This window comes from Mercenaria mercenaria, chromosome 6, assembly GCF_021730395.1.
Source record: "Mercenaria mercenaria strain notata chromosome 6, MADL_Memer_1, whole genome shotgun sequence".
In the NCBI taxonomy this organism is placed as follows: Eukaryota; Metazoa; Mollusca; class Bivalvia; order Venerida; family Veneridae; genus Mercenaria; species Mercenaria mercenaria.
This window is the reverse complement of record NC_069366.1, coordinates 7,416,721-7,560,899: the sequence shown is the minus strand read 5'-3', so window position 1 is coordinate 7,560,899 and position 144,179 is coordinate 7,416,721. Positions and strand designations below refer to the sequence as shown.

General features: G+C 35.3%; 5 protein-coding genes across 7 annotated transcripts; 1 reads left to right on the top strand and 4 right to left on the bottom strand.

The window, feature by feature from the left end:
* Positions 1-32,429: 32,429 nt before the first annotated feature.
* Positions 32,430-45,638, bottom strand: LOC123549838 (uncharacterized). Of its 2 annotated transcripts, none has more exons than XM_045338276.2 (11): positions 45,553-45,638; positions 42,534-42,589; positions 41,784-41,900; positions 41,399-41,486; positions 38,441-38,520; positions 37,679-37,911; positions 36,869-36,919; positions 34,852-35,201; positions 34,367-34,482; positions 33,458-33,596; positions 32,430-32,839 (listed from the first exon to the last, which is right to left on the bottom strand). In XM_045338276.2, coding segments are annotated over exons 2-11 (1,398 nt in total). In that variant the 5' UTR covers positions 42,536-42,589; positions 45,553-45,638; the 3' UTR covers positions 32,430-32,617. The 2 variants fall into 2 exon arrangements, with proteins under 2 accessions (XP_045194211.2, XP_053402620.1); XM_053546645.1 differs by lacking the exon at positions 45,553-45,638 and adding an exon at positions 43,605-43,672.
* A 6,061-nt stretch (positions 45,639-51,699) lies between these two features.
* Positions 51,700-97,311, bottom strand: LOC123549837 (protein-glutamine gamma-glutamyltransferase 4-like). The gene is made up of 16 exons (XM_045338275.2): positions 97,150-97,311; positions 92,624-92,736; positions 91,341-91,523; positions 89,397-89,660; positions 88,032-88,150; positions 85,303-85,410; positions 81,904-82,081; positions 73,624-73,759; positions 71,773-71,992; positions 70,592-70,718; positions 68,737-68,828; positions 68,175-68,367; positions 67,040-67,200; positions 63,031-63,167; positions 62,008-62,186; positions 51,700-60,127 (listed from the first exon to the last, which is right to left on the bottom strand). The coding sequence occupies exons 1-16, from the start codon at positions 97,236-97,238 to the stop codon at positions 60,051-60,053; spliced, it is 2,376 nt and encodes a 791-aa protein (XP_045194210.2). The 5' UTR covers positions 97,239-97,311; the 3' UTR covers positions 51,700-60,050.
* A 1,963-nt stretch (positions 97,312-99,274) lies between these two features.
* Positions 99,275-109,096, bottom strand: LOC123550718 (uncharacterized). Its single transcript, XM_045339146.2, has 4 exons — positions 108,808-109,096; positions 107,238-107,548; positions 106,536-106,786; positions 99,275-106,263 (listed from the first exon to the last, which is right to left on the bottom strand). Exons 1-4 carry the CDS (start codon positions 109,094-109,096, stop codon positions 106,221-106,223), a joined length of 894 nt encoding a protein of 297 aa, XP_045195081.2. The 3' UTR covers positions 99,275-106,220.
* A 1,259-nt stretch (positions 109,097-110,355) lies between these two features.
* On the bottom strand, positions 110,356-113,998 carry LOC123550356 (uncharacterized). The gene is made up of 3 exons (XM_045338787.2): positions 113,722-113,998; positions 110,873-112,535; positions 110,356-110,472 (listed from the first exon to the last, which is right to left on the bottom strand). The coding sequence occupies exons 1-3, from the start codon at positions 113,756-113,758 to the stop codon at positions 110,445-110,447; spliced, it is 1,728 nt and encodes a 575-aa protein (XP_045194722.1). The 5' UTR covers positions 113,759-113,998; the 3' UTR covers positions 110,356-110,444.
* Positions 113,999-114,468: 470 nt separating this feature from the next.
* Positions 114,469-142,435, top strand: LOC123549835 (H(+)/Cl(-) exchange transporter 6-like). Of its 2 annotated transcripts, XM_045338273.2 has the most exons (19): positions 114,469-114,565; positions 114,841-115,068; positions 116,828-116,970; positions 117,674-117,803; positions 118,430-118,510; positions 120,097-120,272; positions 120,625-120,717; positions 121,500-121,743; positions 122,837-123,031; positions 124,246-124,334; positions 124,952-125,082; positions 125,891-126,062; positions 127,773-127,944; positions 128,740-128,906; positions 129,209-129,244; positions 131,737-131,916; positions 132,644-132,752; positions 133,818-133,913; positions 137,213-142,435. In XM_045338273.2, the coding sequence occupies exons 2-19, from the start codon at positions 114,871-114,873 to the stop codon at positions 137,468-137,470; spliced, it is 2,670 nt and encodes an 889-aa protein (XP_045194208.2). In that variant the 5' UTR covers positions 114,469-114,565; positions 114,841-114,870; the 3' UTR covers positions 137,471-142,435. The 2 variants fall into 2 exon arrangements, with proteins under 2 accessions (XP_045194208.2, XP_045194209.1); XM_045338274.2 differs by lacking the exon at positions 129,209-129,244 and having other exon boundaries at positions 114,470-114,565.
* The last annotated feature ends 1,744 nt before the right edge of the window (positions 142,436-144,179 follow it).

The window sequence follows — 144,179 nt, the reverse complement described above, 5'->3', positions numbered from 1 at the left end:
AAATTCTTATACTTGCAAGAATTAATAATTCCAGCAAAGAAAGATTAAACTGTTATTAAGATGTGCTCTATCTGCGGTATCAGACAGCATCAGACAGTGTGAAAGTGAATTTGATGGAAATGTTCATCATTGATCATTGTTATTGGCAATGTGACTGGAATTTTAAAGCTAGTTTCAACACCGCTTATATTAATACATATAACAGGATTATTGTTTCAGTTATTTTTTCATACACCAAATCTGAATGGCAGGTCTGACTCCTGTCTATTGGCTGTTTGTACATCCCTTAACTCAGCAGTAACTATAATAATCTCAACCACGTTAAGACAATTATGTAACGAAAATAAATACAAATGAAAAGATTTTATAACAAAGCTGACACTTATTGATTTCCTACCATTGATAGAATGGGGAATTGTTGTGTTGTTGCTTGCAAACATTCTAGTATGGGCAAACTTTGTATAACTGACACAGATGTACCCGTATGTTTATCTGTTGTGAACATTTACCGAGCAGAACAGAATTTTATTGAAAGGAACATAACTTACAAGGTATCATATATGTGCACATATCGTGCTTACCGTTTACCACTTCAGTCATAAAGTGAAATATCACTCAGTATTTAATGATGCCGTTAAAGTAGTTTGCTTCGAATAAAATGTCAAAATTATTAAAAGGTGTTATTTGGCATCACCGAATTAATGAGAACAGGTGTTATTTTTTAGTTTGATACCTAGTACTATGCCTTCAAACACTATGTTAACCTAAGATATATATTTTGCATTGTATTGTTTCAGCATTACAATAATTTATAGATGCGTATACTTTGATTTGAAATATTCCTTGCTGTACCCGCGAAAATAGGCGGCTGATTAGACAGCATAGTGTCTAGGTATTTGAGGAGATAAAAGACTTAAAATGCAGATGTCAGCCATCTAAGGATTTTTCTCGGAGCGTTTAACAGTATCTTAATCTAAATTGAAGGCGCAAAGTTTGATAAAATGCTTGTTTCGTCAGCTAAATACTGCAAAAATCAACACACAAAGGACAGGAGGCTTTAGAACAAAATTAGATTCGAATCTAATGTGATTTTGAAATGCTATTAAGAAAATCCTTTTTATAAAATTTCACCCCTTTTGAACATCGCCCTGGTCTGCCTACAGAAGAGTTGATAAGGGTCAACCAAGGAAGAGTGGTATTGAATAATTTTGAAAACAAGCCAGTGTTTCATCCTGTAGGCAATATTATATTTTACAAATCGCGAAATCGTAATCATGGTTCTTGAAGAAACATTCCTACTAATCAATACTAAAACATGACCTGTAGTTTCAAACAATAATATTTTCAAAATATGAAAATGAGGAAAATAGCCATTATAATGGTTGCCATGATTTTGACGAATGGTGACAAATGTAACACTTTAAGTAGAGATTGATTAAAGGAAGTGGGGATTCGTCCAAAAATCGCTATCAAATTTAAATGAGTCTTGTTCTTCCACAAGCCACTGGCGACCATATTGTGGTATATCAAGACTGACTGAGAGCTTTTGAAAGAGGAACACCCATGCAATATGTCTGTGAAATTATTTTGAAGTTTCTGACGAGACGTATTCTGCATTTTCCACTATATTCATAAATGGGGAACGAAAACCACGGTTTTGTTGACACTGTTATTGACGAATTGTTACAATTTTGTTACAATTTTATGATTTGGCTTTAAGTCTCTACTAATATATCTTGTGACGAATCTTTGGAAGGTGCACAAAATTGGTATATGGTCGTGCATATATAGATTATACTTAAACGACCATTGTTGTCACTTTTACAATATGTACGAGCCTTTTAAATAAATATTATCCAATACAAAATGATATATTGTCTGATGTCTACCAATTCAGTAATTTTATTTGAATATATAAAGCCAAATTCGAGACAACTTATTCAATACATTTCTCATTGCAATCTGCCAGAATTAGGAATTCCAGACGAGAAGGATCATACAATGTCTCAAGATGTGCATTATCTTCTCTAATGATATCTATCAGACAGCGTACAATTGAATCCATTCAACATAATCTTAAGTGATTGGCATTGACAACTTTGAGTTAATGTGACTTGAATTATGATGCTGTTTTCAGCTACATTTACGTTGCTGAATATTTAGGTCAGCATAGCAGGACTTGGAAATTGTATTACAAACAACCACTAAGAATTGCAAAGGTCCGATAAATATCTATCAGTGCTGCCGTTTATAATTACTTAGCTTCTTATAACATATTTAAGTATCGTACAATCTCTGAAAACTAGTTTTGCACATTATAATATTCTAAATATTAGGCCCTCTGTGAAATTTGACAGCAGTAAAAGGCCGCATTTTTGTAAAGAATTGCAATCTAGATTATTTCGAATCTACACTTATATATTTCATAACAAATTAGAACTTAAATAATAATTCATTTTAATAGCCCGTGAAGTAGAAACTGTAGCTACATAACAACATTCTATGGTATTTTTAAAAATTGCTGTATACGGAAAACTAATTATATTCGGGTAACATTTTTCAGAAGATGTAGGAAACTTCTACATAATATAGATATTGGTAAAGCTTATGAAATATATAATTGTCAAAACTGGTCCTCAAACTTTGTGCAAATTGTGCAGATAAGAAAATAATCTTTTAAAATAATGATAATGTTTCGTGTGATTTACAATGAAATATGCATACCGCTTACAACTCTGGTTGATATTATAGGGGCCTCCATGGCCGAGTGGTAAAGGTCGCTGACTTCAAATCACTTGCCTCTCATCGATGTAGGTTCGAGCCTCACTCGGGGCATTGAATTCTTAATTGCACTGAAATAATGCACGGAGGGGCACCTGGAGTCTTCCTCCTCCACCTAAGCTGGAAAGTCGCCATATGGCCTATACTTGTGTCGGTGCGACGTTAAACCCAACAAAATAAATTAAATAAAGATTGATATTATAAAAGGAGGTATCTTGATTGTTCAGATCTATTTATATTTTAAAGGACTTATATGTTGTTCTTTAAAACCTTGATTACACAAATGCATGATACTGCTTATATGCTTTATTTTGTAAAACATCATTCTTGTTGGACGATGCGCTATGGAAGCCCTGGAGGGACAATTGATTTCCGTACTTCCCACTTCTCACTTCTAACTTTTGCACTTCTCACTTCCTACTTCTTACTTCCTACTTCCTACTTCTAACTTACACACTTCTGACTTCTAACTTCCGCACTTCTGACTTCCAACTTCCTGACTTTCGACTTCTTATTTCCAACTTCCACACTTCTTACTTCCGACTTCTTGACTTCTTACTTCCTTCTTCTAACTTCCTGACTTCCGACTTCCAACTTCCGCACTTCTGACTTCCAACTTCCTGACTTCTTACTTCCGACTTCCAACTTCCGCACTTCCAACTTCCTGACTTCTTACTTCCGACTTCCAACTTCCACACTTCTTACTTCTATCTTCCGCACTTCTGACTTCTAACTTCCTGACTTTCGACTTCTGATTTCCAGCTTCCACACTTCTTACTTCCGACTTCTTACTTCCCTCTTCTAACTTCCGCACTTCTGACTTCTAACTTCCTAACTTCTGACTTCTAACTTCCTGACTTCCAACTTCCGCACTTCTGACTTCCAACTTTCCCTCTTTGGAAGTCGGAAGTAAGAAGTGTGGAAGTTGGAAGTCAGAAGTAAGAAGTCAGGAAGTTGGAAGCCAGAAGTGCGGAAGTTGGAAGTCGGAAGTAAGAAGTCAGGAAGTTGGAAGTCAGAAGTGCGGAAGTTGGAAGTCGGAAGTCAGGAAGTTAGAAGAAGGAAGTAAGAAGTCAAGAAGTCGGAAGTAAGAAGTGTGGAAGTTGGAAATCAGAAGTCGAAAGTCAGGAAGTTGGAAGTCAGAAGTGCGGAAGTTAGAAGTCGGAAGTGTCGAAGTTAGAAGTAAGAAGTAGGAAGTCAAGAAGTTGGAAGTGAGAAGTGCAAAAGTTAGAAGTGAGAAGTCGGAAGTACGGAAATCAATTGTCCCTCCAGGGCTTCCATAATGCACTCTCCTGTTTGATTGTGTCTGACAGGATATGCAGTTCTTAATGCTCACTTGGACTAATCTTTCAATTACATTTTTGCGGGCCATGAAATGTATTTTTCTTTTTACTGTGGCTTCGACGAAGGTATTTTGTTACTACTGCATGTGTATTAATCTGGCGCTATACCGCTCTTATCTTACGACAGGATTTTTGTCCTTTTTTAAACTGGTATTTCTCAATCAGTATTTAATCAGTAAAACATGTAATAAAAACCGATAACGAAACCATTATCGGAAAAGTCGATTATGTCTTTATTGGTAATTCTTAACTTCATGGTCAATCAGGGTTTTTTTTATAGTCACTATACGATTCAAAAGTAGCAAAACTACCCAATTCCCCTTTTCTCAATAGTTACATTAACATGATATTGTTACAAATACCTTGCGCGAGTAGTACGTGTGGAGTTTTGTTCAAAATGTAAAATGAATAACAAAGTTGTAAACTGAATCAGTATTACCTTGTACATGTGCTTATAATACAGAGATAGAATAAGGTCTTTTCCCAGACGTATTGCACAAAGAGTACGTGCATTAGCTGAATGATATGAGAACTTTAAGCCTCGTTACCACCCAATGCGCTGGTGCTCTCCGGAAGGATATTTCTAACCGATACGTAAACGCATGACATGTATCATTTTTTCATTTCGGAGCAAACATGAAAAAGTTCTCATTTATACATCATGAGGGTGGCAAATCACAATTTTAGCTCTGGTCCCCCACCCCCTTCCCCTAAAAGGGGTCAAGCGCGGAACTGTTTGAACAATCTTGAGAGATGACTTAGCCAGTATGCTACAGAGTAAGTGTGGTAATTTTGATCATTAGTTTCAGATGAAAAGATATTTATGTAAACTGAAATGTGACGAACGAGGGACGGATAAAAATGTGCCACAGGCTTTATCTTGATTTAGGTTCTGTAGTGTTTTTTTTTTCAAGAATAATTCAAAACTAAAACTGCTGACACAACGTCCGGTCTTATTAGAACAATTTATTTTTGTTCGTATTTATGTTATTAGATGACAGTACTATGTCATATATAAGACAGATAGAACAGTACTGATTTCATCCGAATTGGGTAAACTACGAACAGTGGGCAATACTGCCAAAATTTAAAGAAACTTAAGATATAATGTTAACCTTCTTATCTTCGTATGTGATTGCATAAAATTTCTGAATGTTACTTTGGTCTACACAGAGGAAGAACGTATTATATCTATAATTCTAACACGATTCGCAGCAATTGCTATATAAACATGGTTGGCTGTTACATTTCACCCCCCTATGATTGTAACATAAGAGATTCTACTTCAGTTCCATTACATACGAATTATTTCAGGGCCAAACGGTTGAAAACAGCGTTCAAAAACATAAATATAATAAAAAGTCATACTGACCTATGTGTAGGTCCGTAAAACACGCTCTGATCTCTACGAGCGAATTCAATTAGTAATTCAGTAAAAATCACTCTTTTATTGAATTTTCGGCCACCTGGCCTTTATCAAAACATGAAAAGTCATTGATACAGCTATGTAACATCCATATTATAATACTTGTTTTGTCTCATTGAGACAAAACAGGTATTATAATATGGATCAAAACAAGTATTATAATATAATATTAAAAATCACTCTTTTATTGAATTTTCGGCCACCTGGCCTTTATCAAAACATGAAAAGTCATTGATACAGCTATGTAACATCCATATTATAATACTTGTTTTGTCTCATTGAGACAAAACAAGTATTATAATATGGATCAAAACAAGTATTATAATATGGATGTTACATAGCTGTATCAATGACTTTTCATGTTTTGATAAAGGCCAGGTGGCCGAAAATTCAATAAAAGAGTGATTTTTAATGAATTATTATATCTACTTCCCTATGGAAGATCTTTGAATGAATATATTGAATTCAATTAGCTTAATTATGATTTAGCGGTGACGTCATAAATGTATGACTTAAAGTATGACGTCATAATGATGTGACGTCATATAAAAGTTAATCTCGTCACTCGTAATACAGGGTCAACTCGCCTATTTTGATGATTCGTATTAGTTATTGGTCATATATCAAATTTTATGGAATTTATTGTTCACAATTAGTTTGCGAGCTGTTAGAATAGTAATTTATAAATACTTCTCAAAATTCTGATAAAAAAGAAACAAATATAGATCTATATACGTTCCATTGGCTATGCAACACTTTCTAACCATAGGGGGTAAATTGTAACAGCATATGACCCGAATGACGTATTACGCTGAAAATGTAGTACTGTAAAATGCGAATTATTTGCGTTGTTAGAATCGAAATAATAAATATGTTCCAATAATTTTATCAATTAATAAAACATGGACAGTCGTTTGGATGCGAATAATTAAATCACTCGTGCTGCGCACTCGTGATTTAATTATTACGCATCCAAACTCCTGCCCATATTTTATTAATTGATAAAATATAGGAGCAGATTTATTATTTCTTAAATAAAACTCTTAGTGGCTTCCTTATTTTCAGAGGCGGTCTTGCTTGCTTTACACTAGAACTGTACTTAGTCTACCAGAGTTACCAAATACCAAATGGGCGGATATGCTAAATTCAGATCTAGCAACCGTTGCTGAAATTTTCTAACGTTCGATTTAATTATCAGCCACAAACAGCATTTCTATTTAATTTCTAGTCTTAATTAATACTATAAATTTGCATTATTGCTTTTCAATAAAACACGATAATGTCTTAAAAGTATTGTGTATGTAATTAGCATGTGCAAAAATCAATTGCTGTAATCGTTTTCGATGTGAATAGGTTTAGTTTCAAAGACATTTTGATTAAGGACTATGCTATTTCGACAATGCAAAATTCGTATGTAAAACTGAGATTGTCGTAACAACGCGAGAAATGCACAGGGATCAAAAAGAAACTAATAATTATAAGAAAATGTATCTCCGAATTAATTATAAAGTATCAATGACAATCAAAAACATGTCCCAACAGTGCAATAGAAGAAAATGCATAGAAATTTTCGGGGTAAGTATTTGGTACCGTAAGTCTCTCATATATATACAATATATATATTCTTCAATCAAGGATATGTCAGTGTAAATGAGCTGAGCGTTAGCTTTCTAAGAAAACGCCGTTAAACTATGTTACACGAATCACACGTGCACCGCTCTTTTACAAAACTGTGTCCGCCATATTTTCTTCAGTGAACGAAATAAAAGGAGTATTTTACCTTAGATTTCCTTATTGTAGAGTACGATTGACTTTCTAATCTAAATAAAACATCACTTTTTTATAACATCCAACGTCCGATCTTTCTGATCACTTAACGATCAATCACAATTACAAAATAAAACCAACGTGTCATCAAAATTATCACTTTACATGGCTTCATGGACATCACGGCCTACTAACATTAAATTTGTAATCATGCGCCAACCAAACAAATGATGAAAGATCGGTACTTTTTCAAAGACATGTTTTATTTCCTGTAATTTTCTGATATTCTAACCTTCAAACAACCGAATTGTATGCACAGAAATAACGAAACATTTATGCAATATAGCTTTTAGTATAAATTTTGGATCTATCTTTTTCCAGCCCAACAACAGACATGTATATGTCACAAACCCGGTCTGTCCTCGAAATCAGTGTCAAAGGTTACTAGAACATAAATACAATAAATAAACAACCGCTTACTATGTTCTTGTAAGTCCTGTAAGATGAAACGGCTCGTGTTTATACATTCATATATATTCCGTATCGGGAACATTGACAATCACAAGTCGATCCTTACCACGAACATGAAAACAGTTACTTTTATGCCTTTGTTTACATTTCAAAAGTAACTATTCACATATACGTTCAAGAACGTAAATTTCGTGCTTTCCGACCCACATGGTGTGTAAACTTCTGTATTTAAAAGTATGGTGTATTCGGCAAACCATTTGTAACTTCCGACGTGGTAAATGTCATTGTCAGTTATGTTTACGAAATTTAATTGAATATTTATGTTTTATACTTGCAAAAGAAAAACTTGATTATCATGGTCGCTGGCTTCGAATTCCCCGCCCATCACCGACGTGGGATCAAAAACCGACTTGAGGTGTGAAACTTTTCAGGTAAGGCAGCCATCCAACTGAGGTTAGTGTCTCGATCTAGGTACTAGTCTGAGCCTCAAAAAATGTCTGGAGGGACCCCTGGAGCCTCTCACCACCAACAAAACCTGGGAAAAGTTCATTGTGTCGTTTCGGTGTTACTCACAATCAAACAAAATAAACATTGTTCCCGTTTTTGTTTGTTTGTTTTATATAAATGAATATGCAAAAAGGGTTTGTTTGTTTCAGTGTAACGTCAAAATATAATATTACAATTATATATCAACAGTGAACGCCACATGCATTATTTGTTCACGAGGGGTTATGCTTTAATCTTACAGGTAAAACAAATATATTCCTATTATATAAAGGGTTAAGGTAAATATATATATATGTATATGTGTGTGTACTCGTGGAATTAAATGTTAAGTGTAAAAAGTATATATGTTCACAGTTCAAATCATCCATGCTAAATAATACGTACGATATGTTTTCTTTCTCACTGTCTAACATGTTCGAAATGATTTATTCGATTTTTATCATAGAGTTCTAGTTTATTTTTCACCTTTAATTAAAGCAAACGTGTTCAATATAATTTTAAACAAACTCTGAAGTTTAGTAGGTTGTAGCATTCTCTAGGTCAATGGTATTTTTATTACCTTCTGTAGTCAGTCATTATCTATTGTGAAAAAACTCTTTTTAACCAAAGTGGAAAAATTCAGGTACTTGAAAATGCAGCTTTCTAAATTTAGAATTCTCGATGTCATTTGTCAGACATACCTTGTAAATAAATAATATTATTACAAAATTAATACTGCTATTTCTTTTGTTGCACTTTGCGGACTTATGATAAAGTTATTTATGTGCATCTGTTCACAACGAAGCACTGACCCTGAGGACTATGTATGGGAAAATATAAGAGTGAACTAAGTGTTGGCTGAAAAAGGGCAATATTTATTTTGCCGAACAATACATTAACAAATATATATTTTCACATATCTGGGCGAAAAATACCGCTTAACAAATATATATTTTCACATATATAGGCGAAAAATACCGCCATTGCAAAACAATACATTAAAAAAATATATATTTTTTCACATGTCTGGGCAGAAAATACCGCCGAAAAATACCTTAACAAATTTATATTTTCACATATCTGGGCGAAACATACCGTCCTTAACAAATAGATATGTTCTCAAATCTGAATGGAGTTACAGTCCAATACCATAACAAATATATATATTCACATATTAGGGCGGATATAACCGCCGAAAGTATATCAAGAAATGTAGATGAATTTGCATATTAAGAGAAATCTTTCAAAATTAGAAAATTGTCACTTGAAAGAGGAGGCGGAATGGCATTTGGTGGTAAGATAAAACCAGAAATTAGCCAAAATAAAATTAAAGAAAGAAGCGTGCAATTCACTCTTAAATGCTGACGAAGAAGGAAGATGCCGTTTCACGATTGGTTCAACGGTATAAAAGGAATTCATTGATTGGCTTTTATCGTAGTATATAAATTAACATATTTCAGAATAGGACCGATTTGCTCCAAATGTACAACAATGACATAAATAATTTTATCTACCTATAAAATTCATATATATATGAGCAGTACAATTCCTGTAAATGAGCACTACGTAAGCGCTCAGGGCCCCTCTCGCACACCATACCTATAGTTCGGACTTCTTTAATGTGTAAAGGCATGTGCACAAAAATGACAAATTTTGCCAACACCTGGTAAATTGTAATGTGTTTTTTAGAAAAGTAATAAACGGAAATAGAAAAATAGCTCTCAGCTCATTTACACGGATAGTTTAGCTTTATTATGTATGTTATAGTTTTTCGCAGTTATGCACAATGACATAGAATACTTACCCCGAAAATTGTGACACGAACATACTGATAACTTTTCCCACTTTACTTATTAAATTAAAGTAAGAGTTCAGCACTTCATGGTTTTGATGTATTGTCACATTGGAATAACGTTTGTTTTACAGTAACTTCGAAATTAATCAGAAATAATATCATGTACCCCACCCACCTAATTCATAATTTCAAAATAGCATAGGCCTTAAATAGAAGGTAAGCCCAAATAAATTATCAATATTACCAAAGTCAAAGAATTATTAGTCCCGCTCCTCAAGTTTCGGAGAGGTCGTGAGTTCGATCCAGGAACTTCCCGCATTTACATGACTGGAGTACTGTTTAAAAAAAGAAAAGCAAACAATCAAAACAGAGCTGTTAATCATTACTTGAGATGAAATTTCTACAAATATCTACAAAAAAAGCAAAATGAATCCCAAACAGAAGTATAAACACGTACGTCATTCATCATGGAAATAAAAGTAATTTATCCTAAACAGTTTTAATTTAATTACGAAATATGTAATTCTTAGTTCTGGAAAATACGAGGGCCACTCGTACCAGCATAGAAAACAAACGAAGCAACTAAGATTTGTTTATCTAAACAATAGCCGTCACGTATTGTATGATATTTATTTATTTATTTAGATCTCATCGGCATGACATAAGTATGCACAATATATTAAAAGAAAACCACAATAAAATACATTTATATGCATTGCCGCCACTCTAGCAGAGTTATAAGAGATCATTTATGTTATATACATAATTCAACATTTACCAATGAATATACATAAAATCGCTTATATAAAATCATAATGTACAAATCTCTAGAACGAAAATTTGTCATATTGTCTGATCTCAAATGTATTAAAGTACGCAGAGATGTTGTTCAAATAATGGTTAAATGCTAATGCATCAAGTTATTCAATCCAGTGCAACTTGAATCAATTTTAGAAGGCAAACTTTCGTTCTATTATCTGAGATCACACAGTCCAGCATAATAAAATTACTATACATGGGCTGAATCAAGCGGAACCCAATCACAAGACGACCTCAACCATCAAAGACACAGAGCAAATCAGCCACACCAAAGCCCAGCCCGACCAAGACACACACTATTTGCCATTCAGCCAGTAAAGATATACTGAGATGTCAGGCAAACAGTATGGATCCCGAACAGACCACACCCCAGCGCAAGCCAATCCGCACCCCAACAAACCGCAGTCATGCTATGGTTGGTTTCCACCTGACACTGCTCAAGTCACAACTTTACAATAAAACATATACCAAGTAATTATTATACACTTAAGTGTTAATGTGAGAAATAGAGTTACCTCTTTTCTCTATGACATTGTAACAGATCTTGGTAGTAAAATTTACAATTGCATCCTGATGTAGTAAGATCTTCAATTTATCAGTACATGACAAAGTCTCAAATCCAATAAACAACTGTTCTGCTTTATCAAGAAGAGGATTTCTTAGTTCTGTGTACAACAGACACTCCAAAATTACATGTTTTTCATCTTCAACAATATTAAAAATCCCAATGTTTTGGCAGTAAATACAATGCCTATGTTCAAATGAAACATTGTTATAACGACCTATTTCAACATTAATCGGATCTGTACCACTTCTAAACTTGGCGATTGCACCTCTATGGGCTCTATTTAAAACAGTTTTACAATATGGTTCAGTTTCAAAATTTTGTTTAAAACATCTATAAAATCTAAGTTTGTTTCTACCATCTCCTCTACGAGCATTCACTCTATCAACTTCTGATCTCTATGTTGCAATATATTCTTCTAGCAATTTAGGTAAAAGAGCTTGACAAATAAGATGTTTGCTTGAGTACAAATCAGTATTAAAGTAATGTGTCAAATCATATTTTGTGAACAAAATTTCTATTTTATAATTCCAGTTCTTACAATTTCTACCTCTAACATTATGTGCCCATGTAAAAACCTTTTTATTCAATCTTTCATCAGACATATTAACAAATCTAGACCACTGATTGACAATAGCTTTCTTAGTTTTACATATCATAGGACTCCAACCAATGTCGCCATTCACCGCAGCATTTGGTGTGTACTTGCCAACATTTAAAAAGTACAGTGCTGCTCTATGTTGAACTGCATTAATACAACTATACTCATCATTAGCCCAAATACAGGCTCCATATGTTATAATTGGAATAATAGTAGATTCAAATAACTTGGTGAATGCCTGATATGGAAAACCGCCGACTGACTTTGCTCTCGCAATAAGTAACCCCAATGCCCTTCCAGCAGACTGTGCCACAAATTTAGCAGTGACAGCATAATCCAGATGTTCACTCAAAACCAGGCCTAGATACTTATATTGAGAGGCATATTCAATCTGCGGGTTTCCACATCTGAACAAATGGTCACATCTACCGACAGAAGGATTTCTAAAGTGTACAACATTGGATTTATCAGCATTTTTAAGCATTAAGTTTTCTGTACACCATGAATCTAGTTCATCAATTAAACATTGCAAATTTTGTGCATTATCGGCTATTAGTACAATATCATCTGCAAATAATAATATGGCGCAATGCTCACTATCATTAGACCACGATAATCCGTAAATAGCCAATCGCAAAGCAGACTTGTACCCGTCTATATTTCATATACAACAGTAGCGTTGTATATATGTATAGGGGGAAACTTGGGCAAAAAACGCGTGAATTCCGTGTCAATTTACCATTTAACTATACAGGCTAACGCCGGAGTTAAATGACCTTGCAATATTCTCACCAGTTATCAATTGGATAAAAATATGACTGACTTGGAGGTAAATTCAGTTGACAACGTCTAAATATTAATATCGTAAAAATGACCCAATGTTATTGGATATCACTAAAATTGAATTACAATGAACTACATATTTGTAGTGTGGAACCAACTGGGTAAAAACGTAATTTACATATTCACCGAAACGTTTCCAACAGTTGTAACTTTTTATGTTCACTTGTTATAAAATAGACATGTCAGCACGATCCTTATATTTGCAAACAACTGGATCCAGTTGTTCGAAACTTTTAACAGGCGACTGAGTTAACGGCCGATTAACATTATCAGTAGATTTCCACAGTTTAGAAAATTTAAAAAATCAAATGTACTTGTTAAGAATTATAAACACTAAATCGTCTTTACAGTAAAATTAAAATATCATACTAGTGTTTCCCACCCACCAAGACCAGTATCTTGAATAGAAGTTTAACAGGCGGTTAGTGTAACAGCTTGATGCAGTGGTCGTGGTTCGAGCATCATTTGGGTCATGACCATGACTTCTCATATGACCTCATTACTGGTTTTCATAGGAAACGGACTCGAGAGTGGTTACAATAAGCTTAAAGCTTTCATCACAATCGAGCTAAAACAAATTAGTATAAACTAAACTAAACTAAACTAAACTAAATTACAGTCCGTTAAAGTTTCGAACAACTTGGCCCAGTTAGAAAGTAGAACAACTATATCATTCTTACAAGAAAGGCACGATATAGTAAAAGGTGTTCGTAGTCCTACGAGCATCTATGCACTAACTATATCCTGATAAACAAAATAATAACTAAAAAATAACTAAATAACCATCAAACTAACTAATTAAATAAATAAATAAACACAGTCACTGGTTCCTGTTTAAATAAGAACAAAAAAAATGAATATAACCATAAATATTTTGTCACTTTACACCGATTGTTGAAAAGTGATTTCTAATAGAATCTGATAATTTGTATATGATTATGTATATTACCAGTAAGCACTCGTCCATACTTAAAATACCAGATTACTTCAAACAACAATATTTTTTTTTATCCAACATGTTTACCTCCGATTTGCTGTCAGCCTTTTTTTTTGTAGTTTCGGAACCTGGCTATCTTCTTGAATCAACGTATCTGTCATCGTGTTTCGCCAACATGCAAACTCCTCACAAAAACTAATTGTTCAGCATGCAGCTCAATTTTGAGTATATTTGAGAAATCCATATTTAACTGTTTAGCATTTGTGACTGCAAATGACTCAGTGTTTAATGAACGTTAAATCTTAGTAAATCCGGTATTTGAGTAAAACTGAATTTATACAAATAACCTGCATTCTTTCATATGCCCTACTGACAAATAAACGCTAACGGTACAAAGATAATATCGCTCTTATAAAAACACGTTAATCCTAATTTCTATAGAACGCGTGGGAGGGTTTTCAATACATGTAATTGCAGTTTTTATGTCACGTGGTCTAAGTCGGATAGACAACTCGTGCCGCTTTGCTCGTTGTATATATCCCGTAGACAACGGCACTCGTTGTCTATCCTATACATATCAATACCTTTACCTAGAGCATTTATTCTAATGGCTAAATCGTTAATATATAAATTAAATAACATTGGCGATAATGAACAGCCCTGTTTTAAGCCTGCTTTCACATAGAACCAGTCTGTGAAGAAGTTATTCACTTTGACAGAACACATTACATTGTTATATAAACTTTTAATTGCACTTAATAGCTTATTATCTATTACCTGGTTAAATTTTCCACATAAAATATCCCTATTTATCGAATCGTATGCCTTCTTTAGACCAATGAGGGCACAAAATGTAGACAATTTCTTTTTACGCCGAGTGTCGATAATATTCGTCAGGGAAGATAAATGATCTATCGTGCTACGTCCCTTTCTAAACCCATTTTGTCCTTCAAATAAAACACCGTTCGATTCAACCACTGAAGTTAACTTACTATTCAACAAGGAGCAGTATATTTTGTAAACTACAGATGTAATAGCAATGCCTCTATGTGACATAGGATTCCTTGGATTTGCAGTTGAACTTTTTGGGATTGGATTTATAATACTTTTCCCCCATATCTGAGGTATTTTACCTGTATTATAACAATAGTTAAACAGTTTGTGCAAATAATAAGCAACGTTATCATTTTTAAAATATTTGCAGGTAGCTCATCAACTCCCATTGCTCTGTTACACTTTACATCAAAAATTGCTTTTCTAATATCTGTTACAGTAAAAACTTCTTCGGTGGATTGTGAAGAATCAGGTATATGCCCATTATGGTATTAATCATCATTGTTAATTACATGTAGACTACTATCAACATTTAACAATGAACAAAAGTCTGATATCTATTTATCTAGCACCTTGTAGGGATCACATACAATATTTCCTTCTACATCTTCTACCTCATATGGGACAAAATTTTTCCTATTATCTCGTATTCCCATTCTACCAATATTCTTCCAAAAATTAGGCTTATTGTTCTCTGCATCAAAAATTAACTCATTTTGTAGTTTAAGCCAATGCTGGCGTTTACATTTCTGCACCTCTTTATCAAAATGTCGCCTTTCCATTACAAACAAATTCTTAAAGTACATTTGTCTAGGACCCTTTTCTCTGACCCATCGATTCTCTGCTTCACACATACTATCCCATAACAGCTGTAACTGGTCATTCCACCATGGTTTCAGTGTGCGATGACGCTTCTTACTCTTACCAAATACAATACTAACAACTTTGTTATTAAGTTTACGTGACATTTCATGTTTCATACTACAACATAATGTATCATAAAACCTATCTACAACATTCTGATGATCAAGGTCAGATTCACATAAGGATATCTTATCATTTACAGATGATAAAAATACATCATCATTAAAACAGTCTTCTGGTAAAAAGCTTGTATCATATTTTACAATTTTTCTACTAGGTAAAATTCTTGCATTCTCATGTATTTCAAGCTTTCTATTAAAACATTTTGATGTGTACATACACGACAATAATGAGTGATCCGGAACAATTCTATTTTCTATGACATTCATTGTCAGACTCGAGGCTCTTTTTACTTCGAATTCCAAGAACAATTCCAAGTCCTCATAAGGAACTATAATGTAATCTACTACTGATAAGTACGGCTTGTTTTCACAAATATTATCAAACGTATGCTGTTATTCTAAGCGGATGACTGCCTTATCTTTGGTTTGACTTTGACGGTTTTCATTCAATTTGCATATCGCAAGCTTATATAGATTCAATAAAACTTGAATCAATTTAGAACTGCCAGAATTTGGAATTCAAGACAAGAAAGATTACACAATGTGCAACATCTGATGTATTGGTATCTATCAGACAGTGTGCAAGTGAATGCTCTTCAGTGATAGTTCTTGACAATGTGAACTAGTTTTAACATCGCTTACATAAAAATAGATAGGAATATTGGATATACTAAAAGTTCTAAACACTAACATTAATTGCTTTTCTGGTATTGTCAAAAGGAAGGAGTGTTCTAAACACACACTCTGAATGTCACATGTTCGACTCCGGTCGTAATACTATCTGCGCACCAATTTACTCCGTTGTAACTTCATGAGAATCAACCATGTTACAACATGTTGTGAAAATGGACAAATGAAAAGGTTTTTACCGAAACTAACACTAATTGCTTTCCTGGCATTGTCAAAATGAAGAAGTGTTCTAAACACACACACTGAATGTCACATGTTCGACTCCGGTCTTAATACTATCTGCATGCGCACCAATTTACTCCGTTGTAACTTCCAGAGAATCAACCAGGTTACAACATGTTACGAAAATGAATATAAATGAAAAGGTTTTTATTGAAACTAACACTAATTGCTTTCCTGGCATTGTCAAAGTGAAGGAGTGATCTAACACACACACACTGAATGTCACATGTTCGTCTCCGGTCTTAATACTATCTGCTTGCTCACCAATTTACTCCGTTGTAACTTCAAGAGAATCAACCAGGTTACAACATGTTATGAAAATGAATATAAATGTAAAGGTTTTTATTGAATTTGCTTTCCTGGCATTGTCAAAGTGAAGGAGTGTGTGCAAGCGTTGTGTTACTAACGCTCGCAATGCGTTTGAGTATGCGTTTGCATTACTGCCGCAAATGTATCTGTAAGTTTATTTACTGTTAATAGAGAGTTTGAGATTTCAAACTTCGCCTTCCCCTTCAACGTCTCTCATATATATTTTGGGTAAAACGTCACCGACATGCGTGTATTTTATTTAAATCACACGTTGCTACTAAAGTTTTCCATGTAATATCACGTAAGCCTAAGACTTCGCTTTATTACTATGCGAAATAAAAAGCTTAGTTTCAGGATTTCTGCTTATTAAGTTATTTGATTATCCATATATATAATTAGACTAAATTTGATGCGAAACACTATCAATAGGTATAAGAATAATGAAATTTTGTATGGCTAATGATTTTAACTAAATACATTGAATTGAACCTGGAAGTATAAAGTTATCAACTGATTTTGAGAAACTTTGAGATTTTGTTCAAACTTTAACTTCTACGCCATATTTATGTCCCCAGGCGGTATCGATAATACCAGATGGGCCTTTTTGTCGTATGAAGTGAAGTTTTGAACGTCCGAAGATGTGATTTCACGAAAGTCGAAACTTCATTCTTTTTACATCTACTCTGTCCACATACTCGGCATCAAAGACTGAAATCTGGATGGAGGCACATGGCATGACAGTCATTTTACTTAAAACATAAATAATTACGCGCGATTATCATTTGGTGGAACATTTTATTTTCACATCCAAATAAAATCAATCTGTTTCTGTCGGACACTTAATACGACAATTGCGTTTTAATTATAAACATAAAATGGTACTAGTAAGACGGAAAATTCTTTTGAAGTATCAGACAATTTCAGATTTATGATATCATGATGAGAGTCTTTTCCTGTTAGCCGTATGGGATAACTCCATTTTTTAAATGCACGGAACCAGAGCCTGGCAGAGAGACATTGTGGGTTATTTCCCCCTTTGATTCTTACATTTTGCAAAGAAAGTCAGTCTTGAAACTCGGTGCGACCCTACCCTAACCCAACCCCCACTAACCCAACCCCCCTCCCCCCCACTCCCCCTGAAATGGGTGACCCCCTCTTTAATGTTGGTGTCCCTCTAACAAAAAGTTCTGGATCCACAGATGCTTTACTCATAAAATAGTATATTAAAATCATATTGTGCTGTCTGAGAGTTTGGCATTATACAGAGTCATACAGAGTGTCATTATCACTTTGATATGATCATAATAGGCTATTAACTTTGTATATGGATATATGCATGAGTTCTGCAGCGGTAATATTGCGCGACTTTAGGAGCGCAATATTGTCCGCGAAAGAACGAGTACATATATCCACATACAAAGTTGATAACATTTTTATTACATATCCACAATCAAATGATTAATTTATATTTAAATTATCGTTCTGTCACGAAAGACAGGAAAAAAATACGGGAAAAAATTCTGGGAAAATGCAATAAACAAATCAAACTGACGCGCATTAATATTTTCCGCGAAAATGACGTCAACTTGTTGTCGCAACGTGCGCGTGGACGCCATGGACGTCACGCGATTCTTTCCATTACAACGTTAAGAAAACATTCCACGTCCTATATTAGTTCAACTCATGACGTAATTATAACTTTCATTTCATTTCAATCTAATAAATTACTACGTGCCAGTATCTAATAGGTCAGATTAATCAAAGTGTAAACGTAAACAAAATGTTGCATAAATTACAAATTAAACAAATACACAATAGCAAAAAAAATCTAAAGAAACGAGATTCGCAATGGACGGACCGTCAGGGGAGGTAACTAGAGTCACGAATTGGGACTAGTCCGATATGAAAGCGTTCAACGTCATGATATGGAAAATAGGTAATCGCTCTAATATCCATACGATGATTATATTGAAATGTTTTTTTTTTCATTTAATTTTCATTTTTTTTTTTTTTAAAAAAAAACCTCTTGTAAAATTCCTGCCCTTTCGGACAATTGGTATCAAAATGCACGAAATAAACGATCATAATTACGGATAAATTGAATGGGCAGATTAAAAGAAGTAAGGTTCATTCTAATGTTTGAAATCTCAAGGAATTTTAATCGAACTTCAACTTCATACGTTAACTTCGCAGGAGACGTTGAAGGGGAAGGCGAAGGTTGAAATCTCAAACTCTCTATTATTTATCGAACGTTAACTTTACTGAAAGGAAAACAGAACAAAATATAATTTTGCAATAACACGTGCGCAAACCATGTTTAACTTGTACCACTTCGATATTATAGAGAATTATAATTCAGTGTTTAACGGTGACGATAAAGAAGTTGTGATATGACTTGTTTTCTTGAGGTTCAAGAAATGAACATTTCTGCTAAACAATGCCGGGACTATGGAAGCCCTGGAGGGACAATTGATTTCCGTACTTCCCACTTCTGACTTCTAACTTTTGCACTTCTTACTTCAAACTTCTTGACTTTCGACTTCTGATTTCCAACTGCCACTCTTCTTACTTCCGACTTCTTGACTTCTTACTTCCCCCTTCTAACTTCCGCACTTTTGACTTCTAACTTCCTGACTTTCGACTTCTGATTTCAAATTTCCACACTTCTTACTTCCGACTTCTTGACTTCTAACTTCCCTCCTCTAACTTCCGCACTTCTGAATTCTAACTTCCACACTTCTCACTTCCAACTTCTTGATTTCCTACTTTCTACTTCTAACTTCCGCACTTCTGACTTCTAACTTCCACACTTCCGACTTCCATTTTTGACTTTCGACTTCTGATTTCCAACTTCAACACTTCTTACTTCCGACTTCTTAACTTCTTACTTCTAACTTCCGCACTTCTGACTTCTAACTTCCGCACTTCCAACTTCCTGACTTACGACTTATGATTTCTAACTTCCGCACTTCTGACTTCTAACTTCCGGACTTTCGATTTCTGATTTCCAACTTCCACACTTCTTACTTCCGACTTCTTGACTTCTTACTTCCCTCTTCTAATTTCCGCACTTCTGACCTCTAACTTCCACACTTCTGACTTCTAACTTCCTGACTTCCGACTTCCAACTTCCGCACTTCTGACTTCCAACTTTCCCTCTTTGGAAGTCGGAAGTAAGAAGTGTGGAAGTTGGAAGTCAGAAGTAAGAAGTCAGAAGAAGGAAGTAAGAAGTCAAGAAGTCGGAAGTAAGAAGTGTGGAAGTTGGCAATCAGAAGTCGAAAGTCAGAAAGTTGGTAGTCAGAAGTGTGGAAGTTAGAAGTCAGAAGTGCAGAAGTTGGAAGTAGGAAGTCAAGAAGTTGGAAGTGAGAAATGCAAAAGTTAGAAGTCAGAAGTGGGAAGTACGGAAATCAATTGTCCCTCCAGGGCTTCCATACGGGACTGTAATTTCACACAGATAGATTTTCAAAATGGCCATCATCTGATAGAGAGAAAGAAGCCCTATCCCAGGAGACCATGATTTTAAGAAAAGGCGACAAATGTGACACATTTAGTAGAGATTCGTCCAAGAAAACTAACCGCCAAATTACTTTGAAATCAGGCTTGCAAATATGGAAAAAGTGACTATGCATTCTCCTGGTAATGTTTTCTACGAATCTAACTTAGATGAAATAGCTTGGTAAATGGTCATATATTTCCTTAAACAACCATTATTGTGAGTTTTAAAATACGCACGAGCCATTTAAATAAATATTTTCCAATACCAAATGGAAACCTATTCAGTAATTTCAATTGCATATATCAAACCATGATAGAGACAACTTATTCAATACATTTCTCATTGCTATCTGTCATAATTCGGAATTCCAGACGAGAAAGATCATACAGTGTCTCAAGATGTGCATTATCTTCTCTAATGATATCTATCAGACAGCGTACAATTGAATCTGATCAAAATAATCTCAAGTGATTGGCACTGACAACTTTGAGTAAATGTGACTTTATTTCAGCTGCTGTTTCCTTTGAGGTAAGCACTGCGGTATTTGGTATTAGAATTACAAGATAACTATCAAGAAAGACGATGTCTCAGCGTCGCTGTTTATACATATCTCCTTATAATGTGATTTATGTGATCCCAATTGTATACTAGTTGGCAAAAACGAGCGAAATTAAAAAGAATATTATAATATTCGTAATATTAGACCCTATGCCAACTGTTACAGTTGTAAAATACATGCAGTTTATACATTTGAGCCGTGCCATGAGAAAACCAACATAGTGAGTATGCGACCAGCAAGGATCCAGACCAGCCTGCGCATCTGCGCAGTCTGGTCAGGATCCATGCTGTTCGCTTTCAAAGCCTATTACAATTAGAGAAACCGTTAGCGAACAGCATGGATCCTGACCAGACTGCGCGGATGCGCAGGCTGGTCTGGATCCTTGCTGGTTGCATACCCACTATGTTGGTTTTCTCATGGCACGGCTCATTTAACTATCCATCTTATATTTTACTTAAAAAGTCCATGTCTTGTATACCAAATGTGTTTGCATTGTTACGTCTAAGGGTAACAGTTGCTTTGTTACTTAAAAGTGGTCAATCACATTTAAACAACATTTAATGACATTTTTTACTTTTTGTATATTCTGGTAGAGAATTATTTAAGGAACAAAAAGACCGATTACATAGAGTTAGATTCCTATTTGAAATGTATATTTTATTATTTTTATAAAATTTTGTAATTAGCTCTACTCCCCTTTAATATGAAAGTATATAAAAAGCTGGGTATTTCTTTTTATTTCGATACAATGTCTAGTTTTAACCAAGATAGGCAAAGGGAGGTAATAATAATTTTTCAAACTTGCGTTTCTAATGAATTCCATCTAAATACATAATCTTTAATGCAAATATTTTACAAATATATTACAATATGTCTAATATTTATACATTTCCTTAAGCAAAGTATGTTTATCAAATTTATACTTATGATGAAATAACTCTATCTTGGTTGGGCAACCAGGATAGGAAAATGAAATTTTAAAAATACCTCCAGTGAAAATCTAATTTGTATTAAGTGTTAAGTGAACATAAATGAGTGTGCTAAAGTTTCGAACAAATCCGTTACATGGCCAAAATCTGATTATCCACCTTTAAAATACTTAGGATAACAGAAAAAACAAACCAGCAACTGTTAACAATAAAACGTTTATTATGAAAAGTAACAATTCAAATACCTTAAATAAAGTCCATTCTAATATGCAAGCTTAGTCCAAATCATGTCATGGTCAAATTTAAATCAGTATTAAATCCTGATTTCATCCAAAGAATATAAATCCTCTCTTTAAAGATATTTTAAGTCCACAATGTTAATGTAATTCCTGTCCAAACCGATAATATTTTATTATTAAGAAATACAGGAAAGTTTTTCAATAAGATATTACTGTAGGTTCTGTCCTGGCCTCAGACAGCTTCCTATTTAAAGTATCATGGAGGTCCAGCACTTTCATTTATGAGCAAGAATGGAAAGAAGATTCTGGAAAAATCCAGAATAATCCGGACTTTAAAATAGTGTAAACATCCTGTTTACAGAACCTTCTAGAAAACCATAGTTTATAAATAGCTTATTGACATATACGATGTCTCAAAACTTGGATTTATCACTAAGCAATGAGTAATCAATATAAAAGAAATAATAATAAAATGAAGCATAATAGGGAATGACATGTACAAATGTACATATCAGCGTATATACCTCCTTTTACATTCACTCCATTAAAGATTAATTTCAAATATTTTAGAAATTATTTTGTCTCTCCGAATGTCTTAATGAAATCGGTATTACCTTGCAAATATATTTACAATGCAATTATATAGCAAAGTAATTTCCCAAATGTATTACATAAAGTAATTACAAGGTGCACTTATGGATTGGTATTAACTATAGTTACTGTTCGCAAATCAAAGAATGAATCGACACTGTTATGTAATACAGGTGCGCTTCAATAACTTTGCACATACGTATTCTTACAGCCCTTAAGACCCTTAATGTTACAAGAAACCAATGACAATACTTATAAAAATTCTGAAATTAGTATTCAGAAGAACACAATGTTTAAATGACATGGTTTTGCACAAGAAACCCAAATGCAAACACTTATGATGTATAAAAACATTTTAGCCCATCTAAAACATCTTGCATTAGCCCATTGTGCCGGAGACTAAAAGGAAATATGATTTTAAACGGACCATAGAATGTTATAGTTAGAGCACTACCAACCCTATTTAAACTGCCATTAAACTGAACTAGTCAAGACGTTTAACTATGCTATCTTTCGCATATAATCAACATATAACATGAGCTACAAAAGCTTTTGTACGACAAACTAGGTATCCAGTAACAGATTTTTACCTGTGCTTATTTATCTCCTGGTACTACCCTTTAAATACTGAGTGCCAAGCAAGGGAGCTACCAGTACCAGTACCATTTTTTCACGACCTTGGTATGACGCGGCCGGGGATTGAATCCAAGACCTCCCGCACTCAAAGCGGACACTCTACCACTGAGCTATTGAGGCGGTTACATAAAGGTTCGTTGTGGCCGTGTAGAAATATTCTGATGTATATCTGAAATGTTTACATGTTGTGCATTTCGAAATTAACGGTAGTTAACAGAATAGTTTGTGGAAAGACGCTATAAATATTCATCTAATTTCTTTGAATGTCTACTGTCGTTTGTTTATACAATAAATGCATACCATCTTTATTAATATTCTAAGGGTGGTGTAAGTCAGACAAGAATATTGCTTTCAGTGTATGGCTACTAATTCAATTTCATTTGCATAAATCAAATTCTTATCGATACGTCTGTCTAAACTAAATTCCCATTCATCATTCATATGATATAAGGAATTCTAGACGAGTACTTTCAGACAGTTTTTTGTAAATGTGCACTATCTGCTGTAGACAAAAAGCAATGTCACGAGAATTCCGTGTGAATATATGCAGTGTTAAGTAAACATAACACAAATACAAAATCCATTCTCAGACGTTCCTTTATTAATTGGGTTTATCCCCAGGGGCATCTCCAGTATACTGATGAGCTTCTGAAACGCGATTGAACAACGCGGCATCGCTATATAAATTACGTCATTGTTGCTGCGATCCGTCTCGAGGAGCCGGTAAAACAATGCCGGGCCAGATCCAAAAATATTTGATGAGGGGGTGAGGGGGGGGGGGGGGGGGGGCACCAGTTTAGAACGAAGGTGTCACTGGCGAGTCGCATTGCGCCGAGTAGGGGTAGGTACGGGAGTGTGGGGGGGGGGGGGGGGGCTCCGCTCGTGTGAAGGGGGTCAGTGGACTCCCTTTGTGAATGTTTTTAATATATGTATCAAATGGTGGGCTCTGGTGCATTTTTTGTCTAAATTTTGAGTTTCGGTAGGGGACACCCCCATTATTTTAGGGGGGGGGGTCAGCGGGGTCTCGCTCTGGAAATGTTTTGAAATATATGTGTGAAATGGGGGCCTCTTGTGCATGTTTGGGGACTAAATTTTGAGAAAATATAATTGCTTTGCCAAAATAGTTAGATGCATCTTTGATGGGTATAGGTCACTTCTCAGCCGCAACTGCGAGGGTGAGGGGAGGGACTGGGCCCGGCCCGACCCTGGATCAGGGCCTGCAATGACAGAATTTTGTAAGCAAGATTAGAATTTCTTTGAAGTGAATTTGAGCATTATGTCGTTTTCGTATTTACTTCTTTTATCAGACGTGCTAAATACCAGAGGGCAAAACCAATGTAATTGCACACACCGTCTATGTATTTAGCAATGAAATGGGTCTGTTCCCAAAGAGGACTTTGTATCAGACTAGCTGACAAACTATATTGAATGTTCTTTGTTAAAACCAATAGATCAAATAAAATTTTTCTCTGTCTAATGGTACGTGTTCCAATGATTTTTAAATTATTTAGATTCTGAGCTATCAGGCAAATCATTAAGACTATAAACACAAAGATAACAAGAGCCATGTTAGACATGGCCAATCCCCCCGCCGGGCATATTATAATTGAAGGCTAAAGTTCCTGGCAAGTTAGTGTCTGAAAGTATTCATTTTGGGAGAAGCTTTGAAAAACCGTTTAGCTGTGGTCCACATCAGGGGTTTTAAAGATGTGGAAGAAAGAATTATTCAGTGGTGAGGTGGTTTACTGCTAAATTTTATTAATTTTCAAGAACAGTATAGCTGTATGATGTTTTTCTATATGGCTACTGTAAAAAGAAGGAATGGAAAGCTAACAGGGAACAAGAGTGCCAGAATGTCACAATATATGCCCGTCACAGCAAATTTCTTTACTCTAGCAGCTGTATTTGCAAATGGAATTTTAACTTTGTGGTTGTTTAGTAATCATTGTAAGTCTTTTGTTTTTCAAAGTCCACAAAATACTCCTTACCAGGTAGAGATGTCTTAAAATACACCTAAAATTGGAAAGTAACATCCAGGTTGTACCACAGAAAAGTGGTCTTGTTTTTTCCCTGTAGTCAATTATAAAAATGTTACAACATAAGTTATTTATAGTAACAACTAATGGAAGTTAATCTTAAAAAAAAAATTGTAAGTCCACACAAAAATCTTTACTAGGTAGAGATTGGTCAAAATACACCTCAAAATTGGATGTAGCATGCATTTTGTACTACTGAAAAGTGGTCTGGATTTTTCCCTACGACTAGTAATGAAAAAGTTACAATAAATAAAAGCTATCTAAAGTAACAACAAAGGGAAGTAATTCTAAAGAAGGGAACTGCGCATAACACTTCGTCTCATGATGGTGTTTAATTGTGCCAAGTTACATCAAAATCCCTCCATGCATGAAGAAGAAATGCTTCGGACAAAGTCATTCTTGTATCTGACCTTTGGCCTCTAAGTGTGACCTTGACCTTAGACGTAGGGATCTGGATCTTGCGCATGACACTCTGGCTTGTGGTGGTGAACATTTGTGCCAAGTTATATCAAAATCCCTCTATGCATGAAGAAGAAGTGCTCCGGACAAGGTTTTCATTCTTGTATCCTTTGACCTCTAAGTGTGACCTTGACCTTAGAACTAGGGACCTGGTTCTTGCGCATGACACTCCACCTCGTGGTGGTGAACATTTGTGCCAAGATATATCAAAATCCCTCCATGCATGAAAAAGATATGCTGCGGACAATTTTTTTTAAGAAAATATGATAAAGGGGAATAACTCAAAAAGTAGGCAAGATAGAGTTATTGTTCTTGCACACTGCACTTCCTCCCAATGTGTTCTATCAGTGTATGAAGTTTGAAGAAAATCCCTCCAATACTTTTGGAGTTATGCTCCGGACAATTTTTTTAAAGAAAATATGATAAAGGGGAATAACTCAAAAAATAGGCAGGGTAGAGATATTGTTCTTAAACACTGCACTTCCACCCAATGTGTTCTATCAGTGTATGAAGTTTGAAGAAAATCCCTCCAGTACTTTTGGAGTTATGCTCCGGACAAAATTTTTTAAGAAAATATGATAAAGGGGAATAACTCAAAAAATAGGCAAGGTAGAGTTATTGTTCTTGCACACTGCACTTCCTCCCAATGTGTTCTATCAGTGTATGAAGTTTGAAGAAAATCCCTCAAGTACTTTTGGAGTTACGCTCCGGACGGACGCACGGACGCACGGACGGAGAGCATTTCTAATATCCCCTTCGCCTTTGGCGGGGGGATAAATTAAAGATGTCCAGCTTAATCTCCAAAATGCTGGCAATTGGTTCCTGTCAGAAGAGGTCTCTGAATCAAAAATATGCAGACGTACAGGGATGTAAAATGATTCTCGCGCTGTAAATGACGTATTACAAACTACATACATATGTGTAGAAGATTTATGTAGTAATTTACATTTTATTTCATAAAACGGAACAAAAATCCAATACAGTGACAGTTCCTCTTTGTTCCTCATAGTAAAATTCTCGATTCAAGAAAACGTTATTTTATCAAAAATTCATAACGTTACGCTGCAACTGATAAAACAAAATCGGAACTTAACATTGTTATTTGTCTTTGAAACGTCACGACGTCTTTCATGTTTACGGACGTTGGTTTCCCGCGCTTTTTTTTAAATACGCTGCTATAAGAAATAGTTCTAAAAAGAAGGCCGTTCGATTGATTTTATTGTTATTATTATTATTTCTTGAATATGGTATGCAAGAAAAAAATTCTATCACTGGCGGGTAACTGTTTGTAGAGCCTCGTTACCGCCTAAAATGTTACCCTCGAATCCGGAAATTCCCATCTGCACCTACAATCAGTGAAAGAATCTTATAATCTATAACTCGAGTCTACAGCAATAGTGATAAACTTCAATATATCCTGTACAAGTATTTTGATCAACATGCACATGCCAAGCAAAGAAAAGGTTGTAACTGGGTCATTTAAAATACAGACTAACCAGATGGGTATACTTGTATCTTTCTTGTAGTGTGAAATTCCAAGGCTTGAACCCTTATCATGCTGGACACTGTTGATTCAGCCTTTGCGAATCATCCGTGCAGTCTGATCGAGATCTGCACTGTTCGCCATTCAGTCCGTATCTTTTTGGTAAGCACCCCTTTTAACAGTTAATGGTATTTTCCAAATTTGAAGATGGACAAGTTCATTAAAGGAAAGCAGGGTAAGGGTATATTGTAATTAACTTAAATCAACCGTAAAGTACCGAAGCTAAATTATTTACGCCGATTCAATGATAATTATAGCAAAGAATGCAGTATCTGTGTTAATATATCACGTTATGAATACATCTGATACCAGTAATGTTTTACAGTATAATTCTAGTAGTTGCTTTGAAAGTAATTTTAAATTTATCTTCCATGTAATCAAAACAATTAACTCGATCAGAGGCTAATAGTTTATGCAATTCCATTTTTTAAAATTCCAAGAAATAAAGATATCTCAAATTAAATGAAATGTTTAATTTTAAAACTATATTAACTACGTGTCTGTAACTAAATTATCCGACGAATGTAAAAGCTTTAATTCTAATTTCCAAAGGGTTTCGATAACTCAAGCCAGTGGTTGCTAAGGAATACTCTGGACAAGAAATGGTGCTATAGTATACTAATGTTGAATAATCAAAGAGCAATAACTCTACGAAAAATTATCCGGTCGGAACGTGAAGATACTATACGCATATCCTCTTGAGATTGAAACATTCTTTGAATTTTGTTTGAAATTCCAGCCAGTGGTTGCTGAGGAATACTCAGGACAAGGATGGCGCAAAAGTTTACTAATGTTGAATAATCAAAGGGCAATAACTAAAACAAAGGGCAATAACTAAATATTATCCGACCGGAACATGAAGACTATACGTGCATTTCCTCTTCACAGCGGAGTTTGCCATAAGGTTTCGATGAATTCAAACCAGTGCTTGCTGAGGAACACTCCAGACAGGAAATGGTACTACATGTATAGTAAGTATACTCAAGTTGGAAAATCAAAGAGAAATTACTCAGTGAAAAATCATCCGACTGAAATATTAAGATACTATGTGTATCTCCCTTTAGAACTGAAGCTTCATATGAAGTTTTATTAAATTCCAGCCAGTAGTTGCTGAGGAATACTCCGAACAAGAATTGATGCTGCTGGATAATAAAATGGCAATAATTCGGTGAACATTTTCTGATGCGCATCTCCTCTTGAGAATGATAACACCCCCCACCCCCCACCCCCGAAATATGGCCTTTCGCCACACTTGCTTTGTGATTAATTTAGGTGTATGTTTACCATTCCCGGGATGCAAAATACAATAAGTACATCGACAGACAAAAAAATATACAGTTTAGAGTAATGCAAAATCAATTACTTAAAACAAGTTTTGCTATCAACACTATAAAACATTCTTCTGTATAAGAATCCTTTAGAATTACATTTTCAAAGTTATTTAGCTCATTTAATTTCCCAATACTTGCGGGAATTAAGTTCAAAATTGAGTTGCAATGAAATTTAGATAGAAAATGTAAAAGAAACTATCAGAATCAAGATAATTCTACATTCTCTAAAAGGTTACTTTATCTTTCACAATACCTGAACTAAATCTAATTTCCATATTCATTGCCAACTCGTTCTCGGAATTTGACGTCTCAACATATAAAACTCTTTCACTGGTTGAAGGTGCGGATGGAAATGTAACTGTTTAGGCAGTAACGAGGCTCTGCCGAGTTACCGCAAAACAGTCACCAGAGAGCCAGATATTTCAATCCGCTCCCTCAACTAGTGATAGACGTATGTAATATATTTATTATACGTATAGTATGCAGTTCATTTTTAACAAATGTAAATACTTGATGACTTATTCTACGACTATATTATAACTATAACGGTGTAGAATATTGTAATGTCTTTAAAAAGTTGGTTTATTTATAGATTAGAAAAAAGACATACAATATCAATGAACATTTTGTCCGGCGGATCTTACAATATTTTGTGTTTAAATAAGTGATACATTTTATTAATTACTTTACTGTTGAAAACAAATCGTATCAACCCTGTCTGTGGGAAGAATATACGTTTAATTGTAGCCATCTCCGATGAAACTGATTCAAGCGCAGCGGAGATACACCAGGTGTCGTTGAATTGATCTCAATTTAGCGCAACCTTTGTTATATCAATAGTAAATTGGGTATCGCACATGTTAGTGTCTTCTAGAACCAAATCACAGTTTTCAGACATTTTCTCAGAACTGAAATAGGTTAAATTTCATTGATGTCTTTTGAACTGTTGTCCCTTCGTACTGCAGACAACATTTTGTATGCAGACGACACTTTGAACTCTGGCCATTTGCTTAAGCTGCCTGCTGTAACAGTTCTACAGCCAAGACCGCTACCTCAGGAAAATAGTCTTACGTCTGTTAATTAAGCAAAAACACCAACGAAATAACAGTTCGCCGTTTATATACGACCACAAATGCCATAATTTGTTTTACATATATATCCTGGATAAAAAAGAAAAATTAAATTAAATTTTCATCATTAACTGCCTTGATTACGATTCCTAAAATTAGACATCTTGTTGAACATAAATACTTATTTGCTGCAATCTTGTCAGATAATGTAATGGAAATGATATCTGATCATTAAGGAAACATGACTGGAATAAGAAAGCCTCTTTAGTACAGCTTGCATTAATCGTACTTAGCAATTTACTTCCATATGGATAACAACATACAATAATTTGTTTGCATACATGAGAATTCGAATACAGCTGAACCTGTGTTTTGCGTCCAGCTGTTTTAAGCATTCGTCTGCTCGCAGCAGTCAGTCGGCTAACTTCCCAAACTGATATTTTGTTACAGTTTAAACTTGCCTTCAGCAGCCAGTCGGCTAACTTCCCAAACTGATATTTTGACTGGCTAACTTCCCAAACTCATATTCTGTTACAGTTTAAACTTGCCTTCAGCAGCCAGTCGGCTAACTTCCCAAACTCATATTTTGACTGGCTAACTTCCCAAACTGATAGTTTGTTACAGTTTAAACTTGCCTTCAGCAGCCAGTCGGCTAACTTCCCAAACTCATATTTTGACTGGCTAACTTCCCAAACGGATATTATGTTACAGTTTAAACTTGCCTTCAGCAGCCAGTCGACTAACTTCCCAAACTGATATTTTGTTACATTTTGTTACAGTTTAAACTTGCCTTCAGCAGCCAGTCGGCTAACTTCCCAAACTCATATTTTGTTACAGTTTAAACTTGCCTCCTGCAGCCAGTCGGCTAACTTCCCAGCCGGATATTTTGTTACAGTTTAAACTTGCCTTCAGCAGCCAGTCGGCTAACTTCCCAAACTCATATTTTGTTACAGTTCTAACTTGCCTTCAGCAGCCAGTCGGCTAACTTCCCATACTGATATTTTGTTACAGTTTAAACTTGCCTTCAGCAGCCAGTCGACTAACTTCCCAAACGGATATTATGTTACAGTTTAAACTTGCCTTCAGCAGCCAGTCGACTAACTTCCCAAACTGATATTTTGTTACATTTTGTTACAGTTTAAACTTGCCTTCAGCAGCCAGTCGGCTAACTTCCCAAACTCATATTTTGTTACAGTTTAAACTTGCCTCCTGCAGCCAGTCGGCTAACTTCCCAAACTGATATTTTGTTACAGTTTAAACTTGCTTTCAGCAGCCAGTCGCCTAACGTCCCAAACGGATATTTTGTTACAGTTTAAACTTGCTTTCAGCAGCCAGTCGACTAACTTCCCAAACGGATATTTTGTTACAGTTTAAACTTGCCTTCAGCAGCCAGCCGGCTAACTTCCCAAACTCATATTTTGTTACAGTTTAAACTTGCTTTCAGCAGCCAGTCGCCTAACGTCCCAAACGGATATTTTGTTACAGTTTAAACTTGCTTTCTGCAGCCAGTCGACTAACTTCCCAAACGGATATTTTATTACAGTTTAAACTTGCCTTCAGCAGCCAGTCGACTAACTTCCCAAACGGATATTTTGTTACAGTTTAAACTTGCCTTCAGCAGCCAGCCGGCTAACTTCCCAAACTCATATTTTGTTACAGTTTAAACTTGCTTTCAGCAGCCAGTCGCCTAACGTCCCAAACGGATATTTTGTTACAGTTTAAACTTGCTTTCAGCAGCCAGTCGACTAACTTCCCAAACGGATATTTTGTTACAGTTTAAACTTTCCTCACCAGCCAGTCGGCTAACGTCCCAAACTGATATTTTGTTACAGTTTAAACTTGCTTTCAGCAGCCAGCCGACTAACTTCCCAAACGGATATTTTGTTAACAGTTTAAACTTGCCTTCTGCAGCCAGTCGACTTAAACTTGCTTTCCGCAGCCAGTCGACTAACTTCCCAAACGGATATTTTGTTACAGTTTAAACTTGCCTTCAGCAGCCAGTCTGCTTACACCCAAACGGATATTTTGTTACAGTTTAAACTTGCCTTCTGCAGCCAGTCGACTTAAACTTGCTTTCCGCAGCCAGTCGACTAACTTCCCAAACGGATATTTTGTTAAAGTTTAAACTTGCTTTCAACAGCCAGTCCACTAACTTCCCAAACGGATATTTTGTTAACAGTTTAAACTTGCCTTCAGTAGCCAATCGACTTAAACTTGCTTTCAGCAGCCAGTCGACTAACTTCCCAAACGGATATTTTGTTACAGTTTAAACTTGCCTTCAGCAGCCAGTCTGCTAACGTCCCAAACGGATATTTTGTTACAGTTTAAACTTGCTTTCAGCAGCCAGTCGACTAACTTCCCAAACGGATATTTTGTTAACAGTTTAAACTTGCCTTCAGCAGCCAGTCGACTTAAACTTGCTTTCAGCAGCCAGTCGACTAACTTCCCAAACGGATATTTTGTTACAGTTTTAACTTACCTTCAGCATGCTGCTTGGCTGGCTGCTGGTAAATTCCATCACAAATATATCATGTAATTGAAGTGTGGCATTGGAAACAAGTGAGACCACTTAACAAGTTTAATATTTTGTACATTTTACATGGACGGATCCAGGGTGTTATATCTAAGCTTCTTTAATCTTTGGGACTTTTTGAATTTTAAAAATATCTTAAATCGTGTAAATTTTATTACCTAAGCATATATTTTCACAGGAAAATTTCTGGGTAAAATTTTGGTGCATAAAATAACATAAGTTATGTATTTTTTTCTGCATGTATAATAACAGAGGTAATATCTATTTACAAATCAAATCGTGTTCTAATCAATACAAAAAATAACCCGATTAAAAATCTCAAATTAAGTATGTAATATCTTCTGTTTTCGAGGTGAATGGATTTCGTCTACTTCCGGTTCCGGCTTTTTCAGGTCTGTACGTTCTTCTTTCAAATTCTTCCAAATGTCGTAATCAGTGACGTCCATATGGATATGTATACCTGAATCTTTACCTTGCTCCCTACTCATCTTTTCAAGCGTTTCAACGTTAGATTTTGACAGTCGGAGATAGCTGCATTGCAAAACCTGGAAGTTGTATAAAGGGACTAGTTTTGTTAGGTAATTAAAACGTCGACTAAACTAAATTCGGATCATGTGGCAATTTTCCATCTTTAATGATGTCGGAAGATCAACCATTTTTTAAAATATTTTTCCTGAGAAAAAAGGCGATATCATTGATACTGTACTCTATTCTAAACAACACAGAGGGCAGTAATAAGTACGTTTTACATTTTCAAGTACTTTCCATTAAACTTTAGTCATTTTTGAAACCTTTTTTATTCAAATTTGACTTCATTTGTAAATTAATCGTTATGAAAGTTTTTATATATCTGTGTTAACATAAAAGCAACATTTCCAAATAAAATCATTAAATTTCAATGGTTTTGTTTCGACATTACTATTTCTATTTGAGGAAAATACAATTTGGGCCATGAAACTGACATTGTCAAGGATATCATGAACACCCTCGCAGACCTTGAGAATAATGTATAGTTATATCTGGCTCACCGGCTTAGACAAAGACGCAACGCTTCACAAACAAAAGCGGTTTCGTATTAGGTAATTAATCGAACAGTAAGTACCATTCCAGACACTAAGGTGAGCAGACCAAGACAGATTACTTATAAAACACAATTAAAATACCTTAAGTGGGTCAATGTCAACACTCGTATCGTACGTTGGATTCAATTTCTTCAAAACTTGTTCTAGGTGTTCAATACGTTTCTTTTGTGCCCTTTTTGTAGCCCCATCCAGGCAACTGTACTCTTTTCGGGATCCTTTCCTGTGAATATAAACTTACTGAATTGCTTGCCGGTCAACAGTCAAAACTATTGCCCGAAGTCCGAATAGTTTTCACTACAGACTTGCAAGCAATTCAATAACTGTTTTGTTACATGACATAAGGATCTAAGTTTCATAAGTTTTATTTTTAAATTTTGACATATTAGTCCAGTAAACATGAATCGAATATAGACCGGTCAAAAGAAATAGATATTGACCGGCGATTTATATGAAATATCATGAAATACAAATGAATAAAAGGGGATCAAATTCATTAAAGTTATTGTGTATAAATATTATATACATAATCCGCCAATATTTTGGTAAATCAACAAACCTACACAATGACTAACGTAGGTCTACAGCTGTTATATTATACAGCAAGTATGTTACACGACTAGCTGTGTGTCCATAGAAAACTGATTCCCCCACTTCTGCCACTGTATGTATATTTTTGACTAAATCAAGTGCCATAACTCTTGTCCGGCTGCGTGAATCCCAGTTTAAAACATCAGCTGCGCAACTTCACATGCTGAATAACAATTATGCGAGGTCTAATGACTCTAAGTCAAATTCTTTTAGAGATATGCATTACACAAATTCGGACAGACAGACGGACGGACAGAAAATTTGGGAGAGCACAAAAATGTGATAAAAATGTAAAACGTAATTCCAGTCATTATGGTTATTTTCCCGTAGTCCGATCTACTTCAGGAAGGAGTATAGTAATATTACTTGAAACCTAGAACAATTTGAACAGTGCCTAGCTACCTGTTTGAATACACCCTGGCGTCGCTGAGAATTGATTCAAGTTCTTTGAGCGTTGCGAGGCCAAAGCCAGACCCTGATATTTTATCTGATGGAGATCCAAGAGAAAGACGGTGCATCTGCAAAACAGAAATGCATGTTTAGAAATAAACAAAAACTAAAATAACGATGTTTTGACTTTAGAATAAGCTTTTAAATATGTTTTCTCTCCTCGTGAAATGTCTTAGTAAATTTATCGTATTTCTACCAACGAAAGTTAAACAATAAAGATCAAAGCCAGAAATAGTCTTCATTACGAACTGTAAATTTTCAAAAAATATGACTATAAATGGCCGAAATATTTCAATGGGAAATACCCCGTTCAAATTTGTTTTTGACGATATATTAAAAGATTAGTTTTGTATTCAGTTTAAAGAAAAATCAAAGAAAAGCCTTGTTAGAATCAAACATTTTTTTTTCAAATTAGAATTCTTTTCTAATTGACTTACGTTTGGCCTATCAAGATATTTTATATTGGCAGCTAATAACGTCTCGTCTGCTAACTGGACAGTTTGAATTGCCTTGTTATACAGCGCTGTAAGCCGTGTCTCTTGTTCGTCTAAATCAGGGGACAGATTCGGAGCCTCATCAACTATTATCTTAGGCAACAGGTTCGTGTTTGCTGGCATTGAGTGACGTCGCTGTCGAGATGGAGGTTTTACTGGTTCAAAGCCAGATGCCGGGAGCGAGGCTCGCCTTTTTTGTGGGAAAGGTGACGGAAAGGACGTCGGTAAGGAACCACGCCTCGTGCGCTCGTTTGAAGATGGCGATGCAGGCATATGGTCTTCTTTGAAACGGACTGTAAATAAATTGTGATTCATATATTTACTAGGATTTTCAGATATGAATCAAAAATGATTTTCTCAGGATTCAACAAATCTTGGGTGTACAGGAAGCAGTTTTCTAAGAATCAGACTAACTTCCAGCGACTATATTTCATTGTAGAGGAGTTCTTATAATTCGTATTGAAGACATCTTATAAACATTCTTTAAATATTTGGATTTTGGGTAATTCAAAAGCGTTATTCACAACATTCGAGCAATTTTTGAAATATTTGTGTATTAGGAACAAGAGAACATAAAAATCATATCAAAATTACATTTACTGAAACAATATAAAAGAATTCAGGCTTAAATAAATTTATGACCAATCTGCACGTGTGGTCTTAATGAAGGGAGGTAATTACTAGATTTAATGCAATCTCCTTTACAGATTTGTCACTCTTCTCTTCACTTCGACGCGGAATAGGAAAAAGGGGATATTCAAGTAAATATAATTTACAATAAAAACAGCAAAATATATATGTCTTGTTATAATGTCCATTTTCTCATTAACTAAATATTGAACACAAGGTATTCTTGCATAAAAACTACTTTTTTCACTGGATCCGCCCATGTATAAACGGGAGAAAAATCGTGTGCAAACAAGGCAATTCACGTGCTGTTAATACATGATTTTTATTTTTGAAATGCTTTGCCAGGGCCATATTATGTATTTTTGCGCACACTGATATTTGGTCTCTCCGTCTTGTTTCTTCCATAACAACCTCTTCTTGTAGCATTATATATACAATGTAATCCATAGTATATTGAGCTGTATCAGTTTCCAACCCCAAACGTACTGCCCCCATCAATGTACGCACTAGCTTCTCTTAGAGTTCACTCCCTTTACAAAGCGTCTGTTCAGTTATTGTAAATAACTGAATAAATAAGTATCGCGTGTAATTTGTGCTATTGTTCGTTTTAAGGTATTATATTTATGATTTTGTTAGTATCAGTCGGTATGTTTTTACCTGATTTTTCGCAGAATTCATACAATAAACCTTGAAAGCTAGTCAATACCCTCGTACTCGATCCGTACTCTAAATGTGTTCGTACTCAAAATAATTCGAATGTAAATTTATTATTCTTAAAATTGTGTTCCTGTTAATCAAAATTTTAAGTTATATGCAAAATTATGGGTAATATAATGTTTGTAACAACTAGAAATAAAAATAAGATGCTCAAAAACCTTCAAATCACGCTTTTGGTAGTGTTGTTGATATGTGTGCCCTGGTTATGGATATTTAAAACATGTTTGCCGTTTCCAAGAACCACCGAATGGTAACAAAAAATGTACCGGAATCGTAAAGTCATCACATATGAAAACAATGTGTTAAGTCGTCGTGTAATGTTTTTTTATGCAAGAATAGCGACAATACACGTTTGTTTTACATTCGGTCTCGGTCACAAACAATCCCGCGGGCTTCTGCAGACGTTAATACACAAAAAAACGTGTATTATCCCTACATTGACACTATATATTTCGCATAAATGATGCTTATTAATCACGGATGACCACTTATATAACTGAGTACTTCAGATGACATGTTCCGCAATGTTACTTCAAATAAAGAAATATCGATAATTAAAAACGAATAAAAACATTCAGTTAAAGAAATATAGTCATATAAACAAGAAGCTAACCTTTATTTTCAGAATGAAGGCTTTGTCTAGAAGACGGTTTCTTTCCCAGTTCTGAAAAAATAAAGCAAAATCGACTGCTCACAAAATTACGAAAACGACGAGACTTTAGAGCGAAACTGACTGTCAATATTCTGACATTTCTTTTGGGCTCATTTGCACGTCATAATTGCAGAATGTTACATTGTTTATCGCATATTAAAAAGTTACACCTGTTTGTCAGGTCAAGGCTGCTGTAATTGATAAATATATTGTACACATAGAGCTAGATCTACTTCAAAGGCCTAACTATAGTAAAGGAACCATCTGGTCTAGTCGCGTGATGGCGGACAGGTTTTTGAACACTATTTTTTCACTTGGCATGGCAATAGAGGTCTAATTAAAGCTAGTTTCTGTTTAAATGTCATTGTGGGTGTATTTTTGACATTTTGGTAGGAAAAATGGGAGAGGAGGTTGTATATGGTGAAGTGAAACTCAATTTTAGCATGAGCAGTACTTCCAGGTCACAGCAGTGTGATTTTGATGTGATTTTACTGTAAGCAAATGTGACAAGAGAAATCTCTCTTAGAAGATAAATGACCCCTACTTTTCTCTTCATTTTATATCAGTTTTATCATAACTCTTTAAAATAAGGCGAGGATTTGTTCTCTGAAAGGGTCTAGCTATGTTTGGTAGCTCTTTAGAAAAATGTCAGTTTTATATAGAATATATAGGGAAAACTATTTACTGTATTGTGACCTCAAAACTAAAAAGTTTTATTTGTCGCAGTCATCCCCCAAAAAATACCTTTACCAGCTATCTCTCTTTCATTACCTGCTGTGCTACCATGCGGCACTCGTGCAATTTTCTTCACAGTGTCCGTGTGGCTCGTTTTGCGGGCTTCCATTGCGTGCGATGACTTAGGAGCAATAGTACGAGGTGGTAATGGAGACTGCACCGGACTTCCTTCCGCGCTTGTCATCAGCTGTCGTCTGCCTCGCGGCGAAGCTAATCTCTCGTAGTCGAACAGTCTTGACTTTGTTTTTGTATAGTCTGGTGAGTGTGCACTGGAAGTGTGAAAATGTTCCATAGTTCAATTGTCCAGAAAGCTAAAAAAACAACAACTGTTTTTCTGTTGCTACGCGACTATGTCTGACAATAACAACTGATGCTCACACTTTCAATACATCCTAGATTCTACTCCTAATTCTATAATAATGTTTTACTAGTATTTCATTTTATTTTATTTATCTTTTGTTTGATTTAACGTCAGATCGGCAAAATGATAGGTCATAATTATGGCGACATTCCAGCTTTTTGGTATTATCTCGGGCACAAGAGGGCACCTTGGTAGAAGCCACGACTTCTATAAGACAAATGAATGACATCCTCAAATGAAAGAATTCTTTACCCGATGCGAGGTATCAAATCTACAGCGGTGTGTGGCAAGTGATTGATTCAAATTTATCAATTTTAACACTCCGCCATAGAGACCCCTGAACGTTTTGTGAACGGATATTATATAAATATTTCAAGCTGTCCAACAGAACAAAACACTACAAAATTTAAACAAACGTTGTTTTTTTTTTAACATACCTTTTTGACTGTATGTCTGGTGTAGTCGATGGTGTAAGAACGTCTGGTAGTTTGTCATCTGTAAGGGACAATCTTCGATCCTGGAATACATGTATGTTTAAAATAAAGCATTCTTTGAACATTTATAGCGTATTTTAACATTAGAATGAATTTGGCATATTCATGCTACCGTAGAGACATGATTTATATCAAATATTCGTCAAAATAGTCGTCATGGTGACTGCAGAGAAAAAAAAGTTACACAAACAGCCATCATCTATTACAGAATAAGGTAAATACAAGTTATAAGTTACCGTTGATCCTAATATTAATAAAGTAATGAGAAATTATGACCCTTTATTGAGACAAATAACACGATCTTAACCATTAAATAACGGAGGCGAATTAGTAACTTTTTCCATATTGTTTCAGTGCGTTGGATCGAAATTGATCATATCTAACACAACGTATCGTCAATGTCAAGTAAAAGTACGCTTAAATTAGCGTCATCATAAGTCTTTTAACTGCTTAAAGTAGATAATATAATGCTCTAAAGCAGTTTTTACAAGCTTGTATCATCTGTCCGAGTCAAGATCACTTTCGTCCGACTCACGATCGAATTTGACCTATTGTCTTCTAGACGCTTTTTCTGTCAGTAATAACGTATTTACCAATAGAAAAACGTCAGAAAAGCGTCCGAGAGATATTATAAAGGGTACCAACGATATGCGCGGGAGCATGGCTTCAGCAGGTAACACAGAAACGAGCCGAGACTCAATCATGTGTCCAACTCACGATCAGTTTACCCTACATGAACTAGTCGTTATGATGATCCCACAGGGACATTTTAACACCGAAAAGCCGTTTAGTTATGACAGCATAAACAATATATACCTTATACAAGGGAAGTCACCATGGTGTTACAGAGAGCAGCATTCACAAAGTAGTCGTCACGATTATATTTTATAAAGCATTTAGATGTAAGATAGTCGCTATAGTAATTACATAATAAAACAGTCATATCAGATAGTCACCATGGTTATAACAGAATAAAATAGCCATGGTTTTTATAGAGTAAAACAAATATATACAAGGCAGTTATTACAGTGTAAAACATGTATCTAAAGACAGTCGCCATGGTTATTACAGAGTAAAACATGTATCAAAAGACAGACGCCATGGTTGTTGCAGAGTGAAACATGTATCAAAAGACAGCCGCCATGGTTGTTACAGAGTGAAACATGTATCAAAAGACAGCCGCCATGGTTGTTACAGAGTGAAACATGTATTTAAAGACAGTCGCCATGGTTATTACAGAGAAAAACATTTATATGAAATAGTCGCAACGGTTATAACAGTATGAAATGTTTATACAAGATAGTAGATAGGTAAACATTTATGTAAGGTGGTGGTCATCAACAACAGAATTATACGAGTGCGTGCATGCGCGTGCCCGTCCGTCTATTTTTTGTCCAATTTACAATTTTGCCGTTCATAAGAAAAATACTTTATGTTTTCGGTGAGATGGATTCTCGCGAAGAAACATGAGAACACTATCTGAAAGGTCAATGTCATATTTGCCTGAGGGGATTGGACAAGGGTCATGCTCACAAGAATCCATCTCATTGAAGCATAGCATAATTATAGTGTTTTCTAAATGTACGACGACAAAAATTAGACGAACGGACGGACAGGCGCACGCACGCATGCATATTGCCCTCTATCTATCTATATGTCAATTTGAAAGTGTCACTGATAGACTAATATTGGATTGAAGGCTGGAATGGGGTGTGGGGGTAAGAGTGAGCAATTTCTTCTGGCAACACTGCATTAGGGACTAACAAATATATCATGACTATTAAATCTTACTAATTTTTATCTCCAATTTAATTATTATTCTAATATGCTTTTCTCTGTTAAAACACTCTTACGCTAGAATGATTTAGAGTCCAATTTGCATCCGTTCCGATATGGCCAGCTGGTGTGCCGCCAGTTAGTTAAAATTGGATTACCAATTGCCTACTTGTCTTATTTCTGTCATCTAAGGATATTATTTGAGAGGTATACGAGTACAGGACAAATACGTCTCACAAATTGCTGGCCCTTACAAAATGGTTGACGTCAAAATACACATATACTTTACCTTTATGACGCACAAAGCAGTCGTCATGTTGATTACTCATATAGAAATCGTCATATTGATAACAAATAAAGAGTACAATGTGAGACACTTGCATCAGATTGTTGTTATCAGAGTTTTAAAAAAAATCAACAAACAGTTGTCATAGTGATTACTAAGAAATCAATGACACCAGATTGTCGTCAATGAGAAATTTCCCCAAACAAGCGTCAAAGCGATAAAAGAGAAAAATTAACACAAAAAGGTCGCCATTATGTTAACAGATTTACATTTTTAAATCAAACAGACGTCATAGCGAATATTATTTGTAAAATATCTAATACAGCAGAAAATAATTTACATTACAAATTAATTTCTTCTTGTTCATATTGTTATGGTTACATGTTTGAAAGATATATCGATATCGACCTGTGATTTGATTTTATTTTCATATTACGGTAGACCAACACTGCACAGGTTATATGGCGCAAAACATGACTAAAAATTTCGTTTTCATGTCTCATTTACAAAATATTACATATGAAAGCAAAACGTTTATACTTGATCGGCGTGAAGTTGGCAGTACAGCAGTAGCAGCAGTAGGAGCAGTTAACTGCTGTAACTGCTGGCAGTAGGAGCAGTTAACTGCTGCTACTGCTGCTACTGCTGTACTGCCAACTTCACGCCGATTTATACTTGCTGGACTCACAGAGATACAGCAAAGCTAAATGTTCAGACCCCATTAGTTGCCTCTTACGATCATGCAAGTGTAAGGCAGTAGTTCCAATTCTTTTCATACGTAAGTTCTCATCCCAGAACAACATGGGACATGCCGACATGTAAGAAAGAAAAAGCTTTACCTTAGTCAGGAATGAGTGTTTTTTGTGGTGGGTTTTCGCATTTTCTAGGCGTTCATGCTGTTTACGTAGCTTTTCTTGTTCCTTTGAGCTGCAAAAGAATGTTCAACATTTTCCTTTCTGCGCGAGCGAAAATGCAATTTCCTGACTGCATTTTACTTAAAATCGAGTGCAAATTAAACATGTAAAATTTCTTCAATGCTCAAAACTTAAAGGTATTTTATTATATACAATGGTAAAATCTGTTAAAAGATCCTTTTGAAGCATAGAACGTAACCAAGCAATTTAATAATAGAGATCGGCATTGATTCTCCCGCATTGAGTGTACGCACGCATTGAAAGTACACTAATCTTTAATGTTGGTGTAATAATAAGTTCAAAAACTTACATTCGTTCAGCATCGTATGCTGTTTCAGCTCCGAGGCTCGAACGCCTTCGCTCGTGCATCACACGAGCTTGGAACTGCTTCTTACGCAGTTCTTCTTGAATCTCTAGTTTTGTGGTCCTGTTTCAATAAGAAAAAAAAGGCATTCATTACATTTATGTAAACTTCAAATGAAACACCATATTTTGGCGAGTCATTATACAAATCTTAATCCTGTATTATCTTTTTTTTAATATGTTATAGTTTTAAACAAAGTCATCGGCTGATGACATATATTTTTTTTAATCAAGGAATTAAACACAATTGTCCTATTAGACGGACAGAAAGCATAACTAAAACAGAACAAAATCGTATCCCTGCAGCACAAAAAGAAAATTTATGTCCTGTATTTTATGTCTATGAAAAACAAATTATCAATTGTTGTTTACTATTTTTATAACTGCAATCATTTCAGCTATTTTCGAAACTTTTATTGGGATGAGGTCGTAATATGAATAAAATTATAGATGAATGTATCATTCGACATTACTGCATCTTCGGTATATTGGTGTCTAGAGCCCAGTCTGTCCCTAGTTCTCTTTATTTTTATTTTATATTACTATTAAAGTATTAATTAAAATAATTGTTCAGTTTCAAAAAAAAAAATCATACATGCAGCTTTTTAAGCGTTTTGGACAAATTTAGTATAGCTTACTCTTTACAAAGTAAATTTTAATTTTGTTATGCCTTACTTCCAAACACTACGGAACTTACATGATGATTCTATCACGCCAATTTCTTCATGAATAGATAATCCTTCCTTGAATGTTCTGTAAAGAATTAATTATAACAGTCAAATAAAACTAGCATGCTAGTAGATACGCTGATCAGAGCTGAATCTTGAAGAAACGACGGCATGCGAAGGCAATGAAGTGGGACACGAACTCTCCATAAAAACGTCTGCTAGTTACTAATTTTAGGGGCAATATAATTATCTATCTTTGGTTTCAGCATGCCGCGGGTTCGAATGTGCAGGCCTTCCAGCATGGCCTTGCAAAAAAGTAGGAGAAAAGTAGGCGGTCCCTACACAAAAAAGTAGGAAAAAACAGGTTTGAGGACAAAAAAGTAGGAAAAGTAGGAGGTTATTAAGATAAAATTTGCAATGCTTATCTTAATAGCAGATAATACTACACCTTAACCAGGCCTGGAACCAGAAATTGTTGACCGGCGCAGAGCACCAGTCTAGAACGACCAAGGTGCATAGCAAGTGCTCAGAGCAGGCAGGTATTGGAGGGGTGCCTTCGCCCATGTAAGGGTGGGTCAGGGTTTTCTCTCCCAAGGAAATGTTTTAAAAACAGGTAAGAAATGGTGGACTCTGGTGCATTTACTGGTGGCTGTACTCCCCTCATTTTAGGGGGGTCATGGGGCTCTCCCACTGGAAATTTTTGAAATATAGGCATGAAATGGTGGCCTCTGGTGCATTTTTAGGTCTAAATAGAAGATAATGGAGGGGTTACTCCCCTCTTGATGCTTGATGGGGGGGGGGGGGGGGGGGGTCAGTGGGCTCTCCCCCTGAAAATTTTTGAAAAACAAGTGTGAAATGGTGGCCTCTGGTGCGTTTCTGTATTTAAATTTTGAGAATGAGTTATTCCTTTGCCAAAGTAGTAGGGTGCATCTTTGATGAGTATAGGTCAATTCTCAGCCAAATGGATGGGGGCGGGGGGGGGGGGGGGGGGATGACACCCTCAGTCACACTGGCAACCGTATGATGACCCCAGATGTCTTGACTGACAGTTTATGTGCTTGAATCAGTGTGCCCATATGGTCTTGTAGGATTATAGGTACCTTGATATGAGGCAATGTATTGCAGGAGGCACCAAATGGCTGCAGCAACTGCCAGCAAACCATCAAGAGTCCATCATCTATCTATCTATCTATCTATCTATCTATTTATACTGCAACACTCCTCTCTGTGAGTATTTTGTGCAGCTGCGCGCCTGTACAAGAAGTTAAAAGTAGATTGGATAGGAAGATAAAAGTAATACACGGTGTGTATTGCAAGTATGAATACAGTTGATAGTGTTAAAAACAAGAATGATTTACAGATAAAAGCAGTTTAAAAACAGGTCTATCATGTTAAGCATTGTGTACAAGTTTGGTCACACCCTTCTTGGTCATCTGCAAATATAACTACTGAAAAGGCTGTTTATTTTTTTTTTTTTTTTTATTTTTTATGTCAAGCAAAAAGTAGAAGTAGGCGGTTTTCATCAAAAGGTAGGAAAAAGTAAGAGACATTTAAAAAAGTAGGAAAATGTAGGAAAAAATAGGGACGTCGGAAGGCCTGAATGTGGGTAAGACCAGAATATGGTCAAGGCCGCGGCAAATCTTTATCAAAGATATCCCATGATGCACAGGGCAGTATTTATTGTAATTTTAAGTAATAATAGAGCTAGAATCTAATAATAATACCGATGATGATGATGCTGATAATGATGATAACGACGACGACAATGTTAATGTTGATGATGATGATGCTATGTAGGCTAATGATAATATATCTAAACACTTCGATTTACGAAGGTAACTCATTTAGACAAAATCTATATGGAAATAGGTTTTGTTGAATAATTTCGCTTAGATCTAGATGCAATTTTGCAAAGAAGACAGTAGGCCTAGGCATATCTCCCTGAAAATAAAATGGTTGCAAAACGGACATAAGTACATAGATATCTAGATTCTAATGGATATCTAAAAGTTTACTTTGTGTTTTTCCCAAAGATGTAGCTCTAGTATCTAGAGCCCCGCCAAAACAGTAAAACTAGATCTATCTAATATTGGTGACTTCGACTTCGACGTTGTATTCTCCAACGCCTGTGAGGACAACGACTGGAGAGGGTTAAAAACTGTTGTCAATTTTGCAAGATTTAAACAGATGTAGGCTAGCTCTAATAAGAAAATTAACATTTAAATGTAAGTTAGTTTTTGAGTCCGATTTTAGTTTTAATTTGTATAGAATCTACATAGAGCGACAAGCCTCTACTGGTACTGATGATAAACCCGAACAGAAAATAAGGTTTTTTAACTGTAACTTTTTTATTTCTGCAAATTGTAATCAATGGTCAGTATCAAAATAAAGCTTAACCTTTGCTAAAAACTTTACATAATTCAAATTTATATCTATTAAGCAAACTCATACGAAGTGAGGCCCTGAAAGGGGTATGTAAAATGGGGACTGTATGAACGTTGACTGATGATAAATTCGAACACTTTGTCCTTTACAAAATTTTCTTGGTAATATTATATTGAAACTTTCCCAAAAATGCTGCAACAGTCATTCCGGATCAAGTAATGAAAAGTGACCAAATGTCAGGCCTTCATGTGTTGACGATGAGCATGCGCAAAAAACATCCTCTTTCCCAGTATTTTTGGATAAATATTTTTATATGTAGACTAAAAAAACAAAAATGTATGTCATTTATTTATACAGAATATTTACCAATTTTGTTTTTGTTTACACCAGTTGGTGTTGTAAGTGGAAACTATTAGATGGTGTATTCAATTTTATAAATAACCGATTGCAATCGAATATTTCCAAGGTGGTCGACTTTATCATCTGTCCGGGTTTATCATCAGTACTGGTAGAGCTAGACCGTGTCAAAGGAAAGAATCAGAGCTTGAATATTTAGACTTCAGATTCAAACTTTTAACGTTGATGAACATGATCAGATGATCTGAAAGCGCATGATGTAGATCTACATGAAAAATGATAATGTTTGTAAAGCCTAAAACTTACCACCCATGCCGAGAAAGCATCAAACATGAACGCGGCAATGCCAGTAACCACGCGCTTAGAGACTGTTACGTCATAATGGTACAACGTCATGACGTCATATGTTTTACGGACGTCCAAGATTTTTCAAGCTATTGTCATTTTCTTCGCAGAACAAAACTCCGGCCTATTACTTTCCACAAAAATAAATATATTGGAATGTCTTGGAGGCTTGTCCAGAAAGGTGTTGATCTTATCTGTTAATTTATATTAGATATATAGTTTGCCGAGCAAGTGGATAAACTTGGCAAGGGAGCGCTACTAAGCAATCTCGCCATTATGCCTTCAAAGTCTCTACTTTCCGATAAACTTCATTCTGATGTGCGTGTTTTTGCCTCGCGCTCCCTCTGTTTAACTAGTTTTTGTGTCTCGATCTTTCGCTCCACGCTCCGTTTAGCGGTTTTTTCGTCTTTCAGCTAGATCTACATCCTTACAAACGGAATCTAAAATTTGACGAGTTATTTTGCAAAATTTAAAACTAAATAGTCGTTTTGTGAATATTGCGATTTAATTTCCATTTAAGGTTGGATTCATATCAACCGTTTAGACAAAAACATATATGCATGTGAAAATCTTGAAAAAAAGGCAACGAACAAAATCAGAGTGAAAATAACAGTTGGGATATGCGTAGGTAAATACTTTTTGTTCAAAAAATGAATATTGATGAATATCTCTTTAAAAACTTAATGCTGCGTTAAAGCCTACTGCATGACATTAATATATAATATTTACATTCGCCCTATTCTTTTTCCATTGAAAATCATGACGTTCATTTTGTATGAACAGCAAAAGGAAAGGCGCGAAAGCTTCGACAACGCTTAGTGATAAAGAACCGAAGTTTTGACGACGTCCGCGTATAGTCAGGGGGAATGTTCCTTAGATGACGTTATTCCATCTGATGCAGAACGGCCGGGAAGCTGATTTTAATGTTAAATGCAACACAATATATACAATTCATAATGTATAGATGGAAAGGAAATATAACGTAAAAATAAGAAATGATATTTTTTTTCGGAATTCATGCGAAATGAACGACAGAATAGGATTGGCAAATTAAAACATGAATCACTAGCGGCATTCATGGATTTGCATATTCTATTCTGTCGTTCATTTTGCATGTACACCGAAAAAAAATGTTTCATTTCTTAATTTATCTCTTGCGAAATTAACAAGAGATTTATTGAAATTTTTTATTGACCACTTACATGAGGGACCATTGCATAGATGGTTAACATGAAAATGTCACATTTCTGGCATAATGGTAGTAAATACGAATTGATTTCTTTTACCTGTCTTTAAAAACATGATTTCTCACTTCTTTGGCTTTATTTATATCACATTTTGTACAAAAGGTATGCTTTTTTTCGAGAACTTATATTCAATTTGATATTCATAAATTGCATGTATCAGTATTTCCTGGTTTGAATTTCTTCAGTCTAAATTTTAAATCTGAAAGAGCAGATTCAGTGATATACCCGGAAAATGTTGTCGAAACGCGAATTCAATACCTGGTCTTTCTAGATTTTGGAATAAGACACAAATAGGAATCTTTCTACCACAAGGTAGACTGTGAGAAATCAACACTGTAGATTTTAAATGAAACTTCTCACAGTCGTAAGTAAACATACGTATGGTCTATAATGTGGTGAAATAAAATGTATAGGTCCGTGTGCTTATTTGTTGAGATATTTGCCCCTGTTTAAAATAATCCGCACATTTCAAGCTGGTTTTAAGATATTATTTTGAATTATTTAACGTGTCAGATGTTTTAATATCACATTTTAACTTTAGAAAGAGAGTAACGTTGCCATTGTAATAAATTTACTCCCAGGTTGCAATTAATTCATAAAATGATTTTCATTTCCGTACGCCGAATACATGCTTTATTTTACGTTATCCGTATAAATGACGTTACGTTATCACTTCCTGTTTATCACATTAAAATATTAGAAGAGGATGAAAATCAATATGTAACCCGATGGGCATAAGGCGAGCCGAACCATAATTATGTTAGCAATACCTTCTGTATTGAATGGAACTGTTTTGAAAAGTCAAATTTATATAACAAGGGGGTCATTGACCCTAACGCACTCACCTGTGTAAAAGGCTTTTAGGGTATTTGTTTAACGTTTAGGTACAAGTACAGAGTTAGGTTTATATAAATATCAAGGCTGTAGCTATTATGGATTCAGAGCAAATATTCCAAGTTTCTTTCTAAATGGAAAACCTTTATAGCTTTCGCAGATATTCAAAAGAAAACAACACATTTGTCACATTTTCCATATGTCTTTGAAAAAAGAGCCGTTTGTAAAACAGGTTTGCCACCCTATGATTGGTTGTCCCATTTTTAGTCCCGTGATCACTATGACCTTAACCTTTGACCTACTTACCCCCAAAACAATACAAATCATCAATTTAATAAGCAAATTGTGCTATCAGGTTTGAAGAAACAGGGTCATGTGGCTCAAAAGTCATTAAGCGGAATTCGTTTTCAAGGTTCATGTCCGTGACCTTGACCTTTGATTTACTGACTACAAAAACAATAAGGGTCAAGCCCAATTATGCTGTCAAGTTTGATGGTTCTGGATCGAGCGATCCTCAAGTTTTTGGGTTGAAATCGTTTTTAATGTTCAGATCTCCTGTGACATTGACCTTTGACCTATTGACACCAAAAACAGTAGGGGTCATTAACTTCATATGCCCAATCATGCTGTCAAGTTTGAAGGTTCTGGGTCCAGTGGTTCTCGTTATTGAGCAAAAACCGTTTTCTACGTTCAGGTCCCTGTGACCTTGCCCTTAAAGAATTACTAACGCTATAAACAATAGAGGTCATCTATTTTATAAGCCCAATCATTCTATTCTATTAAGTTTGAATGGGTTTGGTAAAGTGGTTCTCAAGTTATTGGGCAGAAACCGTTTTCAAAGATCCAGCCCGTGACCTTGACCTTTAATCTACTTACCCTAAAAACAATAGAGGTCATCTATTTTATAAGCCCAACCATTCCATTCTATTAAGTTTGAATGGTTTTTGTCAAGTGGTTCTCAAGTTATTTGGCAAAAACCGTTTTCAAGGATCCAGCCCGTGACCTTGACCTTTAATCTACCTACCCTAAAACAATGGGGGTCATCTACTTGATAAGCCCAATCATGTTACAAAGTTTGAAGGTTCATGGTCGAGTGGTTCTCAAGTTATTGGGCGGAAACCATTTTCAAAGTTCAGGTCCCTGTGACCTTGACCTCAGACCCCCAGAACCAATAGTGGTCATCTACTTAGTAAGTCCAATCATTCTACCAAGTTTGAAGTTTCTGGATCGAGGTGTTCTGGTTATTGGGCAGAAACTGTTTTCAAGGTTATGGCCCCTGTGACCTTGACCTTTGACTACAAAAACAATAGGGATTATCTACTTGATAAGCCCTATCATGCTACAAAGTTTGAAGATTCTGTGTCAAGTGGTTCTCAAGATATTGGAAAGCAACACGTCTTTGTGACCTTGACTTTAGACCTACTGACCCCTAATACAATAGGGGTCTTCTACTTCATAAGGCTAATCATGCTTCCAATTCTGAAAGTTCTGGGTCTAGTGGTTCTCAAATTACTGGGCAGGAACCCTTCGCACTACTGACAAATGAAACGACCTATGCTACCAACAGGTGCGAAGCAATATAGCCCCGCTTCTTCGGAAGGGGGCAAAAAAAAAAAATAAAAGCCAAGTTACAGAACTTGGTGTGTTAACTGGTTGTGAAGTCTTGGGGAAAATGTAATCACATCTTGTGCATGACCCGCTTGCTTTTTCCAGCCAAAAAATCGTGCGTGTCTACAATAAACTTATTTTCAGCGCAGGCGTCTGAAGTTCATTACATGGATTATAATCATTTTTCAACTTCTTCTGTAGGGATAATGCGTGTAACATTGAAAAGTACCAGTATTCGTAGCCCAAGGGATTTTGCGCATGCTAAACGAACATGCATCAATGCCATTCTGTAACAAGAGCTATCAGAGGACAGCAACATTCGACTATTCAACAGCCTTGTCAATTGAATGAATATAAAAGTCGAAAATGGGGCATAATTTTGTAAAAATGCTAAACAGGGTTATGGAACCTGTACAATGCATCTTAGCTCATGACAGTGGACTGCATCTCAGCTCATGACAGTGTGTGAAGTTTCAATCCATTCCCATTAGTGGGTACTGAGAAACCAGCTTACACACAAAAACTTAATCCATCGTGAAGAGGGTCATGATGACCCTGGATCGCTCACCTGAGTAATACCGGTATGAGCTACATGCTTCAAATGTCAAATTGATGATTTTTAGAAAAAAAATTAAGATTTTCCGATGTACAATAAAGTAACCCCTGGGTGGGGGTCAATTTTACCCCGGGGTCATGATTTGAACAAAGTTTATAGAAGTTTACTAGGCAATGTTACATATCAAATATCTAAGATCTAGGCCTTCTGGTTTATTTTTAGCAAATTTATGAAGATTTCCCTATGTTCAATCAAGTAACCCCTGGGGCTGGGTCAATTTGACCCTGGGGTGTCAAGATTTGAATACATTTTGTAGAGGTCCACTAGGCAATGCTACATGTCAAATATCTAAGCTCTAGACCTTCTGGTTTATTTTTAGAAAATTTTGAAGATTTTTCTATGTACAATCAAGTAACCCTATGGGGCAGGGTCATGATTTGAATTTTTTTTGAAGAAGTCTACTAGGCAATGCTATATGTCAAATATCTAAGATCTAGGCCTTCTGGTTTATTTTTAGAAAATTTTTGAAGATTTTCCTATGTAAAATCAAGTGACCCCTGGGGCGGGGTCAATTTTGATCCCGTGAGTCATGATCTGAACAAATTTTGTAGAGGTCCAATAGGCAATGCTACATGTTAAATATCTATTTTAGCCCGAGGGTCATGATTTGAAATTTTTTTGTAGAGGTCCACTAGGCAATACTACATGTCAAATATCTAAGCTCTAGGGCTTCTGGTTTATTTTTTAAAAAAAATTTGAAGATTTTCCTATAGAAATCTATGTAAAATCAATTTTGACCCCCAGGTCATGATTTGAACAACTTTAGTAGAGGTCCACTAGGCAATGCTACATGTCAAATATCTAAGCTCTAGGGCTTCTGGTTTTTGAGAAGATTTTTTAAGATTTTCCTATGTAAAATCATAATTATGACCCCTCGGGCGGGGTCAATTTTGACCCCGGGGTCATGATTTGAACAAACTTGGTAGAGGTCCACTAGGCTATGCTTCACATCAAACATCTAAGCTCTAGGGCTTCTGGTTTTTGAGGAGATTTTTAAAGTTTTACTTTTCGGTTGCCATGGCAACCAGAGTTCTGCATGGAATTCAATTCTTTGAATAATTTTTGTAGAGCTTCACCCAAGGAACATTCCTGTGAAGTTTGGATGAAATTGGCCTAGCGGTTTATGAGGAGATGTCGTTTTAAAGTAAAAGTTTACGGACGGCTGACGGACGGTGTGATCACAATAGCTCACCCAGAGCCTTTGGCTCATGTGAGCTAAAAACTACTAAGTCGAAAAATGGGCATAATTTTGTAAAATGGCAAACTAGAAAAACTATGGAACCTGTGCACTGCATATCAGATCCTGACAGTGGACAAGTGTGTGAAGTTTCAAACCATTCCCGTTAATGGGTACTGAGACACCAGCTTACATACAAAAACGAAAAAGGGGCATAATTTTATGAAAAAGCAAAATAGAGTTATGGAACCTATGCAATTTAAGCCAGTTTATCACAGTGAACAAGTGTGTGAAGGTTCAATCCATTCCCACAAGTGGTTCTTGAAATAGCAGCTTACATACAAAACTTAACCAAATCGGGATGCTGAGGCGGATGCACCGGTGAGTCCAATAGCTCTACCTGTTCTTTGAATAGGCAAGCTAAAAATATAATTCATCGAATAAATGTATGCCGTCATCTCAAACTCTTTTCATAATGCGTTAAAAAGATTTGACATGTTAATGTTATGACAAGGAACTAACAGGGGTTTTAATGGGACGTGATGGAGGGTTGGGGTAGGGTATAATTATTGAGGGAGCAGGAACTTGTTATATCAATCAATCAACAAAGCAAAACAATAGACAACTTCAAGATTACAATACACACTTTTATTCTAAATATACCAAACACTACAAGATAAAATACAAAAGTCTTAACATATGTGAACAAGAGGGCAATAATAAGCCTAAATCACCCACCAGAATTTCATAGATCAAACAGGGTGCAACTTTTGATGAAGAGTCATCCAGGAAATATTTCTACCAAATTGCTTTGGAACAGGCCTGCAAAGTCCTAAGAGATTTTCAAAAATTGTCCATGTAGTCCAATTGGAAGAACTAGCCAAACCCGAAGGGGGGGAGGAGGCAAATTCGTCAATAAATCAAAATGGTTTGAACAGTTTTGGTAAAGGATCACCCATGGAAAATGTGTGTAAACTGTTTCAAAATCAAACTAGCAGATTCTTGTGAAGATGTTGCAAGTTTACACTGGAAAAGTAACTATCGCCACTTCATTCAAAGCATTTTTATGCAACCATATTTTGAAAACAGAACATCAGTTTCTACAAGAAAATTCTTCATGCATAACAATAGGGAAAAATGACCAGGTCCTATGCAGTCATGTTTTTATATTCACTGGATTATTCTAAATAATCTTGTTACAATGTCACCCAAGGAACATTTCTGTAAAATCATTTTTAATGCAGACAGTATTATTCTTTAAAGTTTTTCATTTCCATTCCTATGGCAACCATAGTTCTGCAAAGAATAGAATTCTCTGATTTAATTTTGGCAGAGGTTCACATAAAATTGGTTCAAGTTTGACTGAAACTGGCCGAGTGATTTTGGGACAGGTCATAAAAACAATATGCACACAAAACTGAGACTGAAGACAGATGTGAGTGATCACAATAATTCACCATTGAGCACTCTGTACCCAGGTGACCTATAAACATGTGTAAACAAAAAAGAAAGTTTCACACTTTTAATAGGAGTTCAAAACAAAAACTGTGTACAAATAAGATTACATGAAATATTGTTTTCTGTTAAACAGAAGGAAAAGATTTGCACATACACAATGCACTTTCTACCACTACTTCACATAGAAATAATTTTATCGTTTAACAATTTTTACCGTACATTGACGAAATCTCCAAGTAAGTTTTAACAGACAAACATTTTTTTACAAATATTTTTTTGCTTCATCTATTCTGCATCAGGTTTTCCCCCTAAAATCTCTTTTTAAATTTGCAGGTATAATACATATCCTTGATCTTCAGGACACTTTCTGAAATTCTTTTTAGATTAACTTTAAGGCCAAAGTTTTGTTTCTTGAATAGAAACAGGTTTTTAATAAATCATTAATTTTTAAAGGCAATGTCCTGCAGATCGTACGACAACAACCAAAAAATCATTTATCTATTTATACAAGATTTATTCAGCCTTTGCGACCAGTGTAGATCAAGATCAGCCTGCACATCAGTGCAGTCTGATCATGATCTTCACTGTTTGCCATTCAGTCAGTATCTTTTTGGTAAGCACCCCTTTTAACAGTTAATGGTACTGTCCAAACTGAAAGATAGACAAGTTCATTATAGAAATTTTGCGGGTTACGGGTTAAGAAGAAATTAAAGAAAACCCTGATACTGAATAGATAAAATAGGTGATTAGCATTACATAATGTATTCTTAAAAATATAACAAAAGTATGGCAGCAAGATCTAATGGGAATTTATCCCTATGTGCCAATTTATGATCGGTAAGTGCCAATGTATGACCAGATGAGCTGTTTTGAAATGGCAACAATTTAGAATATACTCTTCCAGAGAATATTATTTTTGAGATCAGTTAGTAAATTAGACAATCAACAAATATTAAACAACCTGAACACAATTTGTTTTGAAGAGTATTGTAGTTGAAGCAAAAAAAACAAAAAAAAAAGCATAAAAACCAAAAATATTGCCTTAAAAATCAAACTGCACTGATGCAAACTAACATTATTGCCACTAACTATAACAACTACATGGATAATGAAAACAAAGAGCTGTTTGTAAAACACATATGCACGCCACTCCCCATCGAAGGTAACTGGTTATGTTACTTTCAGTCTAAAGTATGCCCTGACTGACCGTTTGGCCTGCTGACCTCAAAAATCGTAAATCATCTACTGACCTACGAAGGCTGAAGGCTCAAGCACTCTCCAATTACATATCAGAAACTGCAGCAGTACAGACCTATGAACTACTGACTCCAAACCAACTGGGTTCATCTACTTATCACAAGCAATCATCCCATTATGTTTGAAATCGGTAGACCATCGGATTTTCTAATAACTTATCATAAACAATAGTCAGTAACCTTGACCTTTGACCCCAGACCCCAAAATGATACAGGCACACTCTCATCCTTGAAGTTTGAGGACTGTAAACCAAAGCAGTTTCAAGTTATTCATCTGAAACCAAACTGTCTCCTGAAGGACAGGCCAATGTGACCAAACCAATATACTGTGAAATCATTAATATTCATACGGGGACTACTTTTATGAGTTTTGTAATTGTATAAATCAACAAAAATTAAATCCCAACAAACGAATTAAATTCTCTATCTTCAAAATTTGCAATCCATGAATTTTTATCCCCATGAAATAGCAATTGTTGCCAAAGCCATGAAATTTCATGCCCATTAAACGAACCATTTTACAGTATCTACTCTTCCTCTAGGGAGGACATAATAGAGTGCAAGTCTAAAGCTACAATAGTTACACACTTATATTATTAACAAACATCCTATATAGGAACGAATAAGCAACATTTGTCTACGTTGAAGAGTAAAATCTTCTCACAAGTGAGCAGAGACACAAGAAGTCACATGATTTCGAGACATCACCTGATTACGATTGCCTCGTAGGTTATTACAATCACAAGTTGAAGCACTGTTATCGGATTGGATTATTTGATTTCCATAGATAAACTACACAGCACTCAGTCAATATAAATGACATTACCAAGTAAATGACAATTATGGAGCAAAGACTTAAAGAGTATTTTAAAATGTATTTAACTGGTTGGAGTTAAGTTGTAAATTCATTTTATAAATCTTTGCTATAATTTACAGAACTACAGAATTAAGTGATTTGAAGTAAATGTAATATCAAGACAAACAGGAAATAAAACACTTTAAGAAATATATGTACTTTGAAAGTGTAAATACATGAAGACTACTATACAGATGTGGTATAAAAAATACACAATCTTCATGAGCATTTAACATATACAATGGCAAGACCAGTCTAATTTTTTTCTCTTTCTCTTGTAAATGTACAAAGCTTTAAAAAGTAATAAAACAAAGCCTGAAAAACTACAGCTTAAGATAATAGCGTTATGCTTGAAAACTTATAGCATAACCCTTGAAAAAAAAAATGAAAACAAGAAATTATGAATAAATGTTGATATGTATGCAGAAAAATAGAAGCAAATAAGCAATTTCTTAAAATGACAGTTTTATACAGACTTGAAAAAAGCAATGATTTACCAAATCTAGATATATAAGTTTGCTTTGCAAGCTACAAAAAGTTAAGTCACTCAAAAGAGAGGAATGGAATTCATTCATATCCCTGATATACAACTGTTGCTGCCTTTTGGTCTGAGCAATGACAGGCAGTATGGTAACACTGAAAATACTTTCATTTGAAATCTCACTTTAGGATAAAAACAATCAACTGAATAATTTATTACTGTTTCATTCTGTTGAAATTTAAGTCATGCAATTTACATTTGAATATGTAGACAACTTCACTGGCTTTAATGGTGGCAGGATGGGGTCTCCTTGCCCCTCAAAACACTTTTTGTACATGAAGGTACCTTGGTCAAAGCACTTACCGTCGGCATGTCAGCTGGTGAGATTTCAAATTTTGAAGTCAGCTACTGTAACCATCCGGCTGCAGAAGCCCCGTTTAGCACTAAGAGATTCAAGAGTCAGACTTAAAACATTCAGCTGATCTGGTGCAACTGTACAGATCAATCTGCCATTTCAAGATGAGATTTTACTGAGAAAAAATGAGTGAACATTTAATTACTGTTCTATTTCTACAAGAATAGTTCAGTCTATGTGCTCTTCTTACTTTATGCGAGGTATGTGTCATGGGGTACAGATATAGTAGAAATTAAGGACTACAACTACCAAGGAAAATGATAAAATACGATACATTTACAGTAAATGTTTACCTGATAATGTATACAATCGTAATGATATGAAAGAAAATGATGCAGAGACTACAGACCTATATAAATCCATAGTACAAGAGACGTCTTCATGATATCAACAATGGTTACAAATAATGAACAATTAATACAGAAATGGTGCAGTTTGCTATCATTTGTGAATAAATTTATAGTAATATACATAAACAATGTTAAAATGAGACAACTATTGTGTAAATTTCAAGTCTACCCTGTCCAATATGAAACAGGCAATGTTCTAAATTAAGTTTTATGTTGTTTCAAATAATCTCTAGAACTACAGACATCTGAAAGCAGAGTTTTATTAAACAGGCACCCAGTTTTGAGACCAGTCTCATTGCTACACTGCCATTGGTCAATTTCAGATTTCAGCTTAGTAAAAAAAAAAGCCAGCGAGAAGCTAGAGTTTTGAAACTGGTTTCGAAACCTTGGTCCAATGACAAAAGAACATAACGTCTTTTCAGTGTCTTTTTTTTTTTCTAACTAAAAGTCATCAAAATGAAAACAAGAATAAACTGCTACCTCTAGAATACAATCTCTATATCTCAGTAAGTCTATTATATTTTGTTGGGTTTAACATCGCACCGACACAATTATAGGTCATATGGCGACTTAATCTCGGTAAGTAATCTCTTATATGCCTCTCTACCAGTGACAGTTATATAAACTGACTTGAAGTGAACACAAATAAGTGAATTTGGTACACTTCAAGCACCAATCTATTGATTAAGGCTCCCACTTTTACAGATTTTTGTAAACGTTAACACAATCTTTAAAACACAAAATGATACAGTTTAAAAGGCAATCAATTATTATTTTCAGTCATGACTCGGGCTGGGTTTTTCCCTTCTACAACGGGGCCCATAATTGCAAATGCACTATTTTCTCAAATCAAACTTAAAAAAAAAACATCATAAATTCACGGTAATTTTTATTAACATTTTCACAAGCTCAGGTTGTTTTGACGTATCCATGCTACATTTGGCACTGTTTGAAGCATTGCGAAATGGAACAACTTATTTTAATCAAATCAAATTAAGCACTGTATACAACCTTCTTACAAGGGGTATGGTTCCGTCCCGATAATGGAATTTATCACTTTTCAAACAAGTGCACAAAATGGCTGCTTACTGTTTACCGGATAAAGAGACATATAACATCGTTAACAGGAAGAAAACACTTGTTTTGTTTAGGTTTATGAACAGTGAAAGAGTTTGATGGTTGGAAGGGTGATCCTTTTCTTTAACTGGATAGAAAGTTTGCAAGTGTTTACCAGTCGAACACGACAGACTTGTTTAAATGTGTAAACTTGGGAGCCTTACTACTGATACAGTTCTAGTTGTATAAATGGATAAGTATCCAGCATTTATCTCACTGAATTTAACACACTAATGGGTCAGTTACATCAGTAGATTTGAACAGAGCACTAATCTGTGTAAATTTATACAGTTTTCCTTCCATAAAATGATTCGAATCTAGCCTTTACCTCTGTGAATCAATACACTTCAAATTATATAAAAATCTGTATCTCAAGAGTTGAAATATAGTTATGAAAAATCAATTTAAATCCAAAATTAATCTCAGTAAACTCAACACATTTTTAGTTTCAAAAATAAATGGATTTAAAATCAAAAAAGTAATCTCAGAAAGTTATTATATAAAGGGGTAAATCATACACAAATCTCAATGAATTTTCATCTAAATGATTTGAATTGTACAAGAATCTCAGTGAATATATTACAGTACTTATAATTTTTAAGGTGAATTTAATATGGTGCTAGCTATATACAGATTGATCAACTTAGTGCAAATTTCTGTCCATTTAATACAGGGCTGGTAATATAAATGTATTCCTATGGTGCCAAAATCTCAGTCAACTCTATATATATATATGGTTCTAAAACATATAAATGGATTTGAATCTTACACCAATCTCACTGAAATTAATACACTGAATTTTACACAAATCTGTGATTTCAGTTCAGCACTAGTTATCATAAATGGATTTCATTCAAACACAGATCTTACTAAAACACTATAGCAAAAAGTAATGTAAACAGATCTGAATCATGGGCTAATCTCTGCAATTTCATCCAGCACTTGCATTATATAATAGATTTGAATTGTAAGGAAATCTCCAGAAAATTCATGCAGCACAAGTTATATAAAAACATTTTATTCATACAATAATCTCAGCAAATTTAATACAGCACTACTTTGGATTTCATGTACTAAGAGGTATTCTGTTACATCCATCTTTTTACTTGTTAAAGAATAAAATGAGCCGCGCCGTGAGAAAACCAAAATAGTGGCTTTGCGACCAGCATGGATCCAGACCAGCCTGCGCATCCGCGCAGTCTTGTCAGGATCCATACTGTTCGCTATCAAAGCCTACTGCAATTACAGCATCTGTTAGCGAACAGCATGGATCCTGACCAGACTGCGCAGATGCGCAGGCTGGTCTGGATCCATGCTGGTCGCAAAGCCACTATGTTGGTTTTCCCATGGCGTGGCTCAAATATCAACTTCAGAATTCTAGATATCATTTCCTATGCCTTGAATACTAAAGACAGAATTAAAGTCCACATTCATTTTAAAAAATATACCTACTTTACTTTTGTTTTGTAGAAGTTTTCTGACTGACATCTTCATACATGTACCACAATTCAAATTCAATTCATTTCAATCTCAAACCTGTCAGTTTTCAATGTGGCACAACAGGAGCTGACAACATTAACAATGTCAATGGGACTTTTACTTGTTGGCACAAAAATAATGTATCTCACGCACATATTTCCATCTGAAACATTTAACTTAAAAGAACTTACAACACAAAACATACCTTTAAACAACACTGGAAGACAAAACGGAATTAACAAAATCTTTGGTGTTTACAATATAAACAATTTTATAGCAGAAATAACTTCATTATACATTTTATAGTAAAACTATTTCTTCTTAAAGAAATGTATTCACATTTTTGTGGTAAATGAATGAGGTCTTCTCAAAAAGTAGCTTTTAGCTTTTTAAGTAGAACCTTTCTTTAAAAGGCATTACAAATAGTACTTATTCAAAAGGAGTAGTGTCCTGAATGCTTCTGAAATGATAAACAAGACATATATCCTTTGTTACAAAATGTATACAGTAACCTTTTTGTTATTTCTCAATATCAATTATACATTTCAATATAAACTGTATAAATGTATCTTTAAACAAGAGCTGTCTCCGTAGGATGACACATGCCCCCGATGGCACTTTGAATGAATAGTTATGGCCGATGTTAGAGTTTAGGACCTTTGACCTACGGAGCTGGGTCTTGCGCGCAACACGTCGTCTTACTGTGTTACACATTCATGCATAGTTATTTTAAAATCCATGCATGAATGACAATGATATGGATCGGACATGCCATCAATGCACCACGCCATCAATGCACTATCATGAAAAATGACCTTTAATGTCTAAGTGTGACCTTGACCTTTGAGCTACGGACCTGGGTCTTGCGTGCGACACGTCGTCTTACTGTGGTACACATTCATGCCAAGTTATTTGAAAATCCATCCATCAATGACAAAGATATGGACCGGACACGCCCATCAATGCACTATCCTTTAACGTCTAAGTGTGACCTTGACCTTTGAGCTACGGGCCTGGGTCTTGCGCGCGACACGTCATCTTACTGTGGTACACATTCATGCCAAGTTATTTGAAAATCCATCCATCGATGACAAAGATATGGACCGGACACGAAAATTGCGGACAGACTGACAGACTGACAGACAGACCGACAGACGGTTCAAAAACTATATGCCTCCCTTCGGGGGCATAAAAAAAACCAAAAAAACTTAGGTATATCAAATTATAATCCAGAAAGTCAACTGTAAAATATTCTTAATTATTCAGATTCTGACAAAGTAAAAATATTTTACATTTCTTTTCATGAAAATAAATGAGTTAAACATGATATGAATTTACATAATTATGCTATTTTCATTAACTAAGGTAAACTCCTTCTACAAGTTGTAAAACTTTAAAATTTAAATGAAACTACAGTTACGCTTCAAGAATGTAAATTGATTGAACTATAGATAAACATGTTGTGGAGTATTTATTATTTAAACCATAATCATTTCCCCCCTATACACATCAGTCATCTCCACTGACTCCACCCGCATCTCCATCCTGTTCTAAATTAGCTCCTCCCTACTCTCCCGCCTCTGTAGGTTTGTCTTGTGCATCTGAATCAGTAGCTCCTCCTTGATCAGCATCTCCCCCTGCTCCTGAAGAGATGAATAAAATATTAATTCTCTTGTTCACAAAGAAGTATTGAATAGATATCAAAATGGCTTTAAAGCCAGTTTTGCAATGAATACAACAATTCTGTCATGTCGGAGCTTAAACCACTCCAGAAAATACTTCCTAAAGGAGTCTCTTCCAACAGATCTTAACCCTAAATTTCTATAATGAATTTGTCCATCTTTCAATCTGGACAGTACCATTAAATGTTAAAAGGGGCGATTACCCCAAAAAATAATGACTGAATAGCGAACAGTGCAGATCATGATCAGACTGCACGACTGTGCAGGCAAAGGCAGAATCAATCGTGTCCAGCATGATGAGGGTTAAAGCTGCTACAGTGTTTAGCACCAGAATTTTTTCCCTTCTATGAATGGAAAGAGATATGTTGATTTCAGAAGTGCTAATTTGACCCTTTAAACAGCTTTGACCAGGAATTTCAATTCAGTTATGTTGGTTAAATATTTTGATAAATAATGAAATATATTAGACTAGGACGGAATTATTTGCATTTTTTGTTACTCTGTTTACTTCTAGATAATTAGCTTATACTACACCATTTTCTGAATAAATGAAAAAAATTATCCTAGTCACTAAAACTAGATGAAACTCACTTTTGTTTTACTTTACATTCATAATCAGTTATGAACAATATTACCACTTTCATTGCTAACATTTTCGTAATAAAGATCACAAAATGCTTGACACCCTCCCTTCCTGAACCCTTCTATGGGGGTCACCAACCGTTATTTACTGGTACAATATCTACATTTTTGTTTTAATTAAGCAAACACTCTGACAATAAGATAGTCTGGTTTATTTTTATGTCATAAAGACAAAGTAAATGTTATATGGCAATTTTCCAAGCTTGAAATGAGCCACCCCATGAAAAACCAACATAGTGGCTTTGCGACCAGCATGGATCCAGACCAGCCTGCGCATCCGCGCAGTCTGGTCAGGATCCATGCTGTTCGCTTTCAAAGCCTATTGCAATTAGAGAAACCGTTAGCGAACAGCATGGATCCTGACCAGACTGCGCAGATGCGCAGGCTGGTCTGGATCCATGCTGGTCGCAAAGCCACTATGTTGGTTTTCCCATGGTGCGGCTAAAATGGTATACAAGACCACAGGTGTCAGTCAGGATATAATCTCAGATGAAGACAGTCACCTGGGTAGAACCAATAATATGCTGCAAGTCAGTTTGAGGGTTTGCACATAAGAAAGAATTCTACATTCCTTATATGATCTTGAGCACACAGCTACAAGTGACTTAAAGCCAGTGACCTACTCAGCACTTTGCCACAAGTATGGAATAACCTACATCCTGCCAAACAAGAGATATCTTGAGTGATTGTGGATCCACTCTGAAATTCACTGTTTACGCCCATGCTAATATACCTTCAGTGGTTAAAATTTCCATATCTCACTCGCCCCTCATTTTTGCAGATTAGGTCATCCTTAAAAACTGCAAGTCTGCAGTGCTTTGACAAGCCAACTGGAAGTGCTCATACTAAACTCTTTCATCTTTGAAAGTGACTTTTTTTGTACCTAAGTCATCATTCTTTTCCCTTTTATCAGTGACTATGACTTTAGCCATTATATGTGAAAGAACTACTTAATATTAGCCTTTTAACTTCAGTCTGCTCTGCTCTTTTATAAGTTACAAACCAACTGAAAGAAGAAAAAAAAAATCCCCTCTCCCAAAATAATCACCTACCAACTTACCCACTTTTTGAAATTGGTCTGAGCACAACAACAAATTTAAAGAATGGCCTTACCTGCTATATATTGTGACTCTAGAAAAAGCTACAAGTGCCAGAATTGCTACAAACATTTAAGTATCAAGATTTAGTATATTTCATACCATCGGTCTCATCCATGGCCTCTTCCCAATCAGACTTGCTGACGACATACACACTTCCCTCCCCTTCTACGTCTGCAAGCTCGTCCGAGGAGAAAGTTGCCATAAAAGTACGTTGTCCTAGTCGCCGTGGAAACATCACAATATCAACAGAGATCTCATCATCCGGGTGTACCACTTTCCTACAAGATATTTTAAATGAGGAAAATAAAATAAACAATGACTAATTACAGATTGCTAAGGGCTGAATTCTCCATTACATAATCACAATAATGTGGTCCATATTACAAAAGTTTTCCAAGTCTACAGAACCATAAATTACCAAGCTAACAATACTAAAGCTCACAGTGTTAGCAATTAACTTTTTTTTTTAAACAAGACATATGAGCCGTGCCATGGGAAAACCAACATAGTGGGTGTGCGACCAGCATGGATCCAGACCAGCCTGCGCATCCGCGCAGTCTGGTCAGGCTCCATGCTGTTCGCTTTTAAAGCCTATTGGAATTGGAGAAACTGTTAGCGAACAGCATGGATCCTGACCAGACTGCGCGGATGCGCAGGCTGGTCTGGATCCATGCTGGTCGCACACCCACTATGTTGGTTTTCCCATGGCACGGCTCAATTATGATATTCTCTACGAAACAGATATTTGTTATAAAGTAGCAAAACACAAATTTCAAAACAAAACCTCTATGAAAAAGCTTCTATCATTCTAAAACAGCGGTACAGGTATGTTAAACGATGGTCCATATATAGTACAAAATTCACTAGAGTGGAGCTGAAGCACCACATTACCTGATCCTAAATTGAGAAATTTTAACAGTTAATACACATAACTGGTAAGATAATCATGAATTAATTAACTAGAGATAATTTTTATTTCTGTCATTGATAGTATCCTGCATGAAAAATAACAAAATGATGAACTAAAAATAACTAAAAAAGATCTTGGGGGCATAAAAAAGCATAGTGCACAGGTGGGGGTGATTTATGGCTTAAATCATGTATTAACTATAAGGTTTTTACCTGTAAGGTATTGTCTTTGCTTTGATGATGTATGAACCTTCCACATGGAACACACAGTTGTGTAGTTTGAGACCAGTCATGTTCTTATATTTCAGTTTGGCAGTTGTTTCAACTGAAGAGCAGATCTTTTGTGGTACCTAGAACATAAAATTCAACTTTACCTACAACTCACCTATTGTGTTGGCATGAAATTACATGCTTTTGGCAAAAACGGTTATTTGGTGGGCATATGAATTTGTGGATTTTAGCAATTGAACATGACTTGAATGAGTGCTTGACCTGTTCATCTGGAGTTCTGCTAAAAGACATAAAAATAAAATTCAACAATACTAGTCTCCCTAGATTTATCAATGATTTCAGTGGATGGATGTACTGTGATCTACATTTTCTCATCAATAATTGTTCCCATGTAATCAGCTCTTTTCTTTTACAAGAAAGGATACTATTCTGTTTACATTATATGACCCAAGCTTAAACACTGCATATCTGGCACAAATTACTATTCCTAATGCACAAAGTATGTTAATATTATTTAGTGTTGGAAGCATGGGATTCCCATGTTCGACCATTTTCTAACGATGTATTAAGATATCATGTCATATAATGAACTATGATCCATTTCCCATAATTTCTACTCACAGAACATCGCTAATTTCACGAACAGACATACAGAAAATGCAGCAGAGGTTTTTTTCCTATATAATCATTAGACACCAACAGAACAATAGAACAGAATAACATAATAACACAAAGGCTCAAATCTGAATACACAAGGCTTTTTCACTTTATAAACCGACTTCCAGAAAAAGATGGCGGTATCAAAGAAAACTTTTAGAATTTTTCATGTTTTACAATACAGTGAAACACCGCTCGCTCGAGCATCGATGACTCGAGCACCCGGGCTCGCTCGAGCAATTCATGTGGTCCCGGCCGATTTCCTTCTATTTTCTATGTGAAATTACCATGGCTGGGTCGAGCATCGATAACTCGATCGCTCGAGCATGACACCTGGTCCCTGTGTATTAATTTACTCTTTGTTGCTTATGGCAAACTCGAGCAGAGGTGTCAAAATTTTTCACACCTTCGGCGGTCAGAATGTATCGGTTAATTTAAAATTTTCGCACGCCGTGAGAATTGCATGGTCTATTCCCCGACTATCTTAAATATATGTTTGTCGGTATATTTGACCTAATAATGAGATTAATTATTGATGAAAGGTGGAAGCAAAATTTTACTGATCAAAATTGTTATTAATTATTACTTTTTTCTGCGGGATCGAGGAGACAATTATGAGGTCTTAATATTTTAATCAACAGTTGTTTGCACGCAAATAAAGGAAATAAGATAGCCTTTTCATAAAATTGAGACAATAATTATGAGATCTTAATTTGGAGAAGAAAATTGCGAATTCGATTACAGTATTTAAAACAAGAGGACCATGATGGTCCTGAATCGCTCACCTATCCCCACATGACCCAGTGTTGAACTGAATATGACGTCATTATTTCTATTATTTGACATAGTGACCTAGTTTTTGAGCACATGTGACCTAGATATCATCAAGATAAAAAATTCTGACCAATTTTCATGAAGATCCATTGAAAAATATGGCCTCTAGAGAGGTCACAAGGTTTTTCTATTATTTGACCTAATGGCCTAGTTTTTGAAGGCACGTGACCCACTTTTAAACTAGACCTAGATATCATCAAGGTGAACATTCTCACCGATGTTCATGAAGATCTCGTGAAAAATATGGCCTCTAGAGAGGTCACAAGGTTTTTCTATTTTTCGACCTACTGACCTAGTTTTTGACCACACATGATCCAGTTACAAACCTGACCTAGATATCATCAAGCTGAACATTCTCACCAATTTTCATGAAGACCTGTTGAGAAATATGGCCTCTAGAGAGGTCACAAGGTTTTTTCTATTTTTAGACCTACTGACCTAGTTTTTAACCCCACGTGACCCAGTTTCGAACTTGACTTAGATATCATCAAGGTGAACATTCTGACCAATAATCATGAAGATCTCTTGAAAAATATGGCCTCTAGAGAGGTCACAAGGTTTTTCTATTTTTAGATCTACTGACCTAGTTTTTAACCCCACGTGACCCAGTTTCGAACTTGACCTAGATATCTTCAAGGTTAACACTCTGACCAATTTTCATGAAGATCCATTGAAAAATATCGCCTCTAGAGAGGTCACAAGGTTTTCCTATTTTTAGACCTACTGACCTAGTTTTTGACCGCACGTGACCCAGTTTCGAACTTGACCTAGATATCATCAAGGTGAACATTCTGACCAATTTTCATGAAGATCCATTGAGAAATATGGCCTCTAGAGAGGTCACAAGGTTTTTCTATTTTTAGACCTAATGACCTAGTTTTTGACCCTACGTGACCCAGTTTCGAACTTGACCTAGATATCATCAAGGTAAACATTCTGACCAATATTCATGAAGATCTAATGAAAAATATGGCCTCTAGAGAGGTCACAAGGTTTTTCTATTTTTAGACCTACTGACCTAGTTTTTGAACCCACGTGACCCAGTTTCGAACTTGACCTAGATATCATCAAGGTGAACATTCTGACCAATTTTCATGAAGATCCATTGAGAAATATGGCCTCTAGAGAGGTCACAAGGTTTTTCTATTTTTAGACCTAATGACCTAGTTTTTGACCCTACGTGACCCAGTTTCGAACTTGACCTAGACATCATCAAGGTAAACATTCTGACCAATATTCGTGAAGATCTAATGAAAAATATGGCCTCTAGAGAGGTCACAAGGTTTTTCTATTTTTAGACCTAATGACCTAGTTTTTGACCCTACGTGACCCAGTTTCGAACTTGACCTAGACATCATCAAGGTAAACATTCTGACCAATATTCATGAAGATCTAATGAAAAATATGGCCTCTAGAGAGGTCACAAGGTTTTTCTATTTTTAGACCTACTGACCTAGTTTTTGATGGCACGTGACCCAGTTTCGAACTTGACCTAGATATCATCAAGATGAACATTCTGACCAACTTTCATAAAGATCCCATGAAAAATGTGACCTCTAGAGTGGTCACAAGCAAAAGTTTACGGACGCACGGACGCACGGACGCACGGACGGACGACGGACGACGGACACCGCGCGATCACAAAAGCTCACCTTGTCACTTTGTGACAGGTGAGCTAATAAAAAAATAAAAAACAACATGAAAATAAAATGTCTTAGCTGTTTCTTCACATGTGCCATTTACGATCTATCATAAATAACGTTTGCAATATGTTTTTGTGAAAACGTCACGAGTGTGTTATGATTACGCGTCACCATTTCCTCTGCAAATGGTCTCGATGACAATTGGTAAAATAAACTTCAATTTTCTTCGTATGTTGGTCAATGTTTGGGTCGCTCGAAACCATGGATAACTCGAGCAGTTTGCTCATCCCCTTACGACCTCGAGCGAGCGGTGTTTCACTGTAGTTTTGTTACCTTATATGTTTATTTTGATTATGTAAACAACTGAAATATTAATAATAGTGTTGAACAGTTATTAAAATACATAGCAAAATCTATCCAATATAAGATTGTTTTTATAATGTATTGAATTGTGCATATACGAGTATTGACCAACTGTATTACAATAGGTATTTAAAGGGTGCGGTATGTGGGAGAATTGTTTTTTCCTGGCAGTCTTGGAGAGGAAGCTGTGATGCATTTTGGGAAAGTATCCCACAAAGCAATTCCCTTTTGAACATGTGACCAAATCTATTTTAGGTTCTCTAAAATCTATTTATAGATTCCTGAGAATTTCTAATATTAGCAAGATCCCAGCTGACTGACCAAAATAAACACTGAATACAGTCTATTTCTATATTCTGCTTCATATGCATTAACTTGAATTTTTTCCCAAATAAGGCTAATTTCTGAGAGCATTTGGTATTGGCAGTATTCCCAAACTGGTGAAAAAATGTGGACGGATACATTACAACACCTCATGGACAGAAATAACTTACATCAAATGTGAGGCCTGGTTTCTTGAGGGTGAAAGGTTCGCTCGTAGCAAACATGTGTTTTGTCTCAACCACTTTACAAGCAGCTGTCAGTTTGAAGATAGCTTCAGCATTCATCAGTTCTATGTATTCCTCTGCTGACACCGACATTAAGACATCTTTCTCTGAAACATTAGACACTTTTAATGTACCAAGGACGTAAGAAGTCTTTAACCAAATAACTTTTAACAATTATTTATTTTTGATGGGTTTAAAACTCTCAGACACGGTTCAGGTCTACTGTCATACAGAACTTTCCAGAAGTTCACAGCTGAGGAAGATCCTAGATGTCCCTCAGGTCATTATTTCAGGCCCTAACTCAACCCTTAGCCTGCTAAATTTCTAAAATAGACTGGTCCATCATTCGATTTGGGCAATACCATTTATTATTCGACAGGGTGTTAACTGACTATTTACTAACAGAATACCAGAGAAGACCATGATCAGCCTGCACTGGCCGCAAAGGCAGAAACACTTGCCGCTAGCAGGCTAAAGGTTAAACATGCACCTGAGTAGAACCGACAACCTTCTGTAAACAAGCGACTGGCTACCTCACAAACCACAAACCTACAGACTTAATGGCGCAAGTAAATCAAAATCAGCAAGCATAACCATTTCTGTATAATAATCCAAACTTATTTGTACAAAAACTGAAGTGTTTCCTATTATCAACCTCTGAGTTTTTAATCAAGAAAAACCCTGATACAGAAAAGCAAGATCAAACTCAGTATATTATCAACACTGAAATGTTTCATTGGTCCAATTAATGTTTTACTTCGCTTTAGCACCATTTTAAAACTACATTTTAGTTATGCAAAGGTGGAAAATTAACCCAGCCAGTGTTCCTGTATTCAGTACTAAGCTGTTCTCTGCAAGCAGATGCCAACTTCTCCACATGAATCAGAGGTGGTGGGGGGGGGGGGGGGGGGGGGGGGGGGGGGCAACTGAGTTAAATCAAATCATCACAGAACACAGTCATGCCAGGCCCAGGGACTGAACTCACAACCTCATGTTCAACAGATCCCAACAGTCCCTACTACATGGAAGAGCTGCATGCTATACAAACTTGTACTTCACAACAATACAAATGCAAACCAACCAGCTCCAGCTTCAATAGCCACTTCGAACAGCTCTCCTTTCACTTTCTTCCCAACAACCCCTGTATAGAAGGTGGATGCGATAGTCAGGCGTACTCTCACATTTCTGTCCTCCGAACTGATGTTCTTTACCTTCACACCGACACTGAGATCACTTCCAATTTCAGCTTCCGGTAGAATGAGGTCATACTCCAGCTTAAAAGTAGAAATAACTTTGGATTTATTACAGTACTGATCAAGACAGAACCAATTTACAAATCATACAATAAAATTGATCTCTGTGCTCCGATATGAAAAAAAAAGATCAAAATGCTGTCCAAACACTATCTAAAACAATAAAACACATATACATGTATTAAAGATTTTTTTATTATTATTTAGGATTTATCTTTTGACCACTATAAACTAACTGTTCTAAAATGCTTTGAAAATTCTCCCATGGAAAGACAATTAAGACATGCAAAGTGTACAGAAGACCTTGTGGTCATCAAAGATGTATTTTCTAATAGATATTTTTCACACAAAATTCTCTGACAGTATACTGATTATCTTCGCAAACAATACCTCTTTCTTCTGCTCTTTTTTGTATATATTCTTCTTTCTCTCAGTACTGAACCTATTCACAAACTCCACAACCCTTCGTTCTTCAGCACTTCCTGATTTTGTAATAAAAATTTTCAAAGATACTGTTACATAACACTGTAAATACTACAACTAATTTCTATATTTCCTCTAAATTTTATGTCATCCGTTCATCCAGTTTTGACAAATTAAACTTACAGATTTACATCACATACATACTAACATCTTTAAGCATTTCACATGATCAATTAATCAGGTTTTCAAAGCACAGTTACACTCCTATCTCTAATGAGCAAAATGCTCAAGTCATTAAGGGTTTTACGCTATCAAAAGATAGACAAAAGGGTCATGATGACGCTGGTTCGCTCACCTGAGTAATATGAGCCACATGTTTTAAATGGCAAACTGATGCTAAGATATTAAGGAGGTAGGTCAGTAGGTCACATTCATGGTAACTGAAAGTCAGTTTTAAGATCAGTGTGCAAAACTGTACATGTCACCCAAATTTCAAGGCTGTACCTTAAAAAACAAGAAAGTAAGTCAATAGGTCAAGGTCACAGTCAAGTGATCCCTAATTGCTTGGGGTCGTCAGGTAATTATAATTAAAGAGTCCTGGAAATATGATCTGATAATTTTTCCTATATAACTCCTAATTTTTACAAATGACCCCCAGGGTGGGGCCTCTTTTCACCCAAGGGGCATAATTTGAACAAACTTGTTAGAGATCCACCAGGTAATGCTATATACCAAATATCAAAGGCCTAGGCCTTGAACTTTCAGACAAGAAGATCTTGAATTTTTTTCCTATATAAGTCTATGTTAAACTTGGTACCCCCAGTGCAGGGCCTCTTTTCACCCTAGGGGCATAATTTGAACAATTCTGGTAGAGAAACAGGAGGAAAGACAACATATTTAATATCAAAAGCCTAGGCCTTGCAGTTTCAGGCAAAAAATATTTTTTTTTTCCTATATAAATCTATGTAAAACTTGAGACCCCCGGGACAGGGCCTCTTTTCACCCAGGGGCATAATTTGAATAATTTTGATAGAGGACCACAAGACAATACTACATACAAAATATCAAAGGCCTAGGTGTTGTGGTTTTAGACAAGAAGATTTTTAAAGTTTTTTACTATAGAAGTCTATGTAAAACTTGGGACCCCTGGGGCGGGGCCTCTTTTCACAATCTTGATAGAGGACCATAAGATGATGTCACATGCCAAATATCAAGGCTCTACGCCATGCGGTTTTGTACAAGAAGATTTTTTAAGTTTTTCCTTTCGGTGCCATGGCAACCAGAGTTCTGCATGGAATTAAATTCTTTAAACAATTTTGAAAGGGGTTCACCCAAGGATCATTCCAGTGAAGTTTGGTGTAATTCTGCCCAGTGGTTTTCAAGAAGAAGATTTTTTTAGAAAATGTTGACGACGGACGACGGACACTGAGCGGTCACAAAAGCTCACCATGAGCCTTTGGCTCAGGTGAGCTAAAAATGTAAGAAACAAAGGCTGGCGACCAAACCAATGGCTCAAGTGATCTTGGGCGCTCCAGCCACATATGTCCCAGGGAGCTGCGTTATACTTTAATCCTTACCCTGCTAAATTTCTATAATGAACTTATCCAACTTTCAATTTGGACAGTACCATTAACTGTTAAAAGGGGTGCTTACCCAAAAGATACTGACTGAATGGCAATCAGTGCAGACCATGATCAGACTGCACGAATGTGCAGGCTGATCTTGGTCTGCACTGGTCGCAAAGGCAGAATCACTTGCTGCCAGCAGGCTAAGAGTTAATTAAACAGCCAATATGTCTTTAGAATAACAATACCATACTTACCATCCCTGTATTTATAGTCCAGTGTTAGATCATGCCTTAAATCTGAACCAACAGCTTTTGTACTGATGTTATGGCCTACAGAGTACTTGTCAATATCAAATACTTCCATACTGCCATCCTCGTTAACCTTCACAGAAAGATAAGAACATATGCAATATGAAGAAAATGTTGAATTATGTTCAGTGGTTCAGCCCAAATTCAAGAACCTAAAAGATGCAAGGTAAAGGGCTTTTTCAAGGGGCTCTATGACATCAGGGTAAGTACAAAAGCCCTCCTTATTCTTGAATAGTTGAGCTGAAAATTGTAAGTATTATGATTAAGTGATGCTGGTTGAGTATTTCCTTTAACAGCGATCAGTGAGCAACATAACTAACAAGAGGCATTGAGACCTTCTCACTGATTTCCAGTAATAGTTGGTAATTACAGAATGTTTAATCCTTAACAGATCAGATAAACCTTTCATTTTGGTCGGAATTAAGCAACTCCTACTTTTCATTTTTCAGGTATCTTTTTTCCCTGGAATGATTTAAAGGTCTGTTTTTTTCCAAAGTCTAGATTGCATATTAAACATGGGTGCACATTTCTTTTTTACAGTACTTGGTCTTACATGTGCTTTTTAAACTTTCTGTCTATAATTCAAAAGAAGAATTCCACTGTTGAATGGATTCGATGACACTACATTCAGTTGCTCATGATATATGGGACTGGTCTCATGCAAACTTTAACAAATGTTGGCATAAAAGTATGAAGTGACAAAGTCTTTTGCAGTAAAAACTGAAACTGAAGACATAATTTCAAAATTAATGAAACTTTGCACCACATGCAAAGACAAATGATTGAAAAATTCTCGAAAACAGTAAAACACTGGAGAAGAGAACGTAACTGCATGTAAAAACAATCAAGTCACAACCAAACATACTAATAAACAGTACTTAAAAGGCGTTCAAACCACTTTAAGCGTTAAATTTTTCACGATCTCGTCAAGAAATACCAAACCATACACCATACAGTAACACACTGATGCGCATGCGCGGAATACAATCTCATTAAATGACAAAAATAATTTTGAACAAAATAGAATTATACTGATTTGCCTAATTATTACTTTTACATGGTATGACATATCTAATTCTTACCAAAACAAAAACAACATAAATGAAGATCAAATGTTTCATATATACCGTCCACTGAATTCTATCACCATTCACTTCTGAGAAAATAAAGGCTGTGTCAAAATTGAGATAAACATGTCCCTCCTTGATAGCCTTCAATGGGGCTGGCCCACACCTCATCACTCCCTCACTAGCCTCCTGGGGTGTAGCATCATGAGCTTGCCAACCATCATAACCAGACGGGAGATCTAGTCGTCTGAAATATGACTCATTCCAAACATGGAAATTCCTGAAATAAACGTTCTGCTAAGTTTTTAAATGCTTCATTGAAAGTTGTTTGTTGTTGAGCATGTAAACTTTCTTACAGGTTCTTTAATTAATGCAGATATGAACTCGAACCATCACCTTTCCACAGACTAAATTGTACAAAGCATCACCATTTTGTAGTATGAAACAAAGACCTGTTTAAACCTGTAAAATGTCATAAAAGAACCTGATTTTTCCAAGTTACCTGTGTAAAACTTTGACAGGTAATAAACAAACATATTTAAAGTAAAAATGGGCCATAATTTTGCCAAATATTGGTGGATTAGAACCAAAATCAAACTAGGTCTTTACTTCATAAACATATACCCGTGTACCAAAAATGAACTGAACCGACACATCTTTTCAAGCTAAAGGAAACCCCTCAACAAAAATCGAAACCCCTCATTGATATCATTACATTAAGTATCATTTTCACAGTACTATATAGTTATTCAAAGTCTAGAATTAATTAAACATGCGCAGATTTAGCAGAATTAACTTTTCATGATAAACTCATTCAAAAGAGGTAAATAAAGCACAAAGGCAGCCACTCAGGACACCAAATTCATCCTCTGCTAGTATAGACACAGAGCAATTTGACCAGAGGGACAGAGCGAGAGAAAGCCCTCACAACAGAGAGAAAGAAATCCTTTAGATACAGGCCTGTCCAGCTAACTTAGCCTTGCTTATAGCGAATCGACAGACAATGTTAGCACCAATACATGCAAAGCCATCTTTCCTGGAAAGAACCAGCACGTATCTCTTAGGTGGGAGACATGAGTGCATCTCAGATATTTCCAGTGCCTGGACTTGCATTGGAAACCAAACCCGAACTTCCTTTTGTGGGGGTATAATTAGCAGCAGGTAAAAAATACCCGTTATACAGTACCTGTCTACCAAAATTAAATCCAATCCATTCAAACTTTCAAGAGTTATGAACTGATATTGACATTTTGCTGAATTTCAACACAAAAGGGGCTATAACTCTAAAATTAGTGGACAGTGACCAAAATCCTTAACTTGTACCTTATGATAAAATTGTATGTACCAAAAATATTGAACTCAACCCACCATTCCTTTCAAGAGTTTTCATACAGTACAGATGCAAAGACATGGTGACTCCAGAATACCCCCATCTGATAATTTTTTATGGGGGGTATACCGTCTCTTAAACATTGTTTACAGGGTTATAATCAATTTGTATGTCACCTCTAATAAATTTTCTTTAAAAAAATTTTTTAGTTATTAAGTTCCTGGGAAAACCAATACTTATGCTTTATTTATCAAACCAATAAGCTTGAAACTGCTCGTAAAATACTAACAACCACATGTTTTGTTTTGGAACATGTCCATGATCTTCAACAGACTAGGACCTGTGTGTTGTTTCTTCTAGTGTACCAAATGATGATAACTAACTATGCTGTCTAAATCCTGCAGCCTTATTAAAACTTTTCTTTCTTCAAACACTGAAACAGACACGGTGCTTGCAAAACTGAGTCTAGAAATCAGTCTTCAATTTTCAAGCACTGATTGGTGGTCATTGACCAAACTAAATTTCTCATATTTTGGACTGATCTCCCAACTCAAGTTTTATAACTAGTCTGGTACACATACCAGACAGAGTCATCTAAGTCCTCCAATGGTTCCCCATCTTCATCAAAGTGTTTGTCAATGGTCATACTGCAGTCTGTGTCATGGGCTGAATCAAAAGTGGTCACTGACCTTGTTGGAACTCCTAAACACCTGAGCACTGTAAAAGAAACACGAGGGCCATGATGGTTCAATATCCCTCACCTGAGTTTAGTTACTTGCTTAAACAGTTAATAGTTTCTACTTAATAAGTACAGGCAGGTAATGTGTATGTGTGTTGGACCTGCTGTTTCTGAAAAGAATATTTTCAAAGTTTCCAATATATACATACTGTATACATGAAAAAAGTGACCACACCCCCTGGAGGCCATGGTTTCTTTTGATGAAACAAAATAATTTGAAAAAATTTAAACAGTCATGGTAGACAGTCACACAAGGACCATTTGTGTGAAACTATTTAAAAATTGGGTAAGCAGTTTCATACAAGGAGATTTTCGAAGTTTCTATTATATTCATACAGGGAAAATAGACCACACCCTCTGGCGGCAATGTTTTTTGAGGAACTGAAATAATTTGAATAATCTTGTCAGAGGGTTACATAAGGATCATTTGTGTGACATTAATTCAAAACCAGGTCTGCAGTTTAATACAAGAAGATTTTTAAAGTTTCCACTATATACATAATTATAGGGAAAAGTGACCACGCCGGCAGCTATGTTTTTTGACATATGGTAATAACTTGAACAACCTTCAAGAGTGTTACATAAGGACTGTTTGTGTGAAATTATTATAAACCGGACCAGCAGTTTAAAAACAGATGTTGTTAGAAGATTTTTTATTCTTAGTTCTGGTGGCCCCTATGTGCAACCAAGCTGAACTGTTTGTAACAATTTGAAAGAGGACCACCAAAAGAACACCCAAGCCAAGTTTCATCAACTTCCACCCAATGGTTTCAGAGGAGATGTTGTTTGAAGGAAAGTGTGGACGGACGGACGCAATATGACCTAGTTTCGAACTTGGCCTAGGAATCATCAAGATAAACATTCTGACCAAGTCTCATGAAGATAGGGTCATAAATGTGGCCTCTTGAGTGTTAACAAGCTTTTCCTTTGATTTGATCGGGTGACCTAGTTTTTCATCCCACATGACCCAGATTCTAACTTGACGTAGAGGTCATCAAGACAAACATTCTGACCAATTCTCATGAGGCCTAACTATACTAAAGGAACCAGCGTGGGAGCCATCTGGTCTAGTTGCGTAATGGCTGCCAGGTATTTGAACACTAATTTTTCACTTGGCATGGCAACAGAGGTCTAAATTGAGGCTAGTTTCTGTTTAAATTTCATTGTGGATGTATTTTTGACATTTTGGTAGGAAAAATGAGAGAGCAGGTTGTATTTAGTGAAGTCAAGCTCAATTTTAGTATGAGTAGTACTTCCAGGTCACAGCAGTGTGATTTTGATGTCAGTTTACAGTAAGCAAATGTGACCAGAGAAATCTCTCTTAGAAGATACATGACCCCTACTTTTCCCTACTTTTATATCAGTTTTATCATAACTCTTTAAAATGAGGTAAGGATTTGTTCTCTGAAATGGGTCTAGCTATGTTTGGTAGCTCTTTGAAAAAGGCAGGGCGTCAAGTGCTTTTGGGAGTCAAAAATATAGGTAGGATCCTGAAATACAGGTATTTGGGGGCCAGAAATATAGGATTATATAGGTTGCTTATAATGAAGAAAACAAGTCAGACAAGTGTTTTATCCTCCTCCACCTACCAGCACTCTCTTTTATTAAACATAAAATACAAAGGAACAGAAAAAGTGGCTACTTTTATGATTTTAAACAAATAACATTTTAACATATATCTTACTTTCATAATAAACTATTAATTCACCAACAGACAAAACTTTACCAATACTGGTACTCAAATCAGTTTAACAGGGAATTAGGCAAACCAAGCCATATTGCTAACAACATATATCAGTACATTGTTAATACAAGTATAAAATATTGTGTTGGGCCTGCATTTGTACATAAATGAAAAAGAAAACAATTATAATCACACCATCTAGAGAACAAAATTACAACAGTTTCATACTACAGCATATTTATAAACTCAATTATCATAGAATTACTTCTTTTTTAATGGTTTGAATGACCTTTGTATTCCTTGCTTACCACAAAATTTCCAGATTATAGGTATTTATAGGTATTTTGGCAAAATATAGGATTTTATAGGTAATTATAGGTAGAGGGCTAAAATATAGGAAAATATAGGTAAATATAGGTAACTTGACGCCCTGAAAAGGTCAGTTTTATATAGAATATATAGGGAAAACTATTTAGGCTATTGTGACCATGAGTTTCAAACTTATATCTGGCCTAGTGATCTAGTTTTTGACCCCGCATGACAAAGTTTCGAACTTGGCCTAAAGATCAACAAGATAAACATTCTGACCAAGTTTCATGAAGGTAGGGACATAAATGTGGCCTCTAGAGTGTTAACAAGCTTTTCCTTTGATTTGACTGGGTGACCTAGTTTTTGACCCCACAAGACCCAGATTCATATCTGACCTAGAGGACTTCAAGACATACATTGACCAATTCTCATGAGTTTCAAATTTAAACTATGGACTCCAGAGTGTTAACAAGATTTTCCTTTGATCTGGCCTACTGACCTAGTTTTTGGCCCTATATGACCCCGTTTCAAACTTGATCTAGAGATCATCAAGACAAACATTCTGGCCAAGTTTCATAAAGATTGGGTCACAACTGTGGCCTCTGGAGTGTTAACGAGGCAATTGTTGACGGATGATGCACGACCGACGAAGACGGACACTGGACAATGACCAGTCACAATAGCTCATCTAGAGCACTTCGTGCTAAGGTGAGCTAAAAATTATGTAAACAGATAACTCTGGCATTTTTAAAAACAGCCTGAATACTAAAAAGAAACCTCAAGATGAAATTCACATCAATAAGAGTGCAGTAAAAGTTAATGTAAAAGTTACACTTTCAAATACAAACCTAGAGATTGTTTTTGATGAAACTAGATGTGTGTCCATAGGACACAGGTGCCCCCCACTCCTGCCACTTTAACATAGTTTAATGACTCAGGTTAAACAATTTTTAAGATGTTTGCAACACAAACTTTTAAGAACCTTATGTGTATTTTTCACTTAGTTGGCCATAACTCTGGCCTAGCTGAGTAAAATCCTAAAGAGAACACTTCATAGGCTATAAAACAATCCTCTAATGTTTTATGATTCTAGGTCAGGTACATTTTAACATACATGTTTCACAAATTTTTTTTTCAGTAAGTCTGGACAAGAAGTCTGGTCTTGTGTAGTGAAATAATGACTGTAGGTAAAATATTTTCGGAGCTATGCGCAACAAAACATTAAAATGACAATTTTTTCCTAGGTCAGGGGCCATAACTCCTACAATAGTGAATGAATCCGGACGCAAAACCCCAGGTGCACAACTGCACATGCTGACCAACATTCCTGTAAACTTTGGTGACTCTAGGTCAAATACTTTTGGAGCTACGCGCGACACAACATAAAAATGACCAACTTTTAACTAAGTCAGGGGCCATAACTCCTACACAACTGAATGAATCTGGACGCGAAACCCTAGGTGCACACGCGACACAACATTAAAATGACCAATTTTTAATTAAGTCAGGTGCCATAACTCCTATATGACTGAATGAATCCGGATGCGAAACCCCAGGTGCACAACTGCACATGCTGACCAACATTCCTGTAAACTTTGGTGACTCTAGGTCAAATACTTTTGGAGCTATGCGCGACACAACATTAAAATGACCAATTTTTTACTAAGTCAGGGGCCAGAACTCCTACAATACTGAATAAATCCAGACGCAAAACCCCAGGTGCACAACTACACATGCTGAACAACATTCCTGTAAAGTTTTGTGACTCTACGTCAAATACTTTTGGAGCTAGGCACGACAACACTAAAACAAGAGCACCGCCTTGCGGGTGCTGACCCTCATCTGATTTTTTTTCGTATAATAGAAATATTGTCCTACCCATGATTTTCTAAATCTAAAAAGGGCCATCATTCTTGCAAAAAGCAGGACAGAGTTATGTTTCTTGATGTACAGTGTCCACTTATGATGATGAAAAACTGTTGCAAGTTTTAAAGCAATAGCTTTGATAGTTTATGAGAAAAGATGACTTAAACATAATAATCATTGACAACCAAGAAAATGATTTTCTAAGTCCAAAAGGGGCAATAATTATTGCAAAAAGCAGGATGGAGTTACGTTGCTTGCTGTACATGGTCAGCTTATGAAGGTGAACAAGTGTTCCAAGTTTCAAAGCAATAGCTTTGATAGTTTAAGAGAAAAAGTTGACCTAAACATAAAACTTAACCAAGAAATCTGATATTTTCTAAGTCCAAAAGGGGCCATAAATCTTGCAAAAAGCAGGATGGAGTTATGTTTCTTGCTGTACAGGGTCAGCTTATGATGGTGAACAAGTGTTGCAAGTTTTCAAGCAATAGCTTTGATAGTTTAGGATATAAGCTGACCTAAACATAAAACTTAACCAAGAAAACTAATTTTCTAAGTCCAAAAGGGGCAATAATTCTTGCAAAAAGCAAGATGGAGTTGTGTTTCTTGATGTACAGGGTCTGCTTATGATGGTGAACAAGTATTCCAAGTTTCAAAGCAATAGCTTTGATAGTTTAGGAGGAAAGTTGACCTAAACATAAAACTTAACCAAGAAATCTGATATTTTCTAAGTACAAAAGGGGCCATAAATCTTGCAAAAAGCAAGATGGAGTTATGTTTCTTGCTATACAGGGTCAGCTTATGATGGTGAACAAGTATTCCAAGTTTCAAAGCAATAGCTTTGATAGTTTAGGAGAAAAGCTGACCTAAACATAAAACTTAACCAGGCAATGTCGACGCCGACGCCGACAACTGCTCAAGTGATGACAATAACTCATCATTTTTTTTCAAAAAATCAGATGAGCTAATGACCAATTTTTACAAAGTCAGGGGCCGTAACAGGACTGAATGAATCTGGACGCGAAACCCCAGTTGCACAACTACACATGCTGACCAACATTCCTGTAAAGTTAAGTGACACTACATCAAATACTTTTGGAGCTAGGCGCAACACAACATTCTCCGAAGGACAGACAAGAGCAAATCTATATGCCCTCACCACTCATGGGGGGGGCACAAAAATTATGTCTCCCACCACTTCCCACGCAGATATTGTAATATGCCACAAATTAAGGTCATAACTCCAGGGCAAATCATTGAACAATAATACTTCAACGAAGTTTGATGTTTATCTGTTCAGCGGTGTCACATGAATTGTGTGGACACACTTTGTGACATACACACAGCACTAAATCAATATATCTCCCCTTACTACATGTGGATGACATAATTAATCCCAGCATTCAAGGATCTTTCTGTAACATTAACAACCCTCATCAGAAAAACAAGAGGACAATGATGGTCCTGAATTGCTCACCTCTTCCCACATGACCCAGTTTTGAGTATGACGTCGTTTTTTCTATTATTTGACATAGTGACCTAGTTTTTGAGCTCATGTGACCCAGTTTTGAACTTGACCTAGATATTATCAAGATAAAAATTCTGAACAATTTTCATGAAGATCCATGGAAAAATAAGGTCTCTAGAGGGGTCAAAAGATTTTAATAATTTTAGACCTACTGACCTAGTTTTTGACCGCAGTTGACCCAGTTTCAAACCTGACCTAGATATCATCAAGATGAACATTCAGACCAACTTTCATACAGATCCCATGAAAAATATGGCCTCTAGAGAGGTCACAAGGTTTTTCTTTTATTTGACCTACTGACCTAGTTTTTGACCGCACATGACCCACTTTCGAACTTGACCTAGATATCATCAAGGTGAACATTCTGACCAATTTTCATACAGATCTCATGAAATATATGGCCTCTAGAGAGGTCACAAGATTTTTCTATTTTTAGACCTACTGACCTAGTTTTTCACCGCACATGACCCAGTTTCGAACTTGACCTAGATATCATCAAGATGTACATTCAGACCAACTTTCATACAGATCCCATGAAAAATATGGCCTCTAGAGAGGTCACAAGGTTTTTCTATTTTTAGACCTACTGACCTAGTTTTTTAGGGCACATGACCCAGTTTCAAACCTGACCTAGATATCATCAAGGTGAACATTCTGACCAATTTTTGTGGTGATCCATTCACAAGTATGGTCTCTAGAAAGGTCACAAGGTTTTTTTATTTTTAGACCTAATGACCTAGTTTTTGACCGCACATGACCCTGTTTCGAACCTGACCTAGATATCATCAAGATGAACATTCAGACCAATTTTCATACAGATCCCATGACAAATAGGGCCTTTAGAGAGGTCACAAGGTTTTTCTATTATTTGACCTACTGACCTAGTTTTTGATGGCACGTGACCCACTTTCAAACTTGACCTAGATATCATCAAGATGAACATTCAGACCAATTTTCATACAGATCCCAAGAAAAATATGGCCTCTAGAGAGGTCACAAGGTTTTTCTATTATTTGACCTACTGACCTAGTTTTTGACCGCACATGACCCACTTTCGTACTTGACCTAGATATCATTAAGGTGAACATTCTGACCAATTTTCATACAGATCTCATGAAATATATGGCCTCTAGAGAGGTCACAAGGTTTTTCTATTTTTAGACCTACTGACCTATTTTTTTACCGCACATGACCCAGTTTCGAACTTGACCTAGATATCATCAAGATGTACATTCAGACCAACTTTCATACAGATTCCATGAAAAATATGGCCTCTAGAGAGGTCACAAGGTTTTTCTATTATTTGACCTACTGACCTAGTTTTTGACAGCACGTGACCCAGTTTCGAACTTGACCTAGATATTATCAAGGTGAACGTTCTGACCAATTTTCATGAAGATCTTGTGAAATATATGGCCTCTAGAGAGGTCACAAAGTTTTTCTATTTTTAGACCTACTGACCTAGTTTTTGATGGCACGTGACCCAGTTTCGAACTTGACCTAGATATCATCAAGGTGAACATTCTGACCAAGTTTCATGAAGATCTTGTGAAATATACGGCCTCTAGAGAGGTCACAAGGTTTTTCTATTTTTAGACCTACTGACCTAGTTTTTGATGGCACATGACCCAGTTTCGAACTTGACCTAGATATCATCAAGATGAACATTCCATGGTTCATACAGACCTTCCCAAAAAAAATTCAAGTAGTTTTCAAGGAGTTTTCAAGTAGTTTTCCTCCATTTTCAAGGACTAAAATGGGGGCAATGTCACTGTTGCTGAGACATGAAATAACCAATTTAAATCCAATTTAGGACAAAATTAAACAATGTAACACAAGATTTATGTATTTTCACAGCAGGTGGGGGCGGGGGCGGTATTGTCAAGTCGTTATTATTTACATCATGTGTTGACTCTCTTACATGCTTAGGGGCGAAAAAAAGCATCAATTGTTTCAGTCGAACTTCTCATAGCAGAGCTGTTTTTATGTTTTTCGCTTTTGGAATGTGATTTTAATGCACTTCCTCCCATAGCAGCGATGTCGATTATCTTGTCACAAAAAACACAAAGGCATTTTCGTTTTTTGCCTTTGAATTCCCGTAGCCAATGTTTATAATTGTCATCAGTAAGCCACTTTTGCGAAAAGACACAATTGTACATTTTAGAACTCATGTTTTTCTTCCTGGAAAAATGACCTTATGCATCGCGTATAAATTACACAGTGTGAAAATTACTTGAAAAAGCATAAAACCCGTGAAGTACAGTACCGTACCGTACTATCGCCGACTCCGTGGCAGGCCCTAATGGCGGTAACGGTTGTTGTTTTTTTCGTCGTTTTTTAGTTTATTTTGGTCCGTTTATAATGTTGGTCCGTTTTCACTTCGTACCCGACGAATTTAAGGACTATTTGCCATCTTTTGTACGTTTTTTCCTAAATTCAAGTAGTTTTCAAGTTGTTTCTGACTGTTACAAAATTCAAGTAGTTTTCAAGGAGTAGGCATCAAATTCAAGGACTTTTCATGGCCTGTGCGAACCATGCAAGAAAAATGTGACCTCTAGAGTGGTCACAAGCAAAAGTTTACGGACGGACGCACGGACGGCGGACACCGCGCGATCACAAAAGCTCACCTTGTCACTTTGTGACAGGTGAGCTAAAAGATGAATATCTGATCTTCTATTTTTTTCTTTGACTTTAAAGTGAATTTGGCTTGCAGTAACTTCCAGAAATAATATACTTACATGTTGTAAACACAGCTGAAAACACCCAACACTGACCATATAGAACAGGCTTTCCTGTCTCATAGAACTGTTCAATAATTGCAACACTCCCAGTCCACTCCCAGGGTTTGGTACATCCTTTTGGGTACTCTGATGTCCATCTTCCCTCCAATAATCCTTCATCATCCATACTGTTGGTCTGCAATTTTGTTTTGACAAATGGATGATCAAGAAAAAACAATACTAAGTGGGTATTTTTCAGCAATAAAATTGCATTTAAATGTCTGTCCCTTTTTCAAATATGAGATAAGAGTATTCCAAATAAAATACAAGTGTCAGATAATTTTTTCTCAGTCTAGTGTAGAAAGACAAATTTATCAAAGTAGGAGATTACTTTATCTTTTCCCTGTGAAAAGGTAACTGCAAGTGCCTGTAGCAAAGTCTTATTATGGAGTGCTTTTTAATCTGCAATTTCTTTGAAAATGTTGCATTAATTTTAGCAGTAAGTAAAACAAGAGAGTCACTGACCCTAAAGCGCTGCTTCAAGTGTGTTTGTATAACGTAACTGTACAAGTACAGAGTTAGGTTTCTTCTATGTTAGCCTATATTATATACATGTCGCACACTTTTTTGAACCTAGGGCAATAATTTAAATAATTACGGTAGACAGTACAACTCTGATATCAAGGCTAGCATTATGGATTCAGAGAAGAAGATTTTCTTATATATAAGCCTTTAGTAAGTACATGTCACACATAGGGGCATGGTCATTTTTGACCCGAGGGCAATAATTTGAACAAGTAACAAGTCAAATCCTTATATCAAATACCAAATATCAAAGCTCTAGAGAAAAAGATTTTTAAAGTCTGATAGCTGAAAACCTATTTTTAACCAAAAAGACCCGTATGTTCAATGAACTGTGACCATTTGAACAACTTTGAATGAGGGCTACCTAGAGATCATTTGTGTAAAGTTTCATCAAAATCCATTCAGTGGTTTTGGAGGAGATGTTGTTTAAAGAAATTGTTGATAAAAAAGACCACGCTCTCTGGCTGCCATGTTTTTTGACAAATCAGAAAAATCTGAACACTATTTTTAGAAGGTTACACAAGGACAATTTGTGTGAAATTATTTTAAAATTGGTCTAACAGTTTTATACAAGAAGATTTTCTAAGTTTCTACTATATAAATATAGGGAAAAGTGTCCATGTCCCTGGCAGCCATATTTTTTGACGAATTGGAATAATTTGAACAATCTTGGTAGAGAGTCGCACATGAACCATTTGTGTAAAATTATTCAAAATCGGACTAGCAGTTTCACACAAGAAGATTTTTTAAATTTCCACTACAGACATATAGGGAAAAATGACTATGCCCTCTGGCGGCCATGCTTTTGTACGAATCGGTAAAATTTGAACATTCTTGGTAATGGGTGACATATGGACCATTTGTGTGAAATTATTTCGAAATTGGATCATCGGTTTAGGAGATGTTGTTTGAAGATTTTCTATTTTTAGCTTTGGCGGCCCCTATCTGCAACCAAGCGGAATGTTTGAACATCTCTGTGGAGGACCATCCAAGGAACATCCGCACCAAGTTTCATCAAAATCCATTCAGTGGTTTTGGAGGAGATGTCTTTTAAACACATGCACGGCGAACAACGAACACAGCATGATCACAATAGCTCACTATGAACACTTTGTGCTCACGTGAGATTAAAAATTATCTAAAACATGTGCCTAAGCAAGGCAGGTGCTGTCCAAACCCACCAGATAGCACTGAATAAACAAGAGCACTGCCTTGCAGGTGCAGATGCTCATCTGATTTTTTTGTCTCTGTATAATAGAAATATTGTCCTACCCATGATTTTCTAAGTCCAAAAGGGGCCATAATTCTTGCAAAAATCAATGTAGAGTTACGGTACTTGCTGTGCAGAGTCAGCTTTTAATGGCAAATAACTGCTCCAAGTTATAAAGCAATAGCTTTGACCGTTAAGGAGAAAAGTTGACCTAAACATAAAACTTAACCAAGAAATCCAATATTTTCTAAGTCCAAAAGGGGCCATTACTCTTGCAAAAAGCAGGATGGAGCTATGTTTCTTGCTGTACAGAGTATGCTATTGATGGTGAACAAGTGTTGCAAGTCTAAAGCAATAGCTTTGATAGTTTAGGAGAAAAGCTGACCTAAACACTAAACTTAACCAAGAAATCTGATTTTTTTAAGCCAAAAAGGGGCCATAATTCTTGCAAAAAGCAGGATGGAGTTATGTTTCTTGCTGTACAGAGTCAGCTTTTAATGGTGAACAAGTGTTGCAAGTTTCAAAGCAATAGCTTTGATAGTTTAGGAGAAAAGTTGACCTAAACATAAAACTTAACCAAGAAATCTGATATTTTCTAAGTCCAAAAGGGGCCATAATTCTTAAAAAAAGCAGGATGGAGTTATGTTTCTTGCTGTACAGAGTCAGCTATTGATGGTGAACAAGTGTTGCAAGTTTTAAAGCAATATCTTCAATCGTTTAGGAGAAAAGATGACCTAAACATAAAACTTAACCAGGCAACGCCAACGCCGACGCTGATCAAGTGATGTCAATAACTCATAATTTTTTTCCAAAAAATTAGATGAGCTAAAAAGACTTTGTTTGCTCTCAGTTTACCATTTCATTCTGTCACTTGGGTTTTGGAAAACCCTATCTTATATAGGCAGGCATGCAAGATACTTAAAACCCCACATCACTCATATAAACTTAACGACTATAAAGTTTAATCGCATTATTTTTAACTACTTTTAAAACACCTTATCTATGCTAAAGTTCCCTAGCTCTATCTTGTACAGTGTTAGATAGGTCAGGATTTTTTCCTCCAAAAAAATTAAGAGCTGTTCGTAAGACAGCACGGTCAACTTTTCTCAGTCCTTGACTCTGAATTAGAGCTTTGCAAGTAAAAACTTCATAAAACTTTAACCAAAAAATTTTAAGTTAAAAAGGGGCATAACTGTCAAAATTCAAATCAGAGTTATGAGGACTGTTTCTCCTGGTGTAGACTTTGATAGAAAATAACTTTTCAAAGTTTAAAGTCAATAGCTTTGATAGTAACAGAGATATTTGACTTTATCAAAAACTTTAATCAACGGTGACGCCGATGCCAGGACGAGTGCAATAGCTCTATTTTTTCTTCGAAAACTATCCAAGGGCAATAATTGTAGTATAAATAATACCAGAAAAAAATCCTTCCTTTATGGTCATCTGAACATCAAGGTTGTTCATCTGTGAAAGTTTGAAGCAAATCCGACTATAAGTGTGGGAGGAGTTGGACACACAAGATTTTGTGATGGACGGACGGACGGACGAACGGACAGCAGCAATTACTAACATTATGACCCTACATACAAGACAAGTTCTCACAAAGACAGTTATTTACATACCAAAGCAGACAGACATCTGATTACAGAGATAACGCTGCTGCGTCCAGTATCTGCTAACTCTCCCTTGTCCAATAAACCAAGAGCAACCTCTAAAACTGGACTCTCAAACTGAAATATAAAAAAACCTGAGCTGTCTCAAACATGGGGTTCTCTAACTGATCTAGAACTATCACTAAAGGCAATCAATTATCCCAGATGCTGCGTTGATACCGGGAAAGTAAAATGTTATGATAATGACCTTTGACCTTCAAATGTGACCTTGACCTTGGACCTAGTGACCTGGGTTATATTCTCTGCAAGTCTTTTTGGTAAGGTTAACAGCTGATGCTAGTTTCATGATAAACCTTCCAGTGGTTAAGATATGGAGTGAACACAATCTTTTTGATCTTTTGATCTTCAAGTCTGACCTGGACCTTGAATTTAGCCACCAGAGTCATTTGCTATATATACAAATCATCTTCATGAAGTAAACAATTTTTCTAAGTTTTATGGAAACCTTTTAAGCAGTTCTGACAATATGGAATGGACATACTATTTGTCCTTAGATCTAGTGACCTGGGTGGTGAGCTCTCTATGTATTGTTGTCCAGATTAGGTAAATAATTGATGCCAGTTTTATGAAAAGCTTCAATGCAATTTATAATATACAGAGTGGACACAAATTCTAAAAGCTCTCAAAGTGATATATTTATAAGTAAACTATGAGCTATCTAAATCACAGGACCATTAAACTGAAATATAAATAAACTGGCAGCTTTCTCAAACATGGTAATCTGAAAATGAAATATAAATAAACTTTGGGTTATCCCAAGCACAGGAGATTCAAACTAAACTAGAGGTGCTTTTGAGAAAAGCGCATGTCTCCTACAACTGCCTAATCATCTGAATAATAAGTCTGTCTTTGTATACTGTTTGTGGCCTATTGGTATTCACATGTTGGAGTAACCGGTCTACAATGCTGTGTCGGTAGTGGTAACTGGTCTACAATGCTGCACCGGTCTACAATGCTGTATCAGCGGTAGCAGAGTGGAATAACAGTAGTTGTTGGTAATTATGTTCAAGGGCCATAATTCCTAGGTGTCTTGACCAATTTTGGCTAGTTGTCGAACTTGGCTGAGGTCTTATGGTCAAACACATTTTGTTCAAGTTTGGTGAAGATCGGATGAGAAATGTTCGACTTAGAGTGCGGACAAGCTTTGTGACAGACAGACACAGACAGACACAGAGACAGGAGTAAATCAATATGTCTCCCACACCACTGTGTGGTGGGAGACATAAATATAAATAATATTGAGGAATTCTAACTATTAAGTATGATAAAAGTAGGGATAGCAACGAATATTCGAACATTCCTTCATTACACGAATATTCAAATACTGTTTAACTATTCGAATATTCATAAAAAATAAAAGATCATGAAAAAAAAGCCAAATGAAAGTACAAAATCTTCGTTCAATTAGTCAAAACCTGCTTTCATTATAAATACTTGCAAAATTGGCTTCTGTCTTTGTCAGACGTGTCATTTTGTATATTTAATACAGCGTGTCAAGATTGTGCATAGCTATGGAGATGACAGTGTACCCTGTAGTTAATACCACTAATTACTTACCTTTAGTGAATTTTAATTGGTCACAAACTGATGTAAATCCATTACAACTTGTCTTGTTTTCGATAGGTGCGAACCACGTGTAATTAAAAATCATCAGACAGACCTTGATCTAACGACTTGGATTTCAATCAAAGTCGATAAAAGATGTATTTGAGAGTAAAGAAAAAATGCTGAAAAATGTAGAAACCAAGGAAAATTTGACGCATATTATTTCTTTCTTTTACGTAAATCAGACTTTCTAATTGATAAAACACCTAATTTGATTGAAAATATTATGCAAATTTAATGTGAAAATTCAAGCAATGCCTCCTGCCAATTTGAGGTATTTCACGTGATCATCCGATAAGAAGTCGGTTATGTGTAATATGTTTGGACAGAACCTTGCTTAATTGAGGGCTACATCACTGTAAGAAAAATAAATAAAACTATATAAATTACACTTAACTGAAGATAACGAGTATTTTATATTCCAAAAGATTAACAAGCCATGAGAACAATTTGTCAGTCTTAATTCGGCAATGTATGAATTACTTCCTGTGTAAACGAAAGTATAATTAATGCAGGTCACTAATTAGGGTATGATAAAAAATCAATAAATAAAATTTTGAGTTGATTTGTTGATCAATTGATGAATGAATATTCGAATATTTGTCCGGAAGGTTGACCGAATATTTGAATACCAAAATGCTATTTGTTGCCATCCCCAGATAAACAGTTTTACAAACTTATGTCTAAACTGACATATACAATATAATATATATTGAATATAATATGTAAATATTTATAAATTATAAATGAATAGCAAGGGCTTCTTCTTTTATCAATAAACTTTTGGATATAATCCTTTCTCACATAGGAGACAGTGTATTCTGAATAAAATGCTCACATCCCTAATCTCACAAAGCCCTCAGACTACATTACTTGAAAAAGACTACTTGTTTTACCATAAAAAAAAAAGTAGAGAATGTTGACCCAGACTGAAAATAAATTTAAGAAGCCCAAAAAGTTGTTGGTAGAACCTTTCTGGACAGTCACCAACCTTGTATGTAACTCTTTGAAGTGAGAGAATTGATGTTTTCTTTTATACAGACTTTCAAATTAAGCTGAATGGCAAAATTTACCTGTCCAAAATTCCAGGGTTTGCCATAGTTTAATCTGGCAGAGCCGATCCAAATTCTGCCTGTTTCATTGAGAACATACTCATTCCTCCCAGCTTCATCTTCCATATAGACAACATCAGCTATAAATGTTCAAACAGAAATAGCGTGAAAGTAAGACAACTGTAGCAAAATCATGATTCCTTGAAATCAAATCCTAAATCATTTTACCTTGGTAATATCTCAATGCACTATCCAGAGGTTAAGGTTTTGGTTGCAAGGGCAGGGTTTTTTTCCAGCTGTTTTATAGTCGTTAGTCAGCTATATTCCCAATGCCAAAAAGCATGTACTTTTCTCAAAGAGTGCAAAAATTCACAATCTACATTCTGAAAAAAAATCATCAAAATTGCACAAACACTGACCAAATTATGGACAATTTTGTAATGGCAGTATGTTAAAAAGGTTGTACAATGTGAAACAAGTGTATGAGAAAGTGCTTAAACGCATCCTTACTATATTCTATGGGACTAAATATTTCCCAATTTGGAACATTTATGCGTCAAAATTCCCAGTTTTTGGGGTACAAGCTATGTTCCCAAAACAGGAAGAAAACAAGAAGCTGCATTCAATAAACGCTTGATGCCCCCCGTGGCATCCTTGTCGATACAAAGCAACCTAAGTCCAAAATGAGGTCAAGTTCAAGGTCAAGGTAAAACTGAGGTCAGATGATGTCTGAAGATAAGGAATGGTCACAGGTTACATCTCCATTAGTATCAAGTCATTCTAGTAAGAGGTATTGATGCTAGACGAAACGGTCCTATTTGGTTAACCTTGTACGGATGGACGAATGAACGGACGGATGAACAGGACAATCACTATATGCCTCCCGCATCAGTAGATGCCGGGGGCATAAAAGATGGATTATTTAGGGAACCTAAAATCAGCTCAAACACATAGCATGGGATCACCCTAGCAGTGTCTGGCTTAATTCTTCTGGCCAAACTGCCTAAAGGATGTCAGACAAGCTGTTAGCTTGTCTACTCTTCTCTCAATAACTGCTTTACAAAATACCTAAATTTGTTTTAGGTTATACACATTTGACATATACTTTCTCTGACATGTGACAATATTTTAACAATAGATTTTCACTATATCTAGCAGATTTGATGCTGAGAAAAATTATTATAAACCTACACTTGGAATTTGTCCATAGGGCCACATAGTAAGCATTTGGACTTGCCCTGCTGAAGGACAAATTGGGCATATCCATATGTCCAACACTGGCATAGATCTTGGGTGTACTTTTGGCTGGAAGTACACTTGATTTCCATAACTTGAATTCTTTATTTATTTAACACATCCAACAGAAAGTTACAAAATGCTTCATACCTTTACACCATGGATTAAACAACACACAAAAGTTTGTATCCAGGTCCTGCTTTGTAAAGTCTTTCTCGCTGCCCTTCAACTTTGTCTCGTATAGAAGCTCGTACTTCCCGATCATTGAATCCACTGCAGATGTGACACTCAGTGTCAGTGTGTCATCTTTCAAGTCTTCAACCTTCACTACCCATCCTTCTATAGATTCAACCCCATCAGTAAGGTCAACTCGCAAACGAATTAGTGTACCTTTGCTTTCCTGAGGCCTTGCACCTATGTTTGAAAAATGAATATTATTTTCAAAAAAAGAATAGAGTGCAAAGTGACTTACAAAAGAAATGGCTGGAAGATGGAAGTGAAAAGAAGCAATAACTCTGCCAGAACTAGAATTCACTGAGTCCTAAAATAAGTTCAAAACTTGAAGTAAACAAGAGGGCCATGAAGGCCCTGTATCGCTCACCTGACCTACTGACCTAAAGATCATCAATATTAACATTCTGACCAAGTTTCATAAAGATATGGTCATAAATGTGATCTCTAAAGTGTTAACTAGCTTTTCCTTTGATTTGACCCGGTGCCCTAGTTTTTAACCCCACATGACCCTGATTCGAACTTGACCTAAAGATCATCAAGATTAACATTCTGCCCATGTTTCATGAAGATAAGTCATAAATGTGACCTCTAGAGTGTTAACAAGCTTTTTCTTTGATTTGACCTAGTGACCTAGTTTTTGACCCCACCTGACCCAGATTTGTACTTGATCTATAGATCATCAAGATCAACATTCTGACCAAGTTTCATTAAGATATGGTCATAAATGTGGCATCTACAGTGTTAACTAGCTTTTCCTTTGATTTGACCTGGTGACCTAGTTTTTGATCCTACAAGACCCAGATTCAAACTGGATCCTGAGACCATCAAGATTAACATTCCATCAAGATTAACATTCTGACCAAAATTCATGAAGATACAGTCATAAATGTGGCCTCTACAGTGTTAAAAAGCTTTTCCTTTGATTTGATCTGGTGACCTAGTTTTTGACCCCAGATAACCCAATATTAAACTCGTCCAAGATTTTATTGAGGATAACAATCTGACAAAGTTTCATTAAGATTAGGCCAAAATTGTGACTTCTAGAGTGTTAAAAAGCTTTTCCTTTGATCTGACCTGGTGACCTAGTTTTTGATCCCAGATGACCCAATATAGAATTTGTCCAAGATTTTATTGAGAGTAAAATTCTGACCAAGTTTCATTAAGATTGGGCCAAAATTGTGACCTCTGGAGTGTTAACAAGCTTTTCCTTTGATTTGACCTGATGACCTAGTTTTTGAACCCAGATGACCCAATATTGAACTCGTCCAAAATTTTATTGAGAGTAATATTCTGACCAAGTTTCATTAAGATTTGGCCAAAATTGTGACCTCTAGAGTGTTAACAAGCTTTTCCTTTGATCTGACCTGGTGACCTAGTTTTTGACACCAGATGATCCAATAAGGAATTCGTCCAAGATTTTATTGAGAGTAACATTCTGACAAAGTTTCATTAAGATTGGGCCAAAATTGTGACCTCTAGAGTGTTAACAAGCTTTTCCTTTAATTTGACCTGGTGACCTAGTTTTTGACCCCAGATGACCAAATATCGAACTTGTCCAAAATTTTATTGAGGGTAACATTCTGACCAAGTTTTATTAAGATTGGACCAAAACTGGTCGAATTGTTGACGACGGATGGAAGGACGACGGACACAGGGCGATCACAAAAGCTCACCTTTGAGCACTTTGTGCTCAGGTGATAAATGTAATAATTTTTGTTACCAGAACTACCATGTCAGACTTCCAACAAAAGATTAGTTATTTTAAAGCAAGGACAATGCACTGTGTACAGATCCGGCCCATCATACAAAATATTCACTTAGTAAGGATAAAGCAGCAGGTTCTGCTAAGTCACTACCTACCATAGGCAAATTTAACGACAATGAGATCTTGGTTTTTGTTGACATTTCGATCAAATTTCATCTGAAATGAGAATGCCTGACCACGACGTACAACAAGGTAATCTAGTTCAAAATCATTCGTGTGATGGGCCTCTTGATTCTTCTTCTTGAGTACATCTACTGACTCAACAGTCAGTGCTGAACCTGTAATAAAACAACTTTACAATAAACACAGAAGTTAAAACCACTTTTCCTGTAGTAAGTAAAGTTCTGAATGGAAAGAATGCCAGACCCCTCTTTACTCTGCAACTTCTACTTTCTACTTCAGTAACTAATGAAACCCCTGGTATTCCTTGGCACTTCTGATTTCTTTCAGGTGCAGCTAAAGCTAATATGAATTTTGAAGCAAGTCAAGGAGAGCAGTCGAAAAAAGTTATGGTACTTTTAAAGTTATGATGTTTTTTGCCAATGCTTTTGTTTGGTTAACATCACACTGACTTAAGTTTTAGCTCACATGACAACTTCCAAGCTTTTGATGGTAGAGGAAAACCCCTAGTCCCCCTAACAGACCTGGGTAAGAACACCAGCATTCCTTACGCCAGTTTGATGGATTCCTCGCATGGTTTCGATGCACAAATGTGGTGGCAAACGATCTTATGTAAGGAAACTTACCACCCAACCACAGAGACCTAAGCAAGGATTGAAATCTACTGGGTAAGTTTATATTACACTTTGCAGTCAGAATGGTATGAAAAACTTATAATCTCACTTTTAATTCTGAATGCAACAAATGGGCTTTTTTTCCTTCTGTGGCTGGGAATGTTTTCAGGCATCATCCCCATAGAAAAATTCTTTCAAATCATGCAGTTTTCCTCTTAAAGATTTTTTTACAAATTAAATACAATGTATAATGGAACTTTCAGTCCCCTTTGTCCAAATAGTGTTTAAGTATATTACTTTTTCCCTAAATAACAGATGCAAGTCCTTTCCTATCTGAGCGAAACAATCACGATAAGAACATTTCCTAACTGGCACTATATTTCTCCAGAAATATGAAGAGATCTAAGTTTATCAAAATTCTAATGTATCTTACATATCTAAGGTTTTCTCTAAGAGGCATAGAGGCCTGCACTTGTTATTTGGGGCAGAGGATGCTCAGTACCTGGGCACATTTGGGGGACTGAAGCTAGTGGTGTAAAGTAAATTTATGGGAAGAATGCATGATCTGAAAAAAAAAACTCTATGAAGAAGACATCTGTATATGGTCTGTTCAAAAAAGAAAACAAGCCTGCTATCATAATTACCTTCTTTTACCTCAGCAAGGGCAACACTTTTTTCACGGAACTCTTCATCTGAGATGACAGTTCTTCTACCATCTTGTTCTCCCCCAAGTAACTTATCTCTTTTAGCTCTGCTCCTAGAACAGAAGTGGCAAAATTTGGTAATTTTGATGTGTCTGATGCAAATCAAAAACATGAATATCTCTTAGCAATTTAACACTGGCAAACCTTACAAATTTCAACCTGAAACACATGCATTTTTCATTGTGCTGTGTTGGGGCGCATACCCTGACAACAGAATGAAATGTAATTTTAATAATAGCCATGCACATGCCAGTGCAACATAATGAAATATTTCATTTCCGCATGTCGAAATCTTTGATCAAGGTGCATGCCAGTGTGCAATGTTTTCTTCTGTTGCATTCTATATTTCGATATGGTGCGTTGATAAGTTTTGTTTAATGTTGGTGCACATGCAACAATGACGCACAAAACTCTGAACATTTCATAATGGCCTGTTGGCGCGAACATCAGGGCAAAGCAACGATATGTGTTACAAAAACCGAAAGCACCCCAATGCAACAAAACGAAATGTCCTAAATCAGCCACCATAGGTAAGGCTGTCTCTTCATCACTTTTATTATGGTGGACAGATAGCTCAGTGGTTTGCACACTGGCCTTCCAATCCTGAGGTCGGGGGTTCCATCCCCGGCAGCTTGTCGGGAATTTTCAGAAACGCTTTTCAGTGTTTCCCACCCAACTAGAAGTGTACTGGTCAGGAACCCTGGCAATCCTTGCGTGTATCAGTGCTATACACTGGGCACGTTAAAGAACCAGGCTGTCTATTCGCAACGACCTAGGCTAAGTTAGCTGGACAAGCCTGTATCTGATTTCTGATCTCTCTGTCGTGGGGGCTTTGTCTCACTCTGTCCCTCTGGTCAGATCGCTCTGTGTCTGTACTAGTAGAGGATGAGTTATGCGCCCTGTGTGGCTGCATTTGAACTATGTAAAGCACCTTTGAACGTGAAATTGATCATGAAAAAGGCGCTATGTAAATCTGGTATAATAAAAATAATTATTGATTTTCATGGTGAACCTCATGACCGGTTGTCTGGAGGTTGTATTTCAGGATAAATGCCTTCCACAGGTTGTTCAGCGGTTACCCAACCAGGGGGTCTTTTGACACGGCTCGTCGATGGGTACGGACCTCCTTTTCCAAGATGTTATGTCTTGTTTACATCGATTATTTTGTTGGAAATGGACTATCAAATAAGATTTAACTAATATTCACCTAAAACTTGAATCTAAATGGTTCACTTCCACCAGCATTCACCTGATTGTTTACATTTTCTTTCGAAACGTAAGTAACCGAGGAACACAAAATAAATCATGAGGAATCAAACCGGCACAAAATAGATTAGACAAAATAATGTTAAATTAAATTGTGAGAAAATTTTTGATATATTATGTTTATAAATCAAGGGTATTATAAAGGATTACACAGTGCATTAATACTGAAATCTGTCTTAGGCTCGTTCAACTGAGTGAAGCTCAGGTTGAGCTATAGGGATCACTTGTTGTCTGTCATCATCGATGAGTCTGCATGGGCGGATCCAGCGGGGGGAGGGGGGTCCGGACCCCTCTAGAATTTTCAAAGTTAATGGAAATTTTTTAAAGCTGCACTCTCACAGTTGAACAAACGGTACAAAAATTATATTATAACGTACTGCGGCTGCGGGCACTGTGAATCCAAACGTAACTTGCTGTGTATCGTAAATTCAATTCAAGGATAAATGAAAAGTGGAGACGTCCTCGTGGTTACAACTGGTAACGTTCAAAATCAAATGGCAAACATCCACATCGATAATTGAAATACTTGATTTATATTGTATTTTAATAACCCTTTAGAAGTTAGCGAGTCATTGGCAGGGGGCTTAAAGTTAACTTGTCAAGGCAAATAATGAAATTTTCACCCTTGTTCATCCTTACCCTCACTATGCTCGTTTTCATATCATGGAAAAATTTGTAAAATAATATTGGATTTCTAATTTTCGAAGTGATGATTACATTTTTGTTGGGATTCAGATTCTTGTTTCTGTTACTCTAAAACGCTCAAAATTCGTTCTCCGTTGACCCTGACAAACAAAAATTTCCCGTACCGCCACCCCCCTGGAAAAAAATCCTGGATCCCCCCTGGCCTGGACTCGTTGATTTGTAGTCCAGAGAGTCCTGGGACTCATATGTATGGAAATTAGTAAAACAAGAGATCACAGAGTGATCTTGGCGCCCACCATTGAGCCATTTTTGAATGTTCCAAATTTCAAAACTAGCTCAAGGTCAAAATCAAGGTCAAATTTCATTTCGCAACACAAAACTATGCATGTGGTACAAATTTGAAGCCTGTACCTTCAAAAATGTGAAAGAAGGTCACTAGGTCAATGTCAAGGTCAAAGTTTGTTTCAGTACACAAACCTATGCATGTGGTCCAAATCTGAAGGCTGTAGCCACAGAAATGAGAAAGTAGGTCACTAGGTCAAGATCAAGGTCAACTGATGTCAAGGTCCATTTTGCCATTCAAAACTATACATGTGGTCCAAACTGTGGACAAGAAGATTTTAAGTTTTTCCCTGTATAAGTCTATATGAACCATGTGACCCCCAGGGCAGGGCCATATTTGATCCTAGGGGGATAATTTGAACAAACTTGGTAGAGAACCACTAGATGATGCTACATTACAAATATCAAAGCCCTCTAGGCTTTGTGGTTTGGACAAGAAGATTTTCAAAGTTTTTCCCTATATAAGTAAATGTAAACCATGTGACCCCCAGGGCGGGGTCATATTTGACCCTAGGGGAATAATTTGAATAATCTTAATAGAGGACCACTAGATCATGTCACATACAAAATATCAAAGGCCTAGGCCCTGTGGTTTTGGACAAGAAGTGTTTCAAAGTTTTTCCCTATATCTAAATCTATGTAAATTATAAAAATTTATAAACAAAGGGCCATAACTCACTCAAAAATTGTTGAACCAGTCTGATTTTCAGAGGGACATAACTAGGGTTCCAATACATCATTCTGACAAAGTTTGGTCAAAATCCCGGGCAGTAGTTTCTGGGGAGATGCGATAACGAGAAATTGTTAACGGATGGACGGAAGGACCACGGACGCAGAGTGATTTGAATAGCCAACCATCAGATGATGGTGGGCTAAAAATCACTGTTGTTCAGTGCCAATTATTTATTGTTAAATAATAACATAAATAGGTGCACATACCTTGTCATGTCATAAAGTTTTTTTTTTTACAATTTATTTGCTGAATTTCAACCATAGATCATTCAAGGCATTGATAAGCTCGCTAATCTTTTATCAACAGTTTATTTTAAAATAGATTAACAGGGCATGAAACAGTATATTCATTTAGAGTTCCTCGGTTATAAAATTTAAGTTTCGGAAGAAAATGTAAGTAATCTTGTGAACGCTGTAGTCAAGACAATTTGACAGTCAGATTGTTTTATATTTGTGAGTGAAAACTTTGAAGGACCAAAATAATGAGGATAAATCACAGTACACAGTCATGTGCACATATTGCCATGTAGTCGCAATAAACATTAATCGTATAAGTACATACATAGGTTTAAATGACTAGAAAATTTGTAATTTTGGAAATTATTTGATAATTTTTACATAAATTAATGAGGAATTGAATCCCCATTTGATACATGTAAGTATTATTTGAATTTATCTCATATTTGAAACAAAATCAGCATTTAAACCAAAATCGGCAGCGATGACAATTTGATCAGAAATTTCCTCCACTATTTTGGTCTTTAGAGTGTTTGATGCAAGTGGAGATATTGCCCATAAGAAAAATAACTCAATATTTCCTAGGATTGCGTCAAATTTATTATTAGTTGAACTAGTGAACGCTGGTATCTGTAAACTTTGATTAAAGTTTTAAGTGAATAGTCTCATTTGATATTTCATTTTCAGCAACATTAACATGAAAATAAACCTATATATTTTGAAAAAGGAGGTCCGTACTCTTAGACAACCCCTAACAGTTTACCCATAAACACTTCCTTATCTGGAATATTGTATTAAACTTTAAACTAAAAACAGGACGAAGTGTTTTCAGGAGAAGTGCCTTCCATAAGTTGTCCTAGGTGTGCCCAGGGTATCTGGAAGGACTTGCCCTCGAGGGTGTTTTACAAGAAGGTTGTCCAGGGATGCCCATCCGAGGACCGAGGGGTAGGGGTCCTTTTGTCTTTGTGACAGCTTCGCTTGTCAATGTCAAAGAATGATTATTATGGACTTACCGAGTAACACAAGTAATACCGTATATAACAGTAAAATGTATAATGATTACACTACCTCTAACGGACACCTCCCCCCCCCCCCCCCCCCCCACCCGTAACCAAAACTGGATCCGCTCCTGAATCCGAGCCGACAGTAGGACAGTTTGACATTAACACATTTTAATATCGCACCGTTTAAATAACAACTTTCTTATCCAGTTGCATTTTCTGTCAAAACAAAAAGATACATACGAAGTCGCTCTTAGGTTGTATCTATGCCTTGTTCTTTTAGGGGGGTTAGCTGCTACCCCATCGCCGGACGATCTGCCTCTTCTTCCCATGTTTGTTTTCAAAGTGTCAACACCGGCTTTTGTGTATTACCGCCGTTTTCAATCAAGCAGAACAGGCACGCGGTTACACACGATTGACTTATCCGTAATAACACTGAATACACTTCGGCGTAGTCCGGGATTGATCGGATAATTATGAGGCCCGTCTGTTATTTTATAATTGTATCATTACGGAATGAACGATAATACATAATGGGTCTTAATAACAGAAAGGTAAGAAAGATTTGCTCGTTTGTAGTGCATACAGGGCTGATATGGACTTTAGATGCATATATAAATTAGAACGTACAGTGGCTTTACATATCAACTAAACAGAACAGTACAACTATCCATTTGAAGAGCTAGAATCATGGAACTCCTTTAAGAATAAGTTAATTAGAATAATTAGTTTCAAGTCATATACACAGTAAAATTGTTTCTGGTAAACAACACCTTCCATAACTGAATTTTGAAAGTAAAAAGTTAATGAAAAAACGTGACAGGCTATGTATACAGTCAAGTTATTAGAAAAGTAAAAATCTCACCATGTTCTCTAAACTAAAAAAGGTTTGATATTTTTTTTTTTTTCAAAAGAAAACTCTAAATACTTTCAGGGATTACATGAATTATATTGTTTGTAGTTCTGAAGAACATAAACATGGTACAACCAAACGTTTTGGGTTTTTTATAAAAAGTATATGCAATTTTAATTCCAATCAAGACACATTTACAAATATCTTTGAATGCTCTTTGAAAACCTTGTATGTCACCTTTTGCATTTCAACAGCATAACTTCCATGAAATATTTGCGAAAACGCTACCATTCGGTTGCTACATAGACAAGCTGCTAGGTTATAATATATTTCTTTTAATTCTTATTTTTGTGCAGTCTACTGGCTATAGTCTTGTTGCTAGAAAATCCAGATTATTTATGTTGGTATTGATCAGCCATAGAAAAATAAATTTAAAATTTAAGCAGATTTGGCCACTTCCTGTTGTACCTAATTAGAAAAATTCAAATGAATTCCAAACTATTTAATGTCTGTCTGTCCGTCCGTTAGCAATTCGTGTCCGCTCTGTAACGTAACTCTTTAACTCCTTGAAGGATTTCGAAGAAATTTGACACAAATGTTCACCACATCGAGACGACGTGCAGAGCGCATGTTTTGGATGGCTCACTTCAAGATCAAGGTAACGGTCATATGAGTTTGTTTCGTGTCCGCTCTGTCGCTCTTGAACTGCTTGAAGGATTTTAAAGAAACTTGACGCAAATGTTTACCACATCGAGACGGCGTGCAGAGTGCATGTTTGGCATGGCTCGCTGCAAGTTCAAGGTCACACTTAGGGGTCAAAGGTCATACCTTCGGGCGTATATTGCTCCGTATTGCGGTGCTCTTGTAAAGGTTAGAGACCACCAATTGTTTTCCCATAGACTTACATTGTAACATTATGGCGTGTACGGCCTTCCATACATCGAAACATGTATATCTAATTTCAAGTTTTTCAAGAACTATCTTAGTTCTACCAAAATATCGGACGAAAAACATATGAATAGTGATACTTTATTTAAGTAATTTCGTGTGAATGAGATGACCCCCTGTTTACATCATTGACATGGCGGGAGAAATTCGTTTGATAAATCTTTTTTTCAATACACATAAAATGTAGCAAATTTTGTCAGAATGTATAATAAAATACTGTAAATACAGTGAAAAAATATCAATTTTGAAAAAATAATCACTTCCTGGGTTTGTTTACATGACTGACCAATCAGAACGCACAGATGTTACCTTATTCCCAGGTATACATTTACCTCATTCCCAGTAAGTTCCCTGTACTTTTTTCAATTGGTGGTCTCTGACCTAAATGTATATTTTAGGACTGGTACCAGAGATGCGTTTATAAATGGAGTTACGGGACTTTATTAAACAAAGCTGAGAACCATTTATTTGTACTGTATAACAGGAAATTATTTTTTGGCATCGATAGATATTGCATGTTGAGGGAAACTGTGTATATACTTGTCATCTAAGAAGAAAAACAACCAATTTGTTTGCGAAGAAATTTTTTTTTCTTTATTAAAAACCGTTTACACAGAAGACAGAAATACAAAAAATACACAAATGTTATCAGAAATATATAAAACAAGAAGGCTTTGATGGCCCTAAATCACCCGAGTGAAAAATTTTGGCAGAGGGTCACACATGGAGAATATATGTGAAATTATTCTGAAATAGGGCCAATGTTTTCTTGTATATTTCAAAGAGAATAACACAATGACCATGTTAAATGTAAACCAGAAAGATCAATATCCAAGTGTTTTCATTGATTTACCTAGTGACCGAGTTTTCGCCCAAGTGACCAAGTTACAAATCTATCATAGATTTTAAACAGCAAAACTTCTTACCAAATATCATGAAGATCAAGTCAAAATGTAACCTTTACAGTGTTTAAGGTTTTTCTACGATTTGACCTAGTGACCTCGTTTTTGACTTTGACCTCAGGCATCTCACTTTTTCGAACTGGCATAAATCTCATAGAGACAAACATTCTTACAAAGATTTATGATGATTAAATAGAAAATGTGGCCTCTGTAATGTTAACAAGGTTTTCTATTATCTGAGTTAGAGATCTGATTTAAGACCTTAGGTAACCCAGTTCTAAAGTTGACCTACGTTTTATAAAGAAAAGACAGACATTCTGACAATTTTATTTGGAGATACAAATGGAAAATGTGTCCTCTAAAGTCTTTAATTGTTTATGATTTGACTTAGTGACCTAGTTTTTGACCTCGGGTAAGCCAGATTTGAATTTGACCTAGATTACACAAAAAATTCTGATAAAGTTTTATAAAGATCATACAGAAAATGTGGCCTTTATTGTGTTTCTATGATGTGACCCAGTGACCTAGTTTTTTACCACACGTAATTCAATTTTTAATTTTACCTATAGTTTATAGAGAGAAATATTCTGACAAACATTTTTCTACAAACAGAAAATGTGCATCTATAGTGTGTTAACAATGTTTTTCTATGATTAAACCTTGTGATCTCGTTTAACACCTCAGGTAATTCAGTCTCAAAATTGACCTAAATTTTATAGCGGAAACATTCTGACAAAGTTTTATGAATATAAACTTTATAAAGTAGAACATGTGGCCTCTAGGGTGTTAATAAGGTTTTGCAGATGACAGAGTAACGAACTCGTCCTAGATTTTATTGAGGGTAACATTCTGACCAAGTTTCATTAAGATTTTGCCAAAATTGTGACCTCTAGAGTGCTAACAGTCGAATTGTTGACGACGGACAACGTACGACGACGGACAAAAGTGATCACAAATAGCTCTTATATAATACATATAAACAAAGAATAAATCGCATTTAACGAATGGTCTATAGAATTGAAAAAAATGGTGTTGAATGATTAAAAGTAGAAACTAGTAAATGATTACAAGACTAAATACTATATTATATTGAGGGTAACATTCTACATTTAATTATAGTTTAATCTTTTTAGTTTAACCAGAAGGTCATAGACCCATTTTTACATATGATTTATTATATACATGGCAACAGTGAACATTTAACCATGAAATAATAAACAAATGAACATATTCGTATGATATGACATAAATGTAAGTATATAACGTTATCTATGAAATAGCTGGTTGTTCTTCCATTTCAGTTTGCCAATGACATGCATATCATTCATATTTTCTTAAGCCTATTGTGAGTAATAATTTCTATTGATGAAAAACAAGATAATATTCTCCAACACTTCATGTATGTTACAATCTGAAATATTAATAAGATTAAAAGCAATGCAGTTGTTAATTGTAGATGAACACTATCTAAATGCATCTATAATATATTGTTTTATATATGCATAAAATGACCTTGATTAAAACGAAAACGAAAGGTCAAGATCAAATTCCACTTAATACACTACACCATTGCTATACTATGAATTGATACAATAAAATTATGACAAAAAGATATATTTTTGTTCCACGGATGGCCGTTCTTGTAAGAAAGCGAAAACACTTTACAAGATTCGACCTGTGGCCGGGATCTTCGCCGAAATTGGCAAATCGTATCTTATTCGAGTAATGACATAGTGCAAGTTAAAGAATTTACTCTGATTTGACTTATTGTTTGTTTTTTTCACTATGTAAATGTTTGCTGGTGTTATCAATATGTATGTTATTGCCTGTAATAGATTTCTGCTAGTGTTGTTTAATATTTCATTCCATTTTATAGAAACTGACCGGTTGTCCTTTGATTAACAACCATTAACAACATATTAGTAACACATACTGTTTGAAAAAATAGCCATGCTTCGTGAAAACCCAACGTACACATAAATTCTTTAACAAAGAACAGAAGTCTTTTATTCTCTATGGGTAATTAAAAGTATCGTGATATATCATAGTGTACATTAGTGTATATTATATAAAATTGAAGTATAATTTAAAAAAATAAGAAATTGTATGTACTTTGCTCCATGTGATATACAAAGATAAATAGACATTCTTAGTAAAATATCTATACATATTAATGCTTAAAAGGTTTTAAAATATCTTTAATAAAATATAAAAAGTTTTTTTTTACAAACCCAAAAATATTAAAGGGCTTCAAAAAGTGCCCGTTTGGAGGAGAAATATTCAAATGGTAAAGCATCTTTATTAGTTTTATCAAAGTTTATTTCAACCAAAGAAGTATAAAATTTAGTATTTATTTTTATAGCTCTTTGTTTCAACATAGAGAAAACTTCAGAACATCCTCAGGTACACGTAGAAATAAAGATACACCAATGACAACAGTATATTATAAAATATATTGTAGTATTAACATACAGTATGGAATTACAAAAAAATTCAGACATGTATATCAACGAGTAATTGTGATATCTATTTACAATGCATATTATCTGTTTAACAAGCTAAAATATAGCAGATTACATAAATATTATACTTCTTGATATAATACAGCAAAAAGAACTTTGGACACTAGCATCCCCACCCACCTAAATATTTCCATAAAGCAATTGTTTAAAAATTATGATACTCCTAAAAATGTTTTAGACATGTTTGTATAAGTTTTACAAAATATGGAATCGCCAAATAAAGCGATTACTTAAAACAGTATTATTTTTGAAATGAGAAAAAACCTTTCTGTCCGTTAGCCTGATCTCTCGGCGTTCTTAATCTAAAGCAGGCTGACATGTGTCTATACTAATGAAGACGTACAATGACCTATAGGAAACTGAACAAAATATTTTAATGCGTTGATATGTACATCAATTTGAAAACGATGAGCTTTAGCAATGTGCTTATGGCATCTCATATATATAAATATGTAAAACTTGCAAGAAAACTGCTTTGTATTGATAAAATTCAACCTTTTAGATACAAAATACATCTTCATTGCATGATGTAGATACATAAGTTGCGTACAAAAAATGTTTTATGACTCTATTAAAAATTAATATTTTTGAAATACATGCAACAAAACTTTTATCCCTTTTATGCATATTTCTGACAATCAAGGGCCATAACTCTAGTTTGACTGACAGATATCAGGAATAAAATCCAAGATGCAAAACTTCACATGTTGAATAATATTCCTATGATGTTTCATGACCCTAGGTCAAATACTTTCAGATACAGGCGACAAAAACGTTCATGCCTATTAATTATGCATATTTTTGACTAAGTCAACGGCCATACCTCTTGTCTTGCTGAATGATATTCCTTGCAAAACTTCAGGTGCAAAACTTCACATGATTAATGATGTATATATATGCCTACAATGTCCAATATTTCTTAGTAAAATATTTTGTCATTATATGAGATACATACGTCGCAAACTTATGCATATTTCTGACTAAGTCAAGGGCCATAACTCTGGACTGGTTGCGCAACTACTCGTGCTGAATGACAATCCTGTGAGGTTTGATGACTCTGGATCAAATACCATTGAATATGCAAGACACAAATTCGGACGGGCGGACAGACGGACAAGGGCAATTCTAAGTGCCGCCCCCACCCCCTAAAAATAAATAAATACTAGTAAATAATAAATAAATAAATAAATTAACTAATTAATCAATAAGAACTGACAGGATGGCATCCAAACTGATAACTGTGTCCGTATGTCTGAAACTGCTTCTATTCCATGACAGTTTTTAAAGAAATATTAACTCACAAGAAAATGTTTTGCTTCCCTACATTATTTCAGAGATCAAAACTGATAACTGTATCATAAAGCAATTAAGATTGAAATTGCGTTCCATTCCATGACACTTTTCAAAGACATTTACTGTATGATTCACAAGAATATACTGAGTACTTCTAGAAACGCAACACTTGGCCTAACTTCAGAATTTTTTAACCTGATAATTGACAAGGAAATCGCACTTACTACTTTTTTGGTTTGATGGTTGGGTTTCTACACGATTTTACCATACTACTACACAAACTTCAAATATACATGTAGAAGGGAAGTATGAAAAATCGAGGGAAAAAGCGTTGCGTTTCTAGATGTACTGAGCACATTATTAGTTTTCTTCCCACTATTTAAGAGAGAAAAATGTATCTTCAGTAACATTTGTAAATTTTTGAAATTGCTTTCTATTCTATGGTTGTCAAAGAAATATATACTAGTTTGATTTCACAAGAAAAATTATAGCTTCCTTACACTATTATTATTATTATTATTATACCAGATTTGTTGAGCGCCCTTTTCATATGGAATATACGTTCAAAGGCGCTTTACAATTAAACACGTGACACATCGCAGATATGTAGGAAAATAACAAAACATGACATATGCAATCACAAAACTGAAACTGAACAATTTGATTAAACGCCTTTTTTATAAATGATATATTCTATGGCGTTGTACATAATAATAAAAAATAATAGTTATTACAACAATATCATAAATGAACAATGATAATATTTACAGCCTTATTGTAACAAACTGCCATGACCGCACCCCCACCCTTGAGGTCGTTTTACCCCTATTGCCCATACCAGTGCTTTAAACATCTGGTACGCCCAGACGGGCTGCATATAGTGGTTCAACCTCCCGGTAAATGGTGCCATCATGTACTGTATTAGATAGAAATAAAACACACTAAGGGTACACAACTGACAACTGTATCATTATAAATATTTGTAAAGTAATTAAGGACTGAAATTGCTTTCTATTTTATAACAGTTTTCAAAGAAATATATAGTTTGATTCAAAAGAATATTTATGACTTTCTCACTCTATCTGAGAAAAAAAAGATAACTGTATAATCATAAATATATGTAAAGTACTGCAGGACTGACTGAAATGGCGTTCTATTCCACAACAGTTTTCATAGAAATATGCTGTATGGTTCACAAGAAAATTTATAGGTTCTTCACACGTTTAAGACAAAAAAAACCTGACAACTGTATCTTTATGAATATTTGTAATAAAGGACTGGAGTTGCTTTCTATTCCATGGTGATTTAAAACAAACTCAGATGCAATCATCGCTAGTCAAGTAAGTACAAGGATAACACTATTCAAAAGACAACTAACTAGCAGCTTTTGAAAGCCAAGAACTTAATTCCTCTAGTCGGGTATATAACATGATATACCCATACTGCCATTATAGAGTGTAAAATTGTCGTTCAGTTACGTCTTTGCAATTGTCTGCCCTACTGGGTGAACAACTGGAATATTTAGAGATTTGCCAAGGTAGTATAACTACATACCTTGTGGGTACATTTACCTCATAGAGGTTCTCTGCATCAACAGTTTTACCAAAAATATAAAGAGATCTGAATCTCCATATATTAACCGGCGTCAAAACTTAGATGCATAGAATTATCAAGGCTTGAATGTCAAGCCTTTTCATGGTAATTGGTGACAAATGAAACATAAAATATAGAATCAGCAAAGTTTAGAACACGTATCAGACACGTAGTCGGTAGAATTTTTGTCCAAGTGTATAATTCAAATAATATAAAACTATAACTTAGTGTTGATCACTGATCTCAAATATTCACTTATTTCCTTTAATGACTTTTAAAATTAAAATTATATCGAATGGATCTGAATTTAAAATGAATCGAAAAATCAGATGGTATTTCCCATTGTTTCAGTTATTGTGCTAAAATTGAAATCGTTTTTCTATTTTTTGTCTTATATTGTATGGAAACCTGGAAGTGATACATATATTTATTTCTCCTATTTGCATACCTAAATCAGTTTGCATACTTGATGCTGTACCGTTCCTATAAATAAATCACAGATAGAAAAAGAAAAACAATGTCTGGTTTTATTTTTGCTGCCATAAAACTGTTGGCCTTTTAAATGTTCCCATCACAAAAATCCTTGTGCGATTCACAATTTGCAGAATACAATAAAACTTATTCTGTTGGTTTCCGGTGCATTGTAAACATATACGGGCTACATAACATTTAATACGCTTGTTTTCAAACCAGTTTCCCTAAAATAACTCTAGACTTCTTCTCATTTGTAGAAAATGCGTTTTGATGGATTAATAGAATCTAGGGCATATCAAATTGAAATTAATTATAATAAAATCAATAGAATAGCATACACAAGTGTAATTAGCATTTGAAAAAGAAGTAGTTACTGTAAAATCATTTAATTTCGTGGGCACGAAAAATCGAAGCTTTGGTTAAAACTACAATTTTATGGGGATATGAATTCGTGGATTTCAACTTTTGATCATAAAATGAATGGGAATTTTACTTGTTCGTTAGGATTAAATTTCGTGGATTGACTCAACTACGAAATTCTCGAAAATTAGTCTCCCACGTATAAATATTCTGGTATTTCAGAACGCTCTCTACGTATATAACTTCAATCAATCTTAAATGGTAAGTAGCCCTTTTACAAACCCCAAGTTATGTTTGCAAAAATAATATCAGTCATTTCCAAAAACTAAAACATCTTAACTACTGTCAGATGCTTCCTGTCTGTATCTGTTAGGATGCAGCTTCACCAGGGGTCCGCTGAATGTGTTGCCATCTTTAAATAAAGAAAAGAATGTTAAGCTAAATAAAACAATGATAAACTATTACATGTATTATGATTATTTAACATTAGTACATTTAGTTTATCATAACTGCTATAAAGCGCAAATAGCTCTAGAATTCACAGAATTTTAATAAAGTAATCTGTGAAATTACTTGCGGTATGCCTCTTCCTTTTTTCAGATCATGCACTCAAGAGTTGCATTTATCATAAAACATATCAAGGTGGATGTTTTCAACGAGGTTCAGTTATTTCTGTACACTTACTTGCATGCATTCAGTTCATCGGCATCGCGGAATTCGAGAACTACTGGTATCTTCCTGTCAGTTATTACGGGATCATTTTCGTCTATGAGTTCTTCTGCCTGACCTTGGATTTGCTCGTTAGGTAAACTAACGTTTTTCCTCGAGAATTCCACATGACCAGCCGGGTTTCTGATATCTACAAGTGGCCTATTTTCTCTTTCTATTTCTGTCTCAGTTTCATCATCAGAATTCCCAACATTCAAAGCGAGCTCCTATAATGTAAATTTCATGACAACAAAATAAAACGACTTGTTATGTAATATTTCTTTATTATAGCTGCGCTGAAACTAAACATTTATTCATTCTGTTCCGTGACATATCAATAAGATCTATATACGAAGATACTTTGGAAGCATAGGGGGCAACAGGGGGCAACATAGCAAAATAAAAGTAGAATCGTTTTTATTGAATCGTGAGAGGAAATGAAAAGAACATGACCTCTCAAGCCCCCTAGCACCGGCTTAAGGGGATTTATATTATGATACAGTTAAATGAATGTCAACATCCAAAAATGACCAGGAAACATAACAACAATTGGTCTTATTAATACAATAATAGCAGATGGAGCATTTCATGATGTCACGCCATATTCGCAATATTTGTCAACTCTCAGAAAGGGGGCTATTATTTTATTCAAAGCCAGTAAAACGTTTTGTTTCTTACTTCGCTTGAATTGTTTCCAATCCGGTTATATGTATCTTGTCCTTGATTTAAGTCACCCTCACCCAAAATAGGATGTCTGTCGGGCGGAATAGCATTCGGTCTTATTATCGGCTGTGTCCTTTCGCCTGTCCTTTGCCTGTGCTCACACAACCATCTCCAAACCAGAAAACAAAGCAGGCCCAGTGTAATCAGTATACAAATGCTGACAACTAGTACTACGAACCACTTTCCATCCCACAGAGCAATGACAACTTCATTCTCGTTCGTCTCGTGCGAACTAGGGTCTGTAGTTGATGGTGTACGGTCAAAATCTGTAAAACATGGTTCATTGCTTGGAGCACAAATATAAGATAAGACAAACTTCGTGCGGTGGCATTTCACCAGCATGGATTACAAATGTTTTCTATCGTTCCAGGTATTTAGTCGCATTTTCGTCGTCATCTATCTTAGATCTATCATCAACGACTAAGAACAGTTCTTCCGCGATCTTTGTTGTTTTATTGTGATCTAAGTACATGTCTATTGCTTTCCTTATTGAAGCATTCGGAATAAAGCTACTATCGCCACGGATACGTAGATATTTAAAGGTCCATTACTAAGGGAAAGTGAATTAGCATTTTTTTTCATAGCCAGTGCATAGACTTCTGCAAGACACTAAATAATGAAGATTGGCAGGTCAAAATTTACAGAAGGTCTTTGGAACTCAAAGAAATGTATGTGTATTATGTTGAAATTTCAATGAATCGACAGAATGACCCCCCAGGTCTTTTTAACTTTCTTCATACTTCATAGAAAAATAATTGTACATATACTGCGATTTATTTCGAATTTCTACTTACCAACTTTCATTTTCCAATAAAATGAAATAGTTTCTGTGCTTTTTAAAAGAAATTAAAATGTTCACTTTCCTTAGTATTGGACCTTTAAACTTAGCAAATGCGTCTATCCAACTTGAATCATCTTTTGTGAATTTCATCATATTTGCAGAAGGTGTATTGCTTATACAAACTATAATAATTTCGGAACAATTAGGTATTTCTGTAATAAGACGCAATAAGAAATTCTTCTGTCGTAAAAATGATGCTTCTGTTCCAGAGTGCCATTAAATGAGACCTTTGAAGTTTAAACATGTTGGTTGATGACCAGGCTGCCGAGAAGCTGTAATATTACATAATCCATTACGCGAGTCCATCCAAGACACAACTCGAGATTTCAACGCAATAAGGGCGTATCTACATATAATTATTATATGCAGATACGCCCTTATTGCGTTGAACCCTCGAACTGTAGTATTACCCCGAGTACACTATTAATATATGTATTGGATTTTCCAATTTTATGATACTATCTTAAGAATTGGATTTCCTCTATAGTACTATAAATAAATAATCTGATAAAAAAGCATTTTTTTTTATTGAAAACCACAATTTAAAAATCGTAAATGTATTTCATTTGGTAGATTCTAGATCTATATAATATTTAACAGATCGTTTTTAAAGAAACCTTGTTTGTATTTTCATTCAGAAATCAAATTTAAAAAGAAAAGTAAAAATTTTTTTTAAAAAGATACCCTGAGGAAAAGTAAGAATATAACCAATCAATGTCAATAAGGCTAATATACGCAGCTCCAGTCTATTTGATATATCCATAGCAAAATCTGCTGTATAACGGTAATAAAACTGTTCTGTCACACCCAAGCGTATTATCAATAGATGGGCTCGATTCATACAAAATGGACTATCCCGGATCACATGATCGATACACCAAAGTGTCTTCCCGAAGTGTAACGAATCGATGCGCGATTTAAACGTGCCCGAATCGGGCGAAGTCGGTATAACGGGATACAGAACCTGGCCCATTTCGTGAGATATTTTCAGGTAACCATAGTGTCAGGCTGGTGTATTTTGGCAGCAGAGATTTCCGCAAAAAATACGTTGGTACCAGTGCGAGAAAAATTGTAAAAATATAAATTTGAGAAACGGTAGGGGAGAGTGACTGAGTAGAGCGAATATACTAAGCATTCCATCGTACAAGGAGAAAACAATATCGGTTTTAACGTTATATTTGGTTTTATCTGTAAATGACTGACCTAAGCGTTTATTTTCATATGTTTGGGTTAAACAATATTTTATTCAGTATAATTACAGTTGTTACAATAATACATATAGCAACATTAAGGATTGAGTAGGAAGCTATAGTAGCTTTTTTATAAACTCTCTCCCTGAGAGTTTATAGCATGGAGCTAGACTAAAACAACAGCGAACCCCAACTGCTTCAAAATTCAAGATTTTATTTCAAAGTCATATCTCATTTAAAGTATCTGAGACATAAAACTAACTTATTGAGCATATAAAAGCAATGCTAAAAATTACAGAAAAAAATATTTTATTATGTTAGAATGTAAAGTATGACTGGTTCAAGAATATCGATTAGTTAGTTTTTAATAACTATATGCATGAATACTACAGAATTATAATTGTAATACAATTATTCTTAGAGATAAATGTCAATAAAAAGTTTGCAATGTTTTTTTTTTTTTTGTTTTTTTTCATACATGAATATTAAAAAAATCATCCTACATACTCCAAAAATATCTTAGAAATGATGCCATGTCATCATTACCTACAAACAGAACTTCAATTTAAACTGAAAGATAGCAATTACACTTAAATGGTTTGTGCGTAGCTGGTTGAATTTAAAGAGGGGATACCAATAAAATCTCTGACTTTTTGTATGTTGTAAGAAAACCTTGTAGATTTGGACTTCAGTATCGTCTTAAGAAAGTGATATAGATATGCCGATACCTAGATAACGAGCTCGAAGTGTACGACTATGCACGTACGTGGGGGTGGGGTCTACTCGAAAGATAGAATTTTATTGTCGATGCGACCATATTACCAGTGTATATTATATCCTAGTAACCGTATAGAAATATGGACTGCATACCCAGCATTGAGAAAAAAAACTGTCGCACATCCCCCTACATCCCCCACTCAGTTATTATCAAAAGGGGGCATCTCCATGCGAAAGTTGCATGGTGCTCATCATTTGGAACCACGCGTCTTCGTGGTTTTCAATTGATTACAAGCATCTGTATAGTACAATAACAAAAAGCCGATCTCAGAAAATTAATAATGTAATCACAAATATTTACAAGATCAAAACTAAAACCAAATAACAGCATTTCTCTCTCTTTTACTTTTATCTCTAGTCCTCTTCTACAGCTTGTCTGTGCCTGAAATAAAATGTAAAAACTGGTCAGATAAATTCATACAAATTCTAACATTTGGAGAATAATATCTAGGCTTTCGTCCTCCAAAGACTATTCACAAGGAAACATTCGGTGTCTTAAATTTGTTCAAGAACATTTGAGTAAATTCATAACTATTTTTAAGTTATCGTACTTTTTGTAAAAAATATGTTGCTAATTTAATTATTCATATATGTATAATTGTAGCATTTAATTATTTTTGCACACAACAAAATCAGACAGTCTTAAGTAAGGTATTGAGGAAAGGACCATCCCACTCCCACCCCAACCCTTTGATTAATATCAAAATTTCTATACATTCGGGCAACTAAATAAAAGCTGAATAGTTTCTCTTGTCTTAAAATTAAAAGTAAAAATGTCTGACCAGCAATGCAGTCCACTGCGACAATAGACTCCAAGAATGCCAAACACTGAATCATCACCAAAGGCCTGGGATTCGTCGAGATGTGCAAAAGAGTCAGCCGTGTCATTCTGAGTGTTAAAATCACTGCAGGTAATGGAGCTCTCATTTCTTTCTTGGCCACGGTCTTCGCCATCTGCTTCCGGACTTTCTTCAATGATCTGAGAAGCTGCATAAAGGTTAGGATCGCTTCCATCCTGGTTGGTCTCAACAAGCTCCTCTACTACATGTAATCGGTTATCTGCGTATATGTGGATGTCATCTGTTCTGGCATCAGATGAGTTGACAGTAAGATCGGTATCTTCCATCACTTTTCCGTTATCACATCTAGTAAGACTGTGATTGAGTCTGTGAACTTCCATGGCATCAGTGTCAGTATCCTTTGGCGTATCATGACTGGAATAACATATATTCATATGGTCGTGTTTGTATTCTTCTCGTTTATGTTTCTGTCCATTTTTATAATTCAGACGGGTTTCTGTACTAAGATATGTCGTGCGGAAAACCCCAACATCTTTTACATTACTATTCTGTCTTTGGGCATCTTCAGTTGTCTGAAGGTTCATCATACTAGGTGATGATAGTAATTCAAAATGTCCAACATTTCCACTCACAACGGGATCATTCAGATCCATTTGGTCTTGTCTTAACTCTTCCAGTATCATTTTTTGTGCACTCTTGACATTCAAGAAGGGTTTTCCTCTAGTATCTGACGTGTGAAATTTCAGTCTAAGTACATCTTCAATTTTCTGGAGGTCAAATGTACAAGGTGATGTCAGTAAGTCAATTTTTCCAAAACTTCCATTCACCTTCTGATCATTCAGATCCACTAGTAATTCCAAGAGTCCAACATTTCCATTCACCTTTGGATCAATAATCGAATTGTCGCCTACCTCGGGATCGAAAACGGGCTTTCCAACATTTTTACATGCTGGCATCATTAGAATCTTCTCTTTAGTTTTCCTCCTTGCTTTTTTGTATGGCTTACCGAGCTGCCTTATTGGTTTATTGACTTCAGATTCAGTATCATCGCGATGGCCGATAGCATTAGAAACAACAAGGTCTTTATCAGGGTGCTTCAAGTGGGTGTCACCACTGTCTCCAATTTGTTTGCTGTTAACAACAAAGGACATTTTGTTATTCAAGCTGTTGTCATGACTGGCATCATTCTTATCTAGGGCTCCAACTTCAGTGGTTTCTTCAAATTTTCCTTTTCTTTTGAGGTTATTTCCAGAAACACTTTTTACTGCAGTGTCATCTTTTCCATTCATTGCAGCTGTGGTTGCAATCGCTTTGCAATATTTTCTATTTGCATTCAGTTCTTGCATGTCAAAATGACGCTTTAAGTCCATGATACTGTCGTCAATATCTGTGTGGTTGTGTGAGAAAGTGGTAGCTGACTTTGAGGCTTGTGTCATCCATATGGCTCCAGACGATTTACATGTCCCTATGCATTCATATCGGGATATTTGCATTTCCGAGACGGTCACCTCTGCTGTTAGCATGGACGGTACAGTATGCTGATTACTACTGGACATGCCACATGACGCTTGTGCAAATGATGTAGGGATGTATGACTGTTTCATAGATGTTGGCCACAACAGATGATTTACATTCAAAGCCAGCTCTGTAAACACAAATAAAATACAAAAGGAACTGTTTGGAACTATGGCTTATTTGGTGAAGCATATTCATGACTTTCTTCTAAAGGTTAAAAGCTTTTTCATCATATATTTTATAATTTAAAAAGGCTCTACGACACAGATGTAAGCAATAGAGAATGTTTGCTATTGCTGAAAACTATACGGAGATCAATTGTTTTATTCTCTAACCAAATCAGCTTGAATATTTGACATATATTATAAATTAGTTACGTCGGGGTTTTCCTAGTACTACATGTACTGAGATGGAATACTTCTCTTATTCTCTCGAGAGATGGAATAATTCTCTTATTCTCTCGAGAGATGGAATAATTCATGTGTTCCACTCGGCATTTTATCATAAGTGGAATAACACTGAGGTTTTTCTAATTGATACATAAAATGAGAAAGAATGATTCCCTTATACCATCCTGAGATTAATTAACATAAGCATTGTCTGAATATGTCTCTAAACTGTGTTATTATTATTATTATTATTATTGATAATGTTTAATTTCTAAGAATACAGTAATTTGCTATTTCAAATCTATAGTTTTATATAAAATCTATTAATTGATTGTTTTACAATCTAACAGAAAAATTGTTATTAATAACATTTTTGCCGAAGTCAAAAGTTAGTCTTTTAATATACGTTTATAAAAAAAAGACAAAAGACAAAGGAAAGACAGTTTTGTTACGGAAATTGTTTTGAAAGGTTTTCATTTTTTTAACTTGTCTCCGTCTTAATATAAGGCTGAGACAATGGCTGATGCAAGTAAATATTCATTAGAAACTATACAGATTTAAAAGTGAGTGTCACTTTATAAAGTTTACATAACTCATCCAGAACAAAGACATCATTAAAAAGGTATAGAAATAGAAGTACAGTTTGTAATTTTTAGTAGACATTAGTTGGGTAGATAATGAAGTTTTTTTATTTTCACGTTTCAGCTTCGAATATTTCCTGGAGTAAAGTGTTACTAGGGATGAAGTTTTCTAAACAAAGGTAAAACATATATTTCAGTATATAATGCCCGACATATCAAGTCTTGAAAATAAAAAAAATGAGGATTATTAAATTTTCTGCTGGTTTTACTTCCAACTTGTCCCGGTCTCCATTAGAATGAACTATTTTGCGTTGCATCTTGAAAACAGATCAAAATTGAAACTAACCTTGCACTTTGTTTACTGTTAAATTTTCTTCGTTCATTTTCGCATAACTCTACTCAGAAACATGATTTTTTTCTCCATAGTGGTTCACTGCTGCATATAACATATCCAACAATGGGTCAATGTTGCTTAACTATAGCGACAACGTCATTCATGACGCAGCTATTTGACGTTAAAAGACGTCAGTTCTTTGATACCTTTCTGTTATGTACGTTTTCTTTGTATATTTTTCTTTTCTTTTTCATGCAAACTCTTAATCTCTTTGAATCTAAAGTTTGTCATACAATACCAGACCGGGGTTCGGAGCCAGAGACAAAGAATTAGCAAAACATGCACCACCTCCTTAAAACAAGAGTTTCGGGTCTATACCGATAATCATATTAGTATTTTGCTCACTATTTTAACAACCATAATGATGATGATGATGATGATGATAATAATAATAATAATAATAATAATAATAATAATAATGATAATAATGATAATAAAAATAATAACACTCTTTATTTTTAAGACGGCGGTAAGTCATTAAGAAAACACATCAAGAAACAACATAGATATCTTATATTTCAACAATGAGGTCTCATTTGGATAATATACAGTAATATAGTGAATTAAAAATTCTTCAGGTTAAATAAAAGCATATTTTTCTAATTGCAAAATACATTATCACGTCGACAGGTATCAAATTTAAGTCCAATACAGTAAATATTCGTTGATATCGTGTACGGTATTGTACGGCATATGTATTTGGTGTCCGGTATTTAGCAAGCCAATAGTAAATCACATGACTACAAAATGGAGTAAGGCACACAATTTCACCTCCATAACGTTTGATGTTAAAACCGTACGTTAAAACGTTCATACCATTTGTATTTATTTTTGCAAATTATAAATGATAATATTGTTTATATTATTATGCACCTAATTTAAGACAATGATGTCAAAACAAAAGATATATCATGTGAAGCATACTTTCACATAATTTCTAACCATAGACACTTTGGGGTCAGCGCCCCTCCAAACCTTTGTCTTATCAGTTCTGAAAATAGAAAATACAATGGATTTGTATACAAACACGATCTCTCCTATTACATCTGTTATTAAAAAAATATTTTGCAGATTAAATTTTAGTATCATGGATTGAAAGTAATGGCAAATGAATACATCAGAATGGATCAAGAAAATACAGCAATGGATGGGGATGTTACACCCACAGTGAGAGGCTCATCAACAACTGTGACAAACAGAATGAAGAAAGTATTGGGTAAATCTGGGACTATGAATGATCAGCCAAGTGACGACAGCACACGTTATCACACAGATGATGAGTACAGCTTTCTTGCAGCGGTATGATCAGTTTTATTCCTTTAAAGCAACACTCACCCATTTTATGTAGAAATCTTTATCCTTAAACAGTCTATAAAATGAAGATGCTGTGTAAGTGACCATTGGTACAATCGTATTGAGTCATGACATACGATTTTTGCAAGATATGCTAAAAAAAAAAAATATTTTGCAGAAGGGTGTAAGAAGTTGTAATGCTTTTTAAATAATGAAGAAAATGAACTTTACCAATATCTCACACTTCTTTTCACCCAGCGCAGTATTAATTTTCAGTGTCACATATACTTTCTATGCCAAACTTGGTGAAAATGAACATGTTAAAAAATTTCACCCAAATCTGAGGGCATGTAGCTTTAAAGTAATGTATGAAAAATATAACTGTAAATAATGAATTCAGTTTATGCTGACTGAATGTATGTAGAAAAAAAATGATCATGACTGTATTAAAAAAGACTATTAATAAATGAAGGTAGTGGTCTAGAAAGGCAAACAGCATTTGAGGTGCGCCATGAGAAAACCAACATAGTGCATTTGCGACCAGCATGGATCCAGACCAGTCTGCGCAGTCTGGTCAGGATCCATGCTGTTTGCTGACAGTTTGGCTTATTGCAATAGGCTTTGAAAGCGAACAGCATGGATCCTGGCCAGACTAAGTGGATGCGCAGGCTGGACTGGATCCATGCTGGTTGCAAACGCACTATGTTGGTTTTCTCATGGCGCGGCTAAATTCCTGTTCCATTACGTATTCTCCATATGCGATATTACGAAGATCAGTTTCTTTTTATGATCAAAATAAGACAAAAGAATAAGCAAGTACAACTACCTTTAATTGATTAATACTATGACAACAGTATTTGAAATCCAGTTTAACAGTGAAATAAATGAACAAACAAATAGTCAGAAATAGGGTTGGGATGATTTCAAAATTTTGAAACCAGTTAATCATTGGTATAAAATCGAATGGGACCGGTTAATCCGCTGCCATATTTAAAATGCTGTTTTCTTTCCTGACTTCATTAGGAACTTACGGACTTTATTGTTTGAAAGCAGTGTGATAATTAATAAGTCATTTTGGTGCATTTTATTTTAGATAAATCATGACAAGCAAATCCAAGACTATTGATTATGTTCAAGTTGATGTGTTTTAGCAGAAATATACTGCGGGTCTTTTAGCAGAAATATTCTGTGGATCTATGTGCTGGTCAAAGAAATGTATAAAGATAAAGTATGATTCGTGATGTTTATTGTTTAAGGCGATTAGCGGTTTTGCAAAATTGAAATCGGTTTCACCAAGTAATCGAATCGTATCCAATTCCAGACCCTGTCCTAGTCAGAAATAAGTTTTCACTCAGCAAACAAGTTTTCAGAAACGTTTTACCTGTCAGCAAAGCTTGAAAATTCAAATGGACTGAAGTTCTTACAGTCAGCATACTGAATGTGTTCCTGTAATAGAAATAGTTGTGTCATTCTGGCTTGTTTTTGCTTTTGAAGAGTGCCATTACAGCAGAACGGCAGATCTTGCATGCTGATATGAGGAATACCCTATTTTACATATCCCTGTACTTATTTTTTGTTTTGCCCTGTGGATATTCTCTCTTTTTTGTCATACTGGTGTGCTTATTTGTTACTGTGGCATATTGGCACACTTCAGATGAGAACATAATGACAGAAATCAGACACCATAGTACAGTAGTACAGGCAAAACTTTATACTTCACACAATGTAATTATAGGTGATTTTCACATGTATTTTATGATATCAGGGTAGAGATTATGAGTCGATGAACACAACTCACAAGTACACGGACCAGGAAAGATTAACTCTAGCTGCTTATGAAAGTTTGGATTATCTCCCTTCACATAATGACATCTACAAGAAATGGATAAAGCATCAGAGAATTTCCAGGTAATATAGCCTGACTGTATAATACTGTTTTGCACATTACAGATTTAACATAACAACTCATTGCATACATGCATAGTGCTTTGTTTAAAGTGTATTCTGCTTATTAGTCATGGACAATAAATGCATGTCTTGCAAAATTTTTGTCTTTTTACTTTCAACTTTCAATTTCTATGACATTCAGTTTTATTCTTTAGAAAAGGTAATATTTTTATTACGGGGACTAATTTTTGTGGATTATGCATTTGAGTCAGTCTTCAAAATTGAGTCCGAACAAAGCTTATTTTAAGTTCAGAGTTCAAAATCCATGAATTGATATTCCAACAAAACAGCTGTTTTTGCCCAAAACACTAAATTTCTTGCCCATGAAACGATTTCATGGTATTGAATTACCTGGTGCTGTATTCCAAAATTCTAATGTTCTAAAGAGTTATGTTTCACTAACATTTTATTTAATAAAGGTATATCTGGTCTGAAAGTGACTACAAATCTAAGAATACTTGAGAGCGTACAAGTATTTAAGTTATGGTTGCAGCTGCCCTTATTCTAATATAACTGTGATATGTAATATTTTTGTTATTATTGAGAGCAGAAAACTGTATATGTCACTGATTAAATTTCTCTTTTCTAAAGAATTTTTTATGAAAAAACAATCATGTTACATGGGCATTTAGAATTTGTATGTTGTCGAACTTCTCTCTTTCAGTTACCAGCTCGATGTTTGGGCGTTGATGGGATTTATTGGATTTACAATTGGTGTCATTGGATTCTTACTGCATCAACTGATAGAAAAAATAGCTGATGTCAAATGGGAGATAACTCAGAAATATATTGAGGTAATGGTACAATGTTGCTGAACTGTAATTCATTTGACCTTTAGCCTGCTGGCGGCAAATGGTTCTGCCTTAGCCAGCAGTGCAGGATTATTCCAAATTTACAGACTGAATAGCAAACAGTTGATCAGCCTGCATGGATGTGCAGACTGATCATGGTCTGCACTGGTCGTAGAGGTAAAATCACTTGCCGCCAGCAGGCTAAAGATTAATCAGAGGTGGCCTTTAAAACAGGCTTTACTGTATCTATCATCAGATGATGAGTTACAGTTTAAGAAGTGATAAAAACGAAGCCAGCTATGATAAAATTTGTGTTAATGGAATCAATTCTCATTGTTAGCTGCTCTGGGGCCTATGACTCTTTAAGTTATGCTTTGAAATTTCTTGTACATTTTCAGCTCTTTATTCCATATTTTATTATTAATCTTAACACTATAATAATAACATATATTTTGAATGTTTAAATTACATATATTTTTTCCTGAATAAGTTACTTGAAGCAAAACGAAATGCAGCTTATGCACTTTCAAGTTTTAGGAGTAGAAAACTTACATTTGAATTGGCTTTAAACTAGATAAAACAAATTACAGCTAATTTTCTTATTGCATTCTTTCAGTTTTATTTTACAGGATGGTGAATTTAGTTTGGCATGTTTGTTTGCCACAGGGTACAGTGTCGCCTTTATAATATTCAGTGCTGGTATTGTTATTGTAAGTAATACTTTTGATAATAAATGTCTCACTCTTTAATGTTCATAATGATGTAAATATCTTAAGAGGCTTGACACCTTACGTAAGTACATGTAGTTTGTAGAAATACTGACAAAAATTGACCCCCCTCTCCCAAGGAATACATAACCTTCCTTATTGCTAAAGTATTGAACTATGATTAAAAATTTATTAATCCGTACAGTTTGTTAAACATTATGAGACCAGCTGATAATTTTTAGCTCCACTACTCAGAGAATAGGGGGGCTATTCTACTCTCCCCAGCGTCAGTGTTTGCGTCAGCATGAACTTTCTTGGTTAAAGTTTTTCAGCAACCTTTGTTTTTCTGTCATATCTTTGTTACTATTGCTTATATCTTACTGTAACTTCACATAAACATTGTCCAGCATACAAACAAAGTATGTGCAAGGGCTGGGCATATTATACATAAGGTCAAGGTCACCAAGGTGTTATACTTAGGTTATTTTGAAAGTTAAAGTTTTTTGGCAACCTTTGTTTTTCTGTCATATCTTTGTTACTATTTGTATATATCTTACTGTAAGTTCACATAAACATTGTCCAGCGTACAAACAAAGTATGTGCAGGGGCTGGGCCCATTGTACCCAAGGTCAAGGTCACCAAGGTGTTATACTTAGGTTTTTTTAAGGTTAAAGTTTTTCGGCAACCTTTGTTTTTCTGTCATATCTTTGTTACTATTGCATATATCTTACTGTTAGTTCACATAAACATTGTGCAGCATACAAACAAAGTATGTGCAGGGGCTGGGTCCATTATACCCATCTTGTCAAGGTCAAGGTCACAAAGTTGTTATACTCGGAATTATTTTCATATTAAATTTTTTCGAAAGCTTCGTTTATAGACATATCTTTGGTACTTTAAAAGATAATGATTTGAAATTAAAAATATTTCTTTATAATTATCAGTCATCATCTGCATGTGTAGTTACAATCCCCATAACTCTTATTGTATTTTTGACAGAATTATGCCCCTTTCATACTTTAAGTTTTTTGGCAATCTTCGCTTTCTGGATATAACTTTAGTACAATATAAAATAAAGACTTGAAACTTAAAATGCATCTTTATCATCATCATCTGCATATGTGGTAACAGTCCCCATAACTCTGATTTGTAAATTATGCCCCTTTCATACTTAATTTTTGTTGACAAACTTCGTTTTAAGGACATAACTTTGGTACTATATAAGATAATGACTTAAAACTCAAAATATACCTTTACCATCATCATCTGCATGTGTGGTAACAATCCCAATAACTCTAATTTGTGTTCTTGACAGAATTATGCCCCTTGGTGTATCTTCCTTTTAAAGTAGAGGTCTCTTATTGAGGCATATATTCATTTTACTGTCAAATCGCCGATTAGTGGAGCACGCTGTCTTATGGACAGCTCTTGTTAGGTAACTATTTCAGTATTATTTTGATGTAAGAAAATTGGATTGCGAGTAAATAGATGTCATTTTGGACACGTACGTTGTTTGCTAAGTATAACCTGCAAAACTAATATTAATTACCTGTTGAGTCACTGTAAATAACTGCTGTGTTTATTTTCAGTATCTCCGTCCATGTGCTGGTGGGTCTGGTATACCGGAAATCACTGGTTTTCTTAATGGCACAAATGTTCGACATATCTTCAACATTAAAACAATGGTTGTGAAATTCTTTTCTTGTGTTACTTGTGTTGGATGTGGTTTGCCAGTAGGACCAGAGGGACCCATGATCCATTTAGGGTAAGTGTAATGAATGCAGTCAGTACAATCTTTAAAAAAGATTTTTGCTGGGACTTGAAAAGATGGCGATCTCCACATTGGACTTTTTTTAAGTGGCCTAAAACACACACCAAGGTTTCTTCATATCTGAACTAAAAACAAACGTAAAATTTTGAAAATGGCCAGTCAAGATGTATACATTAATTTATTACTGTTTTCCTTTACTACAAGAGTGCCACTATATGAAATAATATTTTGCTCAAGTATTTTGACCATAAAACAAGTTTTTATGTTACAGGGAATGTTTTTGAGAACAAGTAGGAGTCCCTAGGAAGTTTTTGAATAAGCCTTAGCATGTTCTTTGATATTACAGGGCCCTAGTTGGAGCAGGTTTAAGTCAGTTTAGGTCAGAGACTCTTGGAATAAAGCTTCCAATCTTAGAAAAGTTTAGGACGTCTGAAGCAAGGTATGTTACTTTTTAGTTAGTTTTTTTATGCTTTTAAGTTCTGTTGATGAAGAAATATTTATGTTAGATAACAAATACTTATTCATATAATGTATTCAGAGTCAAGTACAATTATTCCTTTGAAGTGAAAATACCACAACCACATTCCAATATTACCATTGATGTTGCTCTGGGCCCGTATTCATCAAATTTCAAGTTGTAAACATAGGCTTACACTTTAAAATACTAATTATTCTTGTTTGTTTTGTCATTGCTAGACTACAAGTAGCACAGATTGTAATGAAAGTTTGCATGCATGTCTTTCTTAGCTGCAGACAGTCAAGCAAAATTTCATTAATTAAACATTTATGAATACTGGACCTGGAGAGATACAACTGAATTTTGTACTTTGATATTTGTGTAATGCTTTTTTACCTGTTATACTGACAAGTGTTTATATTAAGACAACTTCTCATTTTCTTAAAGTTTGGCTTTAGTTCAGCTATTGTGCTGTTTAGTTTCATCAGATTTTAAATCACTATTTGATTAACCCTTTGTTCAAAAATCAAATTCATTAAAAGCGGGTACTTGCATGTAACCAGAGTGAGGTATACAGTAAGTATAGTAAGGTCTGATAGTGAAGTATTTTCGGGCTACTTTGGTCTGTTTGACAGTTTTTACGAGGCAGAAATTAGATTAGCATATAGTTACAAGAATGATTTAATACCTTGATTTATACTTTAACTTTAATTTAAATTTCAAAACACAAAGGTTAATAATTTTAATGAACTGTAATGTTTCAGGAGAAACTTTATCTCAGCGGGGGCAGCAGCGGGTGTGGCCTCAGCTTTCGGTGCTCCTGTAGGAGGTCTGTTGTTCTCTATGGAGGAAGTGTCGTCTTTCTGGACGGTGACACTCTCATGGCAGATTTTCTTCTGTTGTATAGTGTCCACGTTCACAACTGATTTGTTCAACTCGGCCTTCATGGACTTTGATTATACAGGCAGCTTTGGAAAGTTTAAAACTAACAGATATATCTTGTTTGAGGTAAGAATATTATTATGAAGTGATGAAACAGAATGAGGTTTATCTGCACATTTATATTTACTGATGGATTTTCTTCATTTGATTTTGTGTAAAGGAATAAAGTTTCATTGTATCAAAGAATTACAATTCTTGAATTGTGTTGTTGCCCAGTTGTGGACATTGGTTGCAGTGTTGTTTTAAGTCCCATACAGTAAAATCATTTAATTTTGTGGAATGAAATTTCATGGATTTGGCTAAAATGACCATTTTATGAGGAAATAAATAGGGATACAAATTTGTGGATTTCAGCATTTGAAGACATAATAAATAAATTGTATGTTTTCGCTATGATTAAATTTCACGAATTGGTGCAACCTCGAAATCCACAAAAATTAGTCCCGCAATGAATATTAAAGATTTTAAAGTATTTTTCCAGGTTCTAAAAGATACTGACTATAAAATCAATGTACACCAATGCTACTTGAAAGTCTTCAAAGCCGAACAATAGAAATGCAGTTGTAACTTTGCTAATAACAAAAATTCTTGTGGTTATTTCAGTGTCTTCAAACAGTGTGCAGATTCCTTACTATTTAATAAATGAGTCGCACCATGAGAAAACCAACACAGTGCATTTGCTACTAGCATGGATCCAGACCAGCCTGCGCATCTGCGTAGTCTGGTCAGGATCCATGCTGTTCGCTAACAGTTTCTCTAATTGCAATAGGCTTTCAAAGCGGACAGCATGGATCCTGACCAGACTGCGTGGATGCGCAGACTGGTCTGTCTCCATGCTGGTCGCAAAGACAGTGTGTTGGTTTTCTCATGGCGCGTCTCAATATGATTTATGCTATTAATGCTCAAAATAAGGAAACCCAGTGTAGTTCCTAATATTGAGGTCATAGATTCAATCTTGAGGAGAGCAGAAGTGTATTTGAGTCTCTACAATCCTTTACCATGGCATGTCTCATCAAATGTAGTTAACATAATTTGTGAAAAAATTTGAGTTGAGATATTTTTCTCTACAATGGATAAAAAAAAAGATAAGTTTAAACAAAACTTAAGTTCATTTTGCCCGCTCTTTATAAACATTGAACTGGATTTTATCATTTTACAGATTGACCAAGGAGTAGATGTGAATATTGTCATGTTTCTACCAACCCTGATCATCGGAATAATTGGAGGTCTTCTTGGAGCCGCATTCACCATTCTCAACTTGAAAATTACAAGATTTAGAAAAACTGTATTGTACAAAGTGAAACGAGACTGGGCACAAAAACTCATCAAACTGCTGGAACCTTGCCTTATAATGGTGTGTAGGATAGAAATTATATTTGATTCAAAGATTCTACACTTGTTTTTTGCTTAGAATTTTTCTTTTCTTCCAGAGTTTGCAACAAAGGTTGTGACAAATCAGAATGATAGGCCAGATCTGAATGAAACACTGACTTTTAATCTCTTCATGAATTTAAACACAGCTATTTTAGAGGTTTGGCAGGAGCTAATTTTAATAAATAATGTAGTTGCATCATTCCCCAGAAACAAAATACCGGTACTAACAATCCGTTAAACGTCCATTTTTATCCACTACATTATTTCTACGTTCTAAAGATAATTGTGTTTGGTTTTTTATCCTCTACATTATCTTTAAGATTTGAAATACATGTCCTCAGGTTCTCATGAAGTCATTCTTTTTCATGGGGGACTAATATCGCGGTAATAGATCCCAACATACAGATAAAATTGATGCAAATTGAAAAAAACCTGTTTAATCTAAAATTTAAAAAAAAAAAACTTGTTTTATTCAATTCTAGTTTATAGAACAATAGTGGCAACTTTTTTATTAGCTTGACTATTCGAAGAATAGGGGAGCTATCCTACTTGCCCCGGCGTGAGCATTAGCGTGAGCGTCACACATATGTTAAAGTTTGTGTACCACCCCAAATATTTTCAAAGTCCATTGAGATATTGCTTTCATATTTTGCATACTTGTTTACCATCATGACCCCAGTCTGTAAGAAGGACGAGGCAACTCTATCAAGCATTTTGACTGAATTATGGCCCCCTCTTCGACTTAGAATAAATGTTAAAGTTTGCGTACCACCCCAAATATTTTCAAAGTCCATTGAGATATTGCTTTCATATTTTGCATTCTTGTTGACCATCATGACCCCAGTCTGTAAAAAGGAGGAGGCAACTCTATCAAGCATTTTGACTGAATTATGGCCCCTTTTCGACTTAGAATAAATGTTAAAGTTTGCGTACCACCCCAAATATTTTCAAAGTCCATTGAGATATTGCTTTCATATTTTGCGTACTTGTTTACCATCATGACCCCAGTCTGTCAAAAGGAGGAGGCAACTCTATCAAGCATTTTGACGGAATTTTGGCCCCTTTTCGACTTAGAATATGCTTATTGTAATGTTTAAAGTTTTACTCATAGCTTATATTATACTACCAAGCACTGAGAATAGTCGAGCGCGCTGTCCACTGACAGCTCTTGTATTTCTTCTATTTTTGTTTCAGGTAATCGTTACTATATTCTCAATTCTTATACCAGCTGCATTTACTTGCACGCAATTCACGTGTATTGAAGGCCAGACAGGGGATGCTGTGTAAGTCAGTTTTAATTAATTACAGTGATAAGAAAATATCCTGCCAAGAAGAAAAATATATAGCCAATGTTCCTAGAATATGTACTACATCAGATATTTTCTTTGCAAGTAACTGATTTGTTCTCTGCATATAACTGATAGTTTTGCCCCCATGTATAAGAAATGGAGGGCAAATGATTTGAGGTCTCTTGTCTTCTACCAGGTCATTGCAAAAAGCATTTGCCTTTCCTGAGTGTCAAACTGACAATGTCTTGATTCATTGACTTGTGCTCTAGCTGTTGATCTGTGCAGCTGGACTAGAATATCATTAGCTGTATCATGTTGCCTCATATGATATCATTTTAAAAAGAGTATTTAAGTTAATAATATAAATTTGGAAAAAAAGATAAACATTGACATATATTCCTTATTTAGACAAAAAAGAATACATTAAAGTAAAAAATGCTGATCAGAAAATAAGTTTATGATTTTTCACCCAACTGCCTTATAGATAATGTCATATTCCAATAGTTTTGTTACTATTTTCGCACTGTTTCCTTGTACTTTTCTATCATTTATAACCTAAATCACCTATTATTTAACATGTATATGAGCTTTTTCTTATATTTATTTTTCAGAAAGGGTTGTTTCAATGATACGAGAAACGCTTTGCATGTAGATGAGTATGTAATTAGGTACACATGTCCTCAGGGTACAATATGGAGGAGTTCTAACACCACTGTCCTCACAAATGGCACTTACAATGAAGGTATGTAATTGTGTACATGTGTCCTCAGATTACCATACAGAGAAATGCAAACACCATCCTCACAAATGGAACTCAAAATTAAGGTAAATTATTCTGTACACATGTCCTCAGTGTACTATATGGAGAAGTTTGAAAACTATTGTCCTCACAAATGACATTTACAATGGAAGTTTGTAGTCAAGTATATATGTCGTCACGGTACTATATACTGAGAAGTTTAAACACAATTATCACCTCAGATAGAACTCACAATGAAAGTTATTATTCAGTACGCACGTTTCTTCGGGGTAATATCATGATGAATAAGTTCAAACACCACTGGCCTCACAAACAGAAATTGTTGTTCAGTACACGTGTTCTCATGGTAATATATGTAGAAGTTTGAATATACTGTCCTCACAAACAGCGCTTTCAACAAATGTGTTCATTCTTCTGCACTGCTGGTTGGACTTCAGCCTTTCTTGGTACAAAGTATAAGTGCATATTACTAATACTTGCATTTTCATATCAGATTTGTTAGGGGCATATGAAATGATAAAAAAATTGTTGGGACTGCTCACATGTATTGCTGATCTTGTACATGTATTGCACTGAAGCAGTATGGGATACAAGGCTTTGTTGCGACCTTGCATGTGACATTGCACAAAGTGCATGATGTTAAATATGTAAAAAATGGGTAATTTTTGTTTACATCATTGAAAAGACATAAAATAAAAGAAGTATATAAACAGTTAGTAAAATCAGTTTCCACTTTCAGTTATAATAGCTTATTCATTTGAAATCTAATTATGGTATTAAATGCTTTCAGTTGCCTCCCTGTTATTTGGTACTCTAGAGGATGCTGTGACGTTCCTATTTTCACGTGACACACATCTAGAGTTCAACTATCCAGCATTATTTTCCGTCCTGCCATTTTATTTTATTGCTGTGTCCTGGGCTTGTAGTACTGCTGTGGCATGTGGTGCACTTGTACCTATGTTGTAAGTATATTTTTCTGCTACTGATTTAAATATTCCTAACTTCATTAAAAAGGATAGCTCAAAGGCACAATTATTTTAAGGGGGCTTATTTCCTTTGGTTTTGTGGTTTTGTCAAACCGAAAAACCAAAGCCCAAATTAAGTGTAGAAGTTCTCATTTATTTTGTCTTCAGAAGTTGAAATCCAAATATTCATATCATTTTGACCAAAACCTCAGCAGTCATTTTGTGACACCCCCCCCCCCCCCCCCCCCCCCCCCCCCTCCTGACGAATTTTCCTCTGTTTCCTCACTTTGTTCGGCAGTCACCTGCCATCTACAGTCAGCGGTCACAGGAATTGACTCCTGACCGCCGTATTTTTTTACCCCTTTCAGCAGCCATGTTTCATCAAAACCAATTTCCAGGTGAATATCGCAGAAGAAACTATCTTTGGACAATGCCCAGTAGGTTGTGCTTTGAAATCCTTGCAAGGCAGTTATGTTCTTCTTGACAATTGACTGAAGACAAAGCTTCTAATTTTATTTGTCCTCTACATCTGACTGTCATTTGGAAACTGCCTTTTGCTTGCAGAGAACAGGTTAAAGTGGAATTATGCTCATTTTCAAGTAAAAATTCAGCTGAAATAGATGAGTGTAAACAGGGTGGAGGAAATTATAGCTTTTAACCAAATATACCATACTCTTCCTGTTACCAGTATGAAATAACAACTTCCCAAATATGACTTTTCTTATTTTGACTGGGGCAGTCTTTTTAAGAAAAGTCAAACTGCATGCAGGAGTTGCTTCCCGTCAGCTTCAGAAATCTCTACCTATAGATAAGGGAGATCACTGCGTAGACAATTGAAGAAAAGAAATGTTATTCTATTAGTCCGATTTCTTTATTTCTAAAGCATCAGCTTCAAATACTTATGCGACATTATTGTTAATTTAACACATTTAAATGTAGAGCAACCGAAAATTGCTTCTATAAAACATTCGCCAAAAACACACTATGTGCAATAAGATGTGCATAATGCCACTTTAATACATGTATTTATAGGAATCTGGAATACTGGTTAGTGTGACTGACTTGACATATATAACTGTATTGAATACTGTTGGAAAAAACAGCATAAAGCCAAATAAAACAAAACAAGACCACACTATTATGAGATTGTTAAAATACTCTTGAATTAAATAGCTACAAGTCTGTGTTAACAATACGCATTGTAAAAAAATCTTTTCTTAGATTATAAATACATAATGTGAAATCATTTAATTTTTTGGCATGCAATTTCAGGGTTTGGATCAAAACAGCTGTTTTGTTAGGATATGAATTTGTGTATTTCTGTTTTCTAAGACAAAATTGATGGGAATTTAAATTTTTCATTGGGATTTAATTTTATGGATTAACCCAGCCGTAAAATCCACAAAAATTAGTCCTTCACAAAAATTAATGATTTCAAAGTAATATTTAATGACAAAGTAAACCAAAATACATGTCAGCTAGGTTCTTTGAACACATGAGGAATTTGGATTTCAAATACAGGTCTTCATTTAAAAAGAAGTTAATATATTTTGTACTAATCAAATTTGTTTGTAAAACAGTGTTAACTATGTGTTTGCAGTAGAAAATATTGATTGCCTATTACATACAGGAATGCTGCAGATAAATACATAATAAATCCGAAATCGCAAAAAGACAACTGTCATTAGTTTATGCAATATTTTTCAGAATGGTGGGTGCAATATATGGCCGGATTGTTGGTCGTCTAATGGTCAGCATGTTTGGACTTCACCAGACAGGTTACTGGGAGTGGATGGACCCGGGTGCATTTGCACTTATAGGAGCTGCTTCATTCTTTGGTGGAGTCACCAGGCTTACACTCGCAACAACAGTTATTATGGTATATTTATTTCATACTGTAAAAGGGACTCTGTGACTGAGGGGTACATATCATGTGCCTTGCAACTCTGTTGGTTCAAACTCTAGTTATAAAGCACCCATACATGTGTGTAGATGTTTTTATGTGATGAAAAATTTAAATATTGAGGTGGCTTGCAGATGGTGGTTGTACACAACTGCCCGTCCATTGCTTAAATAATACTGCAAGGGGCACCTGTACTAAAGCTGGATGTTACCATATGACATAAATTTTGATCATGTGTCTCAAAAGCCAACATAACTTTTGCCTACAATATAATAAGTGTATGATTTCATAGCTAATGGGTGATATTATAAAAGGTTACGTTATGCGTGATATTCACTATAATGAACCATCAAACAGTCACAGATATTCACTGAAACCTATATGAAGCAGCCAGCAAGGGGAGCGATACAATTTGGCTGCTAAGGGCAGGTGACTGCTGAAGACAAGTTGAAATAAAAACAAAACCTCAATTTTGGAAGTTAGCTAACTAGCTGCTTAAGGCAAATGACTGTTTAATATATGTGGGAGCTAGGGCAAGTTCAACTGTATCTGGAAATTTAAACCATAAAAATTTCAGGTATGAAGAACAAAGATAAGACTTTTAACTAGGAAATTGTAAATGAAGGTAATAGAACCATGTGATCTATAATTATTTGTTACAAAAAAAAATCATTTTTCTGTAAATAGTAATGAAATATCTTAACAGTTTCAATATGTCATGCTCTGCTGAACTTCAAATATGATATTAACCAATGAAATTGTTTGTTACAGATGGAGTTGACCAATGATGTTCAAGTTCTCCTGCCTGTAATGGTTTCTGTGATGGTTGCAAAGTGGGTGGGGGATTTCTTTACACATCCAATTTATCATGCTCTGCTGGAGTTAAAATGTATACCCTTCCTTGATCCTGAACCAAGAGTTACCATTGATAAGAAAATGTAAGTTTGTTTTGGATCCCATTTAATTAGAACTTTATATACTTAAAAAAAATCTGAATTTTACAGAACTTTATCAAAATTTCTTTCAAAAACACACATACTTTATGATGAACTGTTTATCTCTGAATGTTTTTTTTTCTAATGTTAAGATTGTTATAATGACCCTAAAAGTAAAGAAAATAAAAATGATTATTTAATAATATGTTTAATTATTAATAAAGCCTTCATACTATTGTTACTTTCTAATTTTTAAGTATCAATTATTTTGCTGCAGTCAGAAAAGATCTATTTGTTTATACTAGGCTAGGAGGTGATGACACTAAAGGAGGTTTTATTAGGTTTGAACAAATTGCAGTTACACAAGTCCCATTATATCCATTGTTATCTGCAACCTAAGCAATCTTATTGATGCAGCTCTTTCCCAAAATTTATTGTATAGCCGAGACAGAGGAGATACATGATATGAATTATCTGTGGTTTTATCATGTTTGCAGGAGTGTTTAAATAGATAAATTAATTATGAACCCTTCTTATATTTGGCATTATGACATCATATGTTTCACCTACATAATTTTAAGGTCCTCCGTGGCTGAGTGGTTAATGTTGCTTTCTTTGAACCACTTGGGATATAGAATTCTCTCATGTGAGGGTGCAATCCAACTGGCCTTTGGAAGGTCAATGGTTCTACATAGGTATCCTCCACTGTCTGAAATTAGGCTCGGAGGGACACTTTGGGTCTTCCTCCACATTGAAAAGCTGGAAAGTCACACATGACCCATAATTTTGTTGGTGTGATGTTAAACTTTTCCAAACATGAAAAAAATCTGTTCAAATTGTAAAAACTATGAGTTACTTCATATTTGTTTCTGCTTAATGCACCCTTCCATTTTCAAATTGCTAACCATTTGTGCTTTTTCCTTTACCTGCTTATGTTAATCTTTAGCCTGCTGGCAGCACATGATTCTGCCTTTGCGACTAGTGCAGACCAAGATCAACCTGCAATTCCGTGTAGGCCGATATTGGTCTGCACTGTTCGCTTTTCCGTCAGTAAACTCAGTGAACACCCCTTCCAATAATAAATGGTACTGCCCAAATTGAAAGATAGACCAGTCCATTTTAGATATTTTGCAGGGTAAAGGTTAAGATGCTTGAGGATATTTGTCATTTAATATCAAATGATGGTTAAGTACATTTTTAGCTCATCTGATTTTTTGAAAAAAAATGATGAGTTATTGTCATCACTTGAGCGGTTGTCGGCGTCGGCGTCGGCGTTGCTGGTTAAGTTTTATGTTTAGGTCAGCTTTTCTCCTAAACTATCAAAGCTATTGCTTTGAAACTTGTTCACCATCATAAGCTGACCCTGTATAGCAAGAAACATAACTCCATCTTGCTTTGCAAGATTTATGGCCCTTTTGTACTTAGAATATCAATTTCTTGGTTAAGTTTAATTTAGGTCACTTTTCCCCTAAACTATCAAAGCTTGCTTGAAACTTGGAATACTTGTTCACCATCATAAGCAACCATACATCAAGAACATAACCCATCTTGCTTTGCAAGAATTATTGCCCTTTTGGACTAGAAAATCAGTTTTCTTGGTTAAGTTTTATGTTTAGGTCAGCTTTTATCCTAAACTATCGAAGCTATTCCTTTAAAACTTGCAACTCTTGTTCACCATCATAAGCTGACCCTGTACAGCAAGAAACATAACTCCATCCTGCTTTTTGCAAGATTTATGGCCCCTTTTGGACTTAGAAAATATCAGATTTCTTGGTTAAGTTTTATGTTTAGGTCAACTTTTTCTCTTAAACTATCAAAGCTATTGCTTTAAAACTTGCAACTCTTGTTCACCATCATAAGCTGACCCTGTACAGCAAGCAACATAACTCCATCCTGCTTTTTGCAATAATTATTGCCCCTTTTAGACTTAGAAAAATCATTTTCTTGGTTGAATATTATGTTTAAGTCAACTTTTCTCATGAACTATCAAAGCTATTGCTTTAAAACTTGCAACAGTTTTTCACCATCATAAGTGGACACTGTACATCAAGAAACATAACTCTATCCTGCTTTTTGCAAGAGTGATGGCCCTTTTTAGACTTAGAAAATCATGGGTAGGACAATATTTCTATTATACAAAAAAAATCAGATGAGCGTCAGCACCCGCAAGGCGGTGCTCTTGTTTACAGTTAACTGTTACTTGCATATTGATATAAAATCTATAAGAAGATCCTTCTAAAGTGAAGAATGCAACCAAGCAAAATGACTGCAGACTTCTTTTGACTGACTTTGTTCAGTGGTAAAAATGGAATGTAAAATACCTTTCACGCCTTAGTGGAACTCTATCATACTTCATGATCACAAAGGAACAGGTAATATAACAAGACAGTTTCAGTTTTTCCAAAAGGTTTCAGATTAAATGTAGACAGCTACAGCTGAGCTATAGTTACACATAATGTACATAGGTATAGACATTGATCATATTTGAAGAACTACTCATATCCTGGCTTAATGTACATGCCTGTGTCATTCCATTGCTTCAAAACGGTTCTTGCAAAGTTTTTGCATTTTTATTTTCCAATCAGATCTCAATTATTTTAGAAAAAGTGTATGTGCATAAATAGTTCAAATATGTGCCATCCATTTATAAAAATGTATGATAGATCTTATTGATAATGAATAAATTCTAGATGGTAAATGCTATAATTTTGTCACTTACAGCTCAAATGCTAATTCTGATCATTACAAGGTCTTGACTCTTCAACAGTTAATGTCTGAAAATTATATATTTTGACTCCAGGTCTCTGAATATTCAGTCTGTTTTATTCTTCAGGGTGAATCTAGAGTTATTCCAAGCAGCTGATATAATGTCTCACCCTGTAGTCACTGTGCAGACACACGAACACGTGCAGACACTTGCCCAACTTATGACAGATTCTTCGCATGGAGGGTTTCCTGTTATAAAGAAAGGAGGCTCGGACGATGAGGAACACTTTTATGGAATGATTACAAGGTATTCCATAGAAAGTGGAATTAATTCAAAAGAGATAGAAAAAATATTTAGATTGGTGAATTTTTTAGTAAATGCAATTTTCTGATCGAATTAATTAATTAATAGTTCCTAGTGATTAATCATGGCATTGACAAATCATGGATAAATAGTCTTGTGACAAGATAGTCAATGAAATTTTTCAGTAGCTAACTTTGACGTCCTGCTAATGCCTCAAAATGAGCTAAGTTTAGGAAATTGCCATTCCTTACTATTAATGTGCATGTAAAATGATTTCTAATTAAATAAGATTGTGACAATTGACAGTTTCTGAGTATTTAAAATTACCCGTATTATTGGAACTGTGGTATTGCCCAATATAGAAAAAATCAGCTATTATCATTTTTTTTGCCGGAAGTGATATATCTGATTTACAACATGACTAATCAATGATCAGGCATTATTTTGTACTGATTAATCAATGCAAAAATTTTGACTGATTCCCAGTGTTACTAGTTCTCAGCATAAAGCTGGAGCTGAGTAAAATACATGTGCTACAAACGTCCTAAAGTGTTTAAGAGTGTTAAAGCTTTTAGCTGAAAAAAAAGAATTTTCATTAAATCAGACATATATGTGGCAGTCATGTATAAAGCAAATGTAGTTTAAAGACAATGCTTAAAGATTTCACAACCATGTATATTTTTCTATACCCTCAAAGTAAAGTCAAACCATGTATTTTCTTTATTCCCAGGTTGGAGTTGACAGTGATAATGATGAATGAGGATTTGTTTTTTCCAGCTGCCGAGATAAACGATCATTACAGTTCTCCGGATGATCCATCGTGGATAGAATTTGATCAGGTTTATTTTATTTATTCATGACATAATTATATTTGGAGTACTATACATTACTGTAAACAGTATTTTATTTATTGATGAAATATATTGTGAGAACTATTATTTTCTATTAAAGCTCATTGACAAGAACTTTGTACTTTTAACATTATCAGCCATTTCACTCTGTATGTATCTTCTTCCTTATTTTTTCCATCATTGTGATAGGATGCAGGTACATATATTATATTCTATGATTCATGGGGGCCTCCTTGGCAAAGTGGTTACGGTAACTGACTTCAGATCACTTGAACTTAACTGATATGGGTTCAAAACTTCCCTTGGGGAGTAGAATTCTTCATTTGAGGAAGCCATCTAGCTGGATTATGGCAGGTCCATGTTTCTACGCAGGTGCCTGCCAGTGATGAAATAATGCCTGGAGGGGCACCTGGGGTATTCCTCCACCACCACAATCTAGAAAGTCACCATTTGACCTAAATTGTGTCGGTGTGACTCTAAACCCAACAACAACAAATATTCTTTGTTCAAGCAAAGATTACAGTTACCAGTCATTTTTCTTGTATTTAAAGTGAATACAGATACTGTTCAAAATCAGGTCAAAGCTACAGATCTTTCAGTCTCTGTAACGTTGAACAGCACCTAATAAAGAAGATGCTGTCTACCTGTTGCAAAAACTTATCTTGCATTTGGCTTTAATAGTTTGTCCCTGTGATGACAATATGCTCGCTGTGCTGGTTTGTATCTAAACTGTCCTACATTTCACTCTGCAATTTGAGAACTGAAGATCATAGCTTGTTTGAAAATTGTGGCATACATATATTCCAGCAGAGAGGAAAAATCTATACCAATATTCTGTCATTCTAACTTAGTTAAAATCTTTCTTAGTTAAAATCTTTCCATTTATGTACCTATTCCTTGGCCTAAAGCAAGAAATTATTGTATTTATCGAATATGAAATGTGATGTAACAGTTGTATACTTAAAGATTGTCTCTTTTCAAAATGAACATCTTCTAAATGTTGTGAGAGGTGGAGAAGCCTGCTAATTAACTCTATATTGTTTATCTTTTCAGTTGAATATACACAAGGTACAGAACCCAGAGGAAATTAGTGACAAGTTATTCAAATATCTACATGATTCCAAATACAAGGATCTTGTCATTGATTTGGTAACTAAATTAAGATATTTACAGTAAGATCAGAACCATTGTCTGATGGCTTAACTCTGTAGAGACTATAAGAATCTTTGTAGGACAGGGTTTTCTCTATTCGAGGGACAGCACAGAATGAGAAACAGTGATTGTGAGGTTTCTTATCCATGTTGTCCCAAAGCTTGGGAAAAGAGTTGTTATTCACAGGCAGACATGTAAGATCATTAGCTCACCTGTCACAAAGTGACAAGGTGAGCTTTTGTGATCGCGCGGTGTCCGTCGTCCGTCGTCCGTCCGTGCGTCCGTCCGTCCGTCCGTCCGTCCGTAAACTTTTGCTTGTGACCACTCTAGAGGTCACATTTTTCATGGGATCTTTATGAAAGTTGGTCAGAATGTTCATCTTGATGATATCTAGGTCAAGTTCGAAACTGGGTCACGTGCCTTCAAAAACTAGGTCAGTAGGTCTAAAAATAGAAAAACCTTGTGACCTCTCTAGAGGCCATATATTTCACAAGATCTTCATGAAAATTGGTCAGAATGTTCACCTTGATGATATCTAGGTCAAGTTTGAAACTGGGTCACGTGCGGTCAAAAACTAGGTCAGAAGGTCTAAAAATAGAAAAACCTTGTGACCTCTCTAGGGGCCATACATTTCACAAGATCTTCATGAAAATTATGAGAATGTTCACCTTGATGATATCTAGGTCAAGTTTGAAACTGGGTCACGTGCCTTCAAAAACTAGGTCAGTAGGTCTAAAAATAGAAAAAACCTTGTGACCTCTCTAGAGGCCATATATTTCATGAGATCTTCATGAAAATTGGTCAGAACTTTCACCTTGATGATATCTAGGTCAATTTTTGAAACTGGGTCACGTGCCGTCAAAAACTAGGTCAGTAGGTCAAATAATAGAAAAACCTTGTGACCTCTCTAAAGGCCATATTTTTCATGGGATCTGTATGAAAGTTGGTCTGAATGTTCATCTTTATGATATCTAGGTCAAGTTCGAAACTGGGTCACGTGCGGTCAAAAACTAGGTCAGTAGGTCTAAAAATAGAAAAACCTTGTGACTACTCTAGAGGCCATATATTTCATGAGATCTTCATGAAAATTGGTCAGAATGTTCACCTTGATGATATCTAGGTCAAGTTCGAAAGTGGGTCACGTGCCATCAAAAACTAGGTCAGTAGGTCAAATAATAGAAAAACCCTTGTGACCTCTTTAGAGGCCATATTTTTCATGGGATCTGTATGAAAGTTGGTCTGAATGCTATCTTGATGATATCTAGGTCAAGTTCGAAACTAGGTCACGTGCCATCAAAAACTAGGTCAGTAGGTCAAATAATAGAAAAACCTTGTGACCTCTAAAGGCCATATTTTTCATGGGATCTGTATGAAAATTATTCTGAATGTTCATCTTGATGATATCTAGGTCAAGTTCGAAACAGGGTCATGTGCGGTCAAAAACTATGTCAGTAGGTCTAAAAATAGAAAAACCTTGTGACCTCTCTAGAGGCCATACTTTTGAATGGATCTCCATAAAAATTGGTCAGAATGTTCACCTTGATGATATCTAGGTCAGGTTTGAAACTGGGTCACGTGCCTTCAAAAACTAGGTCAGTGGGTCAAATAATAAAAAAACTTTGTGACATCTCTAGAGGCCATACTTTTCATGGGATCTGTATGAAAGTTGGTCTGAATGTTCATCTTGATGATATCTAGGTCAAGTTTGAAACTGGGTCAACTGCGGTCAAAAACTAGGTCAGTAGGTCTAAAATTATTAAAATCTTTTGACATCTCTAGAGGCCATATTTTTCAATGGATCTTCATGAAAATTGATCTGAATGTTCACCTTGATGATATCTAGATCATTTTCGCAACTGGGTCACGTGCGGTCAAAAACTAGGCCAGTAGGTATAAAAATAGAAAAACCTTGTGACCTCTCTAGAGGCCATATTTTTCATGAGATCTTCATGAAAATTCGTGAGAATGTTCACCTTGATGATATCTAGGTAAAGTTCAAAACAGGGTCACATACCTTTTCGAAAACTAGGTCAATAGGTCAGATAATAGAAAAACCTTGTGACCTCTCTAGAGACCATATTTTTCAATGGATCTTCATGAAAATTGGTCAGAATTTTTATCTTGATAATATCTTGGTCAAGTTCAAAACTGGGTCACATGAGCTCAAAAACTAGGTCACTATGTCAAATAATAGAAAAAACTGGGTCATGTGGGAAGAGGTGAGCGATTCAGGACCATCATGGTCCTCTTGTTTTTCTTGCCTATCTTGTTAAAAAGTAGAACACAGTGACAAATGGATTCCTGTATTTCCAAACGTAATGCAGAGTTTATGACATCATTACAGGACAAGTACTTTTTCGACGTCACTGAAAGTGCACTCATTTTTATGCCCCTGAAGGTGGGCATATTAAAATCGCACTGTTCGTCTTTGCGTCCTTCTGTCTGTGTGTTCATGTTAATTCTTGTCCGGGCTGTAACTCTGCCATCCATAAAGGGATGTTGAAATAACTTGGCATAAATGTTCACCATAATGAGATGATGTGTCATGCGCAAAACCCAGACCTCTAGCTCCAAGATCAAGGTCACACTTAGAAGTCAAAGGTTAACAGGGTCTGTTTCTTGTCCGGTCAATAACTCTGCCATTCATCAAGGGATTTTAAAATTACTTGGCACAAATGCTCCCTATAATGAGTTGATGTGTCATGTGCAAGACCCAGACCCCTAGCTCCAAGGTCAAGGTTACCTTTTGAGAACCTTTTTTTTTTATCTGGTCACAAAATGATTCATTCCTAAACTATTCTGGCATATTTTATGCAGACAACTGTAGCATTCTTGGGCACGCTTCGGGGGCATTTGTCACTAATAGTGAGAGCTCTTGTTAACAATGTTTTTAGGGAAAGATAGTATATCTACCCATAAGCATGTTATCTGACAAATGTGTACTTTCCTGATAGGTAGGCAAGAAAGCATAGACTTACAATAAAGAGTCTAAGGGTAATGGGGGATTGGGTAAAACTTATCAAATAGGGTATTTCAGGCAGAAACCATGGATATTTTGCACTTTGTGTATTGCTTGTCATTTTATATTCTCTCGTTTCAGCATTATAGTTCAGCCAGAAAGTTGCGTAATCAATTTTAGTTTTCATGATCAGTGTTATCATGAACCTTTGTCCAACTTATAAAAAAACATTTGTGTATCTTTGCGTTTGAGTCTCTGTTGAGGCAATGAACTGTGGAAATTTGACAGAAGAGAGTTTCATTAGTGATATAAAGATATTTATTCTTTATTTTTTCAGAATCCATATATAAACCAGTCAGCATTAGCAATTCCGGAGAAGTTTTCGTTGAAGCGTACCTATGTGATATTCCGTACTCTCGGACTGCGCCATTTAACTGTGATAGATAATAACAATATAGTCAAAGGTATAATAACGAGGAAAGACCTGATGGGATTCAGTCTTCAAGAAAGACTCACAAACAGACTCATTCTGAATCATACCCTCAACGGCAGGGTAGAAATGACACCAGTAGCCAGTGATTCCAATTTTGTGTGATTTGATTATAATATATATTGACATGTTGAAATGGACGGGACCAATGTCTACAACTTTTAAGAAACTAATACTTTAAAATTAGATACTGTAGAATCATTTAATTACATGGGAATGAAATTTCGTGGTTTTGACCAAAAACAGCTATTTTATGGGAATATATATGAGTTTGTGGATTTCAAATTTTGAACATCAGATGATTGGGAATTCAGTCTGTCTGCTAACACTCCTTGCAGACATCCTTACTAAGAAAAGTTAGAGGATTTTAATACACACTAAAATAATTATGAAAACTAGATGTTTTGAATTCATTGTAGCTGCTCGGACTGTATCAATGTATGGTATCGGGTATAACTCCTCTTACAAAACTTAAGACAGAGTAGAAAACAAATGGGAAAATTGTTAGTTCAATATTGTTACAAATATTACAATATTAAAAAAACATGTATTTGAAATTTGGTATCTTGAACTCTTTATTTCAAAATTTTGGCTTTCTTGGAAGAAATTTTCAGGTCTCATCAAAATTCCTTCCTTCTTTATGTATTTTTACTCAGTTTAAGTCAAAATCAACATACTGTGACTTTGGTTGTGCTTGGGTGAACTTAAAGCCCTGTCAGTCAAATTCCTAAGTGTGGCGAGTTAAAGACTTCTTACTTACTTAAAGGCCTGTTTATGCATTGCAAATACATAATAAACAAAACCTATGAAGAAATGCATTTCAGATTTGTAATACTGTCGTGTTGACATGTACAGGTATATGAGGCAACAACAACACATTTAGTGAACAATACTTGTTCCATGTATCATTTAGAAGTTAAATTTCTATTATTTTGGAATAGAATACTCGGTCCCTAGGAATTCAAGGTACTAAATTTTAATTGTATTCTGTTTTTAGCTCATCTGATTTTTTGAAAAAAAATGATGAGTTATTGTCATCACCTGAGCGGTTGTCGGCGTCGGCGTCGGCGTTGCCTGGTTAAGTTTTATGTTTAGGTCAGCTTTTCTCCTAAACTGTCAAAGCTATTGCTTTGAAACTTGGAATACTTGTTCACCATCATAAGCTGACCCTGTATAGCAAGAAACATAACTCTATCTTGCTTTTTGCAAGATTTATGGCCCCTTTTGTACTTAGAAAATATCAGATTTCTTGGTTAAGTTTTATGTTTAGGTAAACTTTTCTCCTAAACTATCAAAGCTATTGCTTTGAAACTTGGAATACTTGTTCACCATCATAAGCAGACCCTGTACATCAAGAAACATAACTCCATCTTGCTTTTTGCAAGAATTATTGCCCCTTTTGGACTTAGAAAATCAGTTTTCTTGGTTAAGTTTTATGTTTAGGTCAGCTTTTATCCTAAACTATCAAAGCTATTCCTTTAAAACTTGCAACACTTGTTCACCATCAGAAGCTGACCCTGTACAGCAAGAAACATAACTCCATCCTGCTTTTTGCAAGATTTATGGCCCCTTTTGGACTTAGAAAATATCAGATTTTTTGGTTAAGTTTTATGTTTAGGTCAACTTTTTCTCTTAAACTATCAAAGCTATTGCTTTAAAACTTGCAACTCTTGTTCACCATCATAAGCTGACCCTGCACAGCAAGCAACATAACTCCATCCTGCTTTTTGCAATAATTATTGCCCCTTTTGGACTTAGAAAAATCATTTTCTTGGTTGAATATTATGTTTAAGTCAACTTTTCTCATAAACTATCAAAGCTATTGCTTTAAAACTTGCAACAGTTTTTCACCATCATAAGTGGACACTGTACATCAAGCAACATAACTCTATCCTGCTTTTTGCAAGTGTGATGGCCCTTTTTAGACTTAGAAAATCATGGGTAAGGACAATATTTCTATTATACAAAAAAAATCAGATGAGCGTCAGCACCCGCAAGGCGGTGCTCTTGTTTCTTGATTTTGTGAAGTATTGGGCCATCAAAATTATCAAATTTTACAGCATTTCATTTTAGAAACATTTACTAACTCTTACTGTATCAGGGTAATAATAGCCATGAAAAAAAAACCTATTTTTTATTATTTTTTTTTATTGCAAATCAATGTAGACAAGTTGTGATGCTACTGTGTAGCTATTTTTTCTACAGGATATTTTGTTGATGAGTTTTATCATCCTTCATTACTAATTCATTTGTTGAAACATTCCTAACTAAAGTGTGTGACTAAACATTTGTAACAGAAGAATCCACGGTAAGAGAAAAGTTTGAAGGCATATTTTTCCCCATGTAAAAGCCTAGGCCACTTCCTGTAGCATTTATGTGAAAATTTAGAAAACTTTCGAAAGCTTCATATTAGAGATCATGACACATGACGGTCAGCAAGTTTTTGTTAGACAAACAGCATTCTTGTATGTAAAGTAGCTGAAGGTGCACATGCTTTTGCATAAAAAGACAGAAAAGGTGGAAAAAGCATACTAACTCTTATCATGCTGAACAGGGTTTATTCTGCCTTTGCGACCAGTGCACATCTGTGCAGTCTGATCATGATCTACACTGTTCGCCATTCAATCAGAATATTTTTGGTAAGCACCCCTTTTGGTTTAAACAATACTTTATTCATATACAAATGTATGTACATTTACAACATAGAACGCTACATTATTAAGGCATGAAGGATTGAGTAGAAAGCTAAGCTTATTTGAAACTCTCTCCTTATAAGCAGTTAATGGTACTGTCCAAATTGAAAGATGGACAAGTTCATTATAGAAATTCAGCAGGGTAAGGGTTAAGAATACATAATTTGTTGATTATCATTACAGGCCAGCTACCTTAAGAAAATATAAACCATATTTGTGTTATTACCAAATAATGGAATTATTACCAGTTAACCATGTTTTATCGGTATTTAACCACGTGTTCAAATGCTTCTTGCCACGTACTATTTTTCTTGTTGCTTTTCTTACAAGATTGCTGTCTATAAAGTTCATTTCTTGTTATAACATGAGTGTTAAAGATATGGATTAGAGATAAGCCAGTGCCTGTATTCCAACATTATAAGTCTGAAATTTAGACATAGATTTTAAATCCCTAAAAATTCAAATTGCAGTAACTTCCTTTGTAGTAAATCTACATAGCTGAAACTTTGCACAGCTTTTTGTTGTGGTGTATGTCAGACTCATGCCAAGTTTCACTAAAATTCGTGAAAGATCTACAAATATTGGACAAAAGGGAATTTTACTGTTTCAAAGTCTTCAGTTTGAGTTTCAGACTTAAAATGATAATGAATATGTGCTCACGTTAGATGTACAGTGTATGCTTTTTTTGTGCATTTCACATCATTTCTAAACTTAAGAATGGTCAATGCTTAGGGGTTTTATTTTTTCTGTATGAGAAGTTGAAAGCTTTCTTTTTACTTTAGTTTTACCTATTTTACATATCATTTTTTATAATTGTTTGCAGCTGTTGAAAAATGTATTGAAAACATATTTTACATACAATACTCATGTTTATTGTGATATCTTAAAAATGAGAAAACTAGTAAACATACATTGTAAGGTTTATCGCAGTAAGTTTTTAGAATACTGGGCCCTTATAATTCATTGCATAAAAATTGAACATGGGGACCACCATATATTCATTTCACCACAGTTTTGTTTAAAGTATACTGGGGAATCGTTTAATTTCCAAGGCACAAAATGTCATGGTTTGGACCAGAATGGCTATTTTGTGAGGACAACAATTTGTGGATTTCAACTTTTGAACATAAAATGAATCGGAATTTTACTTGTGCGTTGGGATTTAGTTTGATGGACTGACTCAACTGTGAAATCCGCAAAAATCATGAATATTAATTAATTTTGAGCATTTATATTGTAGACGTTTTGCTAACCTGGCTGTAGCTGTAGAAAATCAATTGGTGCATAGTTTTGTGACAACATGTGCTAATTTAACAATATCAGAAAAAGAAATAAAATTAACATCTTTGATGTCGAGTCCAAATGTCAGACAGATATGGGCTCTGAGGGCCACTGTTTTCAAACTTATATCAAATGTTTTTGTTAATGTGTTTTTGTATGATGTATTTTATGATAATTTTAAAACAGGCCTCCAGATTTATGTTAACTTTTTTAAAAAAATGTTAAAAGTATGTTGACGTTCATTTTTAGTTCAAAGCAGTATGATTCTGTAAAGTCACATATAGTGTATGGGATAAGAAAAACTCTCAGAAGTATTAGTGTTGCACTAATCAGTTACGTTATTTAGCATAAATTATAATCATACTCGTAAATATTTTTGCTTACGGGAATGACATTTCCGGTGATTTTGCCCATGCTGTCAAAACTTATTTGATACACCCTATTCAAGATGACTCTTGTGTTGTTAATTACAACTAATGTTTTACATCTGTGTATTGGATTTGTGCTTTGATTATGTACTTTTTGTGTAAAATTGGATATAAATCAAAATACCTTGATAGTTGCTCTTTGTTCCTTAAACATAGTATATTTCTCGGTTCAGAAAAGGTTATTGTAAAAAAATAAAACATAATGATATGCTACATATTATAAAACTAAATCAGACCTTTTATGCATGTTTGAAACAGCAAGAAGTCTGTTTGTGGATGTTAATTTTATCGTGCTTTGTTTGAATACACAACTACAAAGAAAGTAACGGTAGTCCCTTTTGCTTTATTTGTACTACATTTTTTTAAATATGATAGGCAATAAAAGATAATTTACCACCGGTTGTAGATCATGGAAATGCTACTGCAAAAACAGTGTCCCTCGGACCTGGTACTCCCGTTTGTGCCATCTACAATCAGTGACAGATTATTGTCATAATTATTTATGATCCTAAATACCCCAGACTTTTTTTCATGTTTTAAAAAATGATATCATGACATTAAATGTGGCCATTTCTAACTTTGCTAGATTATTTTATATGTGTATAACATTTGCTAACGACACCTTATGTCTAGACGTTGTTTTGTTTATAATAAATTTTAACAAACTTTGTTTTGTGATTACTAACCCTGTGGGAAAATTTCTGAAGATTCTATCTGCTAATGTTAGAATTGGTCTCTTGGACAGTGAACAAAAAATTTGCTAACTATTGCAAAATCATTAATTTTCATGGGCCATGAAACTAAATTCGAAACTAAAACAGAAATTCTATTCATTTTATTGTTGAAAGTCGAAATCCACAAGAAACAGCCTTTTTAGCCAAAACACAAGGTTTCATGCCCACAAAATGAAATGCTTTCACAATGTCAACTGTAAAATAAGTTTCAGACTGCATTGAATTTATAAGTATGACCTATGATCTAAATACCCCTGGATTTAAAACACCTCAAAAATAGTTCATTTTGTGCATTGAGCTGGTATTGTTTAAAACTGCTAGCATATTCAGGCAAACCTTGCCTCCATTCACATTCTGCTAATGTGTGTGTGATCTTCTTGGATATTTCAGTAGAAAAACTATGTTACCAGTCTTCCTAGGGTCGCAAGGGTTGTTGTTAAGGCCACAGGTTCTTTTTGTTGATTTTACTTTTGTTTAGCAACATGTAAAGATACAGAATCTGAAGACATTCAAAGTTGTACACGAATGTACTAATCACTGGAAAGAAATTGTGGAAAATTCTGTATATGGCAGTAAACCATATACAGGGGGAGTAACTGTGGTTGTCTCAACAGTTTATAATCAAGGGGAGTAATATAATATGTTAAATGTTACATGTATTTGATCGTTATTCTCCTCAAAGCCCTTTCACTGAGAAATGATAAAGTGGTAAGAGGGTGGCAAAACAGTGGGGGGGGGGGGGGGGGGGGGGGGGGGGGGTTTTATTATAATAAAAATTGGGTAGATATTTATAACTTTTGTGAAAAGTGATTATAGTCAAGTAACAATGGCAGATAAATTGGGACACAGAAGGTATTCTGGAATAAATTTTTTCTGTTGAAGCATTGCAAAAGAGCTTTACTACTGTGTTCATCTCAAAGTTGTGACAGGATAGCTCACAACTCACTTTTTGCCCCTTAATAAACCCTGCCTTTTTTCTGTTGGGTTTGCTTGTAGTAAATGAGAAGTATAAAGTGTTGTGGTGTTTTGATTAAGTTTTTCACAAAATATCTTATACAGTGTTTTACAGATTCAGTTTTTTTCCTTGTATTTCTATCATATGGATCGAAATTTCTCCCTCATAAAAATATGTCCTACCATGTGAGTAATCTAGACCATATATCAAATAACCCCGCCTCCATGTGGTGTCTAGTAATCCTGGTATTTATTGTATGAATGTATTGGTTTATTATATTACTCACACTTCCATGTGTACTTTCGTTTGCTTTGAAGTGCTTTCACAATTTTATTTCTGTTTTTCTTGTAATTTGTTCTTGTATGTTTTATTGATACCTTGTTACAATTTTTTTTTTTCCCATCATGACATGATTTAACATTTTGTTTACTCGAAAACAAAGATAGAAGACAGTGTTTGTAGACCAGTCTCAAAACTATGGCTTTTGATTGAACGTTTCTTAGATTAAATTTGAAATTGAAATAATCCGAGGGATATTCCTTGCTATCAGAAAGAAGTTAGAAAGTTGACATATTGACATATGAACTCCAGCTGTTGTCCTATCTTAAATGGACTTACATCTGTGTGAGCAATCAAATGTTAATGTTTTATAACAGATAGCAACAGTAAATCTATATAATTTAAGTTGCTTATTTATAAAGATGTTTTTCTTTTGTATATATT

Coding starts and splice junctions, on each gene's coding strand:
- LOC123549835 (XM_045338273.2), top strand. CDS start 114,871: ATGGCAAATGAATACATCAGAATGGATCAAGAAAATACAGCAATGGAT. Junction 124,335..124,951: donor GGCCAGACAGGGGATGCTGT/GTAAGTCAGTTT, acceptor TTTATTTTTCAG/AAAGGGTTGTTTCAATGATA. Junction 128,907..129,208: donor GTTACCATTGATAAGAAAAT/GTAAGTTTGTTT, acceptor TGTTTATACTAG/GCTAGGAGGTGATGACACTA.
- LOC123550718 (XM_045339146.2), bottom strand. CDS start 109,096: ATGGGCCAGGTTCTGTATCCCGTTATACCGACTTCGCCCGATTCGGGC. Junction 107,549..108,807: donor TATTCTTACTTTTCCTCAGG/GTATCTTTTTAA, acceptor CATGTTTTACAG/ATTTTGACCGTACACCATCA. Junction 106,264..106,535: donor GATGAACTGAATGCATGCAA/GTAAGTGTACAG, acceptor CTTTATTTAAAG/ATGGCAACACATTCAGCGGA.
- LOC123549837 (XM_045338275.2), bottom strand. CDS start 97,238: ATGGGAAGAAGAGGCAGATCGTCCGGCGATGGGGTAGCAGCTAACCCC. Junction 89,661..91,340: donor TGTCGTTAAATTTGCCTATG/GTAGGTAGTGAC, acceptor TTTCAAACATAG/GTGCAAGGCCTCAGGAAAGC. Junction 85,411..88,031: donor AACCCTGGAATTTTGGACAG/GTAAATTTTGCC, acceptor TTTATATTTCAG/TTTGAGAGTCCAGTTTTAGA.
- LOC123549838 (XM_045338276.2), bottom strand. Junction 37,912..38,440: donor CCAGACATACAGTCAAAAAG/GTATGTTAAAAA, acceptor TCACACTTCCAG/TGCACACTCACCAGACTATA. Junction 35,202..36,868: donor CCTTCATTCTGAAAATAAAG/GTTAGCTTCTTG, acceptor ATTTATTTACAG/TCCGTTTCAAAGAAGACCAT.
- LOC123550356 (XM_045338787.2), bottom strand. CDS start 113,758: ATGAACGAAGAAAATTTAACAGTAAACAAAGTGCAAG. Junction 112,536..113,721: donor AACAGTAAACAAAGTGCAAG/GTTAGTTTCAAT, acceptor TTGTGTTTACAG/AGCTGGCTTTGAATGTAAAT. Junction 110,473..110,872: donor CGCAGTGGACTGCATTGCTG/GTCAGACATTTT, acceptor ATTTTATTTCAG/GCACAGACAAGCTGTAGAAG.